This window comes from Cyrtonyx montezumae, unplaced genomic scaffold (assembly GCF_038088225.1).
Source record: "Cyrtonyx montezumae isolate F1298 unplaced genomic scaffold, pur_monq_1.0 scaffold_8, whole genome shotgun sequence".
NCBI classification, from domain to species: Eukaryota; Metazoa; Chordata; class Aves; order Galliformes; family Odontophoridae; genus Cyrtonyx; species Cyrtonyx montezumae.
The window spans coordinates 44,933,938-45,078,116 of record NW_027072089.1 but is presented as its reverse complement, the minus strand read 5'-3'; the positions used below and the strand labels follow the sequence as shown (position 1 = coordinate 45,078,116).

At 41.0% G+C, this 144,179-nt stretch overlaps 4 protein-coding genes across 4 annotated transcripts; 1 reads left to right on the top strand and 3 right to left on the bottom strand.

Annotated features, from left to right (window-relative positions):
* Nucleotides 1-2,499: 2,499 nt before the first annotated feature.
* ADCYAP1 (adenylate cyclase activating polypeptide 1) lies at nucleotides 2,500-5,815 on the bottom strand. The gene is made up of 4 exons (XM_065752352.1): nucleotides 5,700-5,815; nucleotides 4,187-4,321; nucleotides 3,816-3,911; nucleotides 2,500-3,445 (listed from the first exon to the last, which is right to left on the bottom strand). Exons 1-4 carry the CDS (start codon nucleotides 5,798-5,800, stop codon nucleotides 3,259-3,261), a joined length of 519 nt encoding a protein of 172 aa, XP_065608424.1. The 5' UTR covers nucleotides 5,801-5,815; the 3' UTR covers nucleotides 2,500-3,258.
* A 42,697-nt stretch (nucleotides 5,816-48,512) lies between these two features.
* YES1 (YES proto-oncogene 1, Src family tyrosine kinase) lies at nucleotides 48,513-98,574 on the top strand. Its single transcript, XM_065752246.1, has 12 exons — nucleotides 48,513-48,700; nucleotides 82,004-82,276; nucleotides 86,652-86,751; nucleotides 87,634-87,732; nucleotides 91,116-91,219; nucleotides 91,567-91,716; nucleotides 91,909-92,064; nucleotides 92,344-92,523; nucleotides 94,237-94,313; nucleotides 94,660-94,813; nucleotides 95,342-95,473; nucleotides 96,261-98,574. Exons 2-12 carry the CDS (start codon nucleotides 82,012-82,014, stop codon nucleotides 96,467-96,469), a joined length of 1,626 nt encoding a protein of 541 aa, XP_065608318.1. The 5' UTR covers nucleotides 48,513-48,700; nucleotides 82,004-82,011; the 3' UTR covers nucleotides 96,470-98,574.
* Nucleotides 98,575-106,403: 7,829 nt separating this feature from the next.
* Nucleotides 106,404-113,947, bottom strand: TYMS (thymidylate synthetase). The gene is made up of 7 exons (XM_065751672.1): nucleotides 113,783-113,947; nucleotides 113,005-113,078; nucleotides 111,589-111,763; nucleotides 109,412-109,513; nucleotides 108,119-108,294; nucleotides 107,466-107,537; nucleotides 106,404-106,565 (listed from the first exon to the last, which is right to left on the bottom strand). Exons 1-7 carry the CDS (start codon nucleotides 113,940-113,942, stop codon nucleotides 106,428-106,430), a joined length of 897 nt encoding a protein of 298 aa, XP_065607744.1. The 5' UTR covers nucleotides 113,943-113,947; the 3' UTR covers nucleotides 106,404-106,427.
* A 2,092-nt stretch (nucleotides 113,948-116,039) lies between these two features.
* On the bottom strand, nucleotides 116,040-126,378 carry CLUL1 (clusterin like 1). The gene is made up of 8 exons (XM_065752870.1): nucleotides 126,276-126,378; nucleotides 125,060-125,208; nucleotides 123,337-123,504; nucleotides 121,234-121,678; nucleotides 120,157-120,294; nucleotides 118,552-118,766; nucleotides 117,278-117,448; nucleotides 116,040-116,197 (listed from the first exon to the last, which is right to left on the bottom strand). Exons 1-7 carry the CDS (start codon nucleotides 126,376-126,378, stop codon nucleotides 117,281-117,283), a joined length of 1,386 nt encoding a protein of 461 aa, XP_065608942.1. The 3' UTR covers nucleotides 116,040-116,197; nucleotides 117,278-117,280.
* Between the last annotated feature and the right edge of the window lie 17,801 nt (nucleotides 126,379-144,179).

The window sequence follows — 144,179 nt, the reverse complement described above, 5'->3', positions numbered from 1 at the left end:
ACTGACTCGATTTTCTTACACTTTGAGAAGCCACTGTCCTCCCCTCTCCCCCCAATAGCCACACCTCTGCATCCTTCTCTGAGCCATTCCTCACTTATCAGAGTTCTTACCCAGCCTGGCACTAATCCTACAGGCCACTAATCCCACAGGCCACCAGCATCACCAATCTTCTGAGTTCTCTCAGTTTCCAGACAGACTGCAAAGTGCTGCTATTGAATCTAGACTATAGAACGAGCACATGGTGGGGAGGATATGACCAGTCTACAGCACATCCTGGAATTACTTTTTTATTTTTTTGCAATAATTTGCTAGGAAATTGTCATTTAATTCCCATGCTTTAGCATGAGCTTAGAAGGTAATAGAGTTTGGTCTGAACTAAATTGCTGTTACTTTCCAAGGTCCTTGCATACAGCCCCTGAGCTACGATGCAAATAATAAACAGCAGCAGCTACTGACAAACGAAACTAAAGGTTGGAGGTCAGATACCCCATCCTCCAGAGTGCCAGCAAATTGCCTCTGCTCCCTCTGCAGCTGCCTATCACTCCCTGAGATACAAGCAGCGCTCAGCGTGCAGCACAATCATTTTTAGGGTAGCACAACACTGGTGCAGAGGAGAACGATGCTACCACTGCCGGGGCCAGGTACGGATGCTGGGGTATGGATGCTAGGGGGTGGATGCTCTGGCAATGGATGCTGGGGGCTGGATGTTCAGGGATGGATGCTCAGAGGTGCACTAGCACACACACAGCATTCATTAAAAGCGGTTTAGGTGGAAACCTCAAACAGAGCAATGCCGCAGAGAAGGAATGGCTGCAGAGTGCAGAAACTGTTGGAGGAGTGGGTGACAGGCACTGATTGGGGAAGCTGGGGCTCGGGTGGTGTGTGCAGAGCCAGACTCTTTGCCTCAGCAGTCTCTCTTAATGAACTCAAACAGAGCCATCAGTAAAAATATCAGAGGGCATTTGGTGACAAAAAGATAAACCAGGCATGAAAAGTTAGAAGAACGCTGCTCAGAAGTGAGTAAATTATTTTTTGAGGATGAAAAGCAGCTTTCCCTGTTAGTCTCTGGGTTCCTCTCCCCCAAACATTAGACGAAATTGCATTGTTTACAAAAATTTATTAATACAAACTTTACACACTTTATATAACAGTTATCAAAGTCCTAGTTATAGATATCAGGTGTGTCATAATACTTTGCTGAAGTTCTCTTTATATCCATTTGCACACAAAATAAGTTCTCTGAGACTAACATCTACCTAAACTATCACTGCGTCTCAGGTCTGCTCGAGGCTCGGTAAGGCTGTTGGCGTTCCTAAAAAGTACACAGAGGATAACCGAGGTGATCACTTGGTGATGCTCGCAGCTAGCCACGGAACTCGAACGGAGAAGGTCAGAAACAAAACGTCAGGAGAGCCCTATGGCATCACACCACAGCCGACACGAACACAGCAAACTCTGCCCATCGCCAAAGAACAGAAAGAAGTACGACTAAAACGCAAGCCGATGTGTTGCAGCATCGTAGGGCCACTAGATAGCCATCCGTCAACTCGTGGCGATTGACAAGGTGAAGAGAAGGCACGAAAGCTGCAAAACCGCTCCCCGCGTCCCTCGGCCGAGAGGTGGGGCGGGCGGGGCCGCGGGGCTCAGCTCCGACCCGCCCCGTCGGGCCCTGCCCCATAGCGCAGCCCCATAGCGTGCGGAGCCGGGGCCGCCCCCAGGCTCGGGCGGTGCCTTTGGGAGCGGCCCCTCCGCGTCCTCCTCCGGAGCCCGCCCCGAGCGCTCCGCGGGTGCGCGCCGAGACAGGAGTCCGTACAGAGAGAGGTGGGGTGGAAATGGTTTATCTCGTTCGAAACCGGACCACAGGTGAACACTACACATTCTTGTATGACAAAAGGTCGGTTTTATGAAATCAATTTTACTAAGCAATAAGCCAGAATGTAGAAAAATACAATTTTACCTCCAAACTCAATAAACAAGGAACAAAAAACGTTCGTCGTAGTGCATAATTCTTTAGTGGTAGCTACAACAGGGGTTCCTAGACTTGTACAACAGAGCTTGCATAAAACAGAACAAAGGAGTGAGAGAGCGTTCACAACCGTTTTGTCGGGTAATTTTTTTTTCTTTTTTTTTTCCCCAAAAGAACATAACCCGAAGAGGTGGCTCGGGCGGCTTAACAGCGCTCGGAAAGTGAGAAGGGAAGGGGAAAGGCGGGAGGGGCTGTGGGAAAAAGAGCAAAACAATCCAAGGGAAAAGAGCGACTCCGACCGACAAACGCACAGGAGAGAGCCCCGCTGGCTGCGGGCGGGGGGGGAGCACGGAGAGCACCGCAGAGCCGCGAGTGGAGCTTCGCAGCCCGCACCGGAGGGGAGCGGGGCCGCTCCCTCTGCCCCGGCCCCGCACGGCCCCACGTGCAGCCGGGAGAGCGGTGCGGCTGGCATCGGGGGGCCTTGGGGGGCTCGGGGCTCTGATTTTTGGGTTCGTTTTGTTTTGTTTTGTTTGTTTGTTTGTTTGCTCGTTTAGCTATTCTCCTTCCGATAGGCACAATTTGGATCGAGCTGTTGCTAAATCCTCCTCTACAATCATTGTTCGAGGAGGCACTGATACGGATAGGACCGGAATCCAAGAAAAAAAAAAATATTAATAAAAAGGGGAGAGGGGGGGAGGGGGAATAGAGAGAGAGATCGAAATCTCGAGGCCGGGGGGACCACCTCCTGCTGAGCCCTCCCTATGCACAGCGGCACACGGTGAGAACTGAGGTCTTCGCCCCCGTGGCGAATAAAAACAGTGCCCTTTTCGTTTCCGTTACAAAAATAGGAGCGCTGTTCGAAGCGGTGATTGTCTTTTTTTTCCGTCTATTTATTTTCTATAAAAACATAAACAGCTCAGGCGAACTCTCGTCCTTGTGCAGCTTGGTATGAAGAATCGCTCTTTAGCATTCATAGCAGTATTTATATATATATATTTATATCTCATATATAACTCAAGGATTGGTCCACAAAGTAGATCTGTGCGTTTCTCTAGTGCTTTCGTACAAAAGAAAAACCATATTATTATCAAAATATTCATTTAATGGCTTTACTTCATACATAAATACATGTTTGGGGAACACGGGAGCGGCGGTCGTTCCGTCACTTTGGAAATGACTTTTGTTTGGGTTTGGGTGGTTGGGTCTCTCTCTCTCTCTCTCTCTCTCTCTCTCTCAATCTCTCTCTCTCTCTCTCTCTCAGGACTACGCACGGCAGCGGCGGTTGCTCATCGCTACAAATACGCTACTCGGCGTCCTTTGTTTTTAACTCTTTGTTTATACCTTTTCCCCAGGACGGCCGCTAAGTATTTCTTGACAGCCATTTGTTTCCGGTAGCGGCTGTAGCTGTCCGTGAAGATGCCGTCTATGTGCCGCTTGCTGAGCGGTTCCGCCTCGTCCCCCAGGCCGCTGCTGGCACCGCTGCGAAGCACCGAGAAGGACACATCCATCAGGAGGGGCCCTCCCTCCGCGCCCCCGGCCCCGACCCTAACCCCAACCCCGGTCCCGGCCCTAACCCCGGCTCTGCATCGCGCGGCAGACAAAAAGGGGCGGTGCGGAGCGAGGCGTCGCCCAAATGCATGCATTATGCATCGCGCACCCGGGGGGGACGGAGGGTGGGGGGGGGGTTCGTGCCGATGGCATCGCTCGGCTCTGACCCGCGGGAGGGACGGCCGAGTCCCGGGTGCGGCTGCCACTCGCTCCGGGAGAGCACCGCGGGGAGATGGGACCGCCCCGCCCCGGCCGCCGCCCGCCGCGCTTTGTTCGCTCCCGGCCCCGCCGCAGCCCTTACCCGACCCGCTTGGCCATCAGGGAGTGCAGGTATTTCCTGGCGGACAGCTGGCCCAGGAGTTTCCTGTAGGCTTTGTTGAAGATCCCATCGGCGTGCCTGCCGGGGGGGCACGACCCGTCAGCCCCCATCCCCGGGGCCCGCTCCGCGGCACCGGGCCGTCGCCGCCCATCCTCCCCGCAACCCCGGGACCCCTCTCCCCCCCACTCCTCCACCCCGGCCGAAGGTGCCCCCGGGCCCGGCTTCTCCACCCCTCCCCCGGATCCGCGCTGGCCAAGTGGGTCGGCATTACGATTATTTTCGCACGGCCCGTGGCACCTTAGGTGTTTTCCCTTTCCCCCCCTCCCCGGCCCCATCCGCCGCTCCGCTGTCACCTCTTTCCCGGCGGGTAGTACAGCGCGTACACCTCGCCCAGCGCGGACGGCGGCCCCGCCACCCCCAGCGGCTCCTGCTCGTAGGCGAAGTCCTGCAGGGTGTTCCCGTCCTCGTCGTACACCTCCTCCTCCAGCCTGCGGTAACCACGAGCGAGGCTCAGCCGCACGTCCCCAGCCCCGTCCTCGCCGCGGGACCGTGCGCCGACGGAGCGCGGCTGAGCTCGGTCCCCCCCCCGCGCCCCGCTCCTCCCCGCCGCGCCCGGAGCCGGGGTGGGGCCTGCGCCCGCCGCTGGGTTTCGTTGAGCGGTGCCTCTGCCCTTCGGGATCTCTCCGCTTTGCCCCCGCCCCAGCCCCTCCCCGCCGCTCTCCCTGCGGTACGATGTAGGTCACGGTACGATCCGGGCGGCTATTTTTGTCTGGGAGCTTTAGCGGAGGTATTAATAATAGATGCCGCTAAAGTGTTCGGCTCCTGCTAATAACGGCGCTGAATGGAAGGAGCCGGCGGGAGGGAGATGGGGGCCTCCCGAGCCCCGCGGCTGCTGCTTTCCGCAGGGAGCCCCGCCAGAGGCACCCCACAGATGGGACTCCATAGAGGGCACCCCATAAAGGACACCGCGCAAAGGAAACCCAATAAAAGGCGCCCCACAAATGGCACCCTATATAGGGCACCCTACGATGGACGGCCCACAAATGACACCCCACCAACGGCACCCCAATGAAGGACGCCCCACAAACGACACCCTACAAATAACACCCCGCAAAGGATACCCCACAAGTAACACCCCACGCAGGACGTCCCAGAAGGGGCACCCTGCAAATGACACCCCACAAATAACATCCCGCAAAGGACACTCCAGGAAGAATACCCGATAAGAGACACCCCACAAAGGAAACCCAACAACAGACACCCCACAAACTGCACCCCATAGAGGACACTCCACAAAGGACACCCCACAAATGGCACTCCACAAACAACACCCCGCAAAGCAAACCCCACAAATAACGCCCCGCAAGGGACACCCCACAAATGACACCCAGCTAAAAACACCCAATACGAGACACCCACAAGCGAAACCTCCTCGGACCCCCGCCCGCGCAACGCCGTTCCCCGCAGGACTCACAGAGCACAGCGGGGCGGGACAGCGGCCCCGGCCCTACACCCCCCCCCCAAAGCCCGAGAAGGCTGCGGGCAGCCGGGAGTACAATCCCAAATGGGAAAGTCCGCGTGGGGCCGCCTCGAGCGCAGCCCCGGACACCCCCGACGAGAGCAGCAACTCCGAGTATGTAACACAGAAACCCGAGCACCTCGCGGCCGGGAGGGAGGTGGCATAAAGACGGGTAAACGCAATGTGGGGGAAGGGGGTGGAGGGTGTGGGGGGGGAACGAAGGCTTGCAAACTCCCTATGGCCATCGCATCCTCACGCCGTCCCGGCCCCAGGCAGGCACAAGGTGCATCCCCAATGCGGGGGGGATCCGGGACCCTCGGGCAGCCCCGCGGCGTGGGGAGACCCACCTGAGCGCCGGGTACTGGAGTCCAACGGCGGGTGAGCAGTAGACGCTGCAATGCATTATTATGCCATAGACCAGGAGGGCTAAGAGCGCTTTGCTACACATTGCCACTCTGCGCGAGAGGGAAAGGAAAAGCGCTGTCAAAAAAAAAAAAAAAAAGTAAAAAAATAAAAACTAAAAATAAAGATAATTAAAAAAATGAAAAATAAAACTGATAAAATTTTAAAAGAATAATAATAATAATAATAATAAATAAAAATATAAAGGAATAAGAGTCCCCCAAGACCCACCGAGCGCAGCGGTGCCGCCGCCCGCCCCGTCGGTGCCCGCCCGCTCCGGGAGGCCCCGGGAGCCGCCTCGGGTCCTTACCATGAAACTGTGACACCCCGCACTGAGAGCGTGTGGCTGCGGAAGGGAAAGGGAGAAAGGGAAAAGGAGAAAAGCCCCCAAAGAGGGGGAGAAAAATAGAGCTGTCTCCCAAGTTGCGGCCGAAAGGAGTCAAAGGGCTCCCGGCATCGCTTTTCCGCTGGGCGAAGGATGAAGAAGGCGCAGAAAGCAGCACAGAGTTGATGGCTGGTTTTAGGGGAATCCACTCCGAAAAAGAAAAAAAGGAAAAAAAAAAAAAAAAAGAAAGGAAAAAAAAAATCGAAAAGGCCAAAAAAGTTTGCAGGCAGCCGCGCAGATCCGGAGCGGAGTCTGCAGGGGAAGGGAGCGAGGTGCGGAGCGGCGCCGACGGAGCGCGGGGAAGGGAAGCGGAGCCGGCCGGGCGCGGAGGCGGGGAGCGGGCTGGCTGCGGGCGGTGCTGCCTTCCCAGCTCGCTCCCCTCTCTGCGCGCCTTCAGCCTCTTCTCCTCTCCCCGCTCGGCGGCTCCCAACTTGACCAAGCCTTCCGCAGCCCCCCGGCTGCCACGCAATTAGCGACGGAATCTTTGCAAACACCGCGCTTCGGCAGGAGCCCTCTCCGTCAACATTCGCTCCCTCGGAGGAGGACGGGCAATATTGGCTGTTGCCCCGTGGCGGCGGACGGATTTTTATTCATGAATCAAATGCTTTTTTTTTTTTTTTTTTTCTTTTTTTTTCTCCCCCCAGTCACGTAATAATCGGGTATCAGAAAAGACGTCACCACCCCAATTCCTCAAGGAACACAGCTCGGTGTCGTCCTCCAGGATGAGCTGAACGGGAGTCATAGGGTTTCTCATAAACACCAGCTCACGCTTCCCCCCCACCCCCCCACCTCCCCATCCTTTCCCCCCCGACAGAAAAAAAAAAAAAAAAAAAAAACAGTGATAAAAAGAAATATTAATAATGTAAAAACCCACCGGTGGGAAGGGCGGAGGAGGGATGTGCGGCGCGGCTCCCCCGGAGGTTTCCCCGCGGCTCCGCTCCGCGCCCCAGCGCAGGCGGTGAGGCCCCCACGGGGCCCCCCACTTCCACCGGGGTTTGGAGGTGGGGAGGGTCTTTCTACTATTATCGCCCGCCCCCTCCCCTTATTATTTTTTTTAATCTACCGGATGGTTCTCAGTGTTGTTCTCACCCCGCACACACACATATACCCCCGGGGAAAGGCAGCGACCGCACCGCAAAAGTTGCTTTGCGGGAGGGAAATCCCCGCTCCGCGTCCCCTCCGTGTCCCCGCGGTGCTCTGAGTGCAGCCCGCGGCTCCCGGCCCCCTCCGCGCCCCCCTCCCTTCATTTCCGAGAATTACCCCCGGAGATCCGAGGCTGCAGGAGCCATTACCGCACATTTTAATTATTGGGATCATAAGCAGATAGTTCAGGAAGCGGCAATAATTTCGTTCTCCTGTTTCCTTATTGGAATGGGTTTTTTTATTTATTTATCTCGGCGTAACGCGCCGCTACGAGTTATTGGAGCCCGGATCGATTTCTGAAAAACAACGACAACAACAACAACAACCAAAAACACACAGCAGACAATTACACTGCTATTACGGTCGTTTACTCTTGCGAGATTTTCCGGAGATAAAGGAAATTTAGAGCCGATGAATGATTCCCCTCGAAATGGCTGCGGACGGCAGCACGCTGCTTTCCGGGCCACGCTCCGCTCCACGAGGGAGGGAACGGGACCGGACGGGATCGGACGGGACGGAATGGGACGGGTGGGGGCCGCGGAGGGGCTTCCCCGGCGGCGGGCGCTGCGCGGGCGCGGAGCCAACGCGGAGCGGAGTCCGTGAGCGGAGGGCGCCACCGCGCGGCCGCCGCCGCCGTCGGGAGGGCCCGGGGAGCGCCGTCGGGGGACTGGGGAGGGGGAACCGGGCAGCCCCGGCCAGCGGAGTGAGGGCTGCTGTCCAGGACCGCGGGGTGGGTTTGGCTTGGGGACGATTGGGTTGTTGTCGTTCGTTTGTTTTTTAATTATTTCTGTGGTGTTCCTGCGTTTCTGAGCAATGTCGGGATGGTGTCCACGGCGTGCAGATGCTGGTTTAGGCCAAGTGAGTAACACGCGGCTGATTCATGGCAGTAAAATGCTCATCGCATCGCATCGCAGCGCGGTGTGTGTGTGTGTGTGTGTGTGTGTGCGGTGCAGATATGCATATGGCATGATCGCCGCTTAGGTTGAATAAGTAGAGGTTTAAATTCAGCCCCCGCGTTGAAGTACATTTCTAGGTAGCTTTGTTATTCAAGGCTGGGAGGAATTTCACGTTCCTAACGCTTGCCTCCAAAGCGAACTCCTAAGGCAGCATCCAAAGAAAAGTAGTTTTTTTACTGGCAGAATTTCCTTTATCTTCTTCCCATTAGCCTAAATTAGGCCTTCTAATTTACCTGACTACACTGTTTTAAAGATCTGTTTTATTAACCAGAGCATTAACATTCTGAAGGTATTTCTGGTGGTGCTCGCAGCCTCTAAGCCTCGTTAAGCCTGACTGGGACTAACTGCTCTAAAGCGTATGATGCAACATTTCATCACCCACCATCATGGGCACCTTTTCTGCTCTTCAGAAATCCTCTTTTTTTTCATATTTATGTATATTAAATAAAAATAAAAATCCATATGCAGTCTATCAAACTGTCAGGAACGTTATTGATCCTTAAAGGCAGATGACATCTCATGCACACTTGCTGGAGGTGCAGCCACTCTGCTCACGTTCTCTCTGTATGTCCCAACTTTTCTGGGCGTTCTATAAGGAACACAGAAAACTAATGGACCAGGACTATGTAATCTTATCATGAAAGGTTTTACATTTTTCCTACAATATATAAAGGAATGACTGCTTTTTTTTCTCAAAAGCAAACTGCACTACCAACCCAATTCTCTCTCAGGCACACCTCTATGGATTTATCAACTTCTTGTTTTTACCTTTCCCCACACCTCCTACCTTACAGATGGCTAGGAAGCCTGTGGCTCTGCTGATGGGCTCTGTACATGTCTGCATCATATCAAAGAGCAAAGCTATTCATCAATTTGGGGAACTGTCTGGAATGGGGATACAAGCTACAGAAAAACAGAGCAACAAGCAGGATCAGCATTTGAGCTGCAGCTCTGGAGATCTGTTGCACAAGGAAGGATCTGGGGCACAAAGGTAGCTTAAAATCTCAGGAGGGAAAGGAACATGTGGAAATGGCACTGAAGAACATGGTTTTGTGGGCAGTATTGGTGGGAGGTGGACTGTTGGAGCAGAGGTACTTTGAGGTCTTTTCCAACCTTACTGATTCTATGATTCTATGAGATGCACTGGCCTGACCCTGAGGCCTCTCGTACCATTCTTCACAGGTGACTCTTCACAAGTGCTAAATAGCTGCGTCCCACAGCAAATTCTTTTGGAGGACTTTTCCAGTAATTTCTTGCTGTCTTTTAGGACCTTAACTCTATTTCCAAGCAAAAGCTTGAAGGCCATTCTCAAGTACATTCAGAGAAAAATGACTGAATTTTTTTTCTCCTTTTTTTCTGAAGTGATGAGGCACTGCAGCATTCCTCATGCTGGCAGTGTGGGTGTATGAACTGCAGCCACCCTGCTCTTGCCCCTGCTCAGAGCTCATGCTGACAGACAAAGGCAGTGGATTGGCAGTGCCCTACCAGCCTGCCCACACAAGAGCTCAGTGCTCGGCTCAACGTGGTGGGTGTCCTCAACCCCATACAGTGAAATAAGAGATGTAAAGGAAGAGTTGTTCCTATCAAAACACAAAGGAGAGCACTTTCTAGATGAATGGAAAGCCTAACCAGTGGGTTTGGCTGCACAAGGAGGTGCCACTGTGACATTACACGTGGCAGCTGATTTCCTTGTAAGACCAATAGATAAATTTATAATCTCCTGTTTTTTACCCGGATAAATACATACTTTACAGGAGAATAAAAATATTATTTTCCTTGATCCTTTTTAACTACTGTTCTTAGATCAATCGTTTGAACAGTGGAGAAACAAAATGAAAGAACAATATAAAATGAAAAACAAGAACAAAAAGTCACCTTTTGGAGATATAATGTTCCAAGGCTCTCCTGTATGCTAATGCCAACAACCTGCAGAATGTCACTGCGGGCCTTGACAGCCCATGGGAACAACAGCCCCTGGCACTGGCAGCAGACCCAGGCCTGCTCCCACCCTTATTTCCATTTGTGTTCAGGGGAGAGTAAATCCATAAACAGATGGAATAAGCTAAGTTTCACAGAGTGCTGCTGAGCTACAGTCATTTACACCAAATACCAGCCATGATTTCTCTGTTCTCCAGGTTGTTTGTCGTAAAACTGTAACCCAGTGTGAATGGCAAGTTATGTACCCAAATGTGACAGGGTTTTGGGAACACCTTTACAGTCAGAGGGGCTGCCTCACACCCATGTCCAGAAACTAAAACACATTTGTAGTTTTGAGGTATCGCTAATGGCATCACTAAGGTTATTCATAGTTTAGAATTACCAGAAATAGTTGGAACAAATTAATAATGAATTAGAACATTTCTTATCGTTGCAGGAGCCAGAGACAATAAATAGAATCATCTATATTTTTCTATTAGAAAACAGCGTGCAGCCTATTACAAAACACCAATTTGCCATGCTTGTGCTAGAAGAGTGCCGTGCAGCCTGGGACTCCTGGCAGTGCAGCCCCAGGTGGAGAGCCCCATCCCCATAGGGACTGTGTAGGGCAGCCTGGGGTGGCAGGGGAGTGCTAAACCCATAGGGGAAGGGGCGAGGGCTGATTCCACTGCAGCGGGGCTCAGCCCACCAGGGCTGAGCACCACACAGTAATTCCAATTAACCACACTGAAGACGTCAGAGGCTGGTGATATAGAGCCTGGTGTCAGAGCAGCATATTGCACTGACAGACTCACAAAGGCTGTCTCATTAAGGAGAGTGAGAAGGGAATATAAGACCTTCCTAGGCACTCTGTGCACACCACGGTGCCCAGGCAGGACAGACAGACACGGGGGCCTGCAGCCAACATGTGCTTGAGCTGCTGCTGCATCTGGGCCTGAGGAAGCACCAGTACACCCACACAGTACTGATCTGAGTTAGGCCAGAGGCTGAGTTCCTCTGTATGGAGTTCTTCTTGTGCCCTCACCGGCAGCCACATCTCTGGCCATGGAACATCAGTGGTTATCTCAGACCCAGCTGTCTTTAGCTTTGATTTCTGGGCTTCCTGGGTCCCAAAACACACCATAACCAAACAGCGGGAACACCCTCAGAACCCCACAACCTACTGGGGGATGCTTAGTGGCCAAGAAATGTCATTATAAGGCAGCATCATGGTATTTAAAGTTATTTATATTCATCTAACATCAGCAAAGTACTTGGGTCTACTTAACCTAAAGAATAAAGAAGTGATTCTTATCTTTTATACTTAAAGAAAGCACCAAGAAGTTCTTCTGTGTGTCTTTACAGCCCTGATCCATCTCTATCCTCTAATAAAATGCATTTCTGTAATACTGAGGCAATTAATCACTTATACAAAATTGGATTACAATCTCCATTACTCAAAAAATCCTTAAAGTCAGGCTTTCCGTCCTTCTGAAATATCTTGAGCTATTGAGCATGTTCCTTGGCCTGCCTTAAGCAAAGGTCAGATGAGATGTTCGTAATGGCCTCTTGTAATGTCAAAAATCATTCTCTGACCCTTGTAATGCCACAGGAAAGGCTCTCACTGACTTCAGACAGAACTGGGCGAGATTTATTGACCTTTCTCATTAGGAATGAGGGCTGTCTGCAGAAACTCCTATGTGATTTCTTAGCTCCCGGTATGTGTCTGTTGGGCTCATTATGCAAATACTGTTACTTTTGGTCCTGTCTGAATTTCACAGCAGATTAAAGAGCTCAATGCAACCGGAGGTTGCCAGGACATTGCAGGGCTGAACTTTCTCTTTCAACTCTCCAATCTGTTTTAACTCTCCAGAGGAAATGGGATTTGTCCACAGTAACCACTGTGGCTGAAATAATAAACTACATTACTCTCTGGATATGTTTAAAATCCTGAAACTTTAATATGATTTTTGCACTCTAGTGTAATTCCTTTTCCTGGGGCTTTCTTGCTACCAAGTGTAAGTATATTATTGACTTTGCATTTGAATCCTATGGGCTTTAAGAAAAAGGAGTTAATTTAATATAATTTGGGGTGTTTCTCTGAGATATTTTTCTCTCCAGTGAAACAGCTTCCTTCTAAGCCTCAGCAAGATTTGAGATTGCCCTAAAATGTATGCATTGCTCTTGTTTCAACTATACAAAGTGAATGCTTTACCAGTGGATAAGCATCTTATGTTAGCTTCTCTGATTTATAATCTAGGAGTGACAAGAATTTACTCTGAGACACAAAAGACAAGAACTACGAGAAAGGAATTAGAGAAATACCTCATCTCATTACCTAATGGTTACCATTTAAGATGGTTTAGGTTTTGGTTTCACTATGTTTTTAATAAAGACTCCAAGAGGACATGTTTCACTTATCTCATTGGGAAAAAAAAAAACATATTTATTTTCATCCCAGGCAAAAAAAAAAAAAAGCCGTTGTCAATAACATGATTTATTCAAACTTCTCATGTATGGAAATTAAGTGACTCTGTTCTGAATATATCCACGGACTGTATCTCCTCAGATCAGTTCTGCCAGTTCTGTTCTGGACCAGGGATTGCTTTTTCTGTACGGTTCACTTCCGTGTCTTCCATTTCTTTCTTCTCATTCTCAGTGTAGAATGTTTTTATATTACCCCCAAAGCTTGAAATACAAGGTAAATACAGGAATATGGGTTTCAAATTCTCTTTATGAAGGGGGGAAAATATCTCCACATCACAGAGTTTGGAGAAAAGGCAATCTGCAATTTGCTAATGACATGCCCGTACTAATTCTATGGGTTCTTTGTCATTATAAAGTATTCTATAATTATGCTATAACTTTCCTCCAAAAGCATTACTGCTAATTTCACAATGCTCTTAAAAGGCATGCATTTATAAATATAATCTTTTTTTTTTTTTTACCTAGGACAGCATGAGATAGAGCAAGTTCAGTGCTTTCCTTGGGAGCAAGTAGCTAAAAGACAGAATGGCTCTAAAATAAATACCTGACCCAATGAGTCAAAGGCAAAATTCCTAGTGACTTCATTGAGGCCAGAGGACTCCACATTTTTGATAGCAATGTGGGTTTGCTACTTAGGAGTTACACCTTCTCTTGCCTCCAAACACTCAAAACCATTAATCTGTAAGGTAAGTATCTGCTGATGGGTTCTGCCATGGATTCAGAGAAGTCTGGTATTCAGCCTCTGTAAGAGTGATTTTAGTCTAAATGAATTCCATCCCACCCTTCAAAATGGTTGTTGCTGAGTGGTGGCCTCCACCTGCCTGGGTAGAAAGCAGCATCATTTACAGTGCAGAAGAAAACTATACATCCATACCAGAAAATCTATGGTGAATGACAGGAAGCACTGGTGAATTTCTGTAGTTGTTAGCTTGAAGATGATTAATAACCTTGAACTAAACTAAAAATAATTAACTCCACATTACTCATCCTCAGAGAACAAGGTAATCAAAGGAGACTTTGCAACTGAGCAAAAGCTGTCCTTCAGAGGGAATCATTCCCCATCTTCCAGTGTTGATTAGTGAACAGCACTATTAGTCATTACACTCAATATAGTTGGTATCCTTCCTCGATTTTCCTGGGGGAAGAAGAAGCAGTAGGGAGAGCTGAATCACGAGTTTTCCTCATATTTTTCTTAATGAAAAATCATTTGCACTGCTGTTCTAGAACACAGCACCAGGTAATGTCAGCGCATTAGAAAGATGACAAAAGTTCCCAAGCACGGATCCACAGACTAAAAGCATAAACTTGCTATTAGGATGCAAAGAGAAATGTCCATTGATTCCTCCTGTTTTCAGGGCTTGTATTGGGTTTAAGTTCATGTTTTCTCATGATCGTTCCTTCCTATTTCTATAGATAACACCAAAGAATGTACAATTCGTGGTCATGAAAACTTAGGAATGGTTAACAAGTAACAGCACTGCAAAACCTCAAATCCTTGTGGTATTCTGTGCTGTGCTACATTAGTCCTAAGCCTAAATGAGCCTGCAGTGAAAGGGAAGCTCATCGTGAAGAAGAAAATAGCTTCTCTGCTCCAGTTAGACAATATAAAACTGAAAGGTCACAAAGATATTAAAACTGTTTTTTATTTTTTTTTTTTACAGCAAGAAAAGGGGAAAACGTGAAGGGGCTGTGGGTTTCTTTCTTGTGAAGTTTTTATGAAAGGAGCAAAGTGCAGCTGGGTGCTGCTGTCTGATTCCTCGGAGACCTGAGAGCAAAGAAGCATTTGCAGTTGCTTTGACTCACAGCCCCTGAGTGCTTGTATCCCCAGACTATTGCTTGCTACTGACATCCCTGTGTGGCCTCGAGCCCTGGACAGAAACACAGCAAGTAGTAGATATGTAAATATAACAAATGGGACTGCTGATTTCTTGACTTCCTCAGGACTTAGCTGTTAATGGAACTTGCATAGCACCAGGTGTAGGTACTGTTTGTTTTGCACTGTCTTACAGCCTCACCCAGCATTCAGGAAAACTACCTAGGGATAAGAACTGTTCTCTAAGGGGGACAGCAAACCTCTGATGGAGACCTCTGAACAGCATTCAAACAATACACTGAGAAGTATGTTACAGGGAAAACTCTGGCTCTAACAGAAGCAGTAGTACACAGAGCACAGTAATGTTCACATAAATGCATTTCAAAGAAGCCCCCTGATACACTTTTTAATAACTCAGCCTCAGATTCCCTCTCTCTCTACCACATCCTCATGACTCAGTTTCACCTCAGCAGACTCTGCAGCAGTACAAGATGCAACCATCCATCCACCTCATCCCATCCTGTTCTGTCCACCCCCAGCCAGCCATAACCTGCTGGGTGTCACAGTCATCATGTATGACCCGAGTATGACGCATGCACTGAGGATAGCTTTATTTGCCAGGTGTCTCCCACCACAGCCTCGCCTGTTTTGGTGCAGAATCTTAGAATAATTTGAGTTGGAAGGAGACCTTAAAGGCCATCCAGTCCAAATCCTCTGCAATGAAAAGGAACACCTACAGCTACATCAGGTTGCTCAGAGCCTCATCCAGCCTGACCTTGAGTGTCTCCAGGGATGGGGCATCCACCAGCTCTCTGGGCAACCTGTTTCAGCTGCAACCTCCCGAGTCAGTGCTTTTTCACATTCTGTGAGCTGTTCTATCTGTTTTACATTAGGTGGAGAGCAGCAATACTAGAAAAGCTGCAGAGGGAATGTCTGCTGCTTGTTTGGGCTCTTGCACAGCACCTGTTGCAGCCAGGTAAGTGTTAGGTGTTGTACTGTGTTTACTCTTCAGACATCACTGACCCTATAAAACAGAAAGTTTGTTCTCCCATAAGGAATGGAAGCCCTTAGAACCCCTGCTAGTAGCTCTGCAGACTCAAAGGTTCAGCACACAGTGGGAGCAGGCAGCCAGCTGCTACCTAATGGTACATGCTTCATCAAGAAAGCACAAAGCCTTCGTGCCACCTTGTGGCTGCTGGATTACAGTTGGCACAGGGAGATGCCATCCTTCCCTCTTCTCCAGGCCCACAGAATAAAAGCACTTTGCCTCCTGCAAACCAGGCAGCTGCCTACCCCTCACTTAATGGCAGGTGCAAGCCTTCTCCCCACATACTTCCTTCATCACATTAAGGGATCTGAGTCACCCAGGGGAGCACTTCAAACTGTCGCATCCCCAAATGAGGGCACATCCACAAGTTCCCATCCCTCAGCTGTGCCCAAGACCCATGTGGGAAATCGCCTCCCAGAACAGGTACGCAATGTTCCCAGTCAGCTCCATGGCCGGCCACGGTGAGAAAAACATTTTCTTGTCCTGTCCCGATGCATTATGAAAACCCACAGAAAGCAGCTTTTCGCACCGCAAAACCTTTTAAAAGGATTCTGTCAACACAAAAGCAGGCATCGACAGCCATTGCCTCTAAAAGTACTTGAGGCTTCAAACTCTGGAAGACACTTCTTAGGTTTTTTTTGGTTTTTGTTTTTCTTTTTGGTTCTCCAGACGTGGTCTACTCTCAGGCTTCAGAGGGATATACTCTGTAATTGCATGAGTAAGAAAACGTGTCATGAGTTTTATTCCCTTAACAATTTCAAGGCAATTTGTAAACATATTCTTCACAAAATGGATATTCAAATAGGCTTTTGCTTCGATACTGATATGAAATTGCCATAGGGGAAATTTACCAGAGATATCAAGAGGAGTGCAATTCCCATTAGCACACCGTGCTCATGGCCCAGGTCACACCAGCATGTGTTCGCATCTCTCTCTGATATTTTCTTTCTCTTCTTATCCACAGGTATCACTGTATGTCACTGGCTGATAGGATGCATGAAGCTGAGTTTTCTCTGCTTTTCCTCTGCTTTTGAGAATATGAAGAGACAAGTTGCCATGCACAGAGGAACCTGTCCCTCTCGTATACTTCAAGTACACTGCTGTCATTGCTGACTCAGGGAGAACATACGGACATGGCACTGATTTCACCTCTTTCATCTCTCAGCAATTAAGTCATTTTTCTTAGGAGTGGCCACTCTGAGCTCTGTCTACTGAAACATCTCCCTCAGCTCTCATTCTGATCATCTTATTAATGTAAAGCTTGTATAAATGCTTCCTATAGAGCAATTTCAGCACAGGAATTTGCAAGTCAAAATAGCCAATTAGTCTATAAATTACCAGATTCCTGTAGTTTGGAGATGACTTACAGCTCTGGCCACTGCAGCATACAGTGAAGAATGAAAAATCTAGGAGGTGTTGGTGCTGGTACTACTGAGGAGTTGTGTACTGAGAGAAACTGGTTTTAAAGCAAGAAGTGCCCACTGGTTTGGAATAGTACCAACCACCAGCTTATTTTGTATTTAAAAAGCTTTTTATGATCATTCAATAGGAAGCATCGAAGATGTTAGTAGCTAAAAATTAGTCATCCTGCACCAAAATATCCTGCTTCCAGAAATAATTGTGCAAGTGATAAAACTTGGGTCAGCTGATGCTTTGTAAAGAGTTTTTAATCTCTAACAAGAGGGCAATCTCTAGCTTGCGTCAATATCTTGGCAGTCGAAGGTAACCAACCTGCTGGGATCACTTCTAAAAGCAAAATTTCAGATGCTAAGAACCAATTCAATTCATAATGATTTTGGAGCTCAAGTTGACAGTCAACTCTGACACCAGTCAATAATGATTACTTTGCAACACAATACAGTTGGTACACAAAACACAGTTGGTACACAATAACAGATCCCAGAAGGGTATTAATGTTTTGACCTGATATCATAAACTCAAAGGCAATCACTGAAGATCATCCTCCTAGCTATGTCTTTGTTATTATTATTATTTTATTTCATTTTGTCTTGGTTTGGAAGGGACCTCAAGGATCATCAAGTTCCAGTCCCACTGACACAAGCATGGTTGTCAGCCACTAGATGAAGTACTAGATCAAATTGCCCAGGGCCCCATCCAACCTGTATTTAAACATCTCCAGGGATGGAGCATCCACAGCCTCTCTGGGCAACCTGTCTCAGCACTTCACCACTTCACCAGTGAAGAACTACCCCCTTTAAATCTCCCTTCCTTTAGTTTATAAATATTCCCCCTTGTCCTATCACTATCTACTCATGTAAAAAGATGATTTCCTTCCTGTTTATAAACTCCCTTTAAATGCTGGAAGATCACAGTGAGATCTCCCTTCCACCTTTTGTTTTCCAGACTGAACAAGCCCAGTTCCTTCAACCTTTCTTCATAGGAGAGGTTCTCCAGCCCTTGGATCATCTTCGTGGCCCTCCTCTGAATCCTCTCCAATAAGATATAGTCATAAAAAAATCTAAAAATCCATAATAAAAATTCAACTTCATTGTTTTCTTCTTAAGGATTAAAATGATGTGTACAAAAAAAAAAAAAAAAAAAAAAAAAAAAAAGAAGCAGAATTCCTTCACCTTAGTGCAGTGCAAACTCTCAATAACTGTACCAGGACTGCAACATACTAATCTTTGAGTAATATAAAGGATCCATATGGAACTTTCTGCATCTGAGGAGCATTAACTCGGGATCATGTGGAAAAGTCTAAAATAAGGACATGACTAAGCTGGCCTCTTTAATGAGTAGAAAAAGAAGCAAAATGGAAAATAGGCACCTTCTAGGCCTCACCCTGTGCAGTGACCTGGAAAAGAAAACCTATTGCCACCAGCAATCAAGCTTTCCTGTATTATCTTCCCAGGGGGTTGATTGCACTGTCCTAAATGTGGGTGACTGCTTGATGTCCAAAATTCTTTATACTGTAGCTATTTCTCAGAGATCCAAACATAATTAGAAAAGCAGAAATATACATTGATAGCGAGTGTACAGGATGTCTTACTGTCACGACAGTTAAGAATTGCCAATTAAACTGGATAAAAAAGCAAAGCTGTCAGCCTGCCAGCTGTGAAGTTTGTGATTTTCAAGGAACCTTTTACAAAAAAATTAGGAAAAAGGTAGGAAATTGGAAAATTGCAGTTACCTCTGTTTCTCCCAAGCAAGCATTTTTTGTTGTTATTTCTAGTGCAAAAACCACATGTATTCTCGAAGTACCATTCACCAAACTCATTCTCTTCTGTTCTATTTTTAAGAAGTTCTAGTTTTTATCTTGCATATGTGATTTGATCAAAGGATACTTGAAAAGCAAACTTCTGAAACCAGAAAAGCTTTTATGCATTTTAAATAGTTAGGTGATGAGTTTGTTTCATTCACATTCCTCACTTATTTTACTCTAAAATTAAGGATGAACAGAAAATGCTTTTCCAATATTAGCTTATCGCACTGACAGAGAGTTTCTCAGTGTTCCCCTCACATTTTTATTCACATTATGATCAAATCACAACATTCTGGCTAGTACGGGCAGTGCATTGTACCAGGCACTGTGTGTACCTGCTTGAAGCCGCTGTCGTCCAAAGTCTTCATAATCTGAACAGAGAGGATAGGGATGAATGGGAAACTGTAGGCACAAGAGAAATTGCTGTCCCTGTACAGGGAAAAAAAATGCAGTGAAATTGGTCTCAAATTGGAATATAAACATGACATCTCCACTTCTGCCTTCTGTCTCTTTTGTCGCAGAGCTTTGCAGTACCTACCTGGTTTTTGTTTGCTTGTTTCTATTTATTTTGAGGCATACATAAGGATATTTGGGGGTTTAATAAGGCTTGCTCTCAATGGTAAATTCCAACTTAGGATTATAGGTAATGTTTTCTGTAAAATGCAAGCCCGACATCTCCAGCCAAATTGTTGCCTGCCAGCCTGCCACAATATTAGTTGGTGCTGGCTACTAGCAGTGCTCATACTGGAACCAGCAATCAAGCTGTATAGATATTTTTTCCCCTCAACTTCAGTAAGTATTTCTGTCGCTTGCACTTCTGTGGGGAATGCACATTCAGCACTATCACTTCCAATTCCTCAGGGTACTGAGTGCTGTTGATGCTCTATTTCTTACCAGACAGCAGAGCATAAGGTGATTTTGTATTTTATCTACCGGCTTGTAAATTCCCCTGGAGGCCTTAAGGAAGTAACAGTATCAATTTATGTAAGAAAGGAGCAGTAAAAATTCACATTAAATTTGCTTGCATCCTTATTATTGTAGTGGCAGTAGAGGTCAATTAGCATTAAAGATGACACATACTTATTTATATTTCACCTTATATGCTAATTGCACAGTTTTTCATTATAAGGTTTGGAAAAAAACACCTTTCTGTCACAATATGTTGAACTTAATCATGTGACTTTGCTTGGAAACTATTCTCAGGAAAGATAGGTTAATATTTATAAAGTGCTTTAAAGATGAAAGTACTGTATACTTACACATTTCATTGCATTCATGATTTCATTATAAGCTTAAAACCTGAAGTGAACGTTTCTCCTGTTGAGCAGGAACATGGACTGAGAAACTGTTAGCAGTAGATGTTTTACTTCACTTGTACTGATAGCTTCAGCCCTGAAGTGATGAAATCATCCTGAATGCCACATGGAGAGAATGCAATCCAGTAAGCAGCAATTTTCTCATTGGGAAGAAGAAGAAAGTAATTTGTGGCCTTTTGCATCTTTAATACAGGACAGAGTTTAGTCATTTTGGACAGAGACAGATTAGATCTGTCTGGGTGAGTAACCTGAGGGCAATTCATTAATTAGGGAGAACATGCAGCTGCATGTGGGTAAAATTAGGAAGAAAACATATTTGCAGATGCATGAATGACAGCATCAACAATTTCTTCCCAATACTTGCCTTTATGCTGTTATAAATGCTTGATATCACTCCACAATCTGATCATTTATTTTTGGAGATTCCAGGAGTCCCTCACTAAGTACAGGTGGATGAATCCTATTCCAAATTACCTTTACCCAGCTCTTCATCATTCATTTCAGAGCTACACCATGTGGTGTTTTGGCCAAGACAAGAAATGCAGTTAATTGACATATGAAGCCAAGTTTGGGGGTCGAATGGTCTTACTCCTGGGTGGCTGCACCCGGAGCACAGGTGGTGGGTGGTGAGCAAAATGAGAGATCAGTCTCAGCAGTGAGCAAGATTAGGAAATTAAATAACTTTTATGAGTTTGCAACATAACTGGTTCTTCCTCTCAATTTGCAAATTTCTGGTGAATGAGAACATTTACAGAAATCCAATTTAATGAATGCAGACAAAATAATGAAAGTCATTATACAAGTCACCATTTTCCTGTTCTCCTGGTTAAGTGATTGTTTAGAGAGTGAAGATTGAGTTTGAAATCAGCTGTTTTTAAATATGACAGGCGAGAAGGAAGAGTTGACAGCGCAGTACGCTCTCCTTTAAAAGATTTTTCTCTGTATGCTGTGCTTTAGAAATGAGAAACATAATTTCCTTTTGCATCTAATTTCGTTAGTGATAGGTGCAGAAGATACTAAGAGAGGGAGAAAGGTAACAACTCAGCAAGCAGATTTCTCTGTTCAACATGAGAACTGAGCAAGTCAGTGTTTTATTCCATGCTCATTTATAAATGAGAGCTCCCAGTTTTCACTTTTAGGCAGTCTGAAATCTGCTCTGGGGTTCTAAAACATTTAACAAGGAAAAAAATAATAAGCTGCTTTTTCTTCTTATATTTCATGCTTTGAATGTTCAGCCAAGGTTATTAACAAAAAATGTTCATACAAAGCCCTTAGATATCAGATGCAGCAGTGGTGGCAATTTTCTGTGTACAGAGAGAAGAGAATCTTGGTGATGTTGCACCGTGCTTCCCTAGAGGGGTAAGCACGGTGGTTTGGATTCTTCCATCTCTCATTGCTTCAACTTTCATTCCCTGTTCCTCCCAAACAACAAATGTTTTAAAATGAAGATGTTTCTCCTTTCTTTGCAGGGGAGTTGGACTCAGTAATCTTTAATGGTCTCTTCCAACTCAAATGATTCTATGATTCCATGATTCTAAGATGGGGGAAGACAGAGTAGGTCATGCTCTTGGTGCATTTAGTCCATTAATTAGCCAGGTTTTTCAGACTTAACTACTGATGGCGAGTTCCAGACTACGGATAAGGTAATTGAATTTTTATTGTAAATGAATCTAAGCTTTCTGTTTTTAATCCCATAGCTAGTGCTTTCAGCATCTCACAAAAGAGCAGCACAGGGAAAGCTCCATTACTGTTATACATACAGCCTTCTACAATTAGGATGGAAAAAACAGATCTGAATCTTTGGAAATTCCCTTTGGTAGACAAGTTTGGGATTCTGAAGCTGTAAGGATACTGGTTTTTTACATACTAATACAAACTGAGTTACAGAGAATTTGATAAAGTCTTGGAAAACATGTAAATAGAATTGATTGCTGAATTTGGGGGGGGGGGGGTGGCTGGCTTTTTTCATTTATTTATTTGAAAAATAATGCCTTTAATGTGACAGATGAAGATTGCCCCAAATGCCAGGGATAAGTTTATATATGTAACCAAGACCTGACATTCTAAATAGCACAGTTCAGTTCCTACTGTTCCTACCATTCCTTCAATTCCTTGGCTTCTGAAGGTCATCTTTCCCCTGGGATCAGTAAAGAGGGACAGGTAGGAAGTTACAGTTGTTAACTACTGCAAGGATCATGGACCCACATGGTGGGATGGCTCACCAAATGAATTCCAGTTTTATGCTTCTTTCTACCTCTTCCTAAATTTTCAATCTAATCTCCCAAACAAGACAAACACTGAGACAAACAAGGCAATAACACCGAGAAGAAGCTACAACAGAAAGGGCAGTTGTTGAGGTCAGGTTGAAGCAGGTGTGTTGCTAGCCTTGGAGCTTTCACAGTAGATTCCCTTGCCATATCTATTAATTTTTGGGTGAGAAATCCATCAGATGAAATGCAGACTTAGACTCTCAGAGTTGTAGGTGATTCCAGTATATGGGGAAATATGTTTGTATGGAATCCACAACTAATTTTTAATGTGTTTAAGTTAACATTGTATGTTATCTTTCATCCAGGACTACACATTATAATCTGGGAGCCTAATGTAAAAAAAAAAGATGCATATGAACAGACTCTTAGCAATACCTACTTCCAACTCAGGCATCAGAAAAGGTATTCACAGTTTTGAGGACCCTGCATCACATGTTGGGTTTACTAGAAAATCTGATACCACAAAGGCAAGTTTCTAAGGTCTTGAAAATCGTTATCTTCTTGTAGGTGGAAACTGAATCCTTTTAATAATCACTCTCTTAATAACTGGCTAGAAACCAATTTGTTCAATGATCTAAAGAAAAAGCAGCATGTAGAAAAGATAAATCATTACCCATTATTATAGAAATAATTTGATATGGGCATGCACAGAAAGCCTCTGGGACTTTCCTCAGCATCTGAACTGCCAGAAGTTAGTATTGTTCTAAATCTAACTATTTTATGTTAGTTAAACAGTAAAACCCTATAAAATATTACTGGTAATATGGTATAAGATATTACCATCAGGTAACATAAAAATAATCAGGTAACATAAAATTGTAAAGAATCATGAAACAGATGTACCTAAAAGGAAAACAGAAACTATGAGCAAATGAATTCTTCATGTGTCTAACAAGAAAAGGCACAAGAGAATTACTTATGCAAGTTGTGCGCATTCTTATGGGAAAACAGATGCTTGCAAACTTTAAGACTAAAAACCACGTACAGAATCTTTCAGATATCGTAGTTTCTTTCATACAGTTTGGATGGGCCACAGGTTAGCAATTTTGAAGGTGTCGGAGTGATAAATAAAATCCTTGGCAGAAAGAAAAACTGTGATAGCTTAAAAGAGGAATTCCTTGAGGAAATCTGAGAGTCAGACCAGATGTTCCAATCTTTATATAAAATGTGTTCAGCAAACACATGTATCCACTGTTGTCTAATTGCAGATCAGTCCATCCTCCATTTTCACAAGGTGAAGAAGATGCTTGTTTACTGATGGAAGAGATTTAACGGCTGCTTCTTTTTCAATAAATATTTCATCATATAACTACAAAGAGCGATAAATGAAACCTCCAAACACAATCTAATAGGTCCAAAGCTTAATGGTTCTTTACAAAGCAAAGGACATACGACAGTTCTTTCCCACATTTGCTTAGAAATGATTAAGTACCACAGTTCCAGGAAAAAAAAAATAATCTTATTCTGGTAAATTGCTTTTGTGATATAAAAAAAAAAACCTCTTCTTCGCAGACATATAATAGTCTCTAAAGGCAAGATATTTATTTTCAACTAAATGTGAACAACATGCTTGGAGTTTAGATAATTCCCAGTTCATCTTGATTAAGAAAGGCAGAGATGAGAGCAAAAAATCAGTAATTATCAGATGACAGCACACAGTGCCTCACCCTGATTTGCAACTTTTTGGAAATTTCAGTTCCAAGTTTTCAGAAATGCTCTGCTTTCATCCATGGAGCTATATCACTGCAGTCACAACAACTTTCATCTGCTCATTTTAATAGCAAAAGGATTGTGATTCACACCCACATCAGAGGACAGAAGGAACCATGGTTCTGTTTTTGGAAGTTCTGATCCACATGTTAAAATTTTTGTTCTTTCACTTCAGAAGGGAAAATTCAGTAATTTAAATTTTGCTTCTTCAGCATCGTTTACCTAATATAAAACCAAATAAGTTGTAAGTTGACCGAATCTCACTTGGGTTGGCCAAAGAAACAGGTAATCCACTGGGTTTGGTCTGAACATATTCTAGAACAGAAAACTTTTGTTTTTCTTGTGGCTTGTCCAAAAGATACTGAAAAACCTTGAAATTAGTCTGGTACAACCAAAACAAAAATAATAAGCAGGCAATGGAGAGACATTTGATGAGCTTACTCCTTGCCATCCGAAAACCTTCCAACTTTAATTTCAGCAGTTTTTCATGAAAAGACGAGGAGGAGGCAGTGTCTGAGATAGCACTGACAGTTTTCAAACAAAGATGTGTTGTGCTTTTAGGTGTGCTTGTGACATATACTGTCAACCCATTTTGACAGTAATGCTGCTTTGGCTTTTCACACTACTGAAAGCTGACTTTCCTCAGGCAAAATATGGCTATAAGTATACTCTACCAGCATGATATTTTTCACCTTTCCATATCTTGTGACCCATACAGTTTAGCCATTCTAATGATCTTCAAGGTTGGACTGACTCATCGATAACTCTGCACCAAAAGGGACAGTGTTTCCTCTCTTGGTAAAACTGTGCCTTCCATCTCATAAAACAAAGATAAATGTGTGTTATTTGTGGCACTCATGTAGAAGGATTGTATCAGTCTTGAGAACCTTAGGCCAAGCCTGTCTCATCCACCATCTTTTACCACCAGAAGCACAAACAGATGAAAATGTTGTAGAGGTGGGAAAGCTTGAAGTCTCCCAGCCCTAAGGCACGGCCAGTTCTTTTTCATCCTCTGGGGCTCCCCTCGACCTACACAGGTCCCAGGCCCTAGAGTGGAGCCATTATCCCTGCCCCAGCAAGGCCCCTGCAGAACTGGCGCCTAAGGATTAGCAAAGTGAGATGCAGAGGACTTTCTAACTGGGAGAATGATGAGTCTCTGGTCAAGATGCAGAGAAATGACAAGAGACCTCCTTCTTTTGATGAATTTAGGAATCATTTGACAAACATCTTTGCCGTTGGCTGAGATGCATTTGATGCCTTTCACCAAAAAATTAGATTAAATGATTTATTGAGGTCCTTATCACCTTTGATTTCAATTATATCTATTTCTATTACTGCTAAGATCAAGGGTTTTTTTATTTTTATTTTTTTGCACTGTAGAGTTATGAATGATATCCATATTCTTTACATAGTATCAAATGATATATGTATTCTTCAGCATGACTCCCAGCATCAGTCCAAAACAACAAAGAAAAGGAATAAAAGCAGGTTTTGTTTTTTCCACTCCTAAAAGAATGATTGTCTTCGATACTTCTGCATTATAACAAAATTGTGAAAACCAGAAAATTTTGCTGGCTCTTACCTGCAAAAAAAGGAAAAACAAAATAAAATCCAGAGTGATAGGCTAAATTTTTCATCCATTTGAGAGAAAAATAAAAGGAAGAAAAAATCATTTCTTCTGAATGTGCTAATCCCAGTGGCATTGTAATAGCTGAAAAAATGTCTTCTTCAAGTTCTCTATGCAAATAATTTTTATCCACTTTCAGATAATGACATTTGGGTAGAGAAGAATAGATTTCCTGTGGGAATGCTTTTATGTCACGTGTGGTATTTGGTTTCTGAAAACAACAACTGATCCATGGGGGTCAAATCTACTTAAACTGAGTTTAATATTACCAGAAGTTAGTCCTTCAATAGCCCATTTTTCAGACAAAATATCAATAATTAACTTGGTTCTTTTCTGTACCCACACAATGCATAGGATATCCAGACTGAAGTTCATGGGACTGCAGGGCCTCAGAGCTGTAAAAAGCAGAGATGGGGATGTAAGAGTATAAAACTGCTGTACTGTCTTAGAGCAGTATTCCATTAACCCTGCTTGAATAACCTCTAACAGCAGGTGCAAGCTGAAGCTTGGGAAACAGCACCAGAACATGGCACATCTATATTGATGATTTCTCTTCACATACCTAAAGCTTCCGTCTGTCTGTGTCTTAAGGAATTCTTGAGATATTAAATGTATCCTTATTCTGATGTTCTGTCCTTGTTTGACTTTTCCCTGTGAGTGTGTCTAATTGCATTTTGAACAGGTTTGTACCTTTGACTTCCATTAGATATGTGAAACAAGTTCCACAGCTTAATTAGGAGTTGTGCCTAATCAAGTGTCTATTCTAAACTGGTCTATGAGCTTTCTTTTTTCCTCTTCATCCTATTTCAAAGGGATCTTCAGTGTGACTGGAATTTCAAAGCTCAACACTTTCATCGAACAAGAACAGCTGCTTGTTCCATCCTTTTGCTGTGATGTTCTGGTATATGGGGCAATACATAATTGCCCTCTGTGGATGACAAATGAATTCTTCATCTGCATATTATTAGCGTTATTGGCTATCACTCAGATATAACCAGAGTCCACAGTGCAACTTGAAGGCTGGGTAGCGCAAAAGCTGATGCCAAACTTCCTGCACAGGCTCAAAGGTAAATATGCTCAGAATCAATTGCCAAGCAGATTTAACTTACTTAAACTACAGTGTTGTTACCAAGAAGGATGGGAAATAACAGAGCAGACAGTGTCCAAGCCTTCCACACTGATTTTGGCTACACTCCCGTTACAGGCAAGAGGAAAAGCTTAGCTACTTGTCTGGTCAGGCTTAATGTTCTCACCATGCCTGTTCAGAAGCAAGGTTCAGTCAGTACTGTAGCTCATATTACTTACGTAGAAATATTTACAAAATACTAACTTACATGCTAATTCCTACCATGAGAAAGAGGAGCATTGTTATCCCACTTAATTACTCAGTGATATTTGTCTTAAATACTCGACTTACATCCATATAGCTGCATAGCTCAGAAGCCAAGCGGCCTGATATAGCCTAGTGGAGATAGTAGCAGCATAGAATATTGAAGCAAAATGTCCTAAATCCAAAAACGTATCCATATTACAGATTTTTGAACCAGCTTAGCAACATAGCTGTAAACCTAATTTCTTGCCTAGACTGAAGCCAGGCTTGCCCTGAGGTGATCAACAGCAGTATGAATACCTAAATTTAATAAATAAAGTAGGAAAACCTAAATGTTTCTCTGTTCATTTTGCTGATTCTATGAGCTGAATTTTTTTAAATGAAACTTTATTATTGCAAATGGAATATTTATTTTACGTATCTTTTTTGGCTCTGTTCATAGTGTTTCCTGTAGAAGATTAATGGACAATTTCACTTAACAAGGAAAATTATGTACTGAAAAATTCTACATATTCTATACAAGCAAAGCCAGGAAAAGGAAGGAAAGAAAAAAGTTTGTACTGTCAGGGTCTGCCATTTTAATGTTCCTTCTATGCTGAGTTCTGAACTATCAGCAACAGCAATGGCACAGAGCTACTCATCAATTTTTAGATCAGAACAACATATTGTGCTTGCTTTATGCTGATGAGCATGACATTTTTGAGCACAGGCAGTCATTTCTGAGACACAGGAATCCCCTTCTTACAGTTTACAAGGAATCCTTGGTAGACTCAGTGTTGATGTGGACCTGTCTGTTTGGGATGAAGGCTGAAAATGCCTTCCCTATGTATTAGGCCATCCATTTTGATGGATGGAAGGAAGACCATGGCCAATGGCTATGTGGGATGGAGGTAAAGAAAAGCATTCAGGCCTTGGTTCACTCTCTGCTGGAGCCTATATCCCAAGGAACATTGCAGAAGAACCAAATTTTCATCTGTAAGGGCTTATTTCAATTTTCAAGGATGGGGACAAAATTTAACTCTGGAAGACCAGTGAAAACTAGTTAATAGCGCTTGCTGGGGAAACAGTGTCAAAATAGAGAATTCATTTTCATTACCACTGACATATTTGCAAAATGGTATCATTGTCTCAGTAATTTCCTTCAAAAAGAGGAACAAAAAGAGCAAAAAGAGAAGTTGACACGTGGAAACATTCTTACACATAGTGCATTTTTTTTTCCCAAATGGACTTTTATTCAATTTTATAATTTACTATAAAATTTAAAATGGCCACATTTCAATATGAAATATCCAGGTCAACCTGACAATAATCCTTTATGAAATACCATTCTGCATAGAATTTTTGAAGTTTATGCTGCTGCCATCACTTATGAGAACAAGTGTCCATTCCATTTCCAGATGGAATTTCCATCTTTTGCAAGGCTCTGTTAATCAGCTGTGACTTTAACGGGTCTGGAGGGCCATGATTTCTCTCACTGCACACTTGCAAGAATCAGATTATCAGATGGATAATAGCAGCTTGGGGGCAAATGATTGCTATAAGGTCTCATTACCAGAATGCTTGTCCAGAGATAGATTCTTCTGAATGGCTTCTGTAGTCAGCTAATACATTGTTACCCATCTTCTAGGATTTACCTTTTGCTACTCATTTTGTTCCCAGTGCACCTACCATGGACACTCATTATCTCTGTGATTTCTCACGAAGTTTTTAATAGCACAATATGGTATATGGAGATAAGTTTAGAATTGCACCCACCTTCATATTACTGTTGCAATGCCTCCCATCACCCCACTGCAATCCACTTATTTTTCTCATTTATTTTTGTCTCCTAGCTGATAGTCTCTTTGAGACAAGTACTGTCATTTTCTGTGCATATCTCAAAGGCACCTGCCACACCAAAAGGCCAGGCCAACTGAGAAATGCTATTATATAGTTTTGTAATGATTGTAATTATAATCAAAGAGACAGATATCTATAACTAATCATAGAAATGCTTAAAACAGCCATGCTTCCCTGTGTTCATGCCCTCTTTCTTGCTTTTTCATTTTTTTTCATCTACTTAAGTGAATATATATATGTAAAACAGATATATAGTTTTTAAATGGGCTTTCTCAGTGCCCTTTCATGAGGTGCAAGAGAATTGGCTGGGTGGTGTTCATCTTCAGGAGGGAAGTGTTACATGAAAAACCATGCAGTACTGAAGTGAAATAAGAATGCACGCTTGCTCATTGTGCTTCACTTCCCATGCTCTGCAGCACACTGTGTCTGTACCCCATGCTTCAGGGAGAATGCAACGTAGCAAGAGCGAGGCATCACCTCATCTGGGAAGCATCTGAGTAGAGGCCCGCCCTACACAGGAGACTGACAATGTCCCATTGCTGCCTCCAAGGCCACAAAGCTTCTTCCTGGTCCAGTGCAGGCAGTCTGCCCAAGTTCATAAATATATTTCAGAAGATAGACAGCTTTTATTTCACTTATTCCTTAGCAATGAAAATAAAATGAAATTAAATGCCTGGGAAGCAGTGGCAGACTGACTCCTTCCTAGAATCATAGAATCAAACAATCATTAAGGTCGGAAAAAACATTAAGTTCATCAAGTCCAACTCATCACCATCACACCCACTAACCCATGTTGCTCAGTGCCACATCTACACATTTATTGAACAGCTCCAGGGACAGTGACTTCACTGCCTCCCTGGGCAGCCTGTGCCACTGCCTCACCACTCTTTCTGACAATAAATTTTTCATAGTATCCAAACTAAACCTGTCCTGGCACAACTTGAGGCCATTCCCTCTTGCTCTACTGCTAGCTATGCAGGAGAAGAGGTCAACCTCCACTTTGTTAAATCTCTTTTCAGGGAGTTGCAGAAAGCAATAAGGTCTCCCCTGAGCCTCCTCCTTTCCAGACTGAACAATCCCAGTTCCCTCAACCACACCCCATAAGATTTGTGCTCCAGACCCCTTACCAGCTTTGTTGCTTTTCTCTTTGTTGTTCTTCTCTGGACATGCTCCAGGACCTCAATGTTTTTCTTGTAGTGAGGAGCCCAAAACTGAACACAGCGCTCAAGGAGCAGATTCTCCAGTTCTGAGTACAGAGGGACGATCTCCTCCCTGTCCCTGCTGACTGCACAATTTTTGATACAGTCCAGTATGTCCTTGGCCTTCTTGGCCATCTGGGCACGCTGTTGGCTCATATCTAGCCAAGTGTCAGCCAACACCTCCAGATTATTTTCCTCCATGCAGTTTTTCGGCTACTCTGCCCAAGGCCTGTAGCACTGACTGGCTGTTGTGGCCAAAGGGCAGGACCTGACACTTGGTCTTGTTGAGCTTCATTCCCTAGGACTCAGCCCAGCTATCCAGCCTGTCCAGATTCCTCCTTAGGGCCTTCCTACCCCTAGAAAGATCAACACTTTCTCCAAAGTTGGTGTCATCTGCAAACTCACTGAGTGTGCATGCAATCCAGGTCTTGTCCAGGTCATCAATAAATATATTAAATAGGATCGGCTCCAAGACCAATCACTGGGGAGCACTACTCATGATTGGTTGCCAGCTGGCTTTAATTTCATTCACCAGCCTTCACAGACCTCACAGGGAAAAGACTCCATTCCTCACACAAGCAGGTCTCTGCGCGGTGTGATTTTGCTTTTTGACCACCAGATGTCTCATGAAAACCATGGAAATAGCAAATGACAGCAGTCAGGGGAGGTGGATGCATTGTGCAGCGTGCAGTCCTGGTACCAAGGCTCAGCTCCTCTTACACCTGCCCAATAGTAATAACTGATTCACCCCCGTGCAAAAGAACAGTTTGCACAAAAACAAGAATTCCCTTGAATCATGAACATTTTGAAGACTGATAGAAATTTCAAGTGCAGGCCCTGAGTATGTTTGTGAGAACACAGAGAGCATTTAGCTCTCTTTATATCAGTTGTTTTTTCCCCAGTCCAATACTTGCCATTGTCTATGCCCACGGTGGCTGGGTGCTGAATGCTCTCATTGCTTGCTTTCACGTACAACCAGGCCCTCAGCATGTAGCTAGTGTTTCAGCTAATGTGTTTCTTCATCCGTGTGCTAATGCTGCATTAAAGAGAAGGCTTGCCCTTGGTCTGCTTTGTTTCTAGCATAGTTTCTCCTTTCAGAAAAGTAATTGACTGTAACTTGTAACTGAATTGCCCACTTTGACGTTAGAGCATGCATGAGAATACTTGTTTCTTCAACTTTCCATCTAAAAAAATATTGTATTCAATAATTAAGTGCATTTTAGTTTAAAAAATGAATACATTCAATTTAGCTTGATGTTTGGGGGATTTTTTTTAAAGAAACTGGACCAATCTTTAGAAATCTTCTGACAGAACATTTATTTTTGTCCTTTATTTTTGTGCTTACCTTGGAAAAAAATGGAACTGAAATGAGTTTTTAAAATGGAAAAGTGTCTGTTTTATTAAGAGATGCACTCTTTTAAGTGCATCGTCCAATTGTTATTTACAATTAGAACTGCAGCTCGTAAAGCAAAGAGGCATGAAAAAAAAATAAGTAATGCTAATTAGTAATGTTAATCAAATCCTACAGATTGACAGGAGAAATCACAGGGCTGAAGGAAACCAAGGGGGGAGGCAGTGGGAAAATCCTGATCCCTGCACTACGAGCACCACTCCAGACCAACTGAATCACAGAATCACTCAGGTTGGAAAAGACCTTAAAGATCATCAAGTCCAACCATGACCTAACCATACTACCCTAACTCTAAGAGCCCTCCGCCAAATCATCCTCAGCAGTTTTGCTGTGGTCAGTGTGACGGCTGTGTAGGCTGTGTGATTGGCTGCTGCTGAACAGAAGGGGTCATGCAGCAAACACAAGGCAAAAAAATGTAGTGGCTGATGAAAAAAGGTACACAAGGAGGCTGAGTGAAACCAGGGGGCATTCTGTGGTGTAATGCACAAATAGATTTGTAATTTTCAAGTGAAATTGAATATATGCCTCCAAAGTGTACTATTAAGTAATATAATATGAGAAAATTGCTCAAAGCATTTTTGTAGATTTCTGTTCTTGGAATGTTGATTAAGCAATTTGGATGTGCCTCTTAAGTTTTCTATAAATACCAAACTAAGTCAGCAAAATATTGTATCAGTGCATGGATGACTGCATTCCTCTATGCAACATGCATTACGCAATTTATTATTTATGTATGATATTTATCAATCATGAATCATTGTTAAAAGGAAATGTAACTCAGAATGCTTAGAAAGATGGGTCAATGCATTTCAATTTCCCATTAACTGTGGAAAATACATAAATAAATTGGTAAGTCCTACTGTCTGAGTTCTGTGATGGTAACTACAGGAGTCAGAACTCAATTGACTGGTAACCACTGTCTGCTAAAACTGTTTGCTGAAGTGTTCCAATCTTCTGAAATCTTCCCACAGTGATGCCTTATTTTCTCAGTTTTCTGAGAACCCATATAATTAAATGTATGAGTCTGTGTGTGCGAGTATATATACATAGATATATGTGTGTGCACATTTCCTATACAGAATCCTGAAAATGCTTGTTGATGGTTGATCTCCACCAATGCTTTTGAACAGGCGTAAGTGGAGCACAATTCTTGTGAGGAGTGGCTGAGGGAACTGGGATTGTTCATTGTGGAGAAGAGGAGGCTCAGGGGAGCTTTTAGCACTCTCTATGACTCCCTGAAATGAGGCTGTGGTGAGGTGGGAGTCAGTCTCTTCTCCTGTATAACTGGCAATAGGATGGGTGGGAATGGCTCAAGTTGTGCCAGGGGAGGTTCAGGCTGGATATTAGGAAAAAAATTATTCTTTGAAAGAGTGGTGAGACACTGGAACAGGCTGCCCAGGGTGGAGTCATTGTCTTTGGAGGTGTTCAAGAACCATATAGATATGGCATTGAAGGGCATGGGTTAGTGGTCATGGTAGTGATGGGCTGATGGTTGAACTAAATGATCCTAGTGGTGGTCTTTTCCAAACTTACTGATTCTAAGTGCATTTTTTACTCTACTAGTCTTAGCTAGCTTACTAGAAATCTGGATAAAATCTTGGAACATAAGTATTATTTATCAACGGAGTCATAAACTATGCTCACTAGGAGTATAGCTTTAAACTCACCAAAATTGGCCTTATCAAATCTAATATCTTTCCTCCAGCCCCAAAAATAAAGTAGCTGAGGTCCCATGAGGAGACTCCTGCCTTGTTAGAGCTGATAGAGAAGGAAACAAACACTAAAATAAACAAAATGATCTTCAACAAGTCATTTTAGCCTAGCATCTAAATTTATCAGATTCAGTAAGAAACCAGACTCTTGCTACCAACACAGCAAGAAGTTAAGCCCTGCTGTATTTAATCTAAAACATAAATGCGGAACTATGCATGAACCATTCCTTTGCTTGAAATCAGCTGCTGTACTTAACCTGAAGTAAACCGAGTTCTTTAGCTCTCGGCTGACTAGTCCTGACACTTAATCATCATCCCCTGAATGAGCCATAAATTGTTTGCTAGCACTGATCATGTTTTCCTGCATGTCTTGTAGAATTCAGCACTATGCAGAACCCTTCAGTTCCTGTTTCTCTGGAATCCAATCTAATTTCAAACCCTTGACGTAAGCCTAATTTTGTTCTATCTAGCTTTTGCTAATGTGAAAATAAATTCAAACTACTCTTGTTTCATACCTCACCAAAGTCCTAGAGGTCTTGGAAGATACTAGATTTTCCTGAATTCTTCAGATTCCTGTGAACTGAAGTCTAATATTAACCCTAATGTGTGCCCCTTGGATTCAGCAGTCATCTGACACTCCATCCCTCCTGAGCCCTGGATTACCTCCATGCTCCCACCCTAGTTTTAATCACAGCTCAGAGTTTAACCTGCAGTTGTGACTAGCACCTTCATTCTCTGTTATCTTTCTAGATTAACCTTTTCTACCTGAACCTCTAGCTGCAAATCCGGCCTTCACTGCAAGGCCCCATATCCTATGCTATTCTGATTTTCATGCCTCCTTTTCTTGAACCCAATTCCTTATCCAAAACCTAACATTAGCCTCAGACCTTACCATTCTCAGTTCTGCTGCCACAAACCTTTCATAGTGCCATCATCCACCAATTGTCTCATTTCTGTGAAAGCAGGTAATGAATAGATTATCGAGGTCCTGCAGCATCTATGAGAAATGTTGGAGTTACTGTGGGAGAGCATTTAGAAGAACAGAGATGGTGATATGGGGCCCATGATGTAGCTGGGATTACAATTAGGGATACAATTTCTAGCAACACAGGGACAAATGAGTCACGTTCAATCCTAGGCCCTGGAAGGAACCATGTTAAGCAGGACTTTCTGGGAGGGCTGAGAGACTCACATTAGATCTACGAAAGCTACCTCTAGATGAGAATAATTAATGTTCAAGTTAGGGCTTTAGAAGAAATGAGCTGAAAGTTAGATCTGTTGACTGTTGTGTGCTGCAAAGCCCAGTGCTGAGCACTGAATGATTCATGGTTAACTGGAGCACAAGTGGTGATCCAAAATTAATGTTAGAGCAGGATTGGTAAGATTCGAGTAGAAGAGAAAGTCTGGGTTGCTTTATGGATTTTCTAAGACCAGAAGGTTTATGAGGAAGAGTGCCAAAGGCACAGTGATTTTGTTGATGATGAGCTGGGAGAAATGCATGCCATTGCCCTGTAGCTATTCTAGAACTCAGATTGTACGTTCTGAGCAGAAAAGATTAAACATTTTTGGTTTCTGCATTTCCTAAGCTCAACGCATCTTAAAGCCAATTTCTGATTAAAGCTAACTTAGAAAGCGCATTAGGTTTAGAGTATGTGATGAGTGTGGGCCTGGAATAGTGGACTGTATTGAATAAATGCTCAGGATTATCAAGTGGAGGGATCAATACTAGGAGTTAAACATGGTTTTTCATTATTTATTAGCCACAAAGGAGATGTCTTAGGTATTTGAATCTTGGATTTCAGCAATATTTATTTTAAATGAGAACCGACATGCTCCTTTCTCTAAGGGAAAAAACAGCTGAACTCACAAAGAGACATGAGGCACAGCCACAGTGGTGAGCTCTGGGTACGTGAGCTTGGAAGAAACCTGGGCTACAGAGGACTGGGAACATGCCAAGATCTCAGCAGGGAGGTAACCTTTACAGCAGGCACCCAGGAAAAGCAGCAGGCTGGTTCAAGCTCTGGGCAAGGCCATGTGGGATCAGAGCCAAAGCACTTGCTGTGATGTAATTAGCTTGAAAGAGGGATGCAGCTGCATAAACTTCACATCTACACTCATCCTGGAGAAAAAGCAAGCCCATGTGACTGGGAGCCCTGCTGTTTTTGAAGATGCAAAGCAGTCCACCTTGAGATCCAGGGGGCAACATACCCACACGGGAGGGCCCTTGCTTCTCTTTTTGCCCATCCACCTGCACACTGTTGCATGCCCTGTGAAAGACATAACCAAATGGTAATGTCAGAAGTCACGAGAACACTGGGCCTGTTTCTTTGCTTTGTGACAGCTCAAGTTGAACAGAGTTGGCCAGTGTGCAGCCATAACTGCCTATCCTGGGCACACAGGATAGCACACCGGGCAAGGGTGGACAGCTGAGAGGCATAAAAATGGTGTAAACTCCCATATTGCTGACAGCAGAAACAGATACCAACTGAGGATGGAGGAGGGCCCTTTAAGCTGCAGATAAAAGCATGACAGAAACAAGCAAAAATATGAATTTTTAATAATATAATGGTTGTGGAGGATTTCAGTAAGGCAAGCAACTCCGTCATGGGTAAGGCAAAGTGAATATCTGCTCACAGCTCCCTAAATGTGACTTCCAGACTGGCATCTTGAAGCCTACCACCCAGCCCAGCTGTGTGCAGAGCTGTTTAGGACACACTGAACAAGTCCAGGCTTAAAGAGGCAAACCAGCTCACCTCATTACATTCTGCATAGAGCAAAGGGTCACACTGCTGTGTAACAGCTCTCTTTTATATATATATATATAAATATAATATATATATACAAATATAATATATATATATGTACACACAAACTAACTACTGGCAGAGAATAAGACAAATTCATCAAGATTTGTAATTGGCACCACAGCAGGCTCTGTGTTAACTCTATGCTCTATGAAAGACTAGCCTTGCTGTGCTTCATTAGAAATGGCATTAAGAGAAGGATAATTTATTTGGATACTTACTCAATTAAAATTATACCATTTTTTCACTATTCTTTATTTAAAATTTACTCGCAGAAAGTGATATTTTCACAAATACTTGGTTATTCTATTGGTATTTTTTCCCTTATTTTTAGTGACTGTCTCTGCTTATGGAGGACAGGAAGAATTATTATTTCAAAAATATATACCTATATTTCCTTCATTTTATCTCACGGAAAATATCTTAGTTTTCACACTAACAGTGAAGAAAAAAAAATAGAGTGTTTTGGGGTTTTTTTGACAGGAAAATGCATCACAGAATCATTAAGTTTGGAAAAGACACCAATGTCATCTAGACCAACCATAACCCTACTCCCACCATGCCCACTAACCGATGTCACTCAGTGTCACATCTACACAGTTCTTGAATACCTCCAGGGGTGGTGACTCCACCACCTCCTTAGGCCTCCTATTCCAGCATCTCACCACTCTTTCTGGGAATAAATTTTCCTTTATATCTAACCTGAACCTGCCCTGACACAACGTGAAGCCATTCCCTCTTGTTCTACCACTAGCTACAAAGGAGAAGAGGCCAACCTCCACCTCACCACAACCTCCTTTCAAGCCGTTGTAGAGAGCCATAAGGTCTCCCTCAAGTCTCCTCCAGACTGAACAACCCCAGTTCTCTCAACCACTCCCCATAATTATGACTCACATTCTAATGCGTATACAATTTTAAAAAAACTTAAGCAAGGGAAATATTGAAGTTCTCTCTGATTCCCTGTATTGCAGGGTGGAAGACAGACATGCCAATCCATTCGCTTCACAAGTTAAAGGGGTTCTTGCCACCGCACCTCAGAGAACATTGTATAAATGCATTCATGAATTTAAATGAACTCACTTTAAGGGCATCATAAAAAGAAAGACATGTTGAGATTTACAAGTGTTCAAAGTTGAACCTTTAATGTAAAGCCTAACCTACGCTCTTCACAAGCATATCTGCATGCAAGAACTTTATTTCCATTAGAGTATACAGGGGGACAGATAGTTTGTGGATTTTTACATACAGATAATGATCATAAACTAGTTTTCAAGTCCATGCTGGACATTAATATTGAATTATTGTCCTTAGACTTAGTTGTAATTGTACCATTCCTGTGCACATAGCCATACCAACTCTGCTTTTCTGCAAGAATATGTTATGGTAGGAATCCCACCAAAAGAGAAGTCCACAAAGGTCTCCCACGGTGCCTTTGAAGCCCTTCCCCATAGGAGTTTGTCTTCAAAGGCTGACAGACCTCCAACATTCCTACACCGCCGCTTCATTTTTGAAGTTCTCCAGGAAATTTTGCTTCTGTGTGGCCTCAGGACACTTCTGCTATTTGTTTTTATTTCTCTTGTTCAGAAAAAAATAAACCATGAAACCCAAATAATCCACTTATTGGGTACCACAAGAGGGTGCAGTTGCATTTTGTTAAGTCTAGAGCCGACCACAAGCAACGAATGGTGATTGCAGCAGCTGCCCGGCTGCCTACACAAATGACTAATAAGAGCAATCATAGAAAAAATAAATCTCGAGAACAGCAAAAGGCGAGGAAAGCTGTACTGAAACACACTGAATGTATTAATAAACAACACTTGTTTGTCAGGTGAAGTTGGCTTAAAAAAAACCCAACAAACTAATATTCTTAAAATACCTCTGAAATCATTTGTAATTCGTTTTCTCTGACCAAATGAAGACTCACAAGTGCTCCAAACTGAAGCACTCCATTATGAAATGTACTCATCCTTTCTAATTTGACTTCACAGTCATTGTCAGAAACATCACAAACCAAGTAGAGCATTTTCTGCATTTACCATCATGAGTCTGCAGTGACCATGGGCTTCAATAGCTGGGTGTGATGAAGCCCAGAATTGTCAGGATTGTCTTGCATGTCTGATTAGTGAGGCTTGTTTATGTCACAATGGCTCCTGGCATGAAAGCCCCCAACAGACTCATCATCGGGACTAGAAGCCCTGTTTGAAAACTGCACAGAAGGAACAAAAGAAAATGATGCATGCCTGCAAGAACCAGACAAGTGATTGTACAACATAGCTGATACATGATCCATCTGCCAACAGGCAGTTGTCGACATGTACCAGGCAGATTTGTGATTCAGTTTGTTGCTCTGCTCTTTGGACTTGCTGTTCCCTTCAGCCTACACCACCCAAAGCCAAGGACTCCCCACCTTTCAGTGCCTTCTGATCTACATGGGACTCTTCGGTCAGGATTAACACATGGGTGGAATCTGAGGGTGGCAATATTCAGGGCTCAACTGGCTGCTCTGATGGTCACTTCTGTTTTTAGACACAGCAAGTTCTCCGTTTATTACCCTAGGCAAAGCATGTGATTAACATGGGTTGTGGGAAACAACAGGCCCTGTCCTCTGCATACCACTGCCAGGATGAAGCTGGCCTTGATGAAGAAGAAGCCAGGGCAAACTTTGCCACATTTAGCAGAGAAGTTACCCTGAAATATGGATGCTGAGGTGGCTGCCAATTCTAGAAAGCCAAAGGCTTTCACTTCAACTTTGCAATCTCCAGGTGCCATCAGGGACTCAAGGCTGTGTGATGGCCTGGCAAGTTACTTAACTACCACTGACCTAAGACTTCAGGAAGAGCACTCCATCCCATACCTCATGCTTTGCTTTAGAAAAGTTTGGTGTCCCTTTTTTTTAGAACTGAATGTAGAAGTATGTTTCTGAATAACAAATAACAGAATCCTTCTAAAAACTTCATAGAATCATCATAGTATGGTTTAGATTGGAAGGGACCCAACCCCACTGCTACAGCAGGGATACCTCCCTCTAGACCAGATTGCTCAAAGCTCCATCCAGCCTGGCATTGAATGCTTCCAGGGAGGGGGCATCCACAATCTCTCTGGGCAACTCGTTCCATTGTCTCACCATCCTCATAGTAAGTAATTTCTTCCTAATGTCTACTCTAAACCTACCCTCTTCCAGTTTAAGGCCATTTTCCCTCATCTTGTCACTACATATCCTTATAAAAGTGCTCTTTCAGCTTTCCTGTAGGCCCCCTTCAGATACTGAAAGGCCACTATAAGGTCCTCCTGGACCCTTCTCCAGGCTAAAAAGCTCCAATTCTCTCAGACTGTCCCCACAGGGAAAGCCCTCTGATCATCTTTGTGGTCCTTGTCTGGACTCAACCCAACAGCTTGATGTCCCTCTTGTGTTGGGGGCCTCAGAACTGGACATTATTCCATGTGTGATTTCACAAGAGCAGAGGGGCAGAATCTCCTCCCTCAATCTGCTAGTCACGCTTCTCTTGATGCATCCCAGGATACAGTTGGCCTAATGGGCTGAAAGCACACATTGCCTGCTCATGTTGAGTCATTCATCAACCAATACCTGCAAATCCTTTTCCTCAGGGCTTCTCTTGAGCCATTCTCTGCCCAGCCTGTATTTGTGCTTGGGATTGACCCGACACAGGTGCAGAACCTTGTCCCTCACTGAACTTCATGAGGTTGGCATGGGCCTCTCAAGCCTGTCCAGCTCCATCTGGAAGACATCCTTTCCCTCTAGCATGTTAACTGCACCACTCAACTTGGTGTCATCTGCAAACTTACTGAGGGCGCATTCAATCCCACGAGTGGGATCCCAAATTTAGCTGTATGTTTAGCTTTAGCTAAAAGTACATTTCTAAAGCTAAAAGCTGAAGCATTTGCTTTGTAGTCTGTTATATTTTTCAAAAGCAGTGGTCAGTTTTTTAAAAAGTTTTCAGTTGTGAAATCTCAAGTGTAGTTTTTCATTTCAAAGGCCCAAGCTTTCCACAAGACTTCTGCTTTTTTGAAAGAAACAGTTTTTGAGGGCCTCTGTGAAACATCATATTTTAAATGTGTTGAAACATATCGAGCCATGCCACATGGATTTCATCATGTTGCATTCACTATGAAATATATTTATCTTTATACTAGTGTAAAATATGGAGATGATATAATATTCTCACTGCCAGGTTGGAGCAGACTTAATGTTCTCTGGGGAGAATATTTTCAAACGTGCTTGGTTCTGGCTTGACATCTTTTCTTTACTGCTGCTCCAGAATTTTCTGTTCATGTTTTTTAGTAGAAAAGTGGTTTCTGCAATATTTTCTTTTTCCACAGGAAAAAGTTGGTGATGCCAAAACAATGTAATGTCCCCATGGGAAAATAAAAGAGAATTCAAAATGTTTTGAACTGTCAAAGCAAATCTAAATGTTTTGCTTCAGGATGGCTTGTCATTACTCATCAGGAGTTTGTCATGGTTTAGGCCCCTCATTTCCCCCTGTCCTCTGGGGTCCCTGGATGGATTACAATTTCCATGAAGAACAATAAAGTCTGTTCTAGCTGCGTTAGGATGATCCATCAAAGATGCCCCAAGCCCACATTTCAAAACCCAAATATTTTTGAGCTTTCTATGTTTTATTATTCTTCCCAATTAGAAACAAAAGCAAAAATATGGGACAATGTGGAACAGACAGTCTGATTTTCAATACGCTCTGTTTTCAAAGAACTAGGAACAGGACAGGCAAATTCCTGTGCCTACGAAAATCCCTTTTTAACCAAAAGTGAAAGGAAAAACAAGCAGAAGGAAGCAGCATTAATGCAACCTTTAATGCTATGTATTTTTGAGTATTTCTCTTATTTTCTTTAACTGTATTTGTCTCCATGTTATTAATTTTGACCCATTATGAGAATGATAAATGCATCCTTTTATCATATAATTACAGTTCATTTTCTGAGCAATGAAATATCTGTTACATGACATTATTTGGTTGCTACAGAATATTTAAAGAAATGTAGGAGCTAAGAGGAAATAGTGAACTTATTATTTTTTTTTTTTTAAATAAAGACTTTAATATTCCTGCCACAGTTTTGCACTTCTCCAAAATAACTGGATCAAATCAATTACGTACTTAAGAGAAATTAAGGAATATCTGTCAGCTCCATTTTATTTATTTATTTTTTTAGTAACTCAAAATACAGAGAAACACATGTTGATAAAAGCTCTCCATTCTAATATATATATATGAAAATTGGGCATTTTTATAGCTTTCAGTTCTAAGTTCACAGTATTTAGAGACTTTTCTGCTGAATGTAGCAGTTTTTTCCTGCCTTTTGAATGCAAACATTAAAAGTTCCAAAGAGTTATGATGTATCCCCAGCATAAATACTTGTGCAGGGGTCTCTGGCTGGGTTTTGCTCTGCTTGTTTCCACACTTAGGAGCCAACATTTCAAGTGTGCTTATGACAGAGCAGGACAAAGCAGCAGCCTGCAGAACAAGAGAGAAGCATCATGGAAACAGACTTCCTCATTTGTTCACCCTTGTATTTCTCTGTTCTTTTTAAGCTAGAGGTGGAAAAGGGAAAGGCCACTGATACTTTCCCACAATGATTGTTGCACAGTGGGAGGTCCATCCCAGCTGTATGTTTCTACCTAATTGCAAAGAAATGCTGGTTTTGCCTTTGAAGCCTTGGAGTGGAGTATCTCCAGGCTGCTTGGCAAGCAGGGCTTGTGGGAGGATATGCAGATAGTTAGGGGAGAACTCAGTTTAGATGAGCTAAGCCCCAACATGCAAAGTGAGGCTGTGCAGAGACTTACTCACCACCAGGTCAAATGTGGGTGTATTATTAAGAGATACCACAAAAGGCATATCCCTGACATCAGCATGGGAGATTTGCTAAATCTCAAACAACTGCTCCCAGTCCTGAGGTCGAGGTACTTCTCTGTAGATTTGCTGGCAAAGTTACTTTCTTTTAACATGAGAGAACAGCAGATTTCACAGTGCAAGCGTCTCAGCAGTGAAACAGATGATTGCCAAGAACAACCTCAGCACAAGAAGTTGAGTAAGTCAAAGAACACTAACCAGCAATATTAAGAAGCACTAGACAGTGGCAAGGCAGCTTTCAGTAAATCCAGACTTCTTCCACCTCTTACTGTGTTGGTGTTTTTGTGTTTGTTTTTTTTTACATTTTAACAGTGAGTTTTCCACAAGTGCCTCTTCTCCAGCACTTGTTAGCTGGGCTGGCTCACTCCTGACACTTTGTTCACCTTTAGGGAATTAAAAAAAAGCTGCTTCAGTGGAGCTGAGCAGGTAGGAAAAAGGGAACAAAGGGGTATTTATCTGAAGCAAGACTAGAAAAGATCCATGCAGGGCCAAGAGACACATGTCTGGAAATCATAGCCATTGTTTTCTCCCTCCTTCCCACCACTGTCTCCTCTTCCATATTAATGCAATCACACTGGGGTTTTCTAAATTCTGAATTGTAGGAAAACTGAGAAAGTTCTGGCTACAGGTGAGGTTAAGTAAGGTGACACCGGTCTCCTCCACATGTGGCAAACTCTTTCCTCATAGCAGTGAGCACAACCGTATATATGTCATTCCCCAGCAAAGTTGGACCAACCAAATCTCAGCTTTTAGAAAACTGTTAGGAGACTTAAACTGGCTGTTATCATGTTGGCAGAACTGTAAAAGTACAGGAAAAAAAAATGATAGCTGCAGTTATGCTGACAGACCTGAGGGGACTGCAACCTCCAGCTGAAGGAATAGTGATGAGAAAAAAGAAGACGGAGGATAAACAACAAAGATGCAGAGCTTGCAATGAAACAAAACAATGCATCTGACAGCTGCCCAATTTTCTGAGATCTCTAGATGGTGCACAACATTTGTGTTCACCTGTAATGCAGAACACAACAGTGAGCAGCCCCATCCCAATCGAAGTTCTACTCTAAGGATTAGTCTGGCATCCTAGACTGTGGAATGATTTTGTTCCTGGAACTATTCCCAAATTCATAAAGTTCAATACATTCATCTAAATGAAGAAGGGAGGCTTTCTGGTGCCCAGTTATCCTCAAAACACTAGGGCCAGAATAACAACCTAGCATGGAAAATTCAGACCTTTAGGGATTAACACACAATAAAGGGCACTGGCACAGGCCTGATGAAGTTGTCCATCTTCAATCAGGGAAGGAGCTGAGAGGAATGGACCACACTAAGAACAGAGGAAGTAGCAGCCAGCCACGAGGAGGAGGAGAAAGCAGGAATACAGCAGGGATGATGAGGTGATGGGGGAGAGGCTTTTTAGGAAAGCTGGTCCAAAGAGCTAGACTAAGACGATGCATATAATTACTATGCCTTTGTAAAAAGGAAGTTGCTGAATTGTGCTCGACTTCAGTTATTAAGTCACATATTATAGCTCCATGACAGCACGTATATTCAACAGCTAAAAAGTCAGTGTGTGCAGGGAAATAACTGAATTTGGAGCAGAATCCCCTAACAGCTCTTCCTAAATGCTGTATTCACCTAGATTTTGCAGCTAATAATAAAGAGTTTCTTCCACAGTGCTATCTTAGGCAGTCAGCACAATGTACAACAGTAACTTCGTAAGTATAACCAATAAATATATGTGCAAATCTCCCAAAGTCAGCAGAATCTGCTCCTTTATGCAGGCTGGGAAGTGAAGTGAGAAGTCACTTAAAGGCTCTGAATGACTCAAGCATTGATGTCAAAACCAAAAGTAGTTCAGGTCAGCTTTAACACATGTATTTATTTCTCTCTTGCTGTTTGTTCCTTTCCTTCCTGAGTAAGAGTGCGTGACCTGCTTTGTGAGGAAGAGAGTCTAAGTTCCAAATCCCTCAGAAGAGAACAGTGGTTCAAGAAATGCATTACATTTTTCTGTACATCTACAATTTCACAGGCTTCAGGTTTTTCAAATGTGAAACTTAAATGAAAGACCTGGATCTCCGCAACTTTCATGCAGGAGCCAAAGATACAGAAGCTGTAGCTGCTGCCGAAGTAGGGCTGAGTGTGAAGTGTTCACCATACATAACACTGCCCTTGAAATAAAAGCAGTAGTTATTTTAAGTAACCATAAACAATACTCATGTGCAATTCAAAGCAGATCGGATATAAAGAGATAAAGATTAGAGTACAGCAATACGGCTTTCATTATACAATGTAATCCAGCGTGTCTGATATAAGTGGATGTGACACAAATGTAAATAGCAACAGGTTTAGAAGTGTGGCATTGTCCAAGACAGAGTTTAACATGCTTTCAGAAGTAACTTTAAATCGTTTCCCAAATGTTTGAATCAAACAATCATTTTCCAAAAGAATAAGAAAAAAACACCAACCTCCACACACTTTCTGGAAGTATAACGTGCAAGTATTTAGTCATGTTTCTCAAGATCACAGGGAAATGCTATTTGCATTTGAGTAAGAATGAAATACTTAATCTTTCAGATAGGGGTGAGTACCAAACACATGGACCCTGGATGTTTGGAGGTGCAGAATCATTTTATGGCAAAATGGGACATTTCTGAAAAAAAAAACAAAAAAACATTTTGAAGCTAAACATAAAGCTTAAATAGAATGCTTGCTTCAGAGTAAGAAAAAATGGCAGATCCACCACCCAGTGACTTAACACTGCTTTTTCACTGAACTTCTGGGTTCATATATAATTTGCATGATACCCAAGTAAAATGTTTGGCTTTTAAAAATCAATCACTTCATTAACAGCTTCACTCAAAGAAATTAACATGACAAAACAAAAATATTTATTGAAGTACTTAAAAATAAGCACACAACAAATACTAATCCATTCCAAGAAGTGCTGCTTTTTTTGATAGCCCAGTACAATAAGTAATAGGAACTTAGTCCATGAATTTTGGAAGATGCTTCTATAAAAGGCCAATATTTTCCACACTTTTAAAACTAAGATGAGGCCTTGACTATCACTTATTTCTCAAAATGAAAGGATGAATGTAGGAAAAGATGTCTTTCAAAAGCTGTTTCAGGAGGCTATGAATCATTCCATATTTTATTTTTTATTTTGATTTACTGGGAAACAAACCCACCAATTGTTTTCAAGAATGTCTCAATGTTTCCAAGTTCCTATATACCTACAGCGTGTCCCATGTATTAACTGTCAGCATACACTATTAAAGCCCTTCAGAAAACCCTTGTCCACCTCCTCCAAAATCTCAGGATACAAATCCTGTGCTCCTCAATCACAGATCTGCACACCTACACCAGTGCTTGAAATATCCCAGCCTGCTTTTCTCCACCTTTATTCCTGTTCCTTCCTTCTTTCTGCTCTTATAACCCACTAAAAATACTTCCTTTTAGGTTCTTGACCCTACCAATCACAGGGTAATTTGAACCAAACATCTACCTGTGCAACCTGGGCTAGGGAGCTGCTTTGTCAGGGGGGCTGGACTCCATGATCTCTGGAGGTCCCTTCTAACCCCTACAGCTCTGCAATTCTGTGATTTAGATCTGTGTAAATATAAATGATCACATTCTTTAGGATTCAATTCAAATGCATAGCAATTTTCACAGATAGCCTACATTTAGGATATTACACATAATCTTTGTGATTATGTTAACGCCAACCTTTAACAGCAGCAGTTTTCCTGGAATATCAGAAACACAGTGCAGCTGATGAGTTCACAGACACTGATCCTGCCTGAAGCACTGGTCAGGAAATGATACTCTACACTTGGTAGCAGCAAACCACACCAGCAGCATCTCATGCTGTATTCCACACTTGCTACAGCAGCTGAATGCAGCTCTTCCTTCCCTGTCCTGTGCAAAGTCAAAAACATTAATTTAAACCAGAACAATATAAAGGTGGTGACATTTTCAAAAGCAGACACCAGCCTTAGTTGACTGTCAGCTGAGATTGGTGCCAACTACAGCTGTTCCCTTGAATGAACAGTGAGGGGCTAAGCCCAACCTTTATGGCTTATGGCACATAGAGCACTGCAGCAGATTTTAGAGCCCACTCAATTGCAGCAGAGCAGGAGCATAAGAAGGCTTTCCCTAGGTGAAATGTGGCGACAGGCTGCAAGCTGACTCACACAGAAGGTGGCAATGACAAACCCAAGTCCCCTTCAGCACAGAAATAAAGGGAGCGAGTGACCAGCAGCTTGACAGGTTTAAATCACCTGTTTGACATGACCTTATAAAAACAAGGAAGGCTGAGACTGTCAGGAACAAGTGCAAGACAATTTAAGAAGTGGCCAGTTTTTCTACCGCAGTGAAAGCATGCCTGGCCTCCAAGACTCCAAGCCCTAATCCATTCTTTCCAATCTACACAGTGTGGGGCTGAGCCATTTGCCAACTAGCAGACTGGTTATCATGTCTTTTCCCAAACTGATGTACTATTTTAATCACATGAGACTTGAAATTAAGCATGCCACTCCCTTCAGAACAAGGGCAATGAGCACAAATTGGAACACAAGAGATTCCATGTGAACAGGAGGAATTTCTTTACTGTGAGGGTGACAGAGCACTGGAACAATGCTGTCCAAAGAAGTTGTAGAGTCTCCTCCTCCAGATGTATCCAAGACCCAGTTGGATCCTTTCCTGTATAATCATCTACCCTACGGAACCTGCTTTAGCAGAGGGGTTGGAGTAGATCTTCAGAGGTCCCTTCCAACCCCTATGATTCTGTTATTCACTATCAACAGAAGTCGATCACCAGTGCAGCCTTAGTACTATTTGTAGTGGTACATCTGGACAGCCAATAGCATAAATGCACAGACAAGAGCAACAGAAGGCCACAGATAACTGCTGGGTCTTTCAGAAATCCAACACACACCCTATATTGGTCTTTGGGAGAAAAAACAAACAGAAGGTAGAATGGACTAAGAATCCCATGGAACCTTTTGGTACCACATGGGCACAGCCAGATGCCAAGAAAAATCCCATCTACTTTAAGCCTGAAAGGTAGGCATTGAGTTACACTGACAGCTGGCAAGAGCCAACATGCCTCTAACCATTCAGCCTTAGCCCAAAGCTGCTACATTTCTTAAAGAAAAATGAGAAACTTTGAAACACGATAATAATCTGCTTAAGGCTCGGTCTGCTTTTCAGATACCCAAGTTTTACTGTTCTGCTGTAATCTTAACTGTGTTAGCCCACATACGGGAAAGGAAAGCACAAACAGGATTGGAGGTCAGCCCTGTAGGCTTGCAGGGCTGCTGCAAACCCAGACTGTGAAGCAGTGTCAGACTCTGAGCTCTGACTGCCCCTTGGTTAAAAAATTCATCAACCAGCTCAATTTGTAAAACTCACTGTTGATTTCTACATTAAAAATCAATTCTGTTATAATTTGATTTAGGCTCCTAACAGGAAGGGAAAATGATAAACTCCACCACTCTAACAGGGTAACATGAGTACAGTTTATCATAAGGAGCATCACAACCTGAAACACTTTTGTATTATCATTATATACATACATGTGTATATATATATATATATATATATATATTCTGTTAACTGCCTTGTGTGTTTACGGTCTTGTAAAAGAAATACTTGTATTTTACTTCAACTAAAAGACAAATGGCTTTACTCTCCATCATCGCCTACATACGGGACCTCCTGTCTGATTGTTTTAAAGATTAAGTATACATTGTATTAGATTCTCATTATGGACCAATACAATTATCATTCAGCATTCACATCAAACAAAGGCATGAGAGACATAAATCTAACTATCAATGAGCAAAAAACAGCTAATTCTGAATGACAGCCACTAATCTGACTGTGTAAACTTTAATAATCAGCTCCTTGGGGTGTTTTTCTCTCAACCCTTCGTGCAGTTCCTCAGAAACCACTCAGATCATCCAATTGTCAAACCATCCCCACCATGCCCATTAACTGTGTCATTCAGTGCCACCTTCACACACTCCTCAAACGCCTCCAAGGACAGTGACTGCACCACCTCCCTAGGCAGCCTGTGCCACTGCCTCATCACTCTTCCTGAGCAGAAAAATGTTCACCTTAAGATGCTCGAGGCCAGGTGGTCCAGACTGGATACCTTGATTGCTTAGCCTGACTTCTGAAAGACGACCTCAGAAGGCAGTGACCGCATTTGAAGGATCTTCATCTTGAAGACCACTTTGACACAAACCCAACTTTCTGAAACACGTGACGCTGACCTCTGGCACTGAAAGCAGCGGGATGTACCTGTCTGACTGAAACCCATTAAACACACCAAGCCTGGATATCCCCGGCTGCGAGGCTGGAGCGTAACTCCTCCACGCATTTCCCACGGCAGGCAGAAGAGCTCAGAGCCGTACCGAAGCCGTACATCTGAAGGGAGTTAGGCAGGAGGAACACAGGCAGCGCCGGTCGGCAGCTCCCCCGCATGCCCACGGCCGCCACCATGTTGTGTCGGTGCGCGGCGCCGCCGAGGAGGGGTCCGCCCGGCTCCTCCCCGCGGCCTCTGATCGGGCGGGGAGCTCCGCCGCGCCTCACCCGGGCGGCAGCGGGGCGAGGTGGAGGAGGGGCCGGAGGTGCCCGGCCGTAGAGCCCGGCCGTAGGGGCGGGGAGTCTCCTCCTCCCGCCGCCAGGCTCCGGCTCCTCGCACGCACCGGAGCGCTCTGCTCCCTCCTCCCGCTCCTCTTCCCTCCTCCCTTCCCCTCCTCCCCCCCTTCCCTCCCCGGGTCGCCGCGGCTCCGGGAGGAGCGGGGGGGGCCCCCGCTTCCTTCCCTCTCCCCCTCCTTCTCCCACCCGCGCCGCCGAGGACGGGCAGGTGAGCACCCGGCCGCGGCCCCGTCCCCCCGCCCCGCGGGAGAGGCGGCCGCGATGGCGGCGGCGCCCGGCTGAGCGCTAGGCCCCGGCCGCCCGCCCCCGGCCTCTCCCCGCGGGGCCGCCCGCCTCGCCCCCGGGTTGGGGGTGGGGGACCCCGTCCGCTTCGAGCAAAGTTTCTCGGCAACTTTCTGCCCCCCCCGCCGGGGGCTCGGAGTGCCGGGGGTGGGTGCGCGCCGCCCCGATGGCCGCGCCGCGGCTCCGGGCGCTGTTGGAGCGGTGCTGGGGCCGAGGGACGGAGCGCAGGAAACGCGTTCCCGCGTCGGCTCTCGCTCGGCCGCGCGCGTGTGGTAATTTACTGTGTGGCGCTCGGTGGTCGGCTCCGCATCGCTCCATCTGGCATTAAATTTAACTGCTTTAAATTTCTGACTCCTTAATGTGCTATCGTAACAGTCAATCCCGCTCGTGTTCCTGGCGGTTTAGAGGTAAAAAATAATAAAAAAAAATAATTGATGGAAAGCCCTGTTCCTGCAGTGCAACTTTCTGAGTGTGAAGTTATGTGCAGGGGAGCAGCTGGCGCAATTATTTTTTTTTCCCGCTGTTATACAGCATTAAGTACGTGGGTTTATTGCGTTTATTTCAAGATGGGACTTTCCAGATGTCCGAGGCGGCACATGCTGCAAGGTAGTGGGAAAAAGTGGGGCGTCAATGTGTCTGACCCTTACAGTGGCTGAGGAGGTTTCTCCAGGCCTACCTGCTGCAGTTCAGCCAAGGCAGAGGGTAGCGTTAATTAAAAATAGATATTTGAATTTACCCCAATGGTCTCCAAGTGGTTTACAATGTAGAGTGTGTCACCAGGGGAAGTGCGTTGTATTTCTCTTAGTTCATAGACAGCTGAATTAAATTTCAGGCAAATTTGGCATGTGAAATTGACCTTTAGTCAAGGCAGCAAGATGCGAAAGTTTACTTTGGAGCCTTATCTTTAGTTTTTGAGAGGTATGACTGGGAAGAGGGGTTTACAATTGAATTTTGTTGTCCATTACATTTGCAGTGTGTGAAGCGCAGCACTGCCATAACTCAGTGTTACTGCAGACTTCATAAGTGTAAGAATTACTCCTTTCCAGCTGACAAAACAATACAGAATCCCAGGGGTGGAAGGGACCTCTGGAGATCATCAGGCCCAACCACCTGCTAAAACAGGTTCCCTACAGTAGGTTGAGCAGGAAAGCCTCACACTTGTGCCTGTGTATCCTATGCACATTTGTAAATCTAGCTCTAGGATGTTCCTGCTGAAGATGTGTTTGGATTTGGGTGCTCTGCACAGCCAGAGTGTGAGAGTTAATCTCAGGATAAGATACCCTTTGTGGCATGAGCAGAGGGAGCAGTGCTGAGAGTGACTGTGTTGGATTTCAAAGGGAAAAAACAAAACGTGATAATAAACATGAGGCTATGGCTGTAGTGAGTAGCAGTAATTCTCTATGATGATTTTATTCCACGGGTTTTGTTAACTTTATCTCCTCAAGAAGAGCAGCTCAAGTGCAGCCACAACATCTGTGTGCCTGTCTCTCCCTCACATAAGTCTTCCAGCTGTCAGCCCATTTCAAATACATTTGGCAGCAGAAGTCTCCCAGGTGTAATATTTCTATGAAATTTCTAAAATTAAGGAAGCTAGGTAGGAAAGAGCCCTTAACCTGCACACCAGAGAGTTCACTTAATCATTTTCTCAAACTGGAAATCAATGCTAGATATCAGGCTTCCTTGGTTTTGCTGCTCACAGGGCTACTTGTGCAGTTATTAAAAACTTTCTAATTTTTGGACCTCAGTATTGCTGTTTGGAATCTGGAGAGCTTCATTTGGAATGAGAGTAAGCCCCAGGTAGCTTTGGTCTGTATTTCACAATTTGAAGATGGATTTTTATTTCTTGATTTGTTTTTAATGTATCCAGGGAACTGTTAGGGAGTAAATGAAAAAAATGAATGATATTAAAAGTGTTTTGGAATTGCCAGTTTATTTGCAATAGAGAAATCTCATAAAATCATACTTAATAAATCTTTGGTGTGCTGCACACTGTGTAACAGAATTGTTTCTCAAAAAATTGTGACTTATAATTTAGGTTTTTATCAATACTCCTGGTCTCTAGAGGAATATTCTTTATTCCAAGACTGGCGTGCTTCCTGCAGCTCCAGAAGAAGAAATCAGAACTGCGTTCACTGATAAATGCTTGTTGTCACATGACAGGGATGTGCATGTCCGCCTTGCGGCTCATGTCAGTTCATGTGGCCAAAGTTTGCTTTAGGAACGTGGGAGCTGCATGGTTTTACTTTCCCTTGTGCTCCGCCCGTGGACGAAAGCAGTATGTTTTCAGCAGATAACTCCTTGTGTTCAGACCATTAGTTAAAACAAACACATTCTTTCATCTCTATCCACAACATGGATCAAACTGTTTTCCCTCCTTCTCTGAACACAGTTTTTTAACAGCTTTATGTTAATTTAAAAACATGTCAGTATTAAGAGAGAGAATACTTCAAGAACTTATTCAGCTGTGTCATATTAAGCAACATTCTGTGGACAGGACACCTTCCATGCATAGATAGGCTGTGGCTTCTGAGAAGCCCTTCTGAAAGATGTTGTGCTTCTAGCACTGAAGTCCTCTGTTAGTTGACAGAGTAGACTCAGAGCTGAGAGAGAAATGTGGTTTCTAAAACTAAAAAATAGGGCTTAATATTTGACCCAGAGAAACGACCTTGAGTTATGAGAAGATAGCACATTCTCTGCATTTATTTTGATTTTGTTCTTGAACAACTAGTAGGATTACAGTGATGGATTTCATGATGTAGCAACCACTTTTTAAAAAATATTCTTTATTTTGAATACAAATTGCTTGTTAACTTCTCTCAATCACTGCAGTCCTGGGCTGCATTACAGAGCAGTGACTTAGAGCTGTAGGGTTCCAGATCATGTTATCAGTTGCCAGATTTTTGTAGCAAACTGGACAAATTGCCATTATATGCTGAAGGGAAAAAGTATCGCTGAGAAGATGCTGTCAACTAACTGTAGGGCAAGTTTAATTTTAGTTTTTAGGAGGTCATTCTTAGTGACGTTTCTACCTATGGGAGCAGGATTTGTTCTGAGTAGTGGTGATGCATCAAAGCAGAAATCAGCACCAAGGCAAGTTACAGAAGCGAGTGAGACTGCAGCCTTGGGTAAAGTTAACATACATGGCTGCAGTAATGATTGTGTTAGAGTGAGCAAAAGTTATTACTTGTATGTGAATTTTGTTCTCTTCAGATTTAAGTGCATATTCTTTAAATGTGAATAATAGCTGGAAATATGAATGGAAATACCAAGCATCCCTTTCTGTTGTCACTTCAGGCAGACACCTACATAACGCACCGGGTCTCACTGTGTCCTAAAGGCCGGGAAACCTAAGCTGCACTAAGCTGTAGCATGTCCCTGAGCTGAGGACTTCCCCCCTTGGCTTTTACCTGAGCCCTGCAGCCAAGCAAGATGCTGCAGTAGGGATCCTCAGCGTGTGGGCTGTGTTGACCATTATCACTGAGGCTGGGGTTTGGTTTTGATTTTTTTCATGACTGTAGTCTTAGATAATGGTACAGGATATAGCAGGAGAGTGCAGAGGAAGTTATGACCGCTAAAACCTCAGACTGATGTTATCTCTTTTTCAGCTCCTTGAGTACTGTAGGATGCTGCATACGGAATTGGATGACGTTTTTGGCTAGTCTTGACTCTTTTATCTTTGTAGTTTTGTAGGACAAATGCTATTTTAGTAGTATTCTGTAAGACGTAATCGATACTGATACCTATTAGAGTCTCAAATGTTGACGTGAGTTTTGAATTCTGGTGGTGCTATTGAACTTCAAATAGGTTCTTGCTCAAATGGGTACTTCAGGAGGAAGTGAAACTTCTGTGGCTTAGGATGCATGTTTCTGTGGTTTTCTTCACACTAGAAGTATAGAGAAGTTAAAAGATTCTTCAGAAGCTTTGGGTCCTTCTTTCTGTTCAGATTTTAGGTTGTGGTAAGCCAGACTTAGCAAAGTAGATGACTTCATTTGCTTCCATTGACAGTGAAGTTGTTGAGTAAATACAATCACATGAGTCAGTCTCTATAGGTCAGGGCCTTTATTGCGTTCCTGGGGAGACTTCCAGAGGCATTTTGTGGTGTTAAACTGATATTTAAAGTCAGTCTTCAGATTGGAAGACTTCAGTTCAGTGGGGTTCATTTTCTCTGTTTGTACATGCCCAAGGCACCTTCTAGTCTTGTAAAAATTTGACAGCACAAGTGTTTTACTCATGCTGTGAATGACAGAGCATAAATGCAGTCAGGTCTCAGGTATGCTTGTCAGGGTCAATGGCCCTACAGCAAAAGAACGGTAGGAGCAGAGGACATGTTCACGTTCAGCCTAGCTCCAAATGCTTACCTGCAGTTTGGTAGACTTTCTGATGCTTATACTCTGTGCTACTGAAGTGCAGTATTGAAAATTAAATACAGATCTGTGCTAGAGGTTTTGAAATTTCCCTCTGTACTTTTTACTCTCCCAATTGTAGGAAGAGACAGTGCTTGTATTGAGGGTATTTAAAGAGTAATTAGAGGGTGCTATGAATCTCTTGTGTATTGCAGTTGTGCACCATTATAACTGTTTTGGCAGTCAGCCAGGAGAAGACATAAAACAATTTAACACTGAACAATTCTTTCTTAATAAGTTATTTTTAAGCATGGTTAGAGAACAACATTAATGTTTATGCTTAAAATTTGACAAAGAAAAAATAAGCCTGAATTATGTGTAGCATTCTCTTGCTCTCAAGAACATTTTATTGGAAACAAAAATCACAACCTACACTTGTAATCACAGAGTACATAAATTAAAAGCCTCCCAAGCTCTTGTGTACAAATTGCTCTACTTTTCTGTACTTTTCCTATTTCTCATTGCCTTTACCAACTGACTTGTTCAAAACAAATATTTTCTTTTGCCAGAAACTACCCCAGTGTCCAGAAACTGGAAGTTCCTGGCAATGCACTCTGTGGTGCAGGCTTTCTTGATTCATAGGGCCTGTATTGTTTGCTGTCTGTGGAGACTGGTGATGGACTTCTGATTATTTGGTTTAGGTGGACTTCTGGACTGATTCCTAACAGGTGTTCTTTTGGTAGACCTAATTTATTGACGTGTTTATCAATAAGGAGAAACACTTAACACATTGATCAAGACAAGCTCAACTAAAAAATGAATACAGAATTAATGTATAGGCAGTGTTCTGGTATTCAAAATATGCATTTACCTGTTTGTTGTTGGGGTGTTTTTTTTTTGTTTGTTTGTTTGTTTTTCACACAGATCAGCCAAAAAATGTTAGTTTCAAAGAGCTATTATGTAATTGAGAAATCTGAATATAAACGATGTCTGTATTTTTCTATAAAATGTTTTATATCAGTAAGGCTATTATACTTTTTAGGTTTCTTGTCTCCTTTCTTTGCTTTAATTCTGATAACTATTTTTCTCAATGTCTGCAGTTTGAGACTAAAACCTTATCTTGGTGCTTTTCAAATGGAGGTATATCAACAGGCAAAATTTACAATGCTTCAGAGCAAAGTTTCTCAAGATCAATCTGTGAGATACTGAGAATTAAGGGTTATGTGTAGGTCTGAAATATGTTCAGAGTGATCTCCAGACCACTGTTTTATACAATTTAAAAGTGAAAAAACTGCACCAAACCTTATAGCAAACTTCAGATTCTAAAATTCCTTTAAGATATGGCTTTTGTATTCATGTAAAAGCTAAGTAAAGGTGAGAGGGAATGAGAAGAAATATGGTAGTGAATATTTCATGTCTCTTTTTCCTTATTTTTTTTTTTATCAGAAAACAGAATGTGTGGGCAAAATGTTTTACTTCTGGTTGAATTTTTCTTTGTTTGCTTGCTTGGTTTTAACAATATACAACATTCAGTATTTCTGTTTAGCTCTGATTTCAGCTGTAGTAGTTCATGTTTCTTCATAGGTGCAGACTTACTTTGGTGTTATTTTGAAGCTGCAAGTGCATCTTACACACATCTGGGTAGTTTTACTAAATAGAATGTCTTCTGATGTTTAAGTGACAAATGAAAATATAGATTGTTTTGTTTCCTAAGGCAAATTTATGTAAGACCATGCTGTACTTTGAGTGATGATCAATCAAGGTGAATTGTGCATTGTTGTTATAAGAAGGCTGTCCTGTACTGCATGAGGATGGAGGGCTTACGTTTGTTTGGTTTTGTGTTGGTTTGTTTCTACCTTATATGTTAATAGTGCTTTCTCTCTTTGATGCTCATACTCAGTAAAGCCTACTGAAAGAACAGCTGTTCTGAATCAGACCAAATGACCAACTAGACCAAAAATATCATTACCATTATTGAGAATTTGTCCTGAGAAATAATAATGTCTAAAGTAAGTGTTTTGGAACTTCAATTAAGGGGGAAATTTTCAGAAGGTTCTTTAACACCAGATGGTGGTTCAGATTCTGCCTATTTCAAATATAAAAATACAAAGTATTCAGTAGTATCTTGAAGTGTACATGTGCTTTCTGGTTTCTGAAGCAGGTGATATGTTTTCTGCTTTTTCTTTTTTCATTCCTCTCCATCCCCTCTACACATTGTAGGTAGATTGTGTATTAATGTAATTGTAAAGTCCTGAAAGCAAAGAGAAAGAGGGATTTGCCTAACTGACTTCAATGTTGATTACTAATGATTTGTTTAAAAGATTATTGAAGATTATCAGATCATCTGTATAGCTCTGCACTTAAAACCCAATTCATAAATCGTAGCAATTCAGGTTACTCCTATCACTTTAAAAATAAATTGCTGAATAATTATATGTATTATATAATTTGCTAAAGATATCCATCTCCTTTTTCATTTTAGGAAGTATTTCTTAGATTGCGCTGTAGACACCCATAGAACTGGTTGATTCAGACTATCATGATACCCAAAAAAAGAGAGAAGTGGTAGTTTATAGGTGAAAACTTACTTCCTGAGGAATGTGATACTTGTTCATACAAAGCTAGGACTTCTGGATTATGTTTTTTCTAACTTTAATGTAAATTTGATGTACCATCTGAATACTTCTTATATTTGGTGTGTACCTGATAAAACAATGCCCAAACTAATACAGGGTAATTTGTAAGCTGACTTATGTTAACAAACATAACATCTTGATCTATATAGTTATTTTAAATAATTACTTTAGCTTGGTTTTGCATTCTGCTTCTTAGTTCTTTTCCCAGAGAATGAGGTTGAGTCTTCCTAGTCAGTGAAATATGTAGATTGTAACTAAATGCTAGGGTCTGTGCTAATCTTGCTAGCTTTTTGCTAGTGTCATAGATTTTCTGGGTGTGTTGTTTAATGCAATAATAAAATGTTTTAATAGCTCCTTTAAGATATGTATGGATTTGTTAAGCAATGAAGGCCCAGTTTACTTGTGAAATAGTTTTTTATTTTGTTCTTCCTGTTCTACATAGAGTAGAAATGGTGGTTGAAATTCATATAGATGGTTGTAAATGGGAAACGTTTTGAATTTTACAGATTTATTTACAAAAGGGGATGTTAGCTTTACTTGTTAACCTTTTTTGGTCACCAAAGTCTCTAAAATGTGAGAATGAATGGATCTCATACTTTTTAAGTTTTATTTTTTGAAAATATGAATTAAAATCGCTCTTCTTTTGATGGTATATTGCCTAAAATTTTTTCAGATTTTCGTGAACCAATATTTTATATTAATTTGAGTGGAAATCCTCTATACTTGTTAGTTAAGGTACATAGGTATTCAAATTCTAATTTACCATGGTTACAAATGAACTCTGCCTACGTTGAATTTGTTTAAAATTCTAGTAGCTAGCATAATTTGAAAAGGTTTGTTTTAATAATGATTTTCCTAACCATTAATTTTTCTATTATTTCTCTTATCAGTGAAGTTATGTTATATATGCATTTGTGTACTTTAAATATTAAAAAAAATGCAGAGAGGTAACTTTTCAGTGTCGCATGGTGTGTGGTCAGCTAGTGTGTGACTGAATTTGTACAGGTCTAACTGTACTTTCTCCTTTTGCTCTTTCATGAATACTCATAAGTTAACATTACTGCATTAGATATTGTATAGAGTACACAGGTGACAAAAGAATGCAGATACCTGAGTCAGATCATCTTCTGTCTGATGGAGTAATCTGCTAAAACATTTCAGACAGTGAACTAATGACTGTAGAGATTTTTTTGAGGAAACTAACTGCTGTACTGATGGGAAGTGGGGAAGGCTCTAAATGTTATTGCTGTGTGTGTTATTGCAGCTTAGAAACCATGCAGTTAATGTATTGCTTCTCTTAATCTAGTTCCTAGACTTGGTGGAATTTTTGTTTATTTATTTATTTATTTTTAATTCCTGAGAAACTAGAAAGACAAGATAGGATGCATTAAATGGTGCAGTTCTGATGTTAGAAATTCATATGGGATTTTTTCTTTCTAAACCTTTCAGGGTTGAGTAAATTTTCACACACGTTAAACTGAAATGGAAGTTTGACTTTTTTTCCATTGTTGAATTTCTTGAATCAATTGTATGGGTTGGGGTTTTTTTCAGCTATTTAGGAAGTAGAAAAATCTGAATCTGTTTCTCATCTACAGATGTTTTTGTTTTGCTGTTAAAGGACCTGATCTTTTTCCACATCGAAGTCAAGAGCAGAATTCCTCTTGACTTCTGGGGGAGCAGGATTAGCTTTATATAAAGGACCAAATTGTCCGCAAGGGTAAGTGGAGGCAGCTGTATTGAGGTAGACTTTGCTGGTGTATAAAATGGAGACAAAGAAGTGTGGCCTTCCTTTACAAGTAGTGAAATTGGATCTCCTGTCTCAAACAGCTAGGCTGATTTAGCAGTTGAATCAATGAGGTTTTTACCTTTTTGCAGTTAGATAGTACAGTTGTACTTTTCTGCTGCATTGAGTAGTTTAAGATGTCACTTAATTTTGACTACCAATACTTTACAGCATCAGTCTTTTAGCACCTGAAAGCCAGAACCTGTTTATGAGCTATTTTGCATATATGACATAGGAATCTGGAGGAGCACTTCCCAAATTGTTAGCAAATGTTTAAGCTGCTTGCCTTTTCAATTGCTCTTCATGCAATTTAAATTCGATAAGCTTTTTATTACGAGTTGTAAATGCTTGGGGGGGGGGGGGGAGGCTGCTTGGTTTATTTTCACCTACTTCCTGGAGCCGCAGCATCAGGCTGGTGTTCTGAGGAACTTTTGGTGGTCTTGCTGAGGGAGGTGGGAATTCACACCAAAAGCTGATCTGGATACTAGTGCGTGCGTTTGCCAGGGGTATTCTGAGTAATTCATTGACTTCCACGTTAGACAGTATCGTCTTTGGCATCTTTTTTTGCAGTTCACTCAATGTTATCTACACTGTGTACACAAATAAGGAAGTATCATCAGTTGAAAAATCAACTCAAGTATAGTGATTACTTGCGTAATCCGTATTACGCTTCTTGTAAAATGTATCATATGTCAATTTAGTGTATCAAATTTTTCTTTCAATGCTTCCAGTATCTGTTGGGATCATGAATAAATTCAACAGTCTCCGGGAGTGTTTTGACCTAAGCTCTCTATGGTTTTCTTGTTATTGTATCTTTGAAGCTTCACAAAGGGTAGAGGGGTTGAAACATTGTAATCTCCTTATAATTGTAGAATGGGTGCTTAAATGCTCTTCAGTGTTCTTTTATTAGCGTTTCACATGCAAAATAAATCCCTTCAATGGGAAGAATGCAGATCTTACCTATTTAAGCTTTTGCAGCTCTGCAAAAATATAAATTCCACAAATCCTAACTGCTGTTGCAATATTTAGCTGGTGTGGAGTTCAGCGATAAACTAAAATTCCCTGGAGTGTTTGAGGTACTAAATTTACAAAGCAAGACAGAAAAGGGGCTTTAGGATTAGTCATAGATAGGAAGTTTATTGAACCACCAGCTTCTTCCCGGAAACATCCTGTACTTTTGTTGTCTTTAGCTAGCTTCATTTATTCAGTCTTAACTGCTTTTTGGTTTTTAGAAACTCTTGCTGCAACTTCTTTGTGACTAAAGCACATTGTCAATCAGTCCAAACCTCCCCATGCCAGCCAACTGTTCCCTTAATGCAGCAATTCAATGGAATGAATAGGGCTTATACTTTAAGGAGACAATTGGCTACCAGAAAGAGTGCCAAGTTGATTTAACTTTCACAAGTGTGAAAGAGTTTTTAAATGGATGCTGTCAACTAGTGTTGGCCCAAGGTTTCAGCTGCCTGGAAATTGTTATAATCTTATTGGGAGTATGTCCAAATTTGTTTAAAATATTTTAGTCAACCAGTTCACTGCTGCAACTATTAATAATCCTAGAAACTATTGTTAGGCAATCATTCTTGGTTTATCAAAAGCATAGTAGAGGTGCCCTGGCCAAATGTACAACATGGCTTTTTAAATTGATTTCTTTTTATTTTTATTTTTTTTCGTTAGTTTTTTTGGCAGTACATCACTAAATTGTTACAAGAAGTCAGGATTCATGTTGTAATCTGCTCTTCCAGTTCAGTGTAATGCCACGGCTTGTGTTTGAAGCACTTAGTCAGATGTGTAATACGGTATAAAACCACAACTGCAGCCTGCTATTACTGCAGGCATGTCCAACCAGCTGCAACCCAGCCCGGCTGGCAGTGTGGCTGCCCTGCGCCATCATGGCTGCAGCTTTTTCCGCCTAGCAGCCCGGCCCACAGCACCAACTGAACTCTGTGCTGTGAGCCACATCTGGGCTGAAACCAGGGCACGGGGCACAGCACGGTGCCAGCTCAAGTCATGGCCAGTAAGGATATACACTTCGATTCATTGGCTAATATCAAAACACAGTCCTGTGAACAGCAGAAAGGTGTGCTTTCCAATTTGATTAAGGAATTTGAGAATATGCTTCAAAATTGCCAGAAAAAATCAGGTATTTTGGCTTATTTGTGACTTCATTTTCAGTTGACATAAATACATTACCTGCTAAATTTAGATGGAATGTGTAGAGTTGCAGTCAAAAATTTGGTCATGTCTCTTTACCAGACTGCTATGAGCCCTCTCTTACCAGAGAGAAATACTCCTCACTTCATAGCCACACCTCATTCATGTCACTGCTTTTTAGCAGTACGTACATTTGTGAACAGTGAAGCACAGGAAAAATAAAACTTCATCAAAAAATCTCTGATTAGTACTTTGAGAGCTCATTGTGAATTGCAGCCACTGTCATCAAACTGGAGTGATACGTTAGTTTCAGAAAAACAAGGTCACGTATCTCACAGGTTTTATGGGTTTTTTTTGCTTTTTGTATGTTTTAGTAACAAATCCTATATTTTTATTATTATTATTATCTATATTTCCTACAGTATATAATAAAGGCTGCTCTGAAACTAATGCTTCCCATTATAGCACTGGCCTACAATTTCAGAGGCAGCTGTTGACGTTATGGCAGTAGAGGTGGAACCTTCCTCCAGCCTTCTGTTACGTGTTGCCACATGACAGCAGAGGGGCAGTCTGACAGAATGGTATCTGACACTGAACCATGTATAAAGCAAAGGTATATCATTGGATTCCTTCATTCAGGAAAAATGGCACCTACTGACATTCAGCAATGCTTGCTGAACATTTCTAGAGACCAACCAGTGGATGTGAGCATGGTGAGACAGTGAGTGGCACGCTTCAGTGGTGGCAACAGCAACAGTGGATCACCTCCGCTGGTATGGTTTTTTATGAGCACAGCATGTGGACTCTTGTTCATCGCTGGTGAAAATGCAGAGCTAACAGTGGTAACCATGTGAAAGAATAGTGTTCTGAGGCAGAGAATTTGCTTTATCAAAGAGTGTAATTGTGCCCTTTGTATTGATTGTATTTTCCATGGAAATAAATGGGAGGCATTACTTCTGGAATAATCAATGCACATGCAGCCCAAGACAATTCCTCTTCACTCAGTGTGTCTAGGCAAGCCAAAAGGCTGGACACCCACACATTACTGTCAGATTTGCAGAGCAGATATACTATTTAGCCATGCAATTCCTGGGTTATGCAGTACCTGGAAGCATTTAGCACTGGTTGTGATTTTAGAATACTCCATCACTTCTTTGCTGGACAGAGGTTTTTGATGAATTCTTAATGGAGTTGAAGGGATGCTTACTTTCTGGGTATGCATATTGGGCAAGGAAGGGTATACAATACAACACTCTGTTTTTATTGAAAGCACTTTTTAACAGTGTTCTGATGCTTCTTCAGTGGAGTCTGAAGAGGAGACAGAAGTTGAAAGAAGTTAAGGAATAACACTGAGGGAGTACCTTCTACAGTTCCTAATGTCTCTATTTCTGGGAGCCTAGGGAATCTGAGAACAGGAACTACTACTGCCAGAAACCTCACAGAATGTGAGCATAAAACTACAGGCGATGTATTTAACAAAATGCTTTATTTAAAGGTGAGAAAAAATCTTAAAGTGCATGATTGTCAGACAGTATGCCTGATAAACTTGTCTTTTCCCAACAATCAGTAGTGTTTGGGGAGTTGTGGAGAGTATTTTTCTTGCTTCTCTGAGATCATTGAGCCACTACAGCTGCAGCAACATTACTACAAGTTTAGATCAGTTTGTCAAAGGAAAAAAAGTGTTATTTCAGTGTGTAGCTAGAATAAGCAGTTTGTTTAAGGGATGACTTGAGATTATTAGTTGCTTTACGTACATCCTGTTTTTTAGATATGTAACTACTAATGGGTATGTGTGTTTCTTTAGATACATAAATGTTTATTTTGGAAAAGATGAAGAACAGAATCTTGAAGAATTTCCAAGTATAAAGGACTAGTAGGTGGTTAGGTATTGTCAGGATAGCATGGATACATAAAGGGGATATCATCCTTAATTAACCCAACTCCTGTGATGTGATGACTGGCTTGGTGGATCGTGGTGGAGCTGTGAATGTCATCTCAACTTTAGTGAGGCTTTTAGCACTTTTTCCCATAAAATAATCGTAGACAGACTGAAAAGTACATAGAAATGGGCAGCATGGGGGACTAGAAACTGGCTGAACTGCTGGCCTTGATGAGTTGTCATCAGTGACATAAAATCCAGCTGCAGTCCAATCACTAGTGGTATAGTTGAGGGCTCAATAACAGAGACAGTGCTGTTTACCACCTTCATTACTGACCTGGGTGATCAGACTGGAGGTGCACCCTCAGCTCATCTGCAGAAACACGGAACTGGAATGAGCAGTTCATAGACCAAAGAGTTGTCCTGTCTTTTGAAAGGACTTTGTTAGTCTGGAGAAATGATCTGACAGGAACCTCTTGCAGAGTCCTGTACGTGGGGAGAAACAACCCCAAGCATCTGTCTGTGATGGGGGCCACCCAGCAGTGAAGACCTGGTGGCCTTGGTGCACACCAGGGTGTGCACAAGTAACTGCCATGCCTGTGCAGCAAAGAAGTTTGGTACTGTCCTTGGCCACATTAGGCAAACTACTGTTGAGTGTAGATTGAGAGAGGTGTTCCTTCCTCTTTTCTCAGTGCTGGTGAGACCACAGCTGGAGCTGTATGAAAGGCTGAGCAGTGCTGGAAGCTTTTAAGATATAAAGTCTTAGAATGCCCTGTGTTGGAAGGGACCCACAGGATCATGGAGTCCAGCCTCAAGCTCCACACAGGACCACCCGAAGCTCAAATCCTGTATCTGAGAGCATTGTCCAACTGCTCCTTGAACTCCAGCAGCTTGGGACCATAACTACACCCCTGGGGAGGCTGTTCCATGCTCACTGCCTTCTAGTTAAGAACCTTTTCCTAATGCCCAGTGTGACTCTCCCCTGACTCAGCTCCATGCCATTCCCTCGGGCCCTGTCACTGTCACAGAGAGCAGAGCTCACCTCTCTGCTCCCTGTGAGGCCTCCCCTCAGCCTCATCTGCTCTGAGCTGAGCAAATCCAGGGACCTCAGCCACTCCTCACGTGTCATGTCCTTTAGACCCTTTACTGTCTTGGTAGCTCTCCTTTAAAGTTTATGTCCTTCTTACATTGTGGCACCCAGACCTGCATGCAGTGCTTGAAGTGAGGCCACACAGCCCAGAACACAGTGCTTCAACCCCTCCTGTCACCCAGTGGCAGTGCTGGAGCTGAAGAACCTTGCGGTACAGTTAGCCCTTTTGGCTGCCTGAGCATGCTGCTTACTCAGATCCACCTTTGCTGCCAACCAGAAACCCCAAATCCCTTTCTGCAGGGCTGCTGTCCAACTTTTCATCTTCTGGTTAGACTGTACGTACATCTAGGGTTGCTCTGTCCTAGGTACAGAATACAGCGCTTGCTGTTGTTAAGCAATCATGCAATTGGTGATGTGTTCTAATGCGTCAGGATCACTCTGCAAGGCCTCTCTAGCTCTGGGGGAATCAGTAGCCCCTTGCAATTTAGTATCATCTGCAAACTTCCTTAGTAAACTTCAAAGCCTGCATCCAGGTTATTGATGAAAATGGTAACGAGCTGGCCCTAAAATAGAGGCTTGTGGAATTCCACTAGTGACTGGCTGCCAGGCTAACATAACTTCATTTACTCCATGTAAGTCTTTGAGCCCAATCCATCAGCCAGTTGTTCACTCACTGCATTATGTTTTTGTCAAGCTCTATACAGGACATTTTGTCCAAAAGGATGATTTGACAAACAGTATGGAAAGCTTTGATGAAATACAAACAGATTGCATTAGCTGGTTTCTCTTGGTCAACTACATGGGTAACCTTGCTTAATGAACTTAATTTCCTTTAATGACAGGAGTTTTCTTTCATGAACCCATGTTGGAACAGCTCGGGGAATGTTTTCATCTTGTGTTTGGAAAGCTAGATTTTCCACATCTGTGGTAGTATCTTTTTTTTTTTAATTGTTCTAGAAACTTGGGATGTGAATAGCACACTTGTTCCAGTGATCTCTTTACCATGGTGAAAAAGGGGTTTGTTGGTTTATTTGTTTTCTTTGCTTGACTAAATGTTCTGAATTGCTGAATCCATATGGTTCTGTTGGTGCTAGTATTGCAAACTTCTGTTAACTAATGTAAAATATAGAGAGAAGGCTGAAGGCAGAGTCAGACTGAAACTGCTGCATGTGGTTTTATGTACATCGTTGTATTATCAGTAGAAACATGATCACGATGAAACTTGCCATAGGCAGACCCAGTGAAACCTTAGAGCTTGCATCAAGGAAAGGTATCTGATCAGTTCAGTAGGGTGGGACTCGTTTTCAACTCTGTTTTGGATTTACAAGTAGAAAATGGTGGTCAACAGTAAGCTGAAGAAAAATTGTGTGAACTTCAACATAAAATTTAGAGGGTAATTTGTAAATTCGGTCAGGATAAAAATAGATGTGTATATAAAAAGCCTAGTCTTTGGTTCTAATTTATGCAGAAGTTTTCAGTTCCGGTCTTCCAGCAAGATGTTAAAAGTTAAACTCCCCTTTGAACAATATCTCATTTACAAATGAATAACTGCATTTTCACTAGCTCATTTGCATTTTCTGATAATTACAACAACTGTTAAATAGTTGAATAGCTACTACTGCACAGCAGGACATATTTATGGAACTATAATTTGCAGACTGAGAAGATAAGAGAATCCTTTTGATGCAGCTAAATCTATGTAGTATTACTGTTAAAGTAAATCTTTATCATGTACGAGTCTTTTGAAGGATACTGCTTGAACTGGCTAAGGAAAATAAAAACATTTGTATCTGTTTTTAGAGGCTTGCATTTACACTTGGCACCATAGAAGTCTAGCTTTCTGAATTGCAGGCAAACCAGGAACCATTGTGCTGTACACAGGAAGCAACAAAGAATCACACAATCACAGTCTTAGGGGCTGGAAGGGACCTCTGGGAATCACCTATTCCAACCCTCCTGCTAAAGCAAGTTCTTTAGAGTAGATTACACAGGAAAGCATCCAGGTGTGTCTTTGGATATTAATCTCCAAAGAAGGAGACCCCACAGCCTCTCTGAGTAGCCTGTTCCAGAGCTTTACCACTCTCAAAGTAAAGAGGTTTTCTCTCATGTTTGCATGGCTTGTTGTTTGTTCCAGTTTGTGACATTGCTCCTTATTCTGAAGAGAGTTGCTGGAAACCACTGAAAAGAGCTTGGCCCCATCCACTTGACCCCCACCCTTTAGGTATTTATAAGCATTGCTAACATTCCCCCTATCTGTTATGTCTTAATCTGTATGTAACACTGATTTTTTGTTTGATTGGTTTAAAAAGGCTTCAGGAGAGATGTGAGGAACTAAGAATCACTAAGCTTGAAACCTGTGCCAAGTAAATCAGTAGAAACAACACATGATGTATTGAGGAAGAGTAAAGAGCTTGCTCTGAAGGGTTGTTGTTTTGCTGACTCGTTGGAGTTTTTTGAAGGTGTCAGCAAGCACACTAAGTAGTAAGAACTGACAGTAATAGTTTATTTGAATTTCCAACAGTTATTTGACCAGTACCCCCTTCAGAGAACTTTGAAGAAACCATTGGATATGGTAAAAGGACTTCACATGTTTAAATTACTGATGAAAGTATAAGAAAAATGGACAGTTGGAGTAAATAGAGAGGAGTCATGGGAAGCAATTCTCTGTGATGATGCTAATAGGGCCTGTTCACGTTCATAAGGGGTGTGGGAGAAAGGTGAGCTCACAGTTTATAGGTAGGTAGGTGCAGAGACTGCTGTGTGGTTGCTTATATAAAGTGTCAAGACCACTGTTCTCTTCCCTGTATCGCTGCCTTGACAAGTGCTCTTGTCAGAATTGGAGAGGCACCATTGATGGACTTTGTCCCTTCTGCTGCTTCTCCTCCAGTGATCCCTTCCATCGTACTGCCCTGTGTTAATGAGATTGGGCAGAGAGTGCTGTGTGAGATGGGCAGACTGTAAGGACTTAATGCTCAGCAACTGGACATTAAAATGGCAGAAATCGTTTGCCATCAGTAGCTTAGTGTGGGACATAATGGAGGAAAGGAGAAGCAAGCTTACCTTCACGTTTAAAACAGTGAGATCGAAACTGCCTTTCAGCTCTGATGTCAAAAACAGCCAAAGATTAGAAATATTTAGGAAGTAAAAAGAGATTAATGGTTCTACTATTATTTTATGAAGTTCTGCCCTGCTCACCCCTACTTCTTAAAAAAAAAAAAAAAAAAAAAAGAAATCAGATGTATTTTCAGAAAACATGGTTGAAGTTTTAAGGAAGAGCAAATATGAAACCAATCAGAAGCAATTTCTGTAAGAGGAACAGCATTCATTCTTTTGGGTGACGTGGTGGCTGAAAAATGATGTGTCCGAATTCAGTAAAATGATCAGTAGCAAAGGAGGCATAAATAGGGAGTGTTTATTCGCCGTCTGTTTTTAATGCACTCACACTAAGAGTTATCTAATGAAACGAGTAGCTGATGAATTGAAAACAGACAAAAGGAGGTGGTTCTCGACAGAGCTAGTAATTAGGCTATAGAATTTCTTGCCTCAGGAATTTCAGGAGGATAAACATCGAAATCAGTATCGAGGGAAACTGCCATTTCATGGAAGGAAAATCATCAAATGCAGATACGTACTTCTTGTTCAGGAAATCCTACTCCTGCAAAGTATTGGAAGCTCAGGGAGTATTCCAAGGAGGTACTGTTAGGTATTTATTGTTCTTACATGCTTCTCTAGGAATTTAGTATTGGCTGCTTTGAGAGGGTATTTGAATGGACCTTTTGCTCTTGCTCAGTGCAAGCATTCCTTTGTTGTATGATCTTTTAACATTACTATTTCAAATATTTATTTTTATTTTTATTAAATTTCTGTTTACCTTTTCTACCAGTAGCACTCAAATTTTAGCCCAGAAATGGGGGCATTACCTATTTATGAGGTGTTTTAGAGCTGTAGGCTACATGTACTTCTCTTTGTGTCATCTTGTATTTGCTATCAAAACATTCAATCTCAGGGCAGGGCAGTACTTGTCAGACCATGTATTAATTTTGTATGACTTTGTCCTGTTACTGTTGCGTGGCATTTTTTAGGTCATTTAAGGGATATTCTTCTAGTCACATCTGTCTTGCCCTCCATTCAGTAGGGACCCTTTAGGGAAAGAGATGTTTTAGGAAAGAGGCATTTCAGAGTGGGCACTGATAAAACAAGTGCATGGCCTGGGCTGTCCTGTCCATGGGCTGGTTGTTCCTTCTTTCCTTACAGACTCCTTTGCAATGTTTTTCTATCTCTGTTCCTTCCCACAGACAAACTCAGCACCCTTGCATCTCTGTGTCGTATGTGACCAGTTTGTTGATGAAAAAATATACTTTGTTTCTGTAGTGACTGGAGAGAGCTCTCTGCTTGTAAATAGAGCAATAATATAAGAAGACATACTTTGTGCTGGGTAGAAGTACTGCGTTGGAGAAGATCCATGCTGTTTGAAACAAGAGGCTGCTATTTAAAATAGCTGCCCTCTTCCTTTTGTTAATGTGGCAGCTGCGCAACTCACAGATGATTCTTACTGTTCGGTTCCATCTTAATTATTTTGATTTAATAACGTACCTTACTACGTAACTGATGTTGAATCTCAAGTCCCTGTTTGCCTTGGAAAAATTCTTGAAAGTTCAGGCTGTGTTTAGATAGTATTCTTAGTTATGCATTTTCTTCCAATTATATGTATTTTTATGAAGATGCAGTATTCTGAATAGGTTTCTGTATGTGACTGCAGTATCTTAAAATAATTACTATATATTCAGCAGATGTTTGTACCAGATATATGGGGTTTTTATTTGAAAGAGATGCTTATTTTTCTATGAATAGTTCTCTGACCATTGTGTGAGGGGAAGATAGTAGTGACTGCTAAGGTTTACAGATAGCTTAAGCTTAATCCATGTGCTGATTTAGGTTAGTGCTGCTGCTCACCTTTCTGAAAGAAAAGTTTTCTAGCCTAATTCTTTGATTCACTGGTAGATGGCAAGATGAATTCTGCCTGAAATCCACTGAAATGGCTTTTGTTCAACCTAAGGTGTTTTTAAGAAGACTCCATCTTGACTGGTGTAAGAACTGTGTGGAAGTCTTTTGTTTTCTCCCATGAATTCATTTTCAGATATTTAAAACTCTGTATCCTGCTTCGTATCTTGTGTTATTTGAAGCTGCTGTGCTTTTATTGCAGATTTGAATGTTAAGGAGTAGGATATATTCACATAGCCTTGCAGAGTTAGGTACATAAAGTTAGGCAATCTGAGTAGTCTTGTTACCAACTGGTTTGATTGGTTTTCTGAGTTTTTTTGACGGGCAAAATGAGAAGAGCAAGGTATAGAAGACAATTTTCTAATGCATTAAACTTTGTTAAAGATGGAAAGAAAAGAATCTTTAGGTGTCTTTAAGAAGAGCTTCTCCTCTGGAGCAGCCTGTGTCTCTGTGCTGGTTGCACAGGAAGCCCTTGTACAGGCGTTGTAACCTTCAGAGGTTCTGGACAGAAAGACAGGCATGCAGACACACAAACAGAAACAAAACTTAAGGAAGATGAAGTTGAAACTCAGAATGGCTTGTATCCTTTTAAAGAACTTTTAATGCTGTCTATTGCTTACTTGCTCTGTCATGCTTGAAAACTCTCAGTCCCCTGCCATCTCTTCTTCCCCACCCCATTCTTTTTTTCTTATTTATAGATGTTGATGTGTTTTGGCAGCTATCTCATATTATTTCTATTTCTTTTTGGGTATTCTATTTATGTTGTAATTTGTGGCAACTTTATCTTCTTGATCACAGTGATCAAGTCCTACTGCTAATCACTATCATTATATTTAGGAGGAGAAGAATTACTGCAATCTTGTTAATATACACTTCTGCTCATGTATCCTATTCATTACATTTACATTTAGCTACATAGCAAAGGTTGATAGAGTTTTGTCAAGGTTGTTTTGTTGTTTTTGTCCTTCAATTAAAGTTAGTATTTTTTGTTTTCCCTATCAGCCTTGAGAAGTTCAAGAAGAGTGGCTTGGTAGAAGATGACAATTCAAAATAACTTCTCAGGTTATGTGTACCTAGATAAAAGTGTATTCCTCAACTTTTTTTCCCTGAATTTTAAAGCAGCAGATACAAGCACAGAGAAAAGAGGTCAAATGAAAACAGATCTGAAAGGTTATTGCATTTCAGAATAGAGAAGCCGGGTGACATACAGATTTTATGTAGACTCCTTGTGTAATAAGGAGCAAACCACTGAGGTTTCCACCTGATACTGACTGGGACTACAGCTGGGGACAGCATTTTTTCCTCATGCTGAGTTACAACCAGCATTTGATAGAAATAGGAACTGCTACTTGCTCCTTCCCTCTGGACAGTTTCAAGGAAATTACTCTGTTCTGGGTTGTTTTTGATTGTTTGTTTGTTTTGTTACTGTGTGTTTGGGGCTTAGTGCCATGCTGCGTAGATCTTACAGTCTTTGCCACTGGTCTATGCCAACCTTCCTCTGGTGGCTGAAGGTACTACTTCTGCTCAGCTGCAGGGTTATCAGTGTTGCTGTTACACTATGTGAGTATCACTGGATTCTGGCACTGAGCTCCAAGTAGCAGAACTTGTTTTTCAGCTGACTCATTTATTGTTCAGTCTAGAAGACACTGTTTAAAAATATTCAGAATTGATTCTTAAAGCTAACCTGTGGGATGACAGCACTGCATTCAGTCTGCTTGAGAGATAACAGAGAAGCCTAGACCTCATAAAACTGGGTGAGAACTTGAGGCATTTTTTGATGTTTAGAAGATCTGAGAATTTGTAAGCCACTAGTTTACATCATTGTAAGAAGTGGAACACTGAAATGGAAAACTACTTAGAAGGACTTAAAATACCTTCCCCACCACTGCTGAGGAAAGACATGGAATGAGGTCTCCTTCTCTACCTCATACTTTCTGTGAACATGAAAAAAAGTTATTTTAAATGCTTGTGTTTTTAACTCTACTTTAATAAACATCTGGTTTTACTGAAGTTTTCTATTGGAGCTTCTCAACTGCTGTGGGATGCATATTTCAGCTCTTTTAAGCATGCTTCATCATATATGAAGATTGAGTTCTGTCATCGCAATCTTTCTATTTTAGGCAGCATTCATTCTTTTTAAGTGTTGTTTGTGTCCTTTATAGTTACCCAGAATTTAAACCTTTCTGACCTGGGACCAAAATTTAAATAACTACTGGGTGTTGCAAGGAATAAGTTGTTTAACATGCATACTTAGATTTTTAGTGAATCCTGGTCATCTTCCCCCCACCCATCAGTATTTCTACATTTAGCATTTAATTAAAATAGAAGTTGGCCATTCTTCTGGCTATACTCTTTGAGTCAAGAGTATTACTAAAAGCTCTATTTACTGCTTAGGAATGAGAAAATTTACTACTGAATAGCAATTATTTAGCCAGAAGTTAATATTAACATATGAATTGTGTGCTTCTGAAAACAAGGTGCCAGAATGATTGAAAATAGAAAAAGGTGAAGGCATTTTGGTTGCTTGTTTAGAGCAGTGTTATCTGAATCTACTGATAAAAACTGAAGGATGTCCTTGTGCTGTGCTGTAGTAATACTATTCACCTACCTGAAATACCTCAGAACAAATCTTTTGTTCTTTTCTGTTTGTTGGTTGCTAATATTCTTTCTGGTTCCTTTTCTAATGAGAACCCATCTCAGTCCAGTTGAACCTCTTTAGTATCCTCATTCTCATCTGTTCCTCTCTTCTTTTGTCCTATGCACAGCAGCTAATTTAGCAAGTTATCTGTTCTGTTCACTTTGGAAACCAGTGACTGATAATGTGTTGTACATGTTGCTGAGCAGCTTGCACTTGGATTTTGTTGTCTGCATGGTAGTAATCTGAGCTAGCAAATGCTGAATTGGAGGGCACACCTCTGGCCTAGAATGGAAAACCCTTTAAAGGATTGAACAGAAAGTATGCATTCTTTAATGTATCCTTAGAATATGCCTGAAGACTTCAACATATGCTTTTGTTTTGTTTTTTAATTTATATTTTAATAAGATTTCCCATCATAGGAAATACTCCTCAGAAAAAGTTTGGTTTTTTTTGTTATAAGTCACTTAATGAATTATAAGGGAAAAAAATCAGCAGAAGATCCATCTAAAGGAAAGCCAACAAGAAAAGGGAAATGAATGCTCTGTGGTTTTCCATTACATGCCATCATTGCAGGCTTGGTAAATCCCATACATGCCACTCTAATTGCTACTCTGAAGCTGGAAAGAGTTGAGCATTTTGATTTCTTAAGCAAAAGGATCAACGTGAAATGAGGAGAAAATATCACATTGCTTTTGAAGGCAAAGAATTGAGATTGTTTTGGTAACAGGCTCACAAATACGTAGGTCACTCCGAATGTAATGTCTCCCATTTATTTCCATGGAAAATACAAGCATTAAAAAGAGCACAATAATACTGTTTGATAGAGCAAATTCTCTGCTACAAAACACGTTTTTTCAATGGATACTAGCTCTACATTTTTGCCAGTGATGAACAGGAGCCTGCGTGCTGCTTCACTGTGCTCACATCCACTGGTTGGTCTCTACAAACATAAAGAAGGTGTCAGTGAATGCCAGTGGGTGCCATTTTTTCTGCATGGGGGAATTCAGTGACACACCTTTGTTTCGTATGCGCTTCCATGTCAGACTACCTCTCTTCTGCCTTCTGTAATGCAGAACAAAATGCAATGGAATATGGGCAGAAGTTCAACCTCTACTGCCATATTACCAGTGTCTGCCTCTGTTGTCATGGACAGCCTTCATAAAATAGGAGGCATTACTTTCAGAACAGCCCTTGTCATTTGTGGAGTGCCCACATTCAGAGCAAGATGTACTGTGGTGCAGCAGAGCTGTCTTCCTCCTGCAGAAGCTCAGGAAGTAGAGCTGATGTATGCCTGAGCATGTTGCAAAACAGTGCCAACTGCTTGGAGGGTGGATTAGGAGTGGGGCAGTGAAATATTGGAGATACATGTAAGAAGCCCTGGGTAGGGTGATGGTGTGACTCCACTCTACCTTGTCCTGTTATCTTTGTTTTTGGATGAGTGAATGATTTTTCTAAATCTGTCACACAGCTCCGTGATTAGAATAATCTGGATTAGTTAAGAGTCTGTGGCTGCTTAATCCAGCAAAGTATGATGTACCTCTGGTAAGAGGGCTGGGGGCTCTTCTCAAGATGAGGGAGTTTCTGTTATAGGGCAATGCTGAAAAGTCACTGAGAATTTTGAGGGACAGTTACTGCAGCTGAAGTCAATAATCCAATCTCACCGAAGGATTAAGAATATTCCCTACCCAGCATGCCATCTCCATGCCTGGTGATCCCTGTTCAAGGAAGTTACTGAAATAAAAGCAGGGACTTGGAGCAGATGGGATTGATGAGCGAGTGCATTCAGGTGAGACTGCATTGCACTTAGCAGAAGGAAGTTTGGAGCTGTGAACTACACGCAACCGTGGCTGGGCTGAGTAAGGAGCCCTGGGTCCATCTGCTCCAACTGCTGCTCATGCAGGGCCACCCAGAGTGCCCATGCCCATATGTACAAAGAGATCTCAGTGGTGATGAGGGTTGTCAGGAAAAGTTTTGTCTGAGTGAACTGCAGAACATATAGGAGGCACATCTTTTAGTGGTTACTGTGTTTATACTTTAGGACTTGTCCAGTGTGGGTGGACTTTGAATAGCGAATCATTTTGAAATGGAATGAATTTGAGCATGTGTATACTTCCAAAGAGACAGAAAAGGAGAAAATAATTTGGGACAGCCCTGTGGCTTCTATTGTGCAAGATGCCTGACTAGCTAATTAAGATAATTTCTTCTGGTCTTCTTTCCTATGACGACTATTATATCTGTCAGTATAGAAAGTAATAGAACAGCAGTAATGATAGCTATTAGGGTTATAGTTCTTGTTCAGTTAAAGCATCATCCAGCTCTTCCCTTTTTATGAGTGTATTATTTAGCAGGTGCCACCTTACATTTTTTTGTTTAAGTTCCTTTACAGTATAATTGTATTCTTCACTTGTATTTTATGTGCAAAGGAAAACACGAGCTATTGAATCATGAAGAGCAGTGTAAGTGTGTGGTTGTAATTGTTTATACATACTTTGACTTTTTGTTATAGTCAAAAGGTTGATGTTTTCCAGCTGGCTTAATGAGATTCCCGTTGTTCAGCAGAGATCTAATTGCTGAAGGAGATCTGGGCATATGGTTTTTGAATAAGTGAGTTGCAACATTTTATCAATAATCAGATTTAAATACTCTAATTACTGATTTTTGTTAAGATGCTAATCAGGTCAATTGTTTTAGTGAGGATGAAATAGCCTGAGAATAAAGGGGAATTTACTTTCATCTTAGAGTGACACTTGGCAAATGGTAGCTGTGAAAACTCACCTCTGCAAAGCAGGAATGTTTCAAGCACTCACTGAATTATCTAAAGTTCCTTGTGATTCCATTCCCTGGCACGGTTTGCGTGTTATAATTTGGATAGATGTTATGGTCATATATTGCAGTGTTTTGCTGTTCAATTTTACATTGTCATGACTGTTATTTAATATTTTAAGTTGACTAATAGTGACTAAATGAAATTGCAGCTGGAGTATTGCTAATACTTAATTCCTCTGTTTGTTCATCTTAAGGCGTAATTGTCACCTCAATGTATGCCCAGCTGAGAAGACGAAAAATACTATAGATTCATATGAACATGAGGATCTCTGAATTTTGTAAGCTTGCAGATTCTGTGGCCAGTTTTTCATAAGTAGTTAATAATTAATCTGTGAAAAAAATGACATTTACATTTCCATAGAATTTGTCACAACAAAAGTACTGCAAGGGAAAGCAGTTTGCCTACTTCTTGCTGAAAACAGAAAAACTGTATTAGTAAACATTTAAAAGTTGCTTTTGAAACACCTTCTGGAGGCTTTTGTTTTGTTTCATTTTGTTTTTTGAATAATACGCTTAAATAGAATAGTTGGAAATGGTGTATCTGGAAGCATTACGTGATACCAGGCATACTTTCTGTTCTTTTCTAAATAAGATTCAATGAAAATCTATTTATAAATCAGCTCCAGAATCCTGTCTGAAATAGAATGGATAGCTTGACAAGTGGTGACATGCATTGCACTGTAATCTGACACAATCTTTTGGGCAGACTTCTTGAGTGTATCAGACTTTCTGTTTTCAAGATAATTCTAATTAATTACAAATTCTAATTATTTACAAATTGCAAAGTGTAAATAGCTATTGCACTGAATGGTCCTTTTCTACTTTATTTATTGACTGTAAGCTTAAATGTTGGAGACAATGGAGCAGCAGTAATGCTGTCTAGACAATGTATTGGTTGTTTAGTCTGGTACTGTCTGTTGTCAGAGAAAATTTCTTTGTGTGGTAAAGGCTTCAAATAGTAAGGCTTGACATTATAACTCTACGTTTAAATATAGCTTTGCATACATGTATTATATATTTCAGCACATCAAATTGCTTTTGCAGTTCTGATGTTTTGCTTAATCTCTCCCTTGTGATCTGGACAGTTGGAGTAAAGAAAATTAATCTGTCAGTGTTGTGTATCCATTTTGCATTGTCTGCCTTAGGTTTGCTGGCAGATTTTTTGTGGGATGTATTAAAATATATGTATTTTTTACTCTTTCTGGATAAGAACTATGCTGACTTCACTAGAAATTGAGGATAGAATAGAAATAGCAACTTTCTCAATATAATAGTTATGTTTATCAATTTGTAGCCTTTTTAAATATAGTTAAAATGCTTAAATGTGACTTGACTTTTTCTCTGCTGTGCTCTCAAGTTTCCAAGCAGCTCCTTCTTGGCTCTCCTTCATGTCCCCCTGCTAAACTGTATGCCTTGTGAAAGTGGGTTTGAGCTGTTGGGTATTTCTGTTTGGTTTTCCTCCCAGCATCTCCTTTCTCTCATGCTGTCTGTTACCTTGTGTACAAGGTGGACAGCTTTCATGCTAGCAACTGGAGGGTGAGGAGGTCAGTGATGGACGTGTGCTTCATCAGGTGCTTGAGCAACTTAGATGAGAAGTCATGAGAAGAGGTGCTTCAAAGTAACGGCTGCTACCTTCACCAGCTCTTAGCCGTGGTACATTCCTCGGGGGTTTCAGAAACCTTGTCCAGAACAGAAAGTTGTGATGTTTAAGGCTTTATCATTATTGTAATAATATTTTCTTGGATGTGGTTATTTCTGTTTAACCAGGCAATATAAAGTATGTCAAGCAAAGACACGCTGGATTGGAAATCTTATCCATGTTTTTCATCAACCTAGCATATCTTAGGTTAGATACGTTATCTGTTTCACACCTGCAGGACTTCTAGTCTCTGACTGTAATTCCTGAGTGGGTCAGTGGAGGCTGGGGCATTTCAGGCTGTGTGTATCCTGCTGCTGTCTTCTTCCAAAGTGCCTGGCACTGGTTGCTTTTCCTACAGAAAGGCACTCAACTTTGTTGTCAGAGCCTTTGCCCTGGTCTGTGGTGGATGAGCAGCTCTTGGTTTGAGGCTGAGGCCAGTACTGAAGACAGGATACGTAACTAAACCATCTTTGGTTAGAGAAGTCATTAAAAATTATGTAAGCTTGTTGTCTTCCACCTCCAGTCCGCTTTTCTTGAGCATGCACTTGTTTGATTGGAGAAGCCACCTTTCCTTTCTGTGTTGTCATTACAACAGGTGGTCAGAGTAAGCCTAGGATATCTCAGTTAATGTAGACAAAACAATAATTATAAGTAAACACCATTTTATGAGTGTGTGTTTTGCTGTGTGTCATCCATGTCACGATCATTCTCTTATATGCTCCTGAAAGTTTTGGCTTCCCTTAAAAGGAGAGACCACCTCTCCAGATTTCACTGTCCCAATTATGCGGGGAGTGGGTAGAGACCCTACATGTTTAATTCAGACAAAACAGGTGTGACACGAGAGAAAACTGAGACTGCTTGTGTCTTTCTGGGCATTACATCACTGACAATCCTTATTTCCATTTTGTTTATTAGAATTTTTCATTGCAGTAGTTTTGCTGTTTTTTTCTTATACTTCTGTAAGACAAACATCCAACGAGGCCTTGTAGTTGGATGACAGACCCTGGGATGAGGGTAGTACTGCCCTTTGGAGCAGCTCCATCTCCTGCCTCTCAGTTCAGGAACAGCAGTACATGTTGCTTCTGAAGAGAGTCCTTTGTCTGAAACCATTCAAATAGGAGGACTAGAAGACCTCAGTGAGTTTCATCAATACTGTATTGAAAATCTGATCCATTTGGACTAGTCTCACACATCTAACCCAGTTAAGCCTCAGAAGAAACACATTTCCACCAAATTTTTTGTCTTCCTTGACAAACGTGTTAAGAAATTCTGGAAGGATGTGAAAGATCGAAGGGCCTTATTCTTTCTTATGTAATTCCTGTTCATTCCAAATTTCTTGATAGCGTTTTGAGATCTAGTATTCCTTCAGAGTACAGCTGTAATGATCTTGTCAGCTTGGTCCTCCAAGAGGAGGATCAGTCACACTCAGTCATTAACTTAGTGTAAATTTTTATCTGTTTTCTGTGAATAGCAGGAGTTAGAACAGAAGGATAAAGGACAATATTTCTTTAAATGTATTTTAGTGTGTGAGCAGCCTAAGGTCTAATAGTTATTTTTCTGGGTAGAATCACACTTAGAAGCATGGCAAACATTGAAATTCAAATAACCTAAGTTCTTGCTTCAGTGCCTTATTTTATACTTCTTCCTTTATCTTCACTTTTCGCTTCTTATTAGATCATTAATTACAAGGTCATGTCAGTTGCACTTTAAATGCATAATCATACAGACTCTCTAAGGTCTCGTTATGCTAATGTTATTGCTAATTATAAAACTGAATCCAGTGGAACATCATTTTTTGAAATGTCAGAGGTTGTGAAATAAGGAAATGTTGCAAGTTATGACAGCTCGTAAAAGATAAACTATCGCATGATAAGAAGTACGTAATTTAAGAATGAAAATTGTATATGCTGTGCAAAGAACACAAGGGAGTTTTAGACATTCTTCAGTGCATTTTCCTCTATCAGCATGGTGGATTGCTCTGTATTTAAAAAAAGAAAATCGTTGACATATTTTCATTCCAGAGCATCTTTCTAAAGATGAAAGGAATTAGTTGGATCTGATAGCATTGACCAGAAGCTTCTTTTCTGGTTATCTTCACTTCTCTCAGTCTATGTCATTTCTAATTAATGAGTTGTAGATACTACCATCTGAAACCACCTGTCTGCTGAATGCCCTGCATTGTTTGCCTGGTGTACAAAAACGCCAGTATAGGTTGAGTGTCTCCAGTGACATAAGGAGTCAGCTCTGCACTTGTTTAAACAAATAGTCAGCTGTTAGCTAATGGATCCATTAGTGAACTTTCTGCAGAATATCTTGTAGTTATTATTGCATGAAATTTTAATTACTCCAGAACTGTTTGAAATGTAAGAGGCCCTTCTTCTGCAGAACATTTTTCACATTTCGGTACTGAAGATGCTACTTTTATTTGCAGAAACTTTGTTGCTAATGCTGAGAAATAAAGGAGCAGTGAAAATATTCCATTTTTTCTGTTATTTTTATTAACAGTTTGTGAACCTCAAATTCTTTTTCAGATTTTATAGCATAGAGTTGCTCGTTTGTTTCTTAGTTTTAGGTGTAAAGATATTTGCAGTTTTGCTTTATTCTTCTAGAAAGAGATTTTACTTGCATTTAGTACCTGATTCAGTCTAGAAAGAACAGCTCCCTTGAGTGTCTTTCACTTTGCAGCACATTAGAACCTCTCTGTGCAGCTGCCTTACATTGTGAAATCTCCAGGGGATATCTAAGGAAGTAAGTGGTGGATCCATAACAAAATAGAGAGATCAGGATACCTTCAGTTTGTCCCTAAGGGGAACATTGTTTTTTTGTGTTCTGTTGTTGTTTTGTTTTGTTTTAGTTTTTGTTTGTTTTGTTTTGATTTGATTTGTTTTTCCCTAGTGGAGTTTTTGTTATTAAATCAATGACAACAAGTGAAAGAAACATGAGGCTCTCCCAGAATTTGGTCTTCAGAGTTTCTGAGCCCAACCTCTGTCCCTCAAACTCCTGATTCTAATGGGTAGAATATGGGAGAATTGGAAGAATACAGTTTTGAGGCATGCCAGAATGCTAGCTGTTGTGTTGTTGGTTCTTCATCCATGTGGTATTCCTTCCTTCCATTAAGAGACCTTCCTTGAATTACTCTGAGGAACGGTGTCACAAGGAACCAACGAATAAGTAACTTCCATATCTATCAACCTGAAAGAGCAAAGACATTTGTCAAAGGAGCAGATTCCTACACAGTACCAAAGTTTCTAGAAGGGATGGACCAGGCTTCATACACCCCAAGGGAATGGTTTCTCAGTATCTTAAGATACCAGATCTCTTAAAGAAAAGCTCACTTGTCTTGGGCTGGTAAGTCATCCTTCTGAAATGAAGGCAGGGGGAAAAAAGAAAACAAAACCAGATTCCTTAGAAGCTATACTTTTTGATGCATCGAACAGTGTTTTCTGTGTGATCTAGCACACTGCTCTAAAACTGAGTTGGAAGAGTAAGGGGTCCACACTGACTCTTATAGCTCTGTTTGACAGAGGGCTTGTGAAGGTCCCTGTACCATTGTCTGAGGTGTCTGTGGGGGTACTGAACCACGATGAACTTTTGCCCTTTGTATGACTTTCCCAAGTATCACAAATCAAAATAGATATCCCTAAGCACTTGTTTGATGGCAGTTAATTTCTTGAGTATGTTTATTGTTCTGCTGACGGTTGTGGGCATCCTGCTAACCTTCATCCATCCTTCCAGTAATGATTTTAGCTTCTGCCTCTTGAAAACAGTCTACCACATGATTGGTTCTATCTAGAAAGCTGGGAAAGACATCTGCGGTTTTACTCCATACCATTCAGAACGTTGCTTCCTGATAGTCCTCCAGCAAGCCAACTCCTAATCAACCCACCGAACATGCTGGCATACTAATCACAGACAACTGGAGAGTTATTCTGTGATCTACTATGACTTAACTAATGGGAATGGATCTGTGGATCCTGAATGACTTATTTTGGTTAGCTCTTCTTTCAGTAGGCAGACTGACTTCTCCAAAGCCAACAAGAACTTCTCATCTTTGTGTCTGTTTCCAAGAAGAGTTTGGTGCTTCAGAAAGATCCATGAATGTCATGGCAGAAAGTTATTCTTGAATGTTTTGTTACTTATCAGACAAAGAATAATGGAAATAGTTGTAAGTTATTTCAGTTACAAAAAATTTTTAATAACAAATGCAGTACCACAATAACCAAGTCCAGCATCGCTGCCAGCTGCTTAGGATTTTTTCCTTCATCCAGTAATATACTGCAGGACTAAACAGTAATAAGTCATGATTGTTTTTTTTTTCTTCCCATGTTGTGTGCCATCGTTTTTCTCTCCCCTGCTACTCACCATTTTGTCATCTTCCCTGTCTTTCCTACTCTGGAATTCAAACACAGAATTTATAGGATTTTTCTGCCTATGTTTTGGACTTCCAAAAGCTAAGCATTTTGCTTTTGCAATTTTGTTTTGTGAATATGCAATTATTAAAGTAGAAGAATGTTTAAATTTTTGTCTGCCTATTTCTGAATCTGTCCCCTTGAACAACTGATTGAATCTCTACTGTTAATCTCTTTAACTCCAGAAAGAAGATTACCTTAACAGTGAAATAGCTGGGGAGGGGAGAAGCAGGGGAAAGAGAGGCAAACTGTATTTCTCTAGAATGAATTCAGATCTTCAATAGGGACTTTTTACAGCCGTGAAGTTTACCAATGGAGACTTCTTGCTGCTAGCCTCATACAGGTGGTATTAATTATAGTTACATCATCTGGTGGTCAGTTGAATATCTGCATGGTCAATTACCACGCAGCTGGTAAAACTGCTTCCATCTCGTTGTTTGGTGTTTTTCATCTTGCAGTCTTATCGGTCTGTTACAAGTTAACCAAATACCAGGAATGACAGAGGAAAAATATTTGTGATGAAAATGTATGAATGTTCTTACTTTTTCCTTCTAATCTATTTATTAACATAAGTACTTTTGAATCACTCATGATGCTTAATTTTTAACCAAAGGTAGGGAATCGGTGCTGTTAGCAAACGTATTTTCACAAAGCCTTTTAGACTTGTATTCACTGTTCATAAGAAAACTTTGACCGCAGTTGTTTAAAGAGAATTAAAGAAATAGGCCACAAAATAAGGCAGGAGTTCACAAAAAGCAGCCAAGTGGCCAGGAAGCTGTGCTTCAAATTACAGCATCTGTTTTGCAAGTGGAAAAGGATGTGTTCTGTGTGTTTGATTCACTTGCACTGTCAATCAGTAACGAGCATTTCTACTATAGATTGCAAGGCTTCTTCTCCCAGGTAACAGTGATATGACGAGAGGTAATGGCCTCCAGTTGCACCAGGGGATGTTCAGGTTGGATATTACGAGAAATCTCTTCTCAGAAAAATTGGGGAGGCATTGGCTCAGGCTGCCCAGAAAGGTGGTGGAGTCCATGGAGGTGTTCAAGAACCATATGGATATGGCACTGAGAGCCATGGTTTAGTGGGTGACATTGGTAGTGATGGGCTGATGGTTGGACTACACAATCTTAGAGGTATTTTCCAACCTTAACGATTCTGTATAGGCAGGATGCGTTCCTCACTTGTGTATTCTATTAATTGTGATGAGTTGTTGATAGAATAAGTTGGTAATAATAACGTCAGAAGTAGTTAACAACTGAACAAGGTGTGCCTTTGTAATGATTCGTTATTATGTGTAAAACTGAAATGAGATTTGTGAAAATGCAGTTAATTGGCTCTGTTGCTTCTTGTTACCACACCAGTGGTTGTCTGTTATAGTATTAGGGACTGAAATGACAAGTGGATATGTTTAATTTTAAATATTGTATGGTACATCAGTCACTATGGATGTTCTTCTTTCCGGGAACTCTGATTGAAGGCTCTTAAGGAAATTATAGCATCTTTAATATTGTAATTGTTAAACAGAGGAAATTGGAAAAGTTTTAGGTTAAAAAACTAAGTTTACTCTTGGTGGCTATATTATGGTAGTGTTCATTTAGCAAGCTTTAATTTGTTCTAGATTTCTATATCTAATATAATAGTGAACAAGATAAGAGAGAACTGAAAGGGGGAAAAAAGAATGATGTACAGTGGGAGACAGGCTTTCTAACCCTTAGTTAAAGAATCCTGTAACTGCTGTTGCAAATGTTGAAATAAATACTCAGTATGTAGATGTTGAAGTTAAAGTAGATGTCACCACGACAGTAGGTTTTTGGGGTGTTTTGGTGCTTTTTTCCCCTGAGAACTTAAGAGTTTTCATATCAAACTAGTGTTACATCTGATGAGGGCTCCACTTCTTCTTCTCATTTGTTTCCCAGCTGGAGCAAGCTAGAAAATGCCTGCTATCAGTTGTCACTGCCTGATAAGTGACAGGTGGTGATTTCTTAAGATGCAGTAATTTTAATTGCTTGTGACTGTCTCCTCTCTCATGGCTGTCAGCAGGTAAGAGGTGTCCCTGCAGTAAACAGCTCTCATGGTCTGCTTCTAATGGGAGTCTGTGGCCATCTTGGGCTGTCAGGGCTATAAGCTGTCACTGTTCAGGGTGTAGTTCAGTTTTTAAGTTACTGGATGTTGTAATTACTATTGTAAACATTCTTCTAATTCTGCTTCAGCTCTGGAACTTAATCCTGTCCTGTAGCAATGATTAGTACTGGTTCATTTGTAAGCTCCATTAGGGGAGGTGGAATCGGGTGGAGGCTTTCCTGCATCTGTTTTTAAAGAGATCTGTAGTTGTAATGCCACCCACAGCACAGGACTTCATTGCTTAAAAAAAGCAAGCAGGGACACTCCCCTTGTTTCCTTAATGTCATGGCTTACACAGCTCTGTACTTGTCACCTCTGTTCGGAATTTGTGGTCTTTCCCAAATTCCCTGATGGGGAAGTCTTCATTGTTTTTTCCTCCTCTGCTCTCCAACCGTCTGTTTGGTTTTTGCCTCTTGGTTTGTTTCCCATGTCCTGCAAGGAGATGGAAGAATAATCCAAATTGTTTGCGTGTGTTGTGGTAGGAAAAAATAATGATGTCCTCTCTAGTCTGGGAATAGCTTAGATCTGATTCCAGAAACATTTTTCATTGGGATTTGTAATTTCCACACAGTAGCATTTGGTGGAGGTTTTTATTACTTCTTATACAGTAATTTCAGCATTTTCATCAGCTCTGTGGGGGGAGTCTTCTATGTTAGCTATCAAAAGATGAAGTGTCCAGATGAACTCATTTTTTCCTCTCATTTTCACAGAAGCAACGATGGGGTGCATTAAAAGCAAAGAAGATAAAGGTCCAGCCATGAAGTACAGGACTGATAACACTCCAGAGCCTATTAGTTCCCATGTCAGCCATTACGGGTCAGACTCCAGCCAAGCAACACAGTCACCGGCAATAAAGGGATCAGCAGTTAATTTTAACAGTCATTCCATGACTCCTTTTGGAGGGCCCTCAGGAATGACACCCTTTGGAGGAGCATCGTCTTCATTTTCAGCTGTGCCAAGTCCATATCCTAGTACTTTAACAGGTGAGTATTACATAAAACTCTTCTTGTATTATTATTCTTCTATAAGCTTCACAGTCATATTTTACAGATGAGAAAATGAAAAGGATACTATTACCCCTTGCCACATGGAAGTGAAAATTTAAAATAAATTGCCTTTTAGGACTTTCTGATTTTCAGTATCTTCGGTACTGAGATAATAATTCAGCCTATACCCAAGTGAATGGAGCTTGAGAGCTGGGTTTTTTGGCTTTTGTGTTTTTAGGACCATAGCACAGAGGTGTTCGTCATGTTAGAGGTGGTAATGGGAATAGGTGATAAAACTGTTAGAAATCCTGAGTTCTTGGAGGGATGCAGATGGAATGATGGCTGTACGTGTTTGGAGAAAGAGACAAAATGGAAAGCATCTCAAATTTAGGAAACTCAAGCTGTGATTTAAACTGATTTTCTAATTTTTGTATTAGCTGTGAGTTATTTACATTAAGGCCATGCAGAATCTGTTCTGTTACAGAGATAATCAAGATATTCAATATGTGCTGTGTACTTTAATATATGGACAGGATGTGTTAAATAAAAGAGCAGAATTCTCTCTGTTGATGGTCATATTAAAGGCTAAATTGAGAGAATTAGAATTTACAAGATGCAGAGATGTCTTTGCTGAGGCATAGTCGCTGAAGATGCAGCATTTTAAATCAGTAAACATTTGATGTTATAAACGTACATTTCTATAAAAGCCTTAAAACATTAAAAAACATAGTTCTCGTGCACATGGCTGATCTCAGTATTTCAGTTAGTTTTGCTGGGTATTTTTGAGAGGAAGCTGTATTTTTCTTTTATTCAGGGGGACAGAGGAGAGAACAGAAGCCTTGTACAGACACTTCACAAAACATGGCAAATAATTCTATATCAGTCTCCTAGTTTTCTCATAAACTCTAGTGTTAGCACAATTACACTGCTTAAATGTTTACATCTCTACAGTGGTATTTAAATGCTTCAACACAACAAATTTGAGGTCCATAAAAATCTGCTGTGGCCCTGACATTAAGAAATTCAGCAAAACAAATATGAACTGTCAAGTACTGATTACCTCATGCTGCCTTTTTGGAAATTCAGTAGAAAACAGAGAAAATGAGTATCTATCCCATCTCAATTTTTTTTAACCCCATCTGAAACCCAGTCCTGGATTAACACATGCAAAAGGAAGTGATGGCAGCCTTTCTTTTTATTCATGAGCTCTATCAGGTAGTTTTATGTGCTTACAGAAATCTTCATCTCCTCTGAAAAAAACCTCTGTGTATTGCCTCCTGTTAGTTTGGGCTCTTTGTTCACGTGGGAATCTCCTGCAGTGCATGCAGGCACTCCTGGGTAATACCAGACAACAGAAATGCAGCCCCCCCCAGCTACCACAAAATCAAGACCAAGAGGGCTGATCTCTTGTCTGTCCTTGTTCATCCTAGTTGTTAAGCATGTTGTTTCTTGGCTCAAAGTCAATAGGAGAGATTTCTCATGGAAAGGTAGGTCTTGAACCTCTTCAGTGTGGATTTGGGCAGGTTGACTTGGATGAAAATTAACTGCGTATATGATTATTCCTCGTTGCTTTGTAAGACTAGAAAGCCATCCTCAAGCACACACTTTTCTCTGTCTCTTTCTTTTTAAATAAAAATTCACCAACAGTTATTCAGTAAATCCACTTCTGATTTTCAGATCAACGAGAATTGTGTGGTGTTTTTGAAAGGATTAAATGACAAACTTCATCTGGCTGCAAGCTTTCAGTATTTGTCACAAACAGATCACTGAGTCAGGATCTGAAGCCCTTTGTTTTGCAGGAGAGAAAAAGAGATGGTCTTGTCAAACACGTCCTAAGTGTCCGTAGTACTTACCAAATCAGTCAGTGATGTCTTGAGGATGATACCATTGTCGTCATAGCCTGTAGTGAGGCTGAAAAAGAGTTGGGCCATCTTTATGCCTCTAGAGCAGAACTGGAAAAGAAATCTGAGTTAAATCCACTATGCTCCTATAGTGTACATTCTGTTATAGTGTACAAATGCACAGAATGTTACTGAAATTTAAAACAGAAAATTTGACTGGAAGCTGTGTTTACACGAGTGCTGTCTAGTCCTCATACTGAACAAGAGAGGAAAATCTGCTCTCCAAAGCCTGTCCTAGATTAAAGAATGAAAATTGTGCCCTAATGGGTGGATCCCCTTCAAGAAGAAAGTGTTTTGACCCCAGGTAGCTTTAACAACTAAGTTAGTGTTTCACAAAGAAAATATCTGCAAGAGATTTCAAAAATTGTTGGAGTTGTATCTCCTTGTATAAAATATTCTGTGCTGATGCTGTTTACCTGAAGCATTTTATTATTCTGTGCTACAGAATAAATAACACTTCTGCGTGAAAATGGTTTGTGCTGTACTTAAAGTGTTGAAATCAAAACTTTGCAAGGATTGTATAAAAATATTATTTCTTTAAAAATAGTAGGGAACGCACAAACACTGATAATTAATGCTAGTTTTCTTATTTTGTGACTTACATTTGAATACTTTGTTTCATTGCTCTGATTGGTGCTACACTTCCAAGAGAAATGGATATTTCTCTTGTTTCTATTAGTATCTGTGCAGACATTGTACGGTTTCTGTTGAAGTTTCTGTAGTCTCCCAGTAGTTTGATAAAGATTTATAAGCATTTGTAATATTGTGACTTGAGAGCACTGATTTTCTTAATCTGCAGAAGAAATCTCTGGGGATGGTTTATTACTTTAGTATATTTCTTCAGTAGTATAATAATGCATATAAAAATTGGAGGAACTCTTGATTTTGAACTTAGATTAGATACTGTTAACTTCTGATTTTCAGTTTGCAAATCATATTTCAGTGTGAACTTTCACTTAAATTTGGTTTTGTTCTGCCTTTCCTCGAGAAGCTGAGATTCATTTCCACTTGTGGCCTACTGGTACAGTCTAATCAAGGGAGTCTCTATATCAAACAAAAATATTTAAGTGAAGGTATCCACAGTAATACTAGGTACAGACAAAACTCACTGTGTGCTGTATTCCTCCTTTCTGATTGCCATCACGTTAGTTGCAGCATCTAAAGTTAGATACACGTTCCTGGAGATGGTCTTACCTGTATGTCCTGGTACATATATATAGTGGTAGAAATGTAGTGTTATACTTTCACAAATTTATTGTTTTATTACTTAGATTATCGTTAGGCTTCCTGAATGCCCACTACACTGTGAAATAGCATTTTTCTTTTGCTTCTTTTAGCCCAGTTTTATTAAAGTAACCAGCTCTTTCAAGCATAGAAAATGTGTTTCTACAGTAAGTGAAGGAGCCTGCCTGCTCGTACACGCATGTGTTGTCTGTGGGTCGCAGTCAGTGCCCTGAGCCAGAAGTGGGGCAGGGGAAGCAAATTCCTTAGAGCTGGTGCAGCGCAGCTGCTTGTCCTGTGAAATATGAGGGCTGCACTGGAAGTACTGCCTCCTGTTTTATGATGTTGGCCAGCAACATCAGAGGCAGAGGTCGGTGGTATGGCAGTAGGGATTGAACCTTCCTGCCAATATCCCACTATGTGTGACAGATGGCATCAGAGGGGCAGTCTGATAGAATGGTATCTGAATGGAAGCGTGTAAGAAACAAAGGTGTGTCACTGAATTACTCCATGCAGAAACAATGGCACCTGTTGACATTCATGAGTGCTTGCTGAGCATTTATGGAGACCAACCAGTGGCTGTGAGCACAGTGGGTAATACATTTCAGCAGTGATGACAGCAACGTGAAAGCTGTGTTCTGGATGGCCATGCAGATTTCTGTGAAAATGGTATGCAGGCTTTTGTTCTTCACTGGCATAAGGGCATAGCTAATGGTGAGGACTGTTAAAAAGTGGTGTTTTGTAGCTGAGAATTTGCTCCATCAAACGGTGTTATTGTGCTCTTTGTATCTGTTGTCATTTCCATGGAAATAAATAGGAGGCATTACTTCCAGAACAACCTACAGATCTTAGCCATTATTCTATGGAAGAATGCACCGACCAATCTTCCTCTGCAAAAGTAGGCGTTAGTGATTTCTTTAATTTCTTAATAAAGATGTTTTCTTCTAATGTTGATGTGTTTTGCAAATGTCTCTCTGTAAGTGCTCTAATTGTTAATGTAATTCTAATGATATATGTAAACACCTTCTTTGCTGTGGAAGTAACATATCTTTTAGCTTTTATTTGCTATAGGCTTTCCTTAATTTTAAGAAATGAGCTGATTATTGATCACAGCTGTCAAAATGAGATGGAACTTGAAGCCTTCAGTTGCTTCCAAGTTAAAATTGATGAGTTGTTTTCACAGAGCAGTCCTTAAATCAAGTTCTGCACCATTAATGCTAAATCTTTTTGCTTTTATTTTCTTTTTCAAGGTGGTGTTACTGTATTTGTGGCCTTATACGATTATGAAGCTAGAACTACAGATGACCTCTCATTTAAGAAAGGTGAACGGTTCCAGATAATAAACAACACGTAAGTGTTCTTGTTCACAAACTTCTCCAGGGTGTTGTTGGAAATAAAGAGATCCTCAGCTCTTCTTGAAATCTACGTGTCATATTTCAGTAGAGAGTAGTTGGAATTTTTTTCCTGAATGAGAGACTCTACACAGATGGGAGTTGAAATAGTGATACTGGTTAGATGATGCTTTTGGGCTAAGGTCATGTTTGGGGGCAGATGTCAAGCTATAGTGGATTGGGAATCCTAAAGCTGCATCCTTGCCTGCTGCTAGGGCTGCATCCTTTCATTGTCTTCTACAGTGAAGCGTAGTAGAGGGAGAAAAGCACGGTGTATCAGGCTCTGCATATTGCAGGTTTCCACATCCAAGAGGGATGAGTTTGATTTTCTAGTTTAATTGCAGTGCTATTCTGATCTTATGGCCTGATTTTTACAGGCCTGGAAAAGGAAAAATGATTTTTTCACCTTGGAGACTTCTTAGCACAGCCAAAAGCTGATGTAAACAATACATAAATGGAGCAGTTTTCACTCATCCAGTTATCTGATTTTATTAGTTGACTTCCTGCCTTGTGTGTTACTTGCTGTCAGCATACAGGCAGAATGATAGGACCGAGGCACATTAAGACTACAGAACTACATCTCTGCCATAAAATGTTTTGTTGCAAGTTTGCATTTTGTAGATATAAATTCCTCTTATGTTAAACAGAAAAAAACTCTTTAAAAGTCCCAGTAAGAGACAAGGCACTCACGTTGTTTACAATGAAAAGAAAAATATATTCAACTGCAGCACAAATGATAGTTGTTGCCTTCTCAATTAAAATGTTATGTGAAGATGCTTCAGCAGTTCGGGACCAATGTATTTGTTCATGTGTGGAAGAGGTAATTGATCTTACATTGCAGGGAAGGCGACTGGTGGGAAGCAAGATCCATTGCTACAGGAAAAACAGGCTACATCCCAAGCAATTATGTAGCTCCTGCAGACTCCATTCAAGCGGAAGAGTAAGACACTGCATCCTGTCAATCTGTTCTTATTATCCATTCTGCATTTAGTGCCTTGTAATAATATTCACTTCAGTTACTGCACGTAGCATTTAAGGGTGAAGTAGGATTATACCACTCATTAAGGGGTAGGAATGCTGTGTGAGTGTTCATAAGTTCATAAGTTCATAAGGTTGGAAAGGACCTATAAGATCATCTAGTCCAACCATCCTCCTATCACTATCTCTACCCAACTACTAAATTAAGTCCTTTAGCACCTCATCTAAACGCTTCTTGAACAGCGCTAGGGATGGTGCCTCAACCACCTCCCTAGGCAGGCCATTCCAGTGCCTGACCACTCTTTCAGAAAAGAAATGCTTCCTGAGGTCTAATCTAAATCTTCCCTGGCGCAACTTGTGGCCATTCCCTCTCGTCCTGTCATTACTTATCAGGGAGAAGAGGCCTACCCCCTCCTCACCACAACCCCCCTTCAGGAAGTGGTAGAGTGCAATAAGGTCTCCTCTGAGCCTCCTCTTCTCCAGACTAAACAATCCCAGCTCCCTCAGCCGCTCCTCATAAGACTTGTGCTCCAGGCCCCTCACCAGTTTTGTTGCCCTTCTCTGAACACGCTCCAGGGCCTCAATGTCCTTCTTGTAGTGAGGGGCCCAAAACTGAACACAGTACTCGAGGTGCGGCCGTACCAGAGCTGAGTACAGGGGGATGATCACCTCCCTGCTCCTGCTGGCTACACTATTTCTATTTTTTGTTGTCAAAGGTATAATTGTTAGATGTGAGGTGGATGTTTCTGCAATGTTTTATGCTTGCTTGCTACGTGTAGCTAAAGGAGTAAGGATGGAACAGTGCAGTAATGAGGATAAGAACTGGGAGATATGCTCTGTATTTCATAAAGAGCAACAACACGTGGTCTCTAATTAGAGTTCACACATCCTCAACTCTAGGCTTTTATCTGTATTGTTTGTTAAACCCTAACTCAAAATGGTAGTGCCCCATGTCACGCTATGAAAAAAGAAGTTGTATTGACAGCTATTGCTAATCTTTTAATCTCTAAGAGCTTCCTATTGACAGAATTGTTAGGGACATCGAAAACAACTATAAATTGGGAAATTGCGTTACTCTGGGTATCAGTAAATCCTACATTTATTTATAAACAAAAACCCCCAAGAGTTTATATATTTGAAGTTATTTTAGGAATAATGAGTAGGGCTTTAACTTTCAGGTGATACTTGTTTCAAGGGATTAATTGTGTTTATTGAGCAAGCAATGTATAGCTCCACAGCTCTTGATGTGATACGCAAGCATGGTTCTGTCAATTGGCAGTTCCCTGATACATTATCTGGGCACTTCTGTGTTTCTTACTGCATTTCTGGGAAAACTGCCTGATTTCCAGGATGTTTCCTGAATTTCAAGCTGAGAATAAGGCATATTGCTGCTGCTCTCACCTGTCCCTTTGCTATTTAAAAATGATTGTGTCAAAGGCTTGCTGTAATATGTACAACGCAGACCCTGGCATTTCAGATGCTTTTATACCTGAGGTTTGTGTGTGTATATATATAATGTAATTTTTATTTACTTTTACTTATCAACATTATGGCTGCAGTGGTGGTAAAATGAGTATCACCTGGTGTAGGGAACCTGTTTTGTCAGGGAGGTTGGACTCGATGATCTCTTGAGGTTCCTTCCAACCCCTGTGATTCTATGAAAATGGAAGTGATGGCCCTTTGCAAACTAAGAATGCAGTGCTTCTCCACAGAGTGCATTGCTGCTAAGGACAGGCAAAGTAGAGTGGTTGGGATTTGTCATAGATTTGTCATGTCTGGAGGTAAGAGTGAGGGACCAAAGAGCAAGGAAGCTTTTTTAAGCTGACTCTATTTTAAAGAACCAATGCTAATTTTATTTAATATTGCCACACTGAAATATATAGTTCATTTGCTTTAGAACTCATTTGGTAGCCCTTCTCTTTGATTGTATTTGTAGATTTTGTTATAATTCAGCTGGAGTTACAAATGAAAAAGCAATATACAGCCCTCAGTTACTAGGATTTTCTTTAAGTTGTCTTTCCTAAGCCTGAAGACATTTAGATTACAAGCTGCTTGAGATAGGATCCATGTTATCATTGTGGCTTTTGAATGCTGCTGTAGTATAAATGTTGAATGCTCATAAAAGAACAAGTTAATCCTGCTATTATTTTATTTTATAAAACAACTCTTTACAGTATAATTTGTAAATTGGCATCATTTTGGGAAGGGGCATTTTCATGTGAAGTAATTACCAGGGTTTGGGTTTGCTTCAGTAAGACTATAGGTTACACCCAAGTTGTCTCAGGCATTTGTATACTCTCATGACCAATTCTAAATTTGCAGGTCTACTTCAGCAGTCAAAGTGAAAACACAGTAAAATGTAAAAATAAGTTTAAAATCCCTAAGTGATCACACAGGCCATTCTGACCACATGTCAGCAAAGTGATCCCTTCTTGTATACGTTTTTGCCAACTTCCAGTACTCACAGTGCCAGATCTGCTTGATGCTGCTACAGTCTCAAATTAAAATGTTGGGAATTTAAAACATCTGTTTAACATCTGTGTTAAAACATCTGTGTATTTTTAATATTAAAATGACACGACAAAGATGGAGAAAAGTACATAGTATCACAGGAGTGTTTCTACATACATGAATGTCAGAAAAAAGTGCTGTCTCTACTGAGGTGCACAGCAGAAGAATGAGACTCAGACAAAGTTGGAAGAGGGAGGTTCCAACTGGAAGAAGCAGCCTTTCACCCTGAGGAAAGGCAGAGTCACGGGGCCTGGACACTGTGCAGGATCCATCCTTTAGGGTTTTCAAGAGGGACTGGACAACAGTGAACATCCAGATCCAATCTCACAGCTGCCCTGCCTGCAGTGAGAGGCTGAACCAGGGACCTCTCAGAGACCTTTCCAGTCTGAATGAACCTGTGATCCTGTGGCATTGCCACACACCCCCTCTGTATTAAATACAGTTGCTTTAATATACGGCTGACATATCTTAAAGAGCACTTTGGGCTGCCATGATGTTTTGAAACCAACAGTACTTCATTGTCATCTGACTTAGCTTGACCTATGAATTTCTTTACCACAAGGAGGGTGTTACTTCCAGTGGTGAATGCTGCTGATACCTATTGTTGAGCCACACAAAATATTTGCAAACAAAAGCCTTTCAGAAATACTTTTGCAATTGATAGAAATTAGTCATGTAGAAAATAGATCATCTTAATCGTTACTTTTGTTGATCTCTAAGTGTTTTGTGATATCAGTAGTCTAGTTAGTGCTTGAGATTGCCAAATCTTATGTTTATATGACTATCAAAGCATAGAAGACTTTATTTAGATGTATTTCCTTTGACTTTTGCTAGGTGGTATTTTGGTAAAATGGGCAGGAAGGATGCAGAAAGACTACTTTTAAATCCTGGAAACCAGCGTGGTATTTTCTTAGTAAGAGAGAGCGAAACCACTAAAGGTGCGTGTATCACTGTCTCTTTTTTCTTCTTCCTCTCCCACCCTCACAAAGGTGAGCACAATGGGCACTGTTGTCTCTGTTACATTATACACACACACATACATATAACAACAATGGGGAAGATATATATGCTTTGTGGAGGTGAGGTGCTGGCACAGCTGCCCAGAGAAGCTGTGGGTGCCCCATCCCTGGAGGCACTCAAGGCCAGTTTGGATGGCAGCCCTGCCCACTGCAGAGGATGGGACTGGTTGGGCTTTGAGGTCCTTTCCAACCCAAGCTTTTCTATAGTTCTGTAATTCTGTGCTGTTAAATGTTTGGTGAGGCAGCACGTACGACTTTTTTTCTAGGTGCTTACTCCCTTTCCATACGTGACTGGGATGAGGTCAGAGGTGATAATGTGAAACACTACAAAATCAGAAAACTTGACAATGGTGGATACTATATCACAACCAGAGCACAATTTGAATCTCTACAGAAGTTGGTGAAGCACTACAGAGGTAAGCCTAAATTCTAGCTTGTGCACGTGGTGAGGAAGAAAAACGTAATGTTTTTCAAATTAACTATTCTAAACTTTCTTCTTGATTTTGACAGACAGTAAGTGCAGTAGTTCTTTCATCAACATTAGGATGTTACTTTTGCTATAGTGTTACCATTGACAATCTCTGAAGCTTATTTTTTCCATTTTCCAGAACACGCTGATGGACTGTGTCATAAGCTAACAACTGTGTGTCCCACGGTGAAACCACAAACACAGGGACTAGCAAAAGATGCCTGGGAAATTCCCAGAGAGTCGTTGAGGCTGGAAGTTAAGTTGGGCCAAGGATGCTTTGGTGAAGTATGGATGGGTAAGAGCTTAATGTGGTACCTTTCAGTTATCTCTGTGAATGTTTCAGTAGTTTTTTAAGTAAATCAATTTCAGAATCTTTAAAGGTTATCTCATAAGTAATTGAAAGAAAAGATATGTATTATTCTTAGTCACGTGAAGTTAAAAATATTGTTCAATACAGCTAATTTAAGATTATTCTGTTACCTAACAAAACAGAAGCAAAAATTAAAAAAAAAATAGTTTTAGCAGGAAATCCATGGTTTTGTAGTGGAGAATAATATTTTATTTGCCTCTCTAGGAACCTGGAATGGAACCACAAAAGTAGCAATCAAGACACTTAAACCTGGTACCATGATGCCAGAAGCTTTCCTTCAGGAGGCTCAGATCATGAAGAAATTACGACATGACAAGCTCGTTCCACTGTATGCCGTTGTTTCTGAGGAACCAATCTACATAGTCACTGAATTCATGACAAAAGGTGTGTGACAGAGTGGTCCAAAGATAGTATATTTAAAAGATTATTTAAGATCCCAGCAACAAATGAAACGTTTAATTAATGTTGGGTTTAAACTAGCTGAAGTACAAGTGATAATTCTGATTAAATTAAAATGAGCAACGGTTGACCTACTTGAAGCAGTTCTGATTTAGATCATGGGTGGAGACATTATTTTTTTGCACATCTGTGTCACCCTTGCTAATCTTCCAAGTACATGGTTGATTTTTTTTCCTTTATTTTTAGTGAGTATTGCCTGGTTCATTTAATTTGAGTGGCGTAGCTGGAGTACTGTTACAACTGATATTCTTGCCTTGCTGATAAGTCATGCTGATGACTGCAGCATCAGTCAATTTGTGGGGTTTTTTCTTTGTTCATTTTGTTTTTCTTTTCTATAATGTTTTCTAAGGTTGGCTTTTTAAAATAGCAGAATCCAGCCTTTGCATCTCCTTGATTTCAGTCCTTCACCCTTCTTCCCTCGCTCTTTTTCCCATGCCCCTGCTCGTGATATGGAGATTCAGAGATTCAGTCTGAGTGTGGAAATAAACATTATAAGCATATCAGTATTAAGAAGAAGCAGATTTTCAAATCAATTCTTTCAGTTCCTGAAAAATGGCTGCTTCTCTTCACCTCACAGAAATCTTGCTCTCCTGGTAGGAAGTAGGAATAATGCCAAAACCCAAGACAGCAACCACTTGTGTTCATTATTCCACCACACATATGTTTCTTGGGTTATTCTTTTCCACGTTTGAATGGATTTTTTTAAACGTTTCTTAAGCTTTAAAACAGAGAGAGAAATAGAAAATCTAAAAGGTTTCTTCTGTTTTGTCGTTCCTAAATAACAGTAGCCGATATCTTTGTTGGATCTTAAACAGCCATGCAAAGTCAGTTTTCATTGTTCAGAAATCAGGTTTTGGCAAGACAGTCAGGACAAACGATTGCTTTCTAGGGACATTACAGAAGCTAAATAATTGGTAAAGCAGTTGCATGTTTCTTGAGAACATACATTTGAAATACCACTGAAAGTTTCTGTTGTCAGAGATGAAATTCTACCATAGTCGTGAAATTATTGTCTTAAAACAAGCACAGATCCTTGGCATTCATTTCAAATGTAGCTAATGTTGTAATTTTATGGGCATCATTCTGTTATAGAAATGGTAGAAGATAATGCATTGTAGAGAATGGAAAGTACTTTTGTTTTCTCCCATAAGGAAGAAAAAGCAGCAAAATAATAGCTACAGTTCCAGAGTCATTTATCTAGTATACAATTGAAACTGGAATTGGAATTTAACTCAGTTGAAATTTAACTAAGAAGGTGGGGTTTTTTCTGTTGTTTGTTTCATTATAAACTGTGGGGAAAAAAGTCCAACTGGGATGCCAGGAAAATCAGGCAAAATCCTCAGGCATTTAGTTATCAAATGGTTATTTACTTAATTCAGATTACTGAACACTAATAACTAAAATGAATACCAAACTGCTTGGCTCAGACTTGCACTAAGTACCAGTGCAGTCTACTGGAGACGTACTCGTTGAGTTGTGTTCTGGGAAGTGAGGGCTTTTCAAACTCAGGTATTGGAAGCTGGATGCATTAACTGTAACGTCTAGGGGAGAAACAGCACAAACTTATGTTCATGTTTTCAGGTCAGGTTAATGGGTGCTTTTCTGTAGTTTTTCACTGACTTGTGTCGTCTTTTACAGGCAGCTTACTAGACTTCCTAAAAGAAGGAGAAGGGAAGTACTTAAAACTCCCCCAGCTGGTGGACATGGCTGCTCAGGTATTTTGTATAGGCCAAGAAAACTGGGTTTTGTACTTAAAGAGGAGAGCTGATATCTGATATAGATTTAAATAAGTATAAATATTGAATGCTGTGGCCATTGTATGCTTTTCTTTCTTGGACCTTCTATTGTAACTTTTGTAATTTGTCAAAAAGAAGTCACCAAAGTTACAGACCAGATAATGGAGAGCCAGACTGGTGCTAACCAGTGCAGCAAGCTTTTGCTATGCTGTACTTCCTATACTTACACAGAGAGAATGGAACTAAAGTAAAAGGATATAGCTTAATGCTTGGGATAAATGTACGCAGTCATGAGAAGTAATTTTAATTAAACTTTATTTTTAAGATTGCTGATGGCATGGCTTACATTGAAAGAATGAACTACATCCACAGGGATCTCCGGGCAGCCAACATTCTTGTAGGAGACAATCTTGTGTGTAAAATAGCAGACTTTGGTCTAGCAAGGTTAATAGAGGACAATGAGTACACTGCAAGGCAAGGTAAGACTTATTTACTGAATAAGTAAGTCCAGTTACCTTAAAATTATTTAGAGCTACTACATTGAGCAGGATGTCATTATATTCTGTCTGCATGAATAATGTTACTTGTGTTTTTGCAGCTATTTTTGGATGTCGTTCTGCCCAAGTGCAGGTTTTGGTGAACTTTTTATTGTTTAAAGTTATTTGTTGGTTTTTTTCAGAAAACATTTTGAATTATTTTGTTTTTTCAGATTAAAACTTAATATAGTTCGAAGAGAGCTGCAGTTCCCAAGCAGATCTTCATTGCTTCCTGCAAATCACCCCACATCTTGAAACATATTTATAAATCTCAGAGGTCTTAGCTGCTTCCAAAAGTTATAGAGTAGTTGCTGCTCCAGTTTGATTTCCCATTTGAAATACAGAAGTACCTTGAATTTGGCCAACAAAGCAAACTGTAACAAATGCTTTGAGTGCAGTATTATTTTAAAGTGTAAGTAAATGATGCGTGAAGAAGGGGAGGTCAGATATCTGTCTTTTTAATGTTTGCAGGAGCTAAATTTCCAATTAAATGGACTGCTCCAGAAGCAGCGTTGTATGGTCGGTTTACAATCAAGTCAGATGTGTGGTCGTTTGGAATTCTACTGACAGAGCTGGTAACAAAGGGGAGAGTGCCATATCCAGGTAAGAGGAAAATCTGGTAGGTTTTGTTCTTTCTGGTGTTCTGTGCTTCTGAAGTTACCTTTTGTACTTTTCTTACTTCCATCCGGAGCCCACAGTAGATAAGCAGAAATAAAAACCTAGTCACGCTTCACTGGTTCCTTTGTTCACAAAGCTACTTGTTATATTTACATTTTAACTATCAGATGATTTTTAAAGTATTTTAAAATGGTAGCATTTGTGAATATGACTGATAGTTCTGTTCAGATTAGTGGGTGTTGTTATGTTTTCCCATCTATCTGTTCCTGAAAATTCCACTTTATGCATTTTCCCAGTAAGCGTCCTAGAGTGAACCTACCAGACAAGTTCTTGAAACTAAACGTATGTAACATGTTCTACCAGATATTTTGCCATGAGTAGAATTGTAAGGCAGTCCTGCTAGGCATGTAACGCCTCCTTCTTGGCCTCATTTCAAATTAAGTGGTCCTTGAATGGAGCCCAAGGGAGGCAGAAAGTGCTTGTGCTCAAGTCTTCTTTTCGGAAGAACGGGCCCAAGACACTAGTGAGTGCTCCATAACAAAATGTACATGTGATTATAAAAATGGAGAAGTGCTAAGGAGTGAGGAATTACCACTGCAGTGAAATAATTTTTAGAAAACGCATTTAATCCAAAATTAAAAAAAAATTCTTTATAGAATTATCTTGATATGATAGATTCAGGTGCACATGGTGACCAGTATCATCGCCCTGAAAAGCCTTGTCTGTCCTTCGTATAATGTTATTCAAAGCTGACATGCTTTCCTTTTATTAGGAATGGTGAATCGGGAAGTTCTGGAACAAGTGGAACGTGGGTATAGGATGCCTTGCCCTCAAGGCTGCCCAGAATCTCTCCATGAGTTAATGAAACTGTGTTGGAAGAAGGACCCCGATGAGAGACCAACATTTGAATATATTCAGTCTTTCCTGGAGGACTACTTTACTGCTACAGAACCACAGTACCAGCCTGGGGACAATTTATAAGCCAACAGTCTATATAACATGCACAAATCTGCCAAATGTAAAAGACTTGCAAAGAGTTCCTGACGTCTGTAAGGAATCAAAGGAAAGAAAAACTTTGCTACTTTGCATGCTCTTAATGGCAAACTGGAATTTCATAATGCAGTTGCACAAAACCACTTTTCGAGTGTTATAATCTAATTTACCAATGACATGTCTTTATTTTATTTCCTATTTCCCAACTTATTTCAGGGTCCAAAGGAAGCGTACTGAAAATGTGAGGTAGTAAAGAGTGTTGGTGCGAACGGTAGCAGAAAAAAACAGTGTTCCACATCCTTTATTTGTCCAACATTTAATCACCTTACTGAAGAGGGAATTGTCTGGAATTAAAGTGATCTCGAGGAAGGATGTTTTTAAAGCAGAAGAGCTTTGTGGGACCAAGCAATTCCATTCCGATTCTATAAAGCTTCCTGCGTCCAAAATTACATGCCCCCCAGATATGGTACACCCGTATTTGATACATAGTCTTGATCTTTAAGCTTCCTTTTTGCATGGACTGATTAGGGTAGGCAGGTTAAAAGAGAAATTGGAACAGTAAGTGACAAACTTGATCCAAAAGGTACACCTCGATAGTGAAATTAGAGAGCATAACGCACTGTGTTAATACTTGTATTAATTATAACTGGAAAGTAGCATGAGAGATTTTTTTTTTCTTTCTGCATAGCTAATCAAGAATAATGAAGGTAACTAGAAAATGAGGTAATATTTTATAAAATGACGTGATAAAGTATGGTGATATTTGAACTTGAAACTGTGTGATACAGTCAGGGGAGGAAATCCTTGAATACTTCAAGTTCCAATCCGGCAGTGAGCTCTGACGTGGGAAGACCACCTGAACAAAGCTCACCATGAGAGCAAGGCTGGAGCTGGTGAATGGGCGCTTAGTCCTTCTGCAGAGACAGATGTGGTACTGTTGTGTGTGGCTCATATGTGTTAGTAAGGGTGGGTGCCACAAGCGTTAGTTGTCACTAGTTCAGGGATTCGATTGCACTTTTGCTTTTCTTGACTATTGAGACACCCTAGACACAGTTGCTCTTCCCTCTTACGCCCTTCCCACGGAATTATTTAACTGAAAATAAACAAAAGAAAATGTGAAAAATATATTTTCTCCCTTTAGTTTTTAATACTGTCCAAATATAGTGACATTGAAACGTGCCGGCAGTCGGCCCAGCTCACACTACATCCAAATTTATTCTCTTTGGCTACTGACATATTGAGCAATAACATCACGTCTTTTACTCAGCAATTTGCATGGCATTTTTGAATTTCTGATCGAGCTTATACGCTCTAATTTTGAAACACTAAACTCTTACGTAGCTGTCAGGTTGGAATTTACATTAGCATCGTAAAGCTATCCAACAAATGATTTTCAGGAAAGTTGGTGATACAGCTCTGCTACTAAACCTACTGTTTTTCAGGAGTTTATACTCTGTCAAATCCAGCTACCAAACGCATCTTTGTAAGAACAGTGCCATCGTTTTCCGTCTTCCTGTCATCACTCATCACCTGTACGTCTGTGGTTATCCAATTTTAAAAGGGCTTTATGTAAGAAAAACAAAAGAAAGAAACAAAAAATAAAATAAAAAAAAAGTTAAAAAAAAAATACGATGGAATTTTAATTTTTCTAAGTATTTTAAAATAAATAACACAATCATGTATTAATACAGCTATAACAAAAAAATGCCAAAAATGACACTGGCGTTATTTGGATTTTAATTACAGAATGGAACAGTTCATTGTAATAACACTTGTATAGCAAAGGAATAAAACACTAACTTAACGAACGCGTTCATTGTAAATGGTTGTGTATTATAAGACTTCTCCAAAAGAGTTTGTATGTTTATGGAAATGTATTTGTTTCACCTGAAGATCTTGATGATGTGGTTCTTACCCTAACGGAATTTAAAATTCACGTTCACACTTTTTATATAAATAGTAATAAGTTTAATGATGTAACTAAGTATTTTTATAAAGTATGGCATTGTTGAACTGTTTTGCAGAATTGGTTCAAAATAAATTTCTCCTTGATTGCATCTGCTTATTTGGGAGGGGAGGAGAAGGGGAGGGGGGAATGAAAGCAGAGTGGGCTTTTATTTTTAATGGTAACGATCGTGTAACTCATGGTAATCTGCTCTCCGTCCCACCTTCACCATGTCTGCTCTTGGTGGGAGGCCTGCAGGTTGTTTCTGTCATTTCTGTCACTCATTTTCATATTTCTGAGTAAACTTCCAAACTTAACAATGTATACGTTCATACTGTTTAGATAAAATACTTCCCTATTTTAGTATAAAGCATCGTGAAAAGGACCTCACGTGTTCTCATCCATGCAGCCACTGAACTGTCATCTTGCTGGGCCCGTGGCCAGCTCTTACCACTGAACACTAGCCTTAGAAAGGGCCTTAAGCAAAGAAAGCCTCCTGGAGCCTGCTGGTGCCTAGAGGCGAGGCAGAACGCCGCCTTACCCACAGGCAGCTAGGACACTCTTTGTTCTGAAACGCATCATCTACGCCGTGTTGAGAAACTATGGAAAGTGAACATAAACTAAACGTAATGAGCCCCCGCTCTTGTTATTTATGTTGATCTGTTTAATCCAATAAAATCCTCTTTTTTTTTTTTTATATGTTTTCTGTGATGTTGCTGTAGCTGTGTCTGCCTGCTTAGCTCTTGTCTTGTACTAGTGGGTACGCGAGTGAATGTCTAAAAGGGCAGGAACGAAAGCCAAAGGCCTCACGGCAGCTGTGCGGAGCAAGGCCAAGGGAGGAGGCATGATGCTGCTGGTGTCATCTCCTCCTTGTGTTTTGGAAAGGGGGTTGCAACTGCCACAAAGGAGCTGAAGAGCTGCTTCTCCCCCCGTGCAGTGGAAATGGAGAAGGGCTAACGCCAAGTGCTTCTGTTTTCTGTGGTGGTTGTGTCTGCTTAGCTCACCCTGCCTGCTTCCTTGCAGCTCCTCTTGGTGTTAGTTACGGAGTCCCTGCGTAAAAAGAATGAGCAGCATTTTCCAGAAGGAGCCTCGAGCATTTTGTAGGAAAAAGTGGTGCAGAGACATGCTGGTCTCTGAATCCGGAGCTGACAGGGATGTTGCTGCTGGAGCTCAGCATGATTGATGGCACTTTGGCTTAGCTTGGCATCTCTTTCCCTGTGGATGTGTGTGGGTGTAGGGTTATAGATTAGGTTTCCTTCCCCTCCATTTGGTGCACTGTGCCCTGGAACCTACCAGAGTTCATTCAGGCATTCCCCATAGGGTCATTTAGGGAACCCACACTGAACTGATTTCCCGTGTCAGCTTTGAATGCAAACATTTGCTGCTTGTGCATAGCAGGTTGGTTATTTAATTTTAAAATTCTCTTTTAAGTCATATTTTCTTCAAATCGTAATAACCACTTGAGATCAAAGTATTCCCAGCACCGTGTACTTTTGCAGAACACAGTCCATCTCCTCCAAGTATTTTGTTTCAGAGCAGAAAAATTACCCCTTGTTACGCTTCCTATTTGTGCTTCCTAAAGGAAAGGAGCCAGTTACCCCATTAAACTCAGCAGGGCCTGAAGAGCAGACTGCAGGTTTCAAAGGGAAACCTGAGTGCCCGGCCTGAGTCTCTTGCTGCAGAGTACATGCTGATGGATGGACCCCTGACAATCCATCCTGTGCTTGCTGTCAACTCACTTTTCCCCGGACCTCAGCAGGTGCTGGGGGCTGCATTCACCCTTTGCTCAGTGCCCCCCACGCTCATTCACTTTTCAGCAGTCTGGTGGCTGCTGATGCTTCTTGGTTTCACTGTTTGGAAGCACCGAGGAATGACTCACATTGGTTTGTGTCCAACGTGGGCTTTCTTTCCTTCATGCTAAAGAACTGCAGGAGCAACAGAAATGGTTTACAGCGTTTTTATTTCTTGCTGTTTGTTAAGGCCACCACATCAAAATCTGTGTATGTCACTTTGCTGCCTTTATCAAGAGACTGCTGTTCGCAAAGGAAAGGGTTTTTCCACTTGAAACCAAAGTTAATTACCTTCACTGAGTTTGATTATAGTAATTAGACCACTAATAGGCAAAGTATAATCCCGTGTGCCTCTGTCGTTAGAATGGCACCAGCCATTGAAGTGCTTCAGAGTTGAATGGGTTTTCTAAATACTGAGTGGCTTTGCTTACATAAACATCAACCTTGTTTATGCAGAACTCTTCCTGCAGGCAGTTGTTCATTCCCTGCCCTGTTTGCAGCTGCACTTCTGAAGCAGAAGTGGGTGCCCCAGACCATGGAATGAGCAATTCCTCCGTTGCTGCTCAGTCTGGTGTTTCACTGATACTGCTACACACAGTCAAAAACTTCCAGGCCATCAGATGGACATCTTCAAAACTGTGACCTGGTGATAAGGCTTTTCCTCTCTTAGAATACGTCTGCAATTCTTTTTTATATATAAATATACATGTATATATATATATTAATTAATATAACAGTCTGGCAAGTACACGCTGTTATTTTGAGCTTCCCTAAGGATTCATCATTATTCTTAGTCACCCTCAGATGCGAGTCTGCACGTCCCCTAGTCTGTTACCTGCTGCTCCAGGTCTGATGATACGCAGTGCTGAACACACTTCGGTCTGCACCCAGGGTGAGTGGAGGGGAAGTTCTCTCCATGGTGCAGGAAGGAGCCGAGGCACTGCCTAACAATGTGTCTCGCACAGAATCATACACAGAGCACTGGTGAGGCCACACCTCAAGGACTGTGTTTTGGGCCCCTCGCTATTAGAAAGGCCCTGGAGCATGTCTGGAGATGGGCAACAAAGCTGTGAAGGGTCTGTAGCACAAATCTTATGGGGAGCAGCTGAGGGAAATGGGATTGTTCAGTCTGGAGAAGAGGAGGCTCAGGGGAGACACTATTGCTCTCTGCAGTGACCTGAAAGGAAGCTGTGAGGAGGAGGGGGTCAGCCTCTGCTCCATGGTAACAGCAACAGGACGTGAGGGAATGGCACGAGGTTGCACCAGGGGAGGTTCAGGTTGGATATTAGGAGGAATTTCTCCTCAGAAAGAGCAGTGAGGCAGTGGCCCAGAGAGATGGTGCAGACACCGTCCCTGGAGGTGTTCAAGAACTGTGTGGATGTGGCACCGAGGGACACAGCGGGCACGGTGGGGATGAGTTGATAGTAGCACTAAATAACCTTTCTGGTCATTTCCAACATTAATGATTCTTTGTTTGGCAGCACAAAGCAGGCTGATGGCTGGGACAGAACAGTTACTGTGCCTTGACTCCCTGTTGGCTTAAGGGAAAAAGGAAAAGGATGATAGCCGTGCCTCAAGCAGTGACCATCACTCCATCTATACTAATATGGTTTTATTATGCTCTGCTTTTTTAATTTTGTCGTCCTTAAACCAGCCAAACAATTGCACAGATTTTGGATATACTGCTGTTGTGCTAACAAAAGTTATGGCAAGCCATCTTTCCTTCAAAGGTGGGCCTTTCCTTCTTCCTCATTCTCAAACTGTTTTATCAGTTCAGACAGGAGCAGCTCAGGAATGTACCACCAATCTGTGGAAATTAAGCTGGAGGGGCAGGCAAAAGGATGAAACCCACACAGCAAGAAGAAATTCTTCAGTGTCATTTGGTATACACGCTTGCTCCCCAACAGAAACCCTCCAAAACTGCCCGCCTGGGAAAAAGGGGTGAGCTAAAGCACAACTGCACCTGATGAGAACCATTACTCTGCAGCCCCTAGAGAACAGGAAGGGGCCGTGTGAGATACAGCGTGGTGCATGCCAGCATCTCCTCGTGTCCCAGAGCAAGGAGATTGTGCTGTTCTCTGCTGCTTCCAAGGAGTTTTCCAGTTTGCAATTCTCTTACACTGAAATAAATGGGGAGAAGAGGGAGGGCTAATTCAGCAAAATTGATCTATTTGGTCAAAATTACGGCTTTCGAGGAAAAAAAAAAGGTCAGAACTCCTTCAGTTTCTCCAAGGAGCAGTCTTTGATGGGCCATTTATCACAAATGTTCCAGAAGAAGCATATGTTGAAGCACTGAAATCCTGCCCACACAGCACCCTACGCTGCATGTGCTGCTCTGACTAACAGGTGAACTGGGTCTGAATGTTTGGTCTGACAACAGTACAGTTTTAAATGATGTGAGAAACAGGGAAATGCTCACAGCCAGTGATCAGCCAGTTCTCACTGCTAACTCCTCAACACTGAGAAGCTTTGCAGGATTGGGTAAAAATATAACTTTGCAGATAGGTTCTGGGAGGTGAAAACCATGCCCAGTGCCATTTAACTAATTCTCCCAGAAAAGCACAGTGTTGCAGTTCTCTCTATTCCTTGGGATATACCCAGAGAACATGAGTATTGAGAACTGGGTATCAGGGTAGAAATGGAGGTCTCTTTATATTGGTATATTCTGATCCTCCTGTGCAGAGGACGTGGTTAGTGGGCACAGTGGGGATGGGCTGATGGTAGGACTAGATGATCTTAATGGTCTTCTCCAACTTAAATGATTCTATGACTCTATTCTATGCTAACAGATGTTCCATCAGAAACACAAAAGAATGCAACTGTGACTGTGATTGTACACAGAGCAAGCAGAGCACCATGCAGCCCTATCCAGTATAACACATCCCTGGCAGGAGCTCATGTGCAAAACGTGGTCTGGACAGGGTTGTGGTGGTGGCACAGAGTCCAGTTGGAGGCCTGTACTTAGTGGTGCTCCTCAGGAGTCTGTGCTGGGTCCAATCCTGTTCAACATCTTCATCAGTGACCTTGATGAGGGGACAGAATCCACCCTCAGCAAGTTTGCTGATGATACAAAGCTGGGAGGAATGGCTGACATGCTGGAAAGCTGTGCTGCAAGACCTGGGCAGGATGGACAGTTGGGCAGAGAGGAACCAGATGAGGTTTAACAAGAGCAAGTGTAGATTCTTGCACCTAGGGAGGAATAACTGCATGCACTGGTACAGGTTGGGGGATGAGCTGCTGGAGAGAAGCTCTGAGAAGAGGGACCTGGGTGTCCTGGTGGATGACAGGCTGGCCATGAGCCAGCAGTGTGCTCTGGTGGCCAAGAAGGCCAATGGGATCCTGGAGTGCATTAAGAGCATGGCCAGCAGGCTGAGGGAGGTGATCCTCCCCCTCTACTCTGCCCTGGCGAGCCCTCACCTGGAGTACTGTGTCCAGTTCTGGGCTCCCAGTACAAAAAAGACAGGGATCTCCTGGAAAGAGTCCAGCAGAGGGCTACAAAGATGATAAAGGGCGTGGAACACCTCTCTTATGAGGAAAGGCTGAGAGACCTGGGTCTGTTCAGCCATGAGGAAAGAAGACTCAGAAGGAATCTGACCCACGTCTACAAATATCTAAGGAGCGGGAGGTAAAGGGATGAGGCTGGACTCTTCTCAGCAGTGTGTGGTGATAGGACAAGGGGAAATGGCCACAAACTGAAGTACAGGAAGTTCTGCACAAATATGAGTGGGAGCTTCTTCCCAGTGCAGTGACGGAGCAGTGGCACAGCTGCACAGGGAGGTGGTGGAGTCTCCTTCTCTGGAGACGTTCCAGACCCGCCTGGACGCCTACCTGTGCAACCTGGGCTAGGGAGCTGCTTTGGCAGGGGGTTGGGCTCCATGATCTCTGGAGGTCCCTTCCAACCCCTACAGTTCTGTGATTCTGTGACAGCGCAGCCGGAGCTGCTGGTGTTGATATTCCACCATAGCCCAACCGTGGCTAACACAGCTCCCATGTTTCTCTGTGACTTGGTGCTCAGCACTGCACACCAAGGGATACCGTACAAACGTTTTGTTATCAGTTGCCAGCAGCTCTTCTAGCAGCTCTTGTAATATGTTAATTTGGAGGACTTCAGGCCTTGTCATTTTTTCACTCGCAGTGCTACAACGGAGTGATATTCAAAGAGCTTCTACAAGCTAGAGCCTTCAGTTATCTTCCAATTGTCAGCCACAGGCAGGGAAAAGTGGATGAGGCTCAGTCTATGCCACTGATGGCCAAGGAGTTCCAGAATAAGGCTCTTCAAAATGCAGCTGTAGTGAGAGGATCTGTTTCCTCCCAACCTTTCAGTAGACTTTCAGTGCCACCCACAGAAATCAGTTGGAAAGCACGAGGGATAGGAAGCTTATACATCCAGGAGTTAAGACTAAGGACACATCCTTCCCTCAGAAGGCCAGTGGGTCCCTTTCAGGGATTCCCAGAAGGCCTAAGTGTCCTGTGTTCAGCCTAGAGCAGTGCTCTGAAGATAGCCTTCAGTCATACTAGCCCTCTTTGCCAGCAGTGAACAATCCCCACGCTCTGTAAATCCTTTGAGTACCTCATGTTTAAGTCTATACATTCAGATCCCTTGAATATTCATTTTCCCAGCCTGAAAATATAGAAGTCTGAGGCTTATTCATTTAAAATGCTTATACTTCTATTCCCACTAAAGCCTGCTCTGTAATAAACCATTTGCCTTCTTATGTCTTGTTTCATCTCCTGAGCAGCATGAGCTATCTTGGGCTTAAAGGTACACGTATCATTTCAACTACTATCAGTAGTGAATTGTGCTGATAAAGGTGATATTTGGGTTGATTCCTGTACAGAAAAGCTGTGGCTCTTCCAGAAATACGTATAGTGGCCTGCTGCCACATTAAAGCATGCTGTGTATGTATATACACGTGCACGAATAGACCATTTTTCACTCCTTAGCTCCACACAAGCCATTCTGTTACACGTTCCCTCTGGCTACACTTGCTAAAACAGCCCGCAGATTCCATCTCAAGTGTTGCATAAACTGATTTCCAGCTAAAGGAACTTAACTTGCTGAGTGCAGGCAGTATGGTCAAGTGAACCTGCAACCTCAACTGTCTTTTTATATTTTTAGGAGGACGTAGAGAGCAACGATATTGTCTTTCTGGAATTCTGTTTGGTTGGGCTACATCAGAGAGAGAAAACAGTAATTTAGTTTTAGTTAGTCCTACTGCTTAGAAGTCAAAACACAATTCTTAGTAGTAATATCCTGAACACAGCTTCAGCAGTAAGTAAAGGCAGAAAGGTGCAACTAGTTTTACAGTGGAAGTTGATTGTTGTATGTAAGGAGATGCAGGAAGTTGCTGCTCATAGTAGCATATTTTGGACCACTAAAACATACTCATAGAACGATTTGGGTTGGAAGGGACCTTTAAGACCATCTGGCTCCAACCCCCTGCTACAGGCAGGGACACCTCCCTCTAGACCAGGGTGCTCACAGCCCCATACATGAAGGGGGCTCCCACAACCTCTCTGGGCAACCTGCTCCAGTGTTTCACCACCCTCAGTAAAGAATTTCCTCCTATTATCTATCCACTCTAAATGTGCCCTTTCAGTTTGAAGCCCCTTCCCCTCATCCTGTCACTACATGCCCTTATACAAAGTCCCTCCCTAGCTTTCCACTACTACTTTCCATGTATTCCAGAAGATTTTTTAAGAAACAAAGCTTTATTAAACATAGGTATTTTAAGACTTCTATAACCTTGAAAGAATCCTCTATGGTACATAAAAAGGTTCTTCTTTTCAGTACTAGGTAAAGCATGCAAGCACACACAACTCAAATAATAGCCAAACAGTAACTGAAACAGCCACTGCCAACTGAAACAACGAGTAGAAAACTATTTCACAAAGCCATGTAAAAATGGGATCAACATCTGCATACTACATGCATTATTTAGAGAAGGAATAAATAATCCAAACTCAGCTCCCAATACCCAAATGCATGTTATGAAGCAGAGTAGAATTCCAAGTAGAAAAAACAGCAGTATGTTCCCTGTCTATACATTTGTTCTGTTGTGACAACTTAGCACTGAAGACAGTGTGGTCTATCTTTCAATAATAAAGCACATACCTTTAGAACTACATTGAAAAACACTGTAACTTCAAGTACAGAGGAAGCTAAGTAGCTTAGGTAGATTTCCACATCAACGGGATATGTTCCATAGCATTAAACAGCCATCTCCATCTTAATAGGTGGATGAGGATTATAACCTTCAATCTGAAAGTCTTCTGCCTTGAAGTCACTGATGTCTTCAACCTTCCGAAGTATTTTGAGTCTGGGTAAAGGTCTTGGCTCCCTTTGAAGCTAAAACAGAAGCACGTCCTAGGTTAATTGTACAGTGCTCATAAATACTCAGAAACTCTGAATTTATATCACAATCTCATTAATCTAAATTCGGATTTCCCCACGTGCATTCTGCTTCTTTCTCAGGAAAGAAAAACGATTACAATACAGTTTGGCGTAATCTACTTTAGCATTTTGATTAGGAGCAGCAGCATCCCAACGCACTGCGAGCAGTTTCAGTTTGCAGAGCGATTCTAGTGGGTGCAAATCAGATTCCTTCCAGACAAAACTAACTTGGGAATTCTGATGAAGATGTGCATCAAACGTGCTGCAATTTCTCACAGGAACGTTAGGGCCCAAACCAGTAGCCACTTCTCTGGGTGGTTTTGAGCTGCATGAATGGTGAGGATATTCTCTCCAAATAAATTCTTATTTCCTTCTGCACCGTATTACTTCCTGAAGAAAACACAGTCTTACCAGGCAAACAGTAAGACTGATCAGCTGATCTGAACTGACGAGATATCCCTTCTTGATCTACTTAAAAGACATTTTAGTGTGCCTATCCTAAAGATTTGTAATGATGAAGCCAAAAGTAAGGGTACAGACTCTAGATCTTCAACTTAGTCCTAGAATAGTACATTTTGATCTGGAATAGTATACACACATTCCTTTCAGCCATGCCTGTATTTATTCCTGTTTACATACTTAATATGTAAGTATATGCAAGTTCTACACAGGTTAGAGAGCAGTTTGCTATCACAATATCTGGTTTGGGTACTATAGTTTTTAGGGTAGAAATGTGAGGAAAAACTATGCAAATTAGTATCTGGAAAACAGTATGTACACTACAGAGACAACGTGGTAACTGACAAGCACTGTGGAAGATTAAAAAGTACACAAGAACACAGGATGAGTACTTACTTGAACTTTTAGAGGCTCCACATGATTCAGATATATGTGAGCATCTCCTAAGGTGTGTATGAATTCTCCAGGCTGAAGAGAAAGCAGAATACATGACAGCTACAGAGACTGAACTGACACTACTGATCTGCTCATCTGTTTGAAAACAGATGTGGCAGTGGCACTGGGCTTTGTTTCATACCTCATATGTATTATCAGCTCAAGACCTTTCAAACTACCAACTGTGGCCACTGCTAAACAATGTAGCTTGTGCCAGTTTAGTGTCACAAGCTTTTAGGTGTCACTCACAAGCTAAACCCCTAAGCGTTTATGGAGCATTCAAATGAGTTCTGCAGACTTCTAAGTTCCATGACTTGGCAATTCCTAAACAATCTACCATTAGATAAATTTTACTAGCTCTTCTACCCATCTCTGGCCAACATAGATCAGCCCTTGGATATACCACGCTAAATGAGATAAGCCATGAGAGGAAGTGGCTAAAGACACCTAGTATCTCCTGTCTGCTCAATATTTTAATTTAATGGGAACCTTTTTTTTGTACACACACATACATATAACAATATATTGATTTCAGTTCAGACAGTATCATGTTGAGGAGAAAGAGTGAGGGACTAGAAGACTCTGGTGTCAAGTACAAGGATTAAATAGCTTACCTTCAGCCCTGTGACATGGGCAATCATGTATGTGAGCAGTGAATAGCTGGCAATATTGAAAGGCACTCCTAGTCCCATATCTCCAGACCTCTGATACAGTTGGCAAGACAATTCACCATTCAGAACATAGAACTGGCAGAGAGCATGGCAGGGTGGCAAAGCCATCAGAGAAATATCTAAGAATTACAATACAGGAAGAAGGGGAGGGGGAGGAGAAATCAGAACTGCATTAGTGTCATAAACTTAAGACAATGCAAAAACTGAACAAGCATGAGATGTGGGAAGCACAGTTTGACGCTGCTATCATTCTGTTGCTGCTTCTCCTAAAACAAGAGCACCTGCTGCCTAAGCAATTAAGACTGGGTCATGACAAGCTGTCTCCTGGGCTGTGTGATCAGAAAAGTCATAAATAGATATTCTATAGAACAGATCTGTGCCATAATGCTGCACAGCAGTTGAGCTTTACTCACCCGGGGGAGCCAACTATTTCCCTAAAGAGTAAAATTAAACATGTACCCCAAAGCAACTTACAACTGCTTCACCTTACTTCTCACTGCAATGTAACTTTATTGTTTGCTGAGATTTAAACCTGACAAATACATCCAGAAAACAAAATATGAGTGTTTACACTTAAGACAGTAAATTTACAGCTAGTTTAAGTAAAGCTTTAACTCGCTCCTGATACGTGAATGTTTAGCTTTAAATACAGCAGCAGCAGCACGTGGAATCCCCTTTCAGAGACACTAATGGAAAACGTTGGGGGATTATTATTTTTGTGTGTGTACAGATCTACTGCTGCTGGAGTAAAAGAACCTCTAGCACTAAACTTGTTTAGAAATAAGCCTACAAAGTGAACAGGCTCACGTACACCCAACAAGGTAACACTTCTCTAGCTCTGTGTTTTTACCTAAGTTTAATATATACCTAAAAAGACCGATCACGTTGCTTTGGTACACTACTTGTTTTTTAACCTTTTTAACTTAAGAACTTCTGACTCTGAAAAGAGACTGTACGTTGAAAAGCACTGAGTAGCCACATACATCCCTCACTTTAATCTGGAGAGAAAAACGTGGAAGTAATGGTTGAAAAAGTTTTGAGGTTTGAACATGAGAATTAAGCAGAAAGAAAACTGACAACCCCTGATCATTTTTACAGCACTCAGTGACCTACATTTCTACGAGTTAAAGAACAAGCAAAGACACTAACATGGAACTGATAGTGACACAGCACTTAGAATATAGTCCATATACTTTTACATGCAACAACATTCCCTTAAAGTGCATGGTTCAGTACCTTTGGGATTCCAAGCACACATAAGCATTCTTCTGTCATCTGGATTGGTTTTGATCATCTCAATCACTTTCTGCAGCTGATCAACTCCTTGGTTGGAATAATCTGCAGAAAGATACCAAGTATGATCTAAATCAGATTCAAATCATCATCTATTTTTAAAGCCCAGCCCACACCACCCTACTGGAAAGTGACACCCAGATGACAGCCTCTGAAGATTTTATTGAAACTCTGAAAGCACCTGAATTTATCTGTTGGCACTTTCCAAGCATACGTTATGCTTGGTCTTTCTTTGGGTGCTCTAAGGTTTGTGAAGTTCTCATGACTGTATTAGAATATGTCCAACTACTGCTTCTGAGTGCTTCCAGTACCTTTAACATTCACTGTAAATGGATAATTGCTACCTAGGAAGGTTTTCTTCCAAGCATCAAAAACAAGAAGTCTGCACAAATGCTACACCCCAGGTTGCAGTGGAAATATATTAATTGTACAAAACATGTTACTTTATCATTTCTGAGGATGAATGATACCTAAAAAGGACAAAGCTGTATTGGATTAAGCAACAGATAGCATCTAATATTCATGGTTTTTGAAGTAATTCTCCCCTTCTGTTTCTATATTAGATGTCTTTGTCTATGGCTGTTAAATTTACATGCTACAATACTCCTACTAAAAAAAAAACATAAAAATCACATCCAGACCAGTAATATGGAGTGCCATGCATTCTCTGCATGCTTAGAAGAAGAAAGCCTTTGACAAGTGAATATATACATCTATCTAGCACTCACCAAGGTCATTTATGAAAACTAAATTTCCGTAACATTCAGAGCCAGAAGGCACAGGATATTACACTTCACCCCGTGACCCTTGCTGGCTGATTTCAGGCTTGGTATCAATTATGTAGAAATTCACTGGAATTAACAGCAGAATGGATACCAGAATAAAAAGAGTCATTTGTTGTTATTCATTATTCTGACTCATGCCAGTGAATCAGCAGGATTGGTAACTAATTTTTTCTAATAACTCTTCTTGCTGCTCAATACCAAATTACAGTTACAGGGAGAGAGACCCAAGCTGGCTGGCAAACAGCATGGTGATAAAGGGTTACCATCTCAGGTATTACTTCTGCCAGCAGCACTGAGCCAGAAGCTTTTGCAAATGGTTTTGTTAGATCCTGAAGCTAATTACCCATCCATTAGGAATGGAATTTTTTCTATATGACGTGGGAACTCAGATCTTTTAAGTTAGGAAAGCTAAAACATTTTACTAAGTTTTTAGATTTGACAGCTCACTGTTTGCATCACTTATGTTTGGGTAGAACTGTACTCTGCCAGTAGTCAATATGCCAATAGTAAGTACAGTACCTGTAACTAACGTCAACTTAGAGAATATACTGACCAAAAAAAAAAATACAAGAGGAAAAAATATATTCTACCAGCGTTAAAGACCATGTGCACCAGATAGGCATATATATATACTTTTTTTTTTTCACTCTTCTATTAATGGCACTCTTTTTTTTTTGACATTCTCTCCTTCAATAACTTAGGAAGAATCACCCAAACACTTCAAAGTAAGTTTAATGGATCAATTCCACTGAAAATAAAGATACTGCATCACGTTGTACTTTGTTCCAGCTATTCTACCCGCAGTCATCACCCTGCTTTGTTCCAGCTGTAAAATGGAAAAATCTTCCTTTTCCACAATGTCCCAGAACACATGGAACTAACATCACTTCCTGCCAGCACAAGTGCATCATGGAAATTACTTCACTATGGAATTAGCATCCTTTGTTGGCATTCAGAGAGAGCAGCCTTTGTTCCACTGCTGTCACTAAGCTAGCTCACAGTTCTGGACTGCAATACAGATGTGCATCTCTCCATCTAGCAGTGACCATATCATCTCTGCATCGAAGTCAAAATGATGTATACATTATGTATCATTCCTCTGTTCTATAAATACCAAACTATCATAAATAAAGCTAAACCTTTCAGGATAATTAGATTTAGTTAATTAAAAAATAAAAAACAAAATCCACTCTCTCAGGCACACTATTCATTCTTGTTTTCATTTCACACTGTGAACAGTCCTTTTAACCATAGTCCAATTCATCCACAGACTTCTGGAAGTGAGTTACCAGTCATTCTGCTAAACAATCAAGGCTGTGTTTTTTATATGATTACCTGTGTGCATGTCTTTGTATTCTGCTCCAAAGTGCCTCCACTGGAAACCATAAACTGGTCCCAAGTCCCCCTCTTCTCTGGTGTAAAATCCCTGTTTATCCAAGAACTCACGTGATCCATTGGCATCCCAAATCTTTACACCCTTTGCAGAGAGCTCTTTGGCATTTGTAGAACCCTGCAAAATACAGACAGTATAGAGTTTACCTCCAAATCCCAGAGTAGAGAACACAATTTGACTCAGAAGCATTAAGCTTTGCTAGTCAGCAGATTTCTCCATTTTTAACATTAAGGATGGCAAGTCTGATTAATGCATTAGATGCTATTTTTGCACTTAACAGAACAAATCTTAGAAGTACCTTACTAGACTTAAGTGTAAGGTGCCAAACTGCTGCTGTTTAACTCAAGATTCTTCTTTGAACACACAAACAGAACAGTCTCAAGGTCACCTGACCACGTATCATTTCACATCCACAAAGAACAAGATTTTACTCTTCAGGCAGATAAAAGCAGACAAAAAAGCAGACAAAAAAGCAGGGCCCAGATGCGGCCTTTCCCAAGCCACCTCTGTTGAAGTTCAAGTCTTAAAGTCCCTTTTGTTAACGTGACAAAATGAAAAATATGGCAAAACAAACTAGAAAAGTTTCACTGAATTCTGTAATGAGTGCCAATCAGTACTCAAAAATCCAATATAACAAGTGTTCTGTCTGGGGGAGTGTGCAGTCAGAGGTAAAACTCTGTTCAGAGATAAAACTCTGAAGTTCAGAGGTAAAACTCTGAAGATACTTAAAAAAAATATCTGTGTTTGAGAGTCTTGCTGTCTAGCCAACTGTTGGCTAGATTTTCCCGCATCAGCACATTGTCACAGCATTTCAAGAAACACTTGTACTGCAACATATTATCCACAGAATTTTAGTGCTCTTAACTGCAGCTATTAGCACCATTGGGTGCCATTTTTTACCACTTAATAGCCTAGCATTTACATCAGTCTTACTGCACCTGTGGTTCCTCACTGCTTGTTTCTGTTCAAATCAATACAAGCTACCTCCCTATTGAAAAGCAAATCATTAGACTGTTTACAAATTACAATATTATTTCTTAGGTAAACTCTAATAAAAGACTGAATTAGGCTTTTTGACTGCAGGGTATCGTTAAAACAGCAAAAGCTCTCTCTGTACCAGACTATTTCTCTTAAAAAGAAAGGGAAGAAAAAAAATGTTCTGATTTGTAACAATGCAATAGTGTTCACCGAAATACACGGAATGTTTTGAAAACAGTGGTTTTGTATACGTGAGCTGCTTTGCTGTATGAACAAAAGCACCTGCACTCACACCAAATTCCTTAACCTGTTTCACACCAGTACACTGGATTGATGCCATTCTCAGGCCTACTACTGCTAGAGCCATCCAGGTACGGCACCTTGATGAACCACAGCAGCTCCTCCAGCACTCCTTTCCAGAACACTCTCTTTGTTGTCAGCAGCGGGAACTGATCTGTAAAACAGTTACAAGGTGTCAGGGACTATCAGAGATTTGTTGGGATGAAAACAGAAAATCACAGGGTTTGTAAGGGACCTCAGGAGGCCACCTGTTTCAACCCCCAGATAAGAAGGTGCCCTACAGTTGATTACACAGGAAAACAACCAGGTTTGCCTTGAATATCTCCAGAGGAGACTCCACAGCCCCTCTGGGCAGCCTGTCCCAGTGCTCTCCCACCTTCAGTATAAAGGATTTTTTTAACACTCAGATGTAACTGCTGGTATTTACTTTGTGCCCAGTGCCCCTTGTTTTCACACTGCGCACTGATGGAAAGAGCCTGACTTCACCTGCCACAATAACTTATGTTTTCAGCACGCAGAAGGCAATGCCCCCATGTGACACTGAGCTTTTCTGTTGGGATGTGTAACACTCCTACTGCAACCAAGGCCATCAGGTGCCCGAGATTTCTTCCCCTGCCGAGCAGCGCAGTGACAGACAGAGGCAAGGACCTACACAGGGAGCCGCGTAGGCATTTGCAACGGGGAACAGAGCCTTAAGTTAAAACCATCCGTCCCACAAGCACCTCCCGCTCCTTCCTTCAAAGCACAAAACGCCCCAGGGCCGTGCCGAGCCGCCTCAACGCGGGGAGCGAGAAGATGGCGGCGATGCACGGCAGGGACCGAGGGGCTGCGTGCATGCAGCTCCACGGCGGTGCCGACCTCTCAGACTGTACCGCGCCTGCATGCCGAAGACGGAGATGGTGCCGGTGCCCGTGCGGTCCTCCTTTCGGTGTCCCTGCTGCAGGATGTGCCGGACCTGCTGCAAGTACTGCTGCTCGCCGCCCTCCGGGCCGCATGACGGCTCCTCCGGGGCCGGCATGGCGGGCAGGAGACGGCCCGGGCAATCACCACAGCCCGCCGAGCCCGCCAAGAGCCTTCCTTCCCGCGCAAGGCGCGCAGGGGCGGGCTGCCGCCTCCCACACCTCCCCGCCCCTCCTGCTCAGCGCCGCTTGGGTGCTGCTGCTCACGGTGGACGAAATGTGGAGGCTGCAAGGCAGGCTGAGCGGTATTGCACGCTCCCCTAGCACGCAGAGGACTCACAGAGCCCGCACTTAGAGCTCGTGGCAGCCCGTCTTCCTAAAAATACCCACCTGAAGTGAACGTCACTGTGACCAAAGGACGCTGTAGGAGAGTTCTGCTTTCCTTAGCTTGAAAGAAGCACATCTGGGTTCTTCTGGGAGGCTGCCATTTTACAGACAGCAAATGTGGCTGGGGGGTGTGGGATGAGAATACGAGAACCCAGCTCCCACTTGGCTGCCTGACCAAAAAAAGAGATTCTCAATGTTGCTTCAACGATCACAGAGCTGTAGTGGTTGGAAGGGACCTCTGGAGATCATCCAGTCCAACCTTCTGCTAAAGCAGGCTCCCTGCAGCAGGGTGCACAGCCTCTCTGGGCAGCCTGTTCAGTGCTTTGTCCCCCACAAAGCTACGAGGTTCTTCATGTTTTTACACAATTTCCTGTGTTCCAGTCTGTGCCCATTACCCCTTGTCCTGTTACTGCACAGCACTGACAAGAGCCTGACCCCATTCACTTGACTCCCACCCATTAGATATTTATAAACTGTGATGAGGTTTCTCTCTGCCTTCTTTTCTGCAGGCTGAGCAGACCCATTTCTCTCAGCCTTTCATCATAAGGGAGATATTCCAGGCCTCTCATCTTCATCATCTCAGCCCCTCTGCTGGGCTCTCTTCTCTCTCAGAAGCTTCCTGTCTTCATTGAACTGAGGAGCCCAAGTCCCTACTCAAGCTGGCCTTCAGTGTCGCTCCTTTTACAGCTGCTCTCCTTTTATGCTATACCTTCTCTCTGGCTGGCTTTAGTTGAGTTTCATCTTGCCAGTATCAGCTCCTTTCCCATTTTTCAGCATAATTTTGTGTTCTGAATTTTGCCTTACATACAGCTCCTGGTAGTGTCATCTGAAGATTTCCAAAATACATTCTCTCTGTTGGCCAAAACAGTCCTGTTCTTCTCTGCATATTTCTTTGTTATACTGTGTCTTAGAAGTTTAGTGTTTGGTAAGAGGTACCAGATAAAGCCCAACTTTCTAACAACCAGTGTGATTACGGGAGTTACGGCTGCTTCATCTCTCAAGATTAGTATTCTGTAATATAATGGAGGTTGATTGGAACGGGGACTGTGAGCTAGAAAATATTAGTTTTTCCATATTGCAGACAGGAAAATGTACTTTTCCACTACTAAAAAAATAAATAAAACAATGAAATTGCCATTTTCCTTTTGCCTCCTGTGTGGTTTTATACATTTTGAAATGCATACATTTTATTTTGCAAAGATACAGTTGGAAATGGTGAATGTAACTGTGTGCAAAAATGTTCAGTCACAGCCAATGAAACCAAAACACCTGAGGCTTTGCTTCCGAGAGTTGTATCTGTTCTTAGTTATGTAATTTGCAAATACCGTGCAAGCTAAAGACAAGAATGCAGGAAAAGGCAAACATCTTTTCTGATAAAGGGTTCCCTGTTAATTATAGCTCCAAAGGCAAACTACAAGTAAAATGTGCCAAAGGCAGAAGACTTACTCATTGATGCATATTCAGAAAAGTCATCTAATGTGTGTTACAAACATCAAAAGCAACTGGAAGAAGAAATGGAACATTTTCATTGGAAAATAATATGCTATATGCATATGGTAATCTGGTTGTTTCAGGCTTAGCTGAATGTGCAGTATCTGTAGGGAACAATTCTGAAAAGGCTTAAAAATGTAACTGAATTTAAGTATGCAAATAGGAGTTATTTGCATGTTTACAGCTAATTATTTCCTTAAATCTTTGCATAACCAGAGCCATAGCTGGTTATTTAAAGGTTACCTAATTTGCAACATAAACAACATTTTATTTAAACACATGGCTCTCAAAGTGGGCTTGAATTTGTATTTCAGTTAAAAGATTGCTACAGTCATCAGTTGCTAGCTCATATGTCACAGTATTTATTAAGCAAAATTTTATTTGTAGGCAACTATATAGCAGTCATTTAACAAATAGCTGAACACTGAGCATAGGAGTATTTCACCTAAGGAGAGTACACTGATTTCAGGGATTAAGATTTCCCACATCTTCGTTCCTAGGAGAAAACAAAATAAATGATTAAAATTCTTATTTTTTGATTGAAAGATTTGGAAAAATCTGTATATGGGGAATGTACAAATGTCCTGCTGTAGAAACATATATGACACATAAGAAAGACTGAGCAATTTTTTTTTATCTTTTCCTTTCTTGTAGATCTTCTTTTCTTGTGGAGTTCCTATTCTTTTCTTTGTCATACTTTCACATACCCTGTTACATAAACAGGACATAAAATGCTTCTGCAATTTGGAAATAAGTGCTACTGCCTTTTCTCAGGTGTGAGATGGCAACACAAGTTGTGTTGCACAGGAGATTTATGCTAAAAATCATAATCAGACTAAGGAAATTTATATTGTCATCATTAGACCATGAAGTTTAGCCTTACATTATCTGAAAGAGTACGTATTATCAATAACTGTGTATAAGTTAGAGAGAATTTTGAAGGAAAACTGTATATAAATGATGCTGTGCAAGCTCCTAAAAGTCAAATTGTCGATTCTGTTAATGGTGTTAACACTGTTACTCTGACTGAAGCACTGATAATGTGAAAATCTTATGGCAAAAAAAGCTCTTTCAAATCGTGATGTTGATTCTAACTTTGCAGCCCATTTTTGTCAGAAATAATATGGATCATGCTATTAAAACACCGCCTAAAATTAAAGAGAAAAAAAAAGAACCAAGATGAGCAGTGGTAATTCCATGTTACACTTGAGGAATGCAAAAACATGGTATCTGATGCCAAAGCCCTGGATTGTGGTTGCGAGGCAATTCTTTTCTCATGGAATATTTGTCATTAAATTACCTCATCCCAGATGTTACTTAAAAATTGAGGGTTTTCACAGTTAAATAAGTGAAGTCTTTTAATATCATAATGTCTGTGTTTTGCAGGCTATAACACTGAGCATTTGTTTTTGTTTTCTGTAACACTTGTGTTTATCTTTCAATCAAAGTGTTGTTTCCAAAGAGACAGTCTTGAATATAGCATGACAGAACCCTCTTCCAGCTAATGTTTATTGCAATGTGAGCATCTCTTATGAAGAGCTGCTTTCACTGCGAAGCAAGAGAGAAATGAACTTACCACTTAAAAATTCTGCTTATATAGTTGCAGTGCCTTTCCAGCTATGTATTCAATGAATTCAGCACTCTTTGGGTCCAAGTGGGGAGGAACTTTAATGGTGAAAGTAGGTGAAGTCAAAATGTTCACGTCTACCACAGTTTCATTTGTACCGGAGGCATCCCCAGGTACCACCTTGAAGAGAGCAAATCAGTACTTTAGCACTAAAAACAGTAGTTTTGTTTATGGTTGCTTCCATATTTAATAAGGGAAAGTTAAATAGAAAAATATTTGAATCTTTTCTATCTTGTTGAAATTACTTTGTTATGAAAAGACAGTGGGTGCCTTGAATTTATGCCAAAGCCTATTGTAAGTGGTGGGAAGATGTGACATGGCACTGCAAGACCATGTTTAAGAACTACAAGTGAACACTTAAAGCATGAACTGCATTTATAAAGAGCTTTCAATCACTTACTGAAAACTTGTGTGTGAGTTGTTCTCACTGATTTCAAGAGAAGGTTTGCTTGGTTGATGTTACTCATTCCTATGTGTTTTACTAAATCATACTTAGTTCTGTAGCTTTATTTTCTTGAGCAGATAGCTCAGACTTGGTTTAGAACGTGTGATTAAATATTGCCTATACCTTTGTGATTTTATGTTTTTTTTTAATTTGTTTGTTTGTGTGTTTTTTGAGGATTGCACAATGATTTTCATAAGGGTTGTGTAGTAATAGTAGTACACTGGATTTCTGAGTTGAAAGGGAGATGTAGATAATCATAATGTATTTCATGTCATATTGACAGCTGCTGTTTATAATATGTAGCTTCCGTTGCAGTAACCTGCATAGCATTTGCTTCCTTTGAGCTTTGTGATATGTAGGTACAGACACAGACATGTAGCTATATATTCAGTGATCCAATAAGGACGTATTGCTGGCCAGTACAGTGGCATTTATCCAGGCAGGTAATTGCAGGCCTGTCAAAGCTGCTAGTGTCAATTTACTCTTCTCAGCGATGATTTGGGTTAGCCTGTCAGCCATCCACCTGACTAAAAGGATTTAGAGGAAAATAGTTTCTAATCTCTGGAGTTTCATCTCATTGAGGGATTATTAAGCTCACTGAGGGTTTATTAATAGATTATTAATGTAAATTCAAGATGAGATGAATAGGGACTTTATGTTATAAAGACCAAAATTTACATGTATATGAACATCCACTATCCCTAAGAACATACCAATGAGCAAGGCATAGATGGAAGAAAGTGCTGTGCAATAATTACCCTCAGTAGATAATCCTTACCTTGACTATATTGAAAATATTTTCTGGTCCAATGGTCATATTGGATAACTCAGACACCCACCCAAATCTTTCTTTCATTTTGTTCAACAAGTAGGAGGTGTCTTCTGTATGACGCTGAACCATCTGGAGAATCTGCTCGTACTGCTCACCAGAGAGATTAACCAGCTTAAAGGCTTCATCAAACTTCATGTGCAGTTCAGGAACATTTGGGCAATCTGTTTAAAAAGACAGCCAGTGTGAAGCTTATAGGAAAAATAAGGTGTCTTGTACCTGCTCTTCTCTATCTGAAGTACAGGAATATAGAAAACCACAAAAAAGTCTAGCGATGGGGCATATTTTTGAGGGTGTTTAAACTGTGCTAAACAAAACAAACAAATTGTTGCTGACCTATTTTAGTAGGTTTAGTTTAGGCTTACAATGATTAAATGGATTAATTATCCTATTTGCTGTATTACAAGTTGCTAAGTTCTTTAAGGTTTGTACCGTGTTGCTTGGCAATAGATCTTCAAGCATGCTAAAGAATTATTGAATAGCTTGGGTTGGAAGGGATCTCAAAGATCACCTAGTTCCAACTCCCTGCCACAGGCAGGGTTCCCACCCACTAAATCAGGCACTAGATCAGGTTGCCCACAGCCCCACCCAAGCTGGCCTTGAACACCTCCACAGACGGGACACCCACAACCTCTCTGTGCAGCCTGTGCCAGCATTTCGCCTCCCTCTCTGTGAATGATTTCCTTCTGACATCTAATATAAATCTCCCCTCTTTTAGTTTAAAACCATTCCCCCTTGTCCCACACTGTTATGCGTAATCCACAACTGTAGACAAAAAGATATTTTCAGAGAGTTGGAAATGGACCAATACTCCGTGCAAAATGTCACTGGGGTGATTAACATCTGCCACACTGGAGATATTCTCATACTTGGGTTTAAGCATTTTCTGTGTCTTTTAAGACATAAATAACTCTGGATACGCAGGTATGTTATGCTGTGGCAGGAGTCCTGAGAGCATTTCTAGGTGTTGCAGTCTGATTTTTTTCCAGCTGCCCATGGAAAACGCATGCCAGAGATTTGCTATCTTCTTACATACTGACAAGCACTCCCCTTTTTTGTTCTCCATGTCATCTCAGCTTGATGATGTGGTCCAACAAAGAGCAATTACAAGCTCTCCCATACTAGCTTTCCTTGTGAGAAGCTAACACTATCTGGCATTTTGTCTTGTTATCTGCAGGAGAAACCAGCGTCAGGAATGTTGGCTTCTCTTCATTTTCTGCTGGGTACTTCTGCCCCGGGCAGGATCAATAGCTGTCTAACCTCTTGCTCTGCTGGAGGATGGCAACTCTAACAACGTCCGCAGGTATTTTGTTACAGAGTTTACAACTTTGGATCTCCAGCAGTATGTTAACAACTGAGTTATACTGACACAGTGTGGAGACAGTGGGGAAAGGTAATTGAAATCTGGACAGACTAATAGTGTTTGAATTCATAATTACAGTATGAATGTTAATCCCAGAAATATGGAAACAGCACAGTAGAAGGTGACCACCTCGAGGTGTATAAACCAATAGCCAACACATTGCAGAAATACATCAGAAAATATCTATTTACCGTGCAAAAGATTGTCTTGACATTTCTGACATCTCTCATGAAACTGAGTGCATCCAGAGGAATTCTCTCGAAGTTCTTTGCACAGAGTTCTTTGACGTCCTGACCCAATTTTTGAGAACATGCCACCCCTGTCAGAACCTGTGATGAAATTACAGCATTTTTAGACTGCCATTAAGTCAGATATCTTGACAGATACATGTTTGTTACCTACTATGTGTGCTAGAGTATATGTATTTTTTGTCCTGAATCCTGGCATAAGTCCAAGCAAAATATAGGAATTAAACTTTTGAAAGTAGAGGGCAGGAGAAGATGCAAACCATGTTTTCTTCCAAAGAATTAATGCCACTGTATAATTTGAATTCCCTTATGAAGGTATGGTAGTGTGTTCCTCATTGACAGCTAAATATTTTTAATATCTATTTCTGTTAATGATAGGAAAGATAAAGCTCATTTGTATTCTAAATATTGACTGAGGGTTGTTTCCCCCACTGAGAGTTATGCCCTGAAACTGAAGTTATGCCAGAATTCTCCTGGTGGCTGGAAAATCACCTGGCTGGTTTGTATGTGAGTGGTACACGACATAACTGCAGGAGCTTTAGGCAAGGCTTGCGTCTGTCTGGCAGAGCTTACTGCACTTTGGCAAGGGCAGGGATATGCCATGACATCTCACAGAATTTTTCGAGTTGGAGACATGTCAGTATGGTATGATATACAAGTCTCCCTGACAAATGCTGATGTCAGACCTGTCAGTCAACCTTTGGAAAACCTGAATCTGCTATGAATTCAAGAGCTCTTGAGATACTCCTGAAAACAGAGTAAATGCTACAAAAATCAGATTGTGAAGGACACATAAGTCACACTGCAATATTTTTATGCGTTTTCTAGCTGATTTCTACATTTTAATTTAACTAATGAATTTATGCTTGACCCATGTCTGCTTAACCAAGAAAGCTTCCAGAGCTTCCATACCACATGTAACATTAACATGCCACAGACTGAACCATTAATTGTGGATTAGCTGTCCTGAGAGGTTTCACATCACTGACAGTGCAGTTGCAGTTGCTTTCCAACACTTGCCTTTGTCTTGTTCCTGCAGATCTCTTCTATTATCTTTGTATTCATCGAATACCTCAGTAATCACCTCGCTGACACCTTCAAACACTGTCTTGCTGAAATCAAAGACTGTCTGCAGGAAGGCCGGTATACCCCAGTCTTTCTGTAAGCCATCATTTCTGGTAGCAACCTCAGGTAAAGCAGGCATGCTGGGGGATTCACTCAAATCCAGATCAGACATGAAATATGTTTGGAAGGATTGGTCAAATTCTTTTTGCATCTGCTTGAAAAACATGAAACTTCTGTCAAACATTGAGCCCATGTCAGATAGCAGTTGGCTAAATAGATCTTCCATTTTTACTAGCTGGGTATCCTCTTTCTGAGGCTTTTCATTAAACTGTATGTCTTTTCCTTGATCTTCATGAAAAGGGAAAATAAGTGGAGGTATTTTCCTCAAAAAATCTTCAACCTGCATATAAGAAAGAGATAGATCAGCTGCTTGACAGTTATCAGTTTTTCTTCTCTCAAGAAGTGGCTCTAAATTTTTTTTCAAGTACCTATAGAAACAATGGACTCTTTCAATAACCAAAATCACAGTATAATCTCCAAAGTAATTTAAGATGTTAGTGAAAGTTCATTTAGTCTAAATCATTAGATACTAATCAGATCTGGAGAAAAATCTATTCAGCCTGATGGGGCTCATAGTATTGGCTTCTGGGTTTTATCCAACAAACAGTTTGGACTTTATCTTGGAAACATTTCTGTGGTAGTTTTGTGTCATGTAGAGAACAGAAGGCAATTGTTCTCACTGTGACCTATAAACGCCCTTGCGTCTCACCAATGGCCAAGTGCTCAAATTCCTCTGCAAACCAAAACCCATTAAAAGCAATAAAACAGTGGCTCTGAGTCCATGATTTGATGATGGAAGAGACTGAACAGTTCTGCTCTGGGAAGTTCCTATTCCCTACACTTCAGCTGCTTCATGCTGTGACACAGCACCTTTGCCTGAGCAGGTGCTGTGCCTTATGGCCTTAGAAAACTGGTAAGGGTTAAGAAACACCATGCTAAATACACATGTATATCTATACATATGCATAGCACTCACAGAGGAAGTTATCACTAGTGTCAAAGACAGTAACAGTGCAGTGTAAGTTTTACTGAGATTTCAACCTGATATCCAGACACTCCTGAAAGTCTAGGTGATATATTAGGAATCCATAAGGAGTATCTAAAAAACCCAAAGTATCACCAAGTAGGCTTAAACTGAATGCATCCCATGCTTTCACTTGTATAACTTTAAGAGTATGCATAAACACTAAACAGCTTTGCTCTAAAGCTTGTCACTTACGAAATATGCCATGCTTAAGTTTTAAATTAGCATATTCTTTGGTGCCTAGGGATCTGAGAGCTAGGTAATCAGGATAAAATGTCAGCAGCAGAAATTGTGCAGGATCTGTAGCTGAGCTGCAGTTAAAGCATATGCTCCAAAAAAAAAAAAAAAAAAAAAAAAAAGAGAGAGATTATGATTTCATTAAATCTTGTAACTGTAATGTACCAGTCAGGAAAGCATACTTCCTGGTAGGGCTGGGGGGAATCTCCGGTGCTAATAGTTTTCTTCTGTTGAAAACAGTGAAACATTTTAAAGCCATTTTGTTACTTGAAGGGTAGATATAAAATGACATAAATATAGAAAAGAATGATGCGTAAGTAGGTGATTTCCTCCCACTAAGTATTCCAAACTGAACCTGCAGTTTTAACTCTGCTGATTTTCTTGTAGAACATAAATGATCTACACATTATTTTTCATAAACAGTTATTGAGCGTCATAACACAGCTCCTACTGTGAGATACATCACTGTATATCTGGAGGGAATCCATGGGAGGAGAATGATCAATGTCCATGGTGTCACACCAGGGTGCCCCAGAACTTGTTTTAGCTCTGTGTTCACTGAATGCAATTGACTGTGCCTTCACATTTCCAGACCTTCCAAATCAAATTAGTTTTAGCAAATTGGAGACACTGTCAGATGAACCTATGAACCTATGAACTGAGAAAATAAGCTGTGCTCTCTCTAAAACTGGTAGGTAAAATCAAGAATATCTGCCAGATACAAAATTTCTTCTTACTTTGCTTCTAAATGTTGATAATCCACGTCTGCAAGTCGTATAGAATCGCATGCAGGTACTTTCTAAACAAGATTCACATTCATCCCATTGATTTTTCAAGGATACTTGGCATTGTCTTTCTTCTTCTTCTAATCTTTCCTTTACTTCATCCATAAGTCGCAAGGCTTCCTGAATAAGAAAAAAGATTCTTTTGATTGCAGTTTTCAGGTGAGTATTGTAAATGCTAATCCTGTGTTGGCTCATTTTTGTTATTTAGAGGTTTTTTTTTTCTAATCCTTCACCATTGGGGTAGGTTGTTTTCTCAGCTACAATCACATATGGAGGACCAGAAAATTGGAAAGATTTCCTTACAGAGTTTTTCTGATGTTGTTCTCTCAAATATATAGTGCAGTCTACATAACCAAACAGGTCTCCACAGCCTACCTGGATTTCTGAGGCTGTGAATAAAAACCACAAGGCCTTCTATGCAAAAACCATTTGAGCTCTCACAAGGTCAGAAGTCAACACAAGCCTTTTATCTCCATATTGAGTATTCATCTGTTCCCCAAAGAATCCTTTTTATTACTCTGTTCTGCTCTGTAAGGGCCTGTGATACTTCACAAAGCTAGGTCCTTGCCATACATAAATTCCTTCTCTAATGCAGAGGTATTCAAAAGTACATGACTCCATCTTTTGGGGATTATTCTAATGGAAGGGCTGCAGCAAGGGGGTTTCTTTCTTTCTTCCCTCTGCTGCAGAAGCACGAGCAATGATTGCAATAAGCATTTCAGAATAGACTGGACAATAGAAAGACAAAAAACTTTTTAGTAAAAGAAGATTGCACATGACTAATTTCTTTCTTCCAGTGCAATATATTTTGACACTTTAGGTTTCCAAACAATATTCCAAGTTGTCCCCAAGCATGGAAGAAACCTTTTAATTCATCAGTCATACTCCTTTCTGGCAGTATTTCATTAGAAGAAAGTTTTCTTCTGTCAGAACATTCTTGGTAGAGCCAGTAGTTGTGATTTCATGGCCTATGTTTAATTATTTCTGATCTTTCTAAATATCCTTGTTCAGTGTTTCACAAACTCTTACTGTGGGGATAGGTTCTGGGTAAATGAACTCATTCAGCAAGAACCAACAACAGAATGGATAATGGAAGTGCACCAGTGCTCCTAAAGTTAACAAGTTACCATGTGCTCTTTGAAACTAATCTCCAAGCTGGGCCAAGATGGAATTTTCCTCTAAGTTCAGTGAAAGTAATAGTGCAGATTGAAAGCTTCACTCAGAACAGGAGCCTTAGTATGCTGTGTTCCTGCATGCTAGCTCTTTCTTAAGAAATTGGAAAATGTAAAACAATGTTCACTTTTTCAGAAATGTGAATCAAGGCTAGGAAAGGATGTCTGTTGGCCCAGCTCCTGCTTCAGGGACACAGGTGGTGAGAACTGCTGCTGTAAGAATTTTCTTCTGCTAGGAAGGGAATGCAGAAGTAGAGATTTCCCCATTACTCCTGGCTTTGCTATGTGACTACTCAAAGAGATATATACTCCTCAGAGTGTACATATAGTATGCTTTTCATTCTTCTCAGAAAAAAGGAGACTCTAAGGGAATCTACCCATACTTTACCAGTTCAAGGAGGTATGCTAAAATCTATGTATAGCCTGCTTCATCTTGGATTAAAAATAGATGCAACTTTAAGAACAAGCAAAAAGAAAAAAATGAAAACAGATGCTCTTGTTACCTGTTTTTCTTCGCTGCTCTTCTTCAAGGTTTTCATCAGATCTACATGCTTATCTTCATTTCTTTCCATCATAATTTTCATGTGCTTAATACCAATCAAAGCTTTCTTTACCTCTTCATCTACATATTTCTCCCCAACTTCAGACAATGCTAAAAAAGCCAAATTATATAGCGAGTTAATCCAATTTTAACACTAGCACAAATGGCTATTCTCTAAAGACAAAGTGAAATAGCTTTACATTTCCCTGCAGTTTCAGAGCCAACTCATGGAATAGTGAATGCTGAATAACACAGAGCCAAAACAATTTTCATCAGATAAGAATCTGTCCCAGAGCCATTGCCAGTGATTAGCTGTGTGTATCTCAGTCTTATGTATTTAGCTATCTGATTTCTGATCTCTGAACCCCAGAATAGTTGAGGTTGGAAAGCAACTCTGTAGACGGCCAAGTCCAACTCCATGCTCAGAGCAGGGTCGATGAGAGAAGAATGCTCAGGACTTCATCCTGGCTTTTGGGAATCTTCTAGGGTTGCTCATCAGTTTCTCAATGACATAATTTATATTTTTAATCTGGAATCTGTCAGTGAGAGTTTTATGTAACATTTTGAATATGCAGATTACAGGAGTCTTCAATTTGTTTTCCTAAAATATAATTTGTAGACTTCCTGTGAGTTAATGGCTGTAGAGTTTTGGTAAAGGGCAGGTTGGTCCTCACATTGCACCTTGAGTCTCTTCCTAAGTGCAAATCCTTTATTTGTTCCCTTTGCAAAAGTGCTATGAATATTACTGGGGCTATAAAAACAACTAAAGAGTACATTACTATGAGAATGGCAGAAGCATGTGTCATCCTTATCTTCTGCTATAGCCTTCTTCCCCTCTCTTAGAACTTTGTTTGTAACAGAAATATTATTAAAATAGACTGAAGCTAAGGAATATTTCATGGCTGATCTCCTGGGATTCTGACCAATAAAGCCATGCCTCAAGGCGAGTGTCTGCATAACAGCTGCTTTTTTTCTTTATTAAGTCATTTTATTGCACTTATTTCAAATAATTACATTTTACAGTTAAGCATACTAAAATGTAAAATTGTTCGGTTTAATTGTTAGGTTTGGTTTATACTCTAATGATCTATGATAGAGCAAATAGCCTATGAAAATGTTGTAAACAGTTTCTATTAGGGAGGGCCCTAAGGCTTCCCAGCACAGCCTTGCATACGTACTCTTCAGGTTTTCACGGAGATTCATTTCTTCCTGCCTGGTCGGTGCACACTGGTGACCATTCAGCCATAGCAAGTGTATTATCAATAACCAAGAGGACTTCATGTTCTTTCTGTTAAAGAAGCAAGCTGAAGCAGTTAAATGTAAGCATCTTCATGGTGCTCAAATGCCTAGGTGCAGTTTTTACTAAGTATAATACAGTCCTGTTAATATTTTCTCTAACTATAGCTTCTGAGATCTATAATATGCTCTTAAATGATACTGTTAGTGAGAACACGAGTAAGGAGCTGACCTCATTCATTATGTATCTATTAATAGATTGATTCTAAATAGATCTAAATAGATTAATTCTACTGAGTTTATGCAGTGGTGTAATAGAACCAGGACACAGATATATAAAACTGCAGGCTTACAAAGCTCAGGTTGTCTCTTTTCTACCTTGTGAAATACACGAAGTACTGATCTTACCTTAAAATGCTTTTACTCTTTTTATCGCTTATTCACGTTAACAGGTATATCTGTATTAAACATTGCTGCCAGATTTTCAAAGGGAAAATTCTAGAATGTTGTTCCTCTCCTTGCCTACAAATATGCATTGTCCTTCAGGATAACACTAACATAGTAAAGGCACTAATGGGTGTGCTAAGAAATTGGCAATTAGGTCAGTTTTATAAATAAACACATCAGAAATTGAAAGAAACTCCTACAAATTAAGGGGAAGAAATGCCATTTGCTTTATTTCCCTCCCAGAAACAGTTAAATGGTAAATACTTGTTTTTTAGAAACCGTTCAACTGCACTTTATAATTTTCATCTCATTAAGCAAAGTGTTTAAGTTCCTTTTTGTTAGCCAGTGCAGCCTTCTTAAAGATGTATATAGCAGCTGCAAATGCATTTGTAAATTAAGTGCCTGCATTTATTTATAGCCTGGATTTACTTATTTAGTCACTTGCATATTGTAACTTTACATTTATAATGAAAGATCGATCACCTTTGGAAAGCAATACAAACCCCTACAGAAGAAAATTAAAAACATATTTACCATTAATACTTAAAGACTTCTTCTGCAAAATTTCTGCCCGAGTCGGGAAGGGCTGTGGCTGTCCTCTGATCTAATTGCTGGGAGTGACAGGGATTTTGCCATGTTCGACTTATCTGATGACAAGGTATTTAATCCTATTAGTGGTACTTTCTGTCATTAGGCTGGGGCACTTGTGTGTATGGGACTTCATACTCAGATGTGTAGGCAAAACCACTAGGGGGAGCGTTGGATAGAATTACGCTGTATTTTGGTAGTCTTCTGGTCTTTCCAGGTCTTAAATCATCTTGATTTTTACCTAAGGAGGTATCTGCAGCTTATGTTCCTAGTAAAAATATTACAGTATTACAGTTTGGCTAAAAATAGCTTCACGAATTTAATCTTCAGCGTAATTTTAGTTTGCTATGAGAAACATTGGATTACATAACGGCCTTCTTCATGCAACTTCTGAAGATGCAGAAATCAAAAGAATTATGAAACCTAGGTTCAGGCTGTCTACAAGTAGACTCAGAAATAAGATAAGCAAATTTTGTCATTCTGTACATAATTATACTTGCTGTTTTGGGATTTTGCCCTTCAGTGATTTTCTTCAGTTAATCTGTGCATGTGAAATATGACTGGACCTGACCTGCATGAAGTTTTAGATACTTTAAACTGAGATGCTTAAGTACTAGCAGATGCTTGATATAAAATAAGCACGAGTATTATTACCAAATCATATCCCACATGTGATTTTAACCAGTATTACTCCGTTAGAGCAAAGGAGTAGATGGGGAGTGTAGATGTCTACAGTTCATGATCTGTAATATCAGTTTTAAAGCAACCCTCTTTTATTATTATTTGCCTCATAGTTCCTAAGAGTCAACTGATTGATGATCAAGATCTGACATCATTAGTTCTGCTTAGTCAAGAGGTATATCAGGAAGAATAGATAACCTGTTTGCACTTAATGGAAACTGGAAGTCCTCAACTAGCATTACAAATTGCAATAGTAACTTAGGAAATTTCAACCTGAGGACAAAATTATCTAATCTAGATTTATTAAATTAAATTATCTAAAAATATCTAAAGCTAGTATGCTAACTAATTTTGACCTTAAACTTAACCTTTGAAATGCACTTTGGTACTCAACACTGCTCTAAATATATCTGCTAGTAGTGCTCATTCTGGAAATGTTTTCTCTCAGTTCAGTTTTGAACTTAGTTAAACAGAAATCTCAGGAAAAAAGATCAGGTTACATATCAAATATCCACTCTATTTTCTTTTAATGTTTTAAATCTGATTTGCAATGATCCACTGTGGATATTCCCAGTTTTAATGCCAGTAGATGTGTTTAGCAGTTTCCTCTTAATGTTCTATTTTCCTCTAAATTTGAATGGTTCAATCACCTATAGTTTGTGCCAGTTCACCACATTATAGTACTGACATATTATTTATGAGGTAGTCTTGTAGGATGAGGTAGGCTACTCATCCTGGAGACAATCTGAATAAGCTCTTGTGAGCAAATGACAGCAATTGTCTTTCTCTCCTGCCTAACTATTATTTCAGTACTCCTGTATTTTTATTGAAATAAATAGGTATACATTGGAAAAATTAAGAAAATAACTTGAGAGAGGTTTTCAGGAAAGACTGGCTTTTTGCAAGACACTGATAAATTCAAACTGAAATAATTGTAATGATTTACATAGACTCTAAACTTGAACCTAATTGAACCCTAGCAATGGAAGTTGTAGCTGATTTCTAGAGTTTAATTCTGTCCTACTGGACGACCTCCACAAATGTGTAACATTTTTTTACAATGTACAGTGACTTCTCCCTTTTTTGCTGATCCATTCCACCTGGCAGGATTAAGAATCAAGAAATATGTTGAAATGGAATTTCCTGTGTTATACATCAGCTGAAGGGTTTTGCTCCAGTTATATATTTATACAATTATTTGCTGTTTGGAAGAGGAGTTTTCTACTGTATCTGAGACAGGCCAGATATATAATGATCAGGCTGAGAATATGTGGACGTACTTACAGACTCTATGAGTCATGCAAAGTGCTTTACATTTACACTAAATCTCTTGATACTTTTATGAAATAGTCCCCAGTTGTACAAAATCTTGGCCAGTTTTATTTGTAAGCACGCCACTAGTTCCACTGCTTTCCATTGAAATTAAATCTTAATGGAGGCCTATTGTCTAGTTATGTGGCTAATCGAAAGCAGGCTCAAAACTTTGTTAAACGCTGGTATGGTTTTTAAGGCTGTAGAAATTTAATTTTTTGTTTTGTTTTGATTTTAATCCTTTCTAGTACTTCAGGAGCCCTTGAGTGGTTTCCATTTCCTACGTATTTCAGAGGCAATTGGAGTCCTCCTTCAATTTGTACTCAGCCTGTTTTTGAGCTTTACCTGAGTAGCTGAAATTAGGATTAAAGGCCTGGAGAGAGAGGCAGCTCCTGAGATGCTGTCAGTTCACGCTGGGGCTTTGCACTGCACTCAACACAAATGTGAAACCAGTTAAGGGCATGAAATCAGCATGCATAGCTTGGTGCATCACATTAAGGCATGGGTTTCCAAACTGTTGGCTTGCCTGGGCCATACTGCGTGAAGAGTATTTGTTTTGGGCCACATATATGTAGGCTACTCCAAAAGCAGTGCCTCCCGTTTATTTCCATGGAAACAACAAAAGACACAAAGAGCACTCTAACACTGATTGAGTGGATTCTCAGCTACAAAACACCATTTTCCAACATAGTCAACACCTTCAACTCTGCATTTTTGCGAGCAATGAGCAAGAAACTGCATGCCACACTTGTATAAATCTGTACCAGTGGAGGTGATCCTCTGTTGTTGTCACTGCTGAAATGCACAACCCACTGCCTCACTGTGCTCACAGCCACTGGTTGGTCTCTAGAAACGATCAGCAAGTGTTGATGAATGTCAGTAGGTGCCATTTTTTTGTCATGGAGGAATTCATTGACACACCTTTGCTTCGTCTGCACTTCCGTGTCAGATGCCATTCTGTCACACTGCCCCGCTGCTGCTATCTGTCACACAGCAACAACATGTAACAGAATATAGCTGGGAAGGTTTAACCTCTACTGCCATAACACCAACATCCACCTCTAACACGGTGGGCCACTATCATGAAATGGGATACATTTTCTGATCAGCTCTCATTAAATATATAATATTGTTACTGCACAGAAGAAAAAAAACACCTTAATTTTAACATATAAGAAAACAGAGAAACAAAGCCATAAAACTTGTGGGATATGTGACCTTGTTTTTGTAAAACTAACACATCACTCTGTTTCGATGTCAGTAGCTTCAATTTACAGTGAGCTCTCAAGGTGATCATCAGAGATTTTTGATGAAATTTTACTCTTCCTTTGCTTCATCCTTGAAAACAGCTGTTCAGAAATACCCATACTGCCAAAAGAAGTGACATGAATGAGACGTGGTTGTGAAGTGAGGGATATTTCTCTCTGGTAAGAGGGCTTGTGGAAGTCTGGTAGGGGCAGCTGCGCTGCTAGCTGGGCTGCACTGCATGCATACCGCAGGTTGGACATGGCTGCACTTCAATATGTCTTTATTTGTAACTCTTAAACTGCAGCTTTTGAGATCAGAGGAATCGTCCTCACAGTATTTAGTGTGCTATAAAACCATAGAACCACTGAATGTTCCAACTGGGAAGGGACCCATGAGCATCAAATCTAACTCAATGGTGCACCCAAATCGATGGTGGACTACCCAGAATCCAAATCCAGTGTCTGGCAGTGTTCAAATGTTCCTTGAATGAATGAGTCTCTTCAGATTTCCTTTTGCTTGCCTATCCTTGTTCATTCAGGAAGACTATTTGGTGTGGAAAAATCTTCCACTTTGCTGCTAATTTCTTTCCCAGGCCCTCCAGGACTTTGACACAAAACTCCAAATGCCAGCAGTAAAGTGCCATATGTTGTTCACAGAGGTGTGCAAAGTTTCTTCAAGTCTTATCCAAAGACACTATACAGAAAGAAGGGATCTATTGTGCCAACAAAGTGATTGCATGTTACCGAACACCACATTTGGAGGGACAAACCCATGGGGTAACAGGATTTGAATACCTTTAAGGAACAGGGAATGAAAGCTTAAGGATTGCATGTGAGACAGTAAGAAGCTGAAACCTAGAAATTATATGGTTGTCTTCAGAATTTGTGCTTGGAATATCAGTTAACTATTGAACTTGGAGTAGCACTATTACTGGTGTTATGTTATCAGCAGGAGATAACAAAGTCAGTGCAAGGATAACTAAATGAGTTAGAAACAATTTATTATAAAGCTGTGAAGCAAATCTGCATGATACAGTTACACAAACAGATTTCAGGAAGCATTTAATATGAAAATGCTGAAGTTTTCAACCAGATGTTTTGCCAGGATTTAGTTTCAAGCTTCCCTAGGAACATTAAAACAAAAAAGTTTTATTGCATGCAGACATGTAATATATCAGCTTTCAGCCTGCAACTGAAAGGAGCAGGGTTCCTTGTGTATTTTCATCTGGTTTGCTTAAGCATATCTTTGTCATTCAATTCCGTATCAGCCAGTTAAAGAGTGGTTGCTTGTTGGAAACTACTCCTGGATTTCAATGAAATTAAGATGACTGAATAATCAGTGGACAATTGGTGAGGTGCTGAACAACTCTTGAAGACGCTGCTAACTGCCCCAATCTTTTGCTTTCCTAAAAATATTATTGAAGGCATTCACAATATGGCCTTGATAATATTCAATGAAGAAAGTGGAAATTGCTTTGGTGTAAAGTAATCCTTTGGCTGGAGACTTGGCCTGTTGCTTCTGCTGCATCTAAAGTGAAGCCTGCTAGGGTGCCTGAGAGATTCAGAAGAACGAAGAGGGATGTCTGAAGATAACGGTTCCTCAGTACAGCCAGTAACAGGGCAAGCACAGCCCCCTTACTTGCAGTAGCACAGAGATGGAGGAAGTAAATCTGGAATGCTCGCTGGAGCTTTTTACCCATTTCAGATATTAGAAACAATTTAGAAGAAGAGCATTACTGCAATTAATGACTTCATGCTCCTAACAGTTCTTGCTTAATTGTCACTGCACATGTTTTTCCAGCTGTCCTTTTATATAACTAGTACACTGCCCCATGCAGCTGCCTCAGTACTCACAGCTTTTAAAGATCTGCAGAGTAACAGCAACAACAACATCAGTTATAGAGACCTGACAAATGGGAGGAAAATAAAAAAGAAACACCAAGTTCTGAGCAAATGAGAATTAGCAGTGAGACAACAAAAGCAGAAGAGGAACTGGAAGTAAGATATAAAAGACCAAAAAGCACCAAAACATCAGGGAAGACACTGAAAAGTACAGTCTCTCCAACTGCAGATATATGAAGTTAAATATATTTCCGTATTCCATACCAACAGCTAAGTTTTTGCAATTAGCGAAAATGAAGCCCATGAAGATGCTCATGTGATGTAACAGGACAACAACAAAACCCTTAAAATCCTTTCTTTGACCACCTGTTATGAAATCATTCAGGAAAATATATGGATTTGCCTGAGCTTCAACTTTCTTTTGCAGGTACTGTGAAATATTAAGGACTAAGAAAATATGGGATTTATCAGTCTGGATTTGAGAGTGTAGAGTGTGTACTTCAGCCAGGAATTTTTTTTCTGAGCTGCAATTCAACTGATCTGCTTTAGACCTTGACCTCAGAATTAGATGAGTCACACTTTGGAAGACCTTGTTTTTGTCCCGAGTGAAAAGTGGACATAGCAGACTAACCTAAACATAGGTCTCTAAAATTGGGACAGATTAATCTCATTGATAGGACATGCAGCTTCTACTTGACCTGGTTTGTCTGCAAGTCTTTGCCAGTGACATCCTGATCTGCGTTAAGAACAGGATTGCCAGTAGGCCAAGGGAGTTGATCTTTGTCCCCTAATTTGTACTAGGGTTGCCACATCTGGAATATGGGATCCAGTTCTAGGTTTCTCAGTACAAGAGACATGGAGACCCTGGAGTAAGTCCAGTGCAGAGCCATAAAGATTATTAAGGGTCAAGAGTATCTTCTATATGAGTAGAGGTCAGGAGAACTCAGCCAGGAGAAGGCTCATGGGGATCCTATTGTAGATAAATACCTGATGGGGGAGAATGCAGATGAGATGCCAGTGACAGGACAAGAGGCATCAGACGTGAAGTGAACACATGAAATGTGGTCTGAACACAATAATACAGGGTTGTGGGTTTTTTTTACCACAAGGGCAGTCAAATACTGAAAGAGGTTACCTAGAGAGGCTGTGAAGTCTACATCTGTGGAGGCATTCAAAATCTGATGGGAAATAGTCATGGGCAACCAACTCCAGGTGGCCTTGCTTGAGCAGGGATTGGACCAGATAATCTCAAGAGGTCCCTTCCAACCTCAGCTATTCTCTGATTTCCTGTTTATATTTGTATAATACAAGCCAAAATTGGATTTATAGTCTGCTAAATACAGCTATGTGTAACTTCTGGCGTGCATGGAAGTTGGCAGGATCTGAGCATTCACTCACAGAGCATAACGATGTTAGGAATTATTTCAAGCCATACAAATTCCTGTCTACCATTTCCTAGCACCATCTGCAGTCAGATGAGATGGCAGCTACCATATCTAAGTCATTATCTTTCTTATAAACTTGAATCAAAGTGTTGAAGTCATAAAAGAAAAAGGAAAATTCATATTGAGCATAACAGCGCAGTAATTTGCTCCAAGGGCTGGAGCACCCCTCCTATGAAGATGCTCTGAAGGAACTGGTCTTGTTCTGACCAGAAAACAGAAGGCTGAAGGGAGATTTCATTGTGGCTTTCTAATATTAAATGGGAATTTTTAAACTGGGGGAAATCAACTTTTTATTTGGGTAGATAGTGATAGGACAAGGGGGAATGGTTTTAAACTGAAGAAAGGGAGATTTAGATTGATTGTCAAGGGGAAGTTCTTTACTGAGAGAGTGGTGAGGTGAGGGGACAGGTTTCCCAGAGAGGCTGTGGATGCCCTGTCCCTGGAGGTGTTTAAGGTTAGCTTGCATGGAACCCTGAGCAATCTGATCTAGCAGCTTGCAACCCTGCCTGTGTCAGGGGGATTGGAACTTGATTATCCTTTAAGTCCCTCCCAACCCAAGCCATTCTATGAATTTATGTTTCTATGTTTTAATTTTATTTCCTATATGTAAAGGACATAAAATCAATCATGGAACATAGACTCACTGTGGTTATCAGCTCAATGGAGAAAATGCTATTTCTGGTATGCTGCTAGAAGGATATTAATTATAGATTCTTGTTTATGCATTTACACAGAAGATACTTAATTCCTCACAAAAGTGCTAATGCTAGATACTTCACAGTTTTCCCTTAGATTTCGAAAACTAATTTATCTCCTCTGCATGTGAAGGCAATGTTGTACCTCTACACTGAGATTTTCTGGAAGATTTGAAGTTATATTAAAAAATTTGCCTAGGTTCCAGCTGGAAACTGTAGAGTAAAACATAACCATTTGTTCAATAAAGTCAAGGTCTTTTTTTACCTTTATGTGCAACATAGCTAGTGTATGCAAATTAGTAACAGGCAATTTCATGAAAAGACATTTTACTTTGGAATATTGACAATTATCTGGAGTACTGGGCTAGTACTGTAAGGTAGTGTAGTACATTATATGTACTCTCACCACATATTCTGTGCACCTTACAGAAGGGATTTAGCTCTGCATCCGATCAACAGAGATACAGAAGAAAATTGTTGAAACCATGTGCTAGGCAGTATTTAACTTCCTAATTTGGCTGATCTGAAGTGTCCACTTTGTGTTGCCTGCAAAGGGAGCCAGAGTCTCTAGTCACATATATGTAGGACACAGGAATAGTCATTAACCAATATTAAAAATTCTGAAACAAAGCAGATTCATCTGAAACAACTCAAGTGCTACAAAGCTTTAGGAGGTCCATAGCACCCATGTGATTTTTGTTGCTAACATTTCTCAAAAATGTTTTGCTTTTAGCACTGGGAGACAATTATCTACATAGCTGGGAGACAGTATGCTACGTATTCTCCTACTTGACTTCAGGAAGAAATAAGCCTTCATTTCTCTCTTCTACCTTTGCATTTCTACCTCATATCCTAAGAACAGGTCGCTGAAGATCTATTGATTTGCCTGGGTCTTAATTTGTGCACGTGTGCACACATTTGTATATTAATACTGTAGACAGAGGGTCAGATCCTTAGCTGATGTAAATAAGCATATCACCCTCATCACTGCAAGCAGCTTTGATTCATACCAGCTGAAGACCAGCACATTTTCTCTAGGTCTGGATTCAGTAAACCACACACACACAGAACAGAGTGCAAAGCAGCCTATTGTTTGAAGGAAACCTTTCTTGTTTAGGGCACTGCTGAACAAATAAACCAGGCAGCAGAGGGAATTAACAAGAATGAAGAGCATTAGCTCCTCAGAGAAAATAACTTCAGAAAAACCCTTGGTATCCATCAGTCAGAATTCCTTTAGCACTAGACAAAAGCCTACAATGGAAACTGCTGTGTTGTGAGCTACTTACGTGATCCCACACTGAACTATATACTTAAACACTGTGTTTCCAACTCATTGTACAGATCAAGTATCATGAGCAAGGAATGAGAGTGAATAAGAAATTAATGAGAACTTAAATACTATTCAAGCAGAGCACTTAAAAACACATTTAACTTCTAGCCTGAGAGTAGTCTGACTGAAATCAGTGGGATTGCTTATGTGCTTTAAGTAAATCACGCGCCTAAATGGTCCTCTGGATCAGGATTTCAAAATTCAGAGTGACTACTACTTAAAGATGGACACAATACAGTAGGGAAAGGGAAAGAGAAAAATCTGTTTTCCATCCTCTGCTTCAAGTGTGCTGACAAAAGCCTGATAAGATCTAGCTCCGGGAAGTTAGAATTGGAAAAATCCATCCTTCAAATGAGAAATTTCCTAACAGCTGTGAAGAAAATATTGAGACAGATTATATGAAGGAAATGGATTTACACTTAGAGTTCTTCTAGTGAGATATAATATATTATAAGGAAATGGGAATTAATATAGATTCTGAGAGCAAAATTAATGTTTGTTTTGGTTTTTTTTTAAATAAGTAAGCAGTTCCTGGAGGAGAGACCCCTCCACCAGATTATTCCAGTATGATGACCCAGTGCCAAGTTCTGGTTCAAGAGATACCTAAGCCACTGATTATGAGAAGGATGATTTTATATTGGCCAGCTTTTTGCATTTCTTGAAAGCAACTGCTACATTTGGAAGTAGTACTGGTCTACATGTATTTTTGATATAACCTACTACAACAGTGCTTATTTTGAGACTGCATGAAGCACACACGCTGTGAGAGGAGAAGGCTGGCCAGTATTTGCAGACTTGTCTGGCAGTCATGGCTTGGCAACAGAGTGAGGGTAATACAAAGAAGAAGGCACCTCTACTCCTCCTCACAATGGTGAGGGCTTCCCAATATCCTGGGGAAAAGAATGTTCTTGCGCTACTGACATATCTGGGTAAAACTTTCATGTCCTGTGATTAACCAGAGATTGGACCAGACAATCTCATTCAGTTTTTTCTGGCTGCAGAGACTATAAACTCTTGTCCTGCGCCAAGGCCATCAAAGACCATCAAAGACCCTGGCAATAGGCCTACTGACTTCCCTGTGCGTGAACAAGACTCCAGCTAAATCTACAGCCTCTGCCCAAGTCAACAGGAGTTTAAAGACAATGTGGCTCAGCTTCTGATAAATACCCATTTCTTCATGACCACAGTCAGAGCTAGGACTAAGCAACAGCATCTCTGCAGAAATTAAATGTGTGAACACTCAATTAAAGATATCTTCAGGGTATATTCTTATGCTCACTCACTATTAAAGGTTTGTTGAAGTGAAAAGCTTTGAAAGTTGCTTGTGGGAGAGAAGTTTAGTATGGTCTAAGCCCCTGCAGAATTCGGCCACTGGAGAAAATCTGTTTCACCACAGTTTGTCCATTTCCCAAAACAAAACTGAGATCAGCCCACATACTTACGTGAGTATTGGCTGGGTTTTAAATGAGAAAAGACTCTTGTTCTGGGCCAGAAGCCCAGCTGGTATAGCCCCGAGGATCCAGTTCATAGCAGAAATGTTTTGCTGCAGTTTTAAGCCAGAACTCCTGCAAGTTTCAGTATGACAGCTCTCAGCTTTAGACCCAAGACACAACAGAGTGCTGGGAGTAATTAACTGTGCACTTTTCACCAAAATATCAGCATTTAAGACTCCTGTGTTTTTCATGGCAGTGAGATGATCCTAGTTTAAGTGTTAGGCTTTTTGATAAGTACTAAGATGCAATTCTCCTACTCTTGTTTATGCAATGATAGAGTTGATGAGGAATCGATACACAATTGCCTATAAAGCCTCATTTGTCATTAGACAAGTGTTAATACAGTACTCCTGTGGCTGTCATTTAAATATAATGAAAATACTTAGGTGTGTTACTAGAGGAATAAGGAATCTTTCATCTTTTACAAATTGAAATAAGAAACATTCAGGCAACTCTGTGACATTATTGTCTTTGTTCATAGCCACAAGAGGAAGGAACTGTATGTTATGGTTTTGTGTATTTGTTAGTAGATTTGTATAATACACTTTCCAAATGCTCAGGACTTCATGGTCAAAGATAACTTGAGATGTAACTTTGCTCTACTTGGCAGTTCAAAATTCCCACAGACAAGTCCAAAAATTATTAAGCATATAAAGGTTAGGATCATAGAATAATAGAATCATGGAGTCCTTAAAGTTGGAAGGAACCTTTGAAGGTCATCTGGTCCAACTCCCCTGCAATGAACAGGGACATCCACAGATAGATTAGGCTGCCCAGGACCTGGTCCAACCTCTCCTTGAAAGTCTCCAAGGACAGGGTATCCACCATATCTCTGGGCAGCACGTTCGAGTGCCTCACCACCCTTATTGTAAAAGACTTCTTCCTTATATCAAACATAAATTTCCCCTCTTTGAGCTTGAAACCATTGCCCTTGTTCTGTCTCAACAGACCCTGCTAAAGAATCTTTCTGGTGAAGGTGCATCCAGTTGCTTGAAGGGACATGGGACTGAAAGCCAGTTCTCATGTATGTCAGAGGCACATACACAAGAAGTGTCATGGCTACTTTTTAATAAGCAATTAGCTACCACAGGAAAATGTCTTTCTAAAAAAATCCAGCAAACGATGCCTTTGCTATATGATATATTTTAGAAATACCATTTTATACTTAGCAGTCTCCAAATTGCAGAAAGTTACATCTGTCATTTCAAAATGTTGTAGGGTAAGGCAGCTAAGTCCCACTTTGATTATGAAATGACAGGCACAGTTTCATGGGAATGTGAAATACTTGGAACATTGCTTTTTTCCTTTCTCTTGATCCCAGCCTCCTCTGTCTCCTATTCCCCTCACTACTCAAAGCTGTGTTTACATCAATAAAGCTATTTATTGCAAATGCACATTTAAAGCTTTCATATAGAAAGTCTCTTCAAGAATATATATTGATTAGAGACCAGAGAAATGGGCGTTTCCAGCTCTTGCGGGGGGGGGGGGGGGGGGGGGCGGGGGGTGGAGCTGAGTGGTATGGGGCAGTACAGAAATTTCAAGGTAGTGAAAAGTTATTTAAAATGTAAGGGAAAATATCCTGGCAATGTTGGACTGTAATAGAATCCAAAAGGAAAATTTTGTGTCTGAAGACAGAGACTGGTCAAAAGGCTGCAAATGCTTCCTGGGCAAGAATTCTGCACTGACAGGGAGATGGATGTGTGTCTGTCAGCTCAAATACCATGACCGTAGACACAGGATTAGTCATAAGCTACTAACTTCCACACGGCGATCCCAGGAGGCTGCAGCACTGACACTGCCTGTAATAAATCTCCAGCAAAGAAGCAAGGCACCCAAGAACAATGTTTAGTACACAGATAGAGGAAAGATCTGACTCCCCTCTATCTCAGTTCCACATCTTTCCTGGTTGTCTTGTTTGCTCAGATGCTGAGTTTCCTCTGGAGACACTTAATTCCAGGGAGGTATCTCAATTATGCGGATTAGCAAATCACAGTTGTTTCTCAACCCAGATGTTTCAAATTGCCTCCAGCAAGCTTCTCCCTGGAGCTGAGTTGCCTGTGGTTGGCTGCACAGGCAACTCCTCCTCTGCCCCCTCTCTGTCACATGAGACCTGAAAGCCAATCCTCTGTGCTCGTCATTGCTATTCCATCAGGCTGATATTATAAGTCAGGGCAGGTAAGTTTCAGGCTGATAGTTCAGGGCTGTGATTGAAAGAGAATTGTAGCATTATGGAGCTGTATGTCTACTCAGATTGATAAGTAATATTTTCATTGCAGATGAGGATGCTTGGGTAATATGTAAGCTATCAGAACAGTCTTCACTTCCAGTTTCTGGAACCAGGCTGTTATTTGTTTCCAGGTTGACATTAGACACAGGTGAGCATCAGCTTGCATCCCACCAAACTCTGATATGCCTGTACAATCTACACAGCCTAGGGACTGGTTTGAGGACGTGTGGGTAAAAACAAGCTACAGCATGCACAGGGAAGCGTGGCATGAAATATCACATCACGATACTCACCATAAAAACTTCCGCTAATTGAGTGTTAAGCCTTGGGGAGATAAGTAACAGCTGTAGAAACTGCACAGGAACTAGTGTAGTTTTATTTTAAAAGCCGTAGCTCCAGGGGAAAGCATCCCTCCACTAACCACTGTTCTGCATTATCAAACAGAAGGGTTCTCATCCTGATCTGCATCAGTGACATTCCTCCTTTAAGGGCTTAATTGTCTCCATACCTATTGCTGTCTGAAGGAGGAGGATACAGAAGACAAAGGGGTCTTAGGAAATCTGGTGGAAATCAAAGTATCTGGTCAGTACGTTTAATTCAGTAGATAAAAGAGCTTGTAATTCTTAATTAACTTGTGTGCATCTGACCTGGACTTGCATTTAAGGTTTAGGCTTCCTTTCTTCAAGATTAAGCAACGTTAATTAATATTTACTATACAGAATTGCAACTTACAATTTCCTAATCGTAAAGCCAATCCTTCCAGTAAATAATACTTTTGACTAATTCTTTTGAGTAAGAAATGCATAGAACAGTATTTCTTGCTCGCCTTCTAACAAAGGAATTTGATGCTGAATCTCTTCCTGTTATTATGTGGATGGGGTATTTTGACTAAATCTAGGGAAACAAACCAGACAGGTCACGTATTCTACAAAACATACTTTAGAATGTTTGTTTGACATCTTTGAGCTACTCATTTCTCTTCTGCCAATACAGAAAAATATAGCTTCATACTTAATAAACATCATTAAGGAGCTTTCTATTCTTGTTTAAACTGAAGTAAACTTGAAGACCTTGTCAAAACAAGTAGGTTAAGCTTGACTAATCAGCCTGAACTCATTCTATTAATAGTGAAGGCAGCATCATTATTGCATTAATCTTTGTCTGGAATATTGGGGGTAGGCACATACACATACAGAAGAGGTTAAACCAGATGAACTTTACAAGAGTGAAAATACAGTAATGTCAACAGTTTACGGGCTGGTTCAGCCCGATTCTGTGACGATTGGAGTGGGGGACCCACAGACCTACACCTTGGGGAAGGGGGAGGGGGAAAGGGAAAAAGGAAAAGGGAGATGGGCCTAAAAAAAAAATAAAACAGCAGCAACTATTTGAGGAGGAAAGCTAATTTACTAAATAAGATATCAGAAAGCAAAATAACACGATATAATTGGAATTGAAGCTAATAAATCAAATAAAATGAGTAAAAGAGAGTGTCCAATAAACCTAAGGCCTTACGCTAAATGCTGAAGGTGAGATGGCAGTGAGCACCTACTGCTGGGTCGATCCAAATGGAGAAAAAGCAAAGCAACTCAAAGTCCCCCGGGGGATGTAGTTCTTCTCTTCTGAGATAGGTATACCCATAACTATCAATGATCCATGGAGCTGGAGCATTAACTCTTTGACTCCCAAAGCACTACATGATGTTTTGATGTGGAATACCAATAACGAAAAACATAAAACCATGACAAGTAATTGCCATGTATTTTGTATTTCTTCAGTCTGGGAGGAGTATTCTTCCTGGCTGAACAAAAGCACTCATGAAATTGAAACTTTTTTGTTTGTTTGTTTAAGAACACTGTTATTTTGATTTCTGTATGAGAATAGGTTTAGGTTGGACATAAAGAAAAAGCCTTTTACAGTGAGGATGGTGAGACACTGGAACAGGTTACTCAGAGATATGGTGGATGCCCCATCCCTGGAGACATTCAAGGGGGCTCTGAGCAACCTGATGTAGCTGTAGGTGTCCCTGACCATTGCAAGGGAGTTGGATTGGATGACCATTAAAGATCCCTTCCAACTCAAATGATTCTAAGATTCTGTGACAGCTGATCTATTATAGCTCAATCAGGTAGAGTGATGTTGAAGTGATGTTTTCATTCTTATGGAATATTATCATACATGTATCCAAACCACTTGCTCTGCCCGCCCTACATAATGTACTTATCTGGAAAATTAAGATCTCAGTCAAGAACTCAGACTTTAAATGCAATCTAATGAAATTAAGACAATCAGCAAACAAATAGGTTTCTGTCAGTTTCACGGGAGAAAGATAAAATCTTGAAAGAGAGCTAAAATAAAGTTTTATATTTTCAGATTAAACAAGTGCAAATAATCAGCTACATCGGAAATAGAATCAATTACTTGGATGTCATTTTCCATCACTATTCATCAATTTCATAACACAACTTAATCCAGCTACCAGAGGGAGCTGAAAGGCGGATGTTTCTGTGCATACCTTCTCTTAGTGATCAGCTGCAGTGCTGAAAAATCTGGGCTGGTTCCTCAGGAACGTAGCAGCAGTTTCCTCCCTTCTGTCTCTCCTAGGAAAATGGTTCCATCTCTGAATCATTAGCCCAGAAAAATTCATTTATTTACATAATGATTGATATTTAGGTATTGCTTTTAGCCATGAGCCAAGCAACAAACTGCAACTGAGAGCTGCATCTTTATATGATGAAACAAGCATCCCAAGGTCTCAAGTATGTGGGCTTTGTGTAAGCATTGCTCAGCAACAACTAAATCGTTGGTGTTCTATCAACAATATTCTCATCCTAAGCCCAGAACAGAGAACCATGCCAACTACTACGAAAAGAGTTAATTCTGTTCCAGCCAACACCAGGACAACCATAGCCCTTTGCTGTGGTATCACAACATCCATACAGATAGCATCATCTCTTATTGCAATTGTTTCTTACAGCTGTAAATTTCCGCAGCTGGAGACATGGAGGACATATATTTTTTTGTAACATGTACATAATTTACAGGATTATTAATCAGAAAAAAAGTTTATGACAATGCCCCATCTGTCTGAAGTTTTTATATTAAAACAGCTGCATGTTTAAGGGCAGACTGCATTAATAAGAGATGCTATTGCATTGGTAAGTAGTAAGAGCTCCCCACTTTCCTTATAGTCATGTCACTGTGATAATGAAGGACTTACTGCCATTGAAACCACCCCTAACTGCTGTTCTCACTATGCATAATAACCACTTTTTTGAGTCACTGAAGAAGCATGCACACTCATGAAATTCAGAATGGAACATCTGTCAAAGAAACCATCATAAAAAATCATGCTCTTTGACATTAGAAAATTTCAGCTGTTTTAATGTTAGACTGTGTCCAGAACCCATTTCCAGTTTTCTTGAACAGAGGTGGTTTTATAATTGGAAGCTCTGTGTCTCATTTTGCCACATGCTTGGAGTGCCAGGACAAGGTTCTGTTATAGTTTTCAGCGTTCAAGCATAAAACTGAAATATTTCCATCTTCATGCTTTTATAACCATGATGGAAAGTTGTCTCTCCAATCCCTTCAGTTATAGGGAGAACTTCCCTCCTGACATAGCTTCAGAACTAAGAGGTATTTCTTTTCTGTTCAGTGACATGAATATAGATACATTATGACAGAAATTTCATCAACAAAATGCTTTTTCTTCTGCCCAAAGGCTGTAAGTGAACAATGTGCATTTATCTTCTGTGCCTGGAGGATCTTCAGTCATAGAACCCTGTCTGAAGGACGCTCCCATGGCAATCCAGCAAGAGTTATTTAGGACTGAGACAGCCACACAAAGTGCCCACTTATCCTTCATTCATCTCAATTTGTTACTGTTGTCAGAGCAAAGACCAGATTAGAGGATAAAGACTCACAGCCTACTTACTTCAACACTAATCAAAGTTAAAGAGAAATGTATATCTACCATTTTCCAAGCGTTGCATTTACTCTATTACGTGCACTTAAAGCTGTTGCCTTTTGCACACACACAAAAAGGACACATGTAAACTTCTGCTGGTAAAGTTTGCCAGCAGTTAAATAGCATTTGCTGAGAAGCACACTATTTTCTGTTTGGATTTATTGTTAAAAAAAGAAAAAAAAGTGAACTTTTGTCTACAACTCACAACTCGCAACACAATTTATCCAGGTAACATGAATAGTCCATTTAAATGTGGTCATTCACCAGAAATGACAAATCTTTATCTTGGCATGCATTTTTTCTACTACTTACATATCAGTTGTGTCCTCTAAGGTCCTTCTCTCCCATTTTGTATCCATTTTGTTCTTAGTAGCCAGAACACTGATGTCAAAATGACAGTTTCACTGTCAGCTACCATTTTGTGAGTGTGTGAAAATGTTATTTGCATGTGGAACTGGAGGCAGTTTTAGTAGGAATCCAGTTATGTGACTGTGCTTGCCAGAGCAGATTTTGCAAGATACTCTCATAGCCTCGGAAATCAGAAGTGTTTCTCAGATGTTCACTGTAAATTAC

Excerpts from the sequence above, each read along its gene's own strand:
- ADCYAP1 (XM_065752352.1), bottom strand. The coding sequence starts at position 5,800 with ATGTGTAGCAAAGCGCTCTTAGCCCTCCTGGTCTATGGCATAATAATG. Across the intron at positions 4,322-5,699 it reads CTCCAGTACCCGGCGCTCAG|GCTGGAGGAGGAGGTGTACG; the intron begins GTGGGTCTCCCC and ends TGGTTACCGCAG. Across the intron at positions 3,912-4,186 it reads TACTACCCGCCGGGAAAGAG|GCACGCCGATGGGATCTTCA; the intron begins GTGACAGCGGAG and ends CCCCCCCGGCAG.
- YES1 (XM_065752246.1), top strand. The coding sequence starts at position 82,012 with ATGGGGTGCATTAAAAGCAAAGAAGATAAAGGTCCAGCCATGAAGTAC. Across the intron at positions 91,220-91,566 it reads AGAGAGCGAAACCACTAAAG|GTGCTTACTCCCTTTCCATA; the intron begins GTGCGTGTATCA and ends CTTTTTTTCTAG. Across the intron at positions 94,314-94,659 it reads TGGTGGACATGGCTGCTCAG|ATTGCTGATGGCATGGCTTA; the intron begins GTATTTTGTATA and ends TTTATTTTTAAG.
- TYMS (XM_065751672.1), bottom strand. The coding sequence starts at position 113,942 with ATGCCGGCCCCGGAGGAGCCGTCATGCGGCCCGGAGGGCGGCGAGCAG. Across the intron at positions 113,079-113,782 it reads GGCGCGGTACAGTCTGAGAG|ATCAGTTCCCGCTGCTGACA; the intron begins GTCGGCACCGCC and ends ACTGTTTTACAG. Across the intron at positions 106,566-107,465 it reads TGGAGCCTCTAAAAGTTCAA|CTTCAAAGGGAGCCAAGACC; the intron begins GTAAGTACTCAT and ends CTTCTGTTTTAG.
- CLUL1 (XM_065752870.1), bottom strand. The coding sequence starts at position 126,378 with ATGAAGTCCTCTTGGTTATTGATAATACACTTGCTATGGCTGAATGGT. Across the intron at positions 125,209-126,275 it reads TCTCCGTGAAAACCTGAAGA|CATTGTCTGAAGTTGGGGAG; the intron begins GTACGTATGCAA and ends TGGCTTTTTTAG. Across the intron at positions 117,449-118,551 it reads ATATTTTCAATATAGTCAAG|GTGGTACCTGGGGATGCCTC; the intron begins GTAAGGATTATC and ends GCTCTCTTCAAG.